We start from the raw sequence: 144,179 nt of genomic DNA, 5'->3' as shown, positions 1-144,179 counted from the left end.
CTGTAGGAAACACTCTTGACAACAATATAAGAAAACAAAGGTCATTTGCATTACAATACCAAATTATAGTCCCTTACTGGGGGGGAATCAAAGCAGGAACTCGAGCAGCTAGTCACATCACATCCAGAGCCAAGAGAAGAGAGAAAAAAAATGCAGAGATCCTTGTTTGCTTGCTCTATCTCTCATTACTCAGCTAGATTTCCTTACTCTTATACAACCTAAAACTCAGCTAATGAAGTGGTAACATGTGCTGGGTCTTCCTACATCAATCAACAATCAAGATAATTCCTTTTAGAAATATTCCCAGCACAGTCAGAGCTGAACAATTCCTCCACTAAGACTCTCTTCTTGGATTGTGGCAAATTGAGAGAAAAAAAAAAAAAAAAACTCATCACCTGAGGGCTGTGCGGAAGCCTGTAATCTGGGTACCACCTGGGACCATGTAGGTATCTGAGGGTCATGCTGCTGAGGGGCCCATGCCAATTTCAGTGATGAAGAGAGTCTCAGGATCTGTGGTCCTACAACTTAACATCCACCTCATCTATGAACTATTGGAGCATGTGAAGGGGAAGAACCTACAAATCCAAAACAGCAGGATCTCCATGACACAGGACAACAACAGGATATCCAAGAGAAGCCCCAGTGAGAGCCCATTATTGGTGGTAGCAGAAATCAGAGGCCTTGAACAAGACCAATGACTTCAAGGTTTCTGTCCCTTTTACCCTGTAAAGACACAGCACCAAGGGCCACAACCATTTCCACCTGAGTGGCCAGTCCCTCCACCCAGAGCCAGAATGTCTACCAGGCCCAAGCTGCTGCCGAGGGCCATGTCTGGGTCCATGGTCCAGATACAGCTGGGATCTGTGTGAACGTCTGTGGCCTGTCAGGAGGCCCTAGGAACCACACAAGATGAAAACAGAGGGCCATGATGATCTGGCCACACCCTTTGCTGGCCTGGGGAAAGCTGTTCTTGCCTTTTGCTGGACACTACAGCAAGAAAACTGACCGTTGCACACTGGAGAGATTGCCCCCACCCCTCACCACAGTGCAGGGGGAACCGATCCTGAGAGCTTGCCTATAGGCAAGCTGACTCCACCTACTTGCCCAAGGTGGGTGGCCCCCGGTGCGCGGACTGACCAAATTGGCTACTACTATCAGACTAATAGCCAGGCATGGGTTGACTCATCCTAGCATCTAGTACCTACTGGAGCTGGTGAAGGAACTGGTCCTATGGAACGATACCCGCAAAATCTCTAAGACTTGGGGCGGCTGTAGGACTTTCCAGAGGAGTTCAGGTGGGGATCCAATGATGATAGTGTACCAGAAGTCAGAGGACTTGAACCTGACCAGTGACTCATTGCAATTGACATGCGCCAGTAAAACTAACAGGACAAAGAGGTACAGTATTTGGCACAATGAAGCCTCCATTGGAGAAACAAAGAGATTTTTCTGTTGTGGTTTTTGTTTTGTATTTGTTTTGGGGTGGGGGGGGTTGGTTTTGGTTTCTTTGTTTTTTGTTTTGTTTTGTTTTTTGCTTTTACTTTTATTTGCTTGCTTGCTTTGATTTGTTTCTTTGTGTGGAAGGGCATGGCAGGGATGAGAGGAGGATGGGGGCACAGAAGGTGAACGGAATTGGGGTGTATAATGTGGAATTTCCAAAGAGTCAATAAAGATGTTTTTTGTTTTTTGTTTTTTGGGGTTTTTTGTTTTGTTTGGTTTTTGTTTTTGTTTTTGTTTTTGTTTTGTTTTTTCGAGACAGGGTTTCTCTGTGTAGCTTTGGAGCCTATCCTGGCACTCACTCTGGAGACCAGGCTGGCCTCGAACTCACAGAGATCTGCCTGCCTCTGCCTCCCGAGTGCTGGGATTAAAGGCGTGCGCCACCAACGCCCGGCTATTTTTTTTTTTCAAGACGGGATTTCTCTGTGTAGCTTTGGAGCCTATCTTAAATCACATTTAAAGAAGTATTTTTTTTTTTTTTTAAGTAAAAGAAACAGCACCTGGGAGAGAGGAGGCCCGGGTACCAAATCAGTCAGTGCATTGATCTTAGGCTTCTCAGGCTCTAGAGTGGTGAGAAATTAATTTATTTTGTTTATAAGGTACACTGTTTATATTTTGTCATAGCCCATATGAACTAAGTCAATCGATACCACATGATTCAAGAAATATTAAAAGCCCACAATAAACCTACTTTAAGATTTGTGATTTTCAGGGAACAAGGGAAGGAACAGAGGAGTGATTGCTAGTAGATACAAGGTTCTTTTCGAAGTGATCAAAATGCAATAAAATTAAATGCTACAACTATCAATATGCTAAAAGGAACTAAATTAGCTGGGTTAGGCCATGGCATTTAAAACTACATTTTGATGTTTAAAGATTTAAGGAAGACAGCCGGGCGTTGGTGGCACACGCCTTTAATCCCAGCACTCGGGAGGCAGAGGCAGGTGGATCTCTGTGAGTTCGAGGCCAGCCTGGTCTATAGAGCGAGTGCCAGGATAGGCTCCAAAGCTACACAAAGAAACCCTGTCTCGAAACCCCCCCACAAAAAAAAACTAAGGAAGACATTGTTAGTACCCATGTTTAGGTTTTACAAAGAATAACTTAAATGTCATAATTGCTAGGTGTAGGGGACAGTAAGCCACACCTGTTAGAGACTGACTACAGGTGTGCTTGACCACGCTTTAACAGGCGTGGTCAAGGTGAGGAGGTCAGAATAATGCAGTATAGGTTGTTAAGGTCCTGCGAACACATGGGAAGGCCCCTTCTCCCTGGCCTCACTGCTTGGCTGCCCCTAGCACACTCTGGCTTGCATTTGACTGGTATTTATCTGAATAAAGGTATCTTGAACCTACAAGATCTCCCTTCAGCTAGGATCAGTTTTCTTGGAAAACTTTCAGAAAACACAGGTTGTTGTTTCAGGAAAACTTCATAGGAGGGTATGTTGCAGCCTGCCTTGATGGCTTTAGACATTTTTCATCAGAAGGCTTACAATCCAGTGATGTAGTTTTATGACATTTCTCCCAGTTTTATTTAATAATGAACCCAAGAGTTCCATTACTAAATATTGATTTTTTCTTCCATTCCCCTCCTAGGCTTTATGTCTAGATACAAAATATATTCTCTTTCTCATGTGATTTGAGTAAAACCCTTCATGTAAATCAAAATGTGGTGATGTTATAGCCTGTCATTATAATGGAGGGAGTGAGATACTACAAACAACTGGAAACTATTTATGGCTAAGCCTACCTGTTTTCCTCAGTCTTACTTGTTAGAAACAACTCCAAAATGCACTCTTCCAAAATGCACTTTTGAGGCAAAAGAAACCTCACTGCATATAATCACCTTTTGAACTGGGGTCATCATGAAGAAGAGCCACACACTGCCTTGTACTGCTAGGACCTGTCCAAGGCTACTGTGGGCTTGGGGTAATATGTTCACAGGCTTGGTGGTCATGTATGACAGCATTGCATGGAACACATGAGAGCTTTGCCATTCTCTTTAGCCCTTCCTCAGGCATCAACTGAGAAAATTATTTTATGTCAGTTTCTTTTAAAGGAGAAAAGGAAGTATTTTGTAGTAATAAAATGAAAATGAAATCCACTGTTCTATGTCTTGCTGTAACTCCATTCTTACCTGAAATATGAAAGGCCCTTGAGTCCAATTATTCTTCCTCTTCTAATGGCTCCAGGTTGAAAAATTGATACATTTCCATCATTTCTGCCCCAAGGAGTGACAGAGAAGTAGACTTGGGTTCCAAGATTTAATCTTCACAATATGGATATGTAGCTTCTCACAACAGCCTTCTGACATGACCCAAACACCTTCTCCCATCTACTCCCATCTCTCCAATGTGTTTTTACTAAGGATAACAAGGGTGATAAGAGTGATGTTAACAGATGTTGAGGTGTCCAGGAGCTAGAAACAGAGTCCTTATCTTGGCCTAAACAGTATAGGAGATAAAAGAGCATGCTACTAGTTTCTCAAACTTTCTTAGAAATGCAATTTAAGTAGTGAGTCACATTTCTGGATGTATCATTTTGACAAACAGGGTTATTCTTTTGTTCATCTCATACTTTCTGTCTTTGAACTTAGGGTGTTGGGAAGGGTTTAACTTCCTTTTTTTTTTTTTTTTTGGTTTTTCGAGACAGGGTTTCTCTGTGTAGCTTTGGAGCCTATCCTAGCACTCGCTCTGGAGACCAGGCTGGCCTCAAATTCACAGAGATCTGCCTGCCTCTGCCTCCTGAGTGCTGGGATTAAAGGCGTGTGCCACCAACACCCAGATGGGAAGGGTTTAACTTCTATCTCATCTTCTAAATAAAGGAAATATTAATCCACTGAGACAAACTTCCCAAAGTCTGGTTACAATTCATTGTTTTTCTTTGTTATCTTCCCAAAATTTTAACATTCTAAACAGTACTCTGATATTCTCTGCATCTACATGGCAAGAAGTAATAAGTTCATATTAGCACATGTTTAGGGACCTTCAGATTTGCCATTGTTCTTGAGTATCGGTTCCAGTATGATCATATGGACCCCTGATGACACCATTGAAACAAGAAATAGATTCCTTAGATGACAGATGTGTGTTGCTGTGATAGAACCTGTCAATCTTGACTATTGTGAGCCCAAATTTGGGTGCTCTATGAAAAGGGTATTCCATTTGAGCAGCGTCAAAAATGACTATTGTTTAGGAGGAAAACAAAAGAAACATTCAGGTTAGGATATGAAAATTGAGTAAAAGGAGAAATGTATATCCTGGTGAGTGAAAGAAGAGAACAAAGAATGCATTAAAGCACAGATACGTGTTTCAGCATGTGGCATAAAGGTTCAAATCACAGCCATTGGAACACAGAATGCCTCGTGCAAAACTCATTAGTGACGAAAATGCAGAAACCACTTCCACTAACTCAAGGCAGCAAGGGGAGATGTTGAAAATGACATGGAAAAAGTGGAAGCACGTTAATACCCAAGATCTCTGAGGCTCAGCAAACCCTGCTCCAGATCTGGGGAAGTGAGTGGAGGTACATTCTTCAAGCATTTATTTATCCTGACTTCTTTTGACATATGTTTTCATTCCACAGAAAGGAATTCTCATCTCCTATTTACCTTTATTTTTTTTTCAGTTCCAGACATATACTGGTTAATTTAAATTCCATCACTGAATCCCAAAGAGAGAGCTTCTGTTCTGGTCAGGTTTCTTCAACCCAGTTAACCACAGTCCAGGAAGCTGGATCACGGGGTACACACACATCTAAAGGGAGCACACTGGGTAAATCATTGGTCTTCTAAAATGCAGATTGTCAGGTAGATATGACAGGCTTCCAGCAGATGTGTATTTGTACATTGTAGATGAGTTAGAAAATGATTCATGACACAAAATGGAAAAGGTAAATAGAATGATGCACATCCCTGTAGATAAATTATCCTGACAATATTGATCACAATAGGTCAAGGTCAACGTAGATCAGAGACAGACAAGATCATCAGTGAGTGGATGTCCAAGTAAAAACATCATGGAAAAACTAAAGTAAGCAGGAACTAAAATTCAGTTGCATCAATCTACAGTAATGGTTTCTTCCTTTTGTTGTTGCTGTCATTGTTACTATTTTAAGACAAAAAGGGGGGGTCTTACTTTTTAACCTAGACTATCCTGGAGCTCAGATTTCTCCTCCTTCTGCTTCCCAAGTGCTGGGGTTACAACACACACACACACAGAGAGAGAGGGGGGGAGAGAGAGGGGGAGAAGAGAGAGAGAGCCCTAATAGACTATTCAGCTCTATAAAATGGGCATTCAACCAATCTTCTATTCAGTTACAGTCATGTGGAATGTGCAAATAGACTATTTTAATTGTGCTGATGAAATCAGGTTCTCACATATTAAGAATAAATACAAGTCAGCTTCATTAAAAACATGAATAAATTATTGATACCTACTAGGTAATGACTGGGAAGGTTCCTTATCATTAAAATTTTGCGAGGAATTAGCTATTTCTCAAGTTATAAATAGTGTATTCTCTCACTCTTTAAATGCTGAATTTCTTTTCTTTTTGGATTTCATGCTGTGGAGACTGAAAGTCTAATGACATTTCCAGCCTGATGTGAGAGAGGACGGTTCTGCTTTCTCTGAGTTCTTCAGCGAAGGAATTGGTCAACTAACTCATGTGAATACTGGTTTATAAAATCTATTTCATAAACAGGGCTTAGGGTAACACAAGAAAGCACTCCTAAGTGTGCTCTGTAACCCAGAAACTATTTTCCCTTGTAGCTCTAGTGCCTATAGTCATGAGAGGGGACATGAGGAAGACAATTCTTCAGACATACTTATTAGGGATATGTTTAGATTTTTTAATCTATACTTTTTTTGTCTTTCACCAATGTTAAGAACTTGCCAGTCCTCATTTCTTTGACTAACTCTTCACAATTTCTTTCTTTAGGAAATTTTAAAGCTTTAGAGATTAGCCCAGATCTCTGATACTCTAATTTTTACAATATATTTATTTCCCTTTGGTCAAGTAGAGCAAACTCCATTGACCTGCCCCCAAATTCACAGATTCTCTTCACTACTTCTGAATCAATGCATTAATGTGCAATTCATGTTATGGTGCTTTTTATTTCTAATATTGTACTCCATTCATTTCTTTAATTGTTTTCTTTCTTTGCTGGGATTTTCCCTGTGTTTATTTACTTCAAGAGAGTTCTTAATTGAAGCATTAGGTAGCAGTTGCTTTAAATTCTTTGTCAGTTTTTTTTAACACATCATTCATGTCAGTGCTCTTAGCTGTTTTCTTTCTTCACTTAGGCTGTGGTTTTCCTAGATCTTGATGTAAAGTTTATGCTCAATGTGTCCTGATTCTGAAGACAGAAGGTTGCAGCAGCACATCTGATCCTCAGTTGTTTTTGGCAAGGAGATCAACTATTGAAGTGTAATGGAGAAATGGGAGGAGGCGGGTATTTATGTCCCACCTCGATGGGCTCTTTCTCCTACCTCTCTAATTCTTTTCTTAGGCTAGATCTATTGTCCATCTTCATTTCAAAAGACTGTTTTCAATCATATTAATACTAGTATTTTTATCTGTTTGGTAAAGGTGAAAAATAGGCAGCTTTCATATTCTGGACTTTTCAGTACACTGTGAAAACATGTAAGTATATGTATTTTTTTATTGAAAGTAAGAACTCCATGTTCCTAGTTTATATTTATACGTTTAGTCTCACACTTGATGTCTCACAGCTCTGTAGAGATCATGCTTTAGCATTACTAGTATCAACTTAGTGATGAATGTTTCTTGGCTGACATGTTTGATTTTCCCATTGAAATGTGAATATTCAATTTTAATCTGAAATAATAATGATGCCTAAAAAACCAGTGATTCTTAACCTGTGGCTCATGACTCCTTTTGTGTCACATATCAGAAATTTACATTATGATTCATAATAGTAGCCAAATTACAGTTATGATGTGGCAATGAGATAATTTTATGATGGAGGTCACCACAACATGGGGAACTGTATTAAGGGGTCATAGCATTAGGAAGGTGGAGAAACGATTCTCATAATGTGTTCTTGAATATGTAGTTGTTTGGGGATGGTCTTGCTGGCAAAACAATATTTTTATAGTGCCATGAGAAAACACATACCAAATAGATTCTTTAATGCCCTTGGGAAAACATTGTTGAACACAGTTTGATAAGGACACACTTAGAGAGTGTGCAAAACCGTGAACCTTTTAAGTTTCTTTCCTGTGTTAGAACTGTATGATTTTTTGAAATGTGAAATTGTTTACATTCTAAGGCATAATAACTATGCATCAATAAGAGGGGTGTGTGAAACAACACAGAAACAAAATACATAGTTTACACCTAAATGATTTTAAAATTATAAGAAGCTTGATATATATAACTCTTCATATCCAAATTCCAGAGTAGAAATTATTTGAAATATAAAGTCTATATATTAAATTGCCTTTTCTTCCTTTAGAAAACAATATAACTATGACTCCGTAGCAGCAGCTCCCTCTGTAATTGAAATGATCTGGGCAGAGCCCAGGGTGGTTTAGAGTTTGAGTTGGGAGTATTGTATTCACACATTCCAAGTTTCTTTTCTTAACTTGTGACTCTGGGGCTGAAATAATGATCTATTTTTCTTCCCTTTAAAATAAATCTTTTCCTGATTCTAACTACCAGGGGAATATTATGAAAACATTCAGAACTAACTTCACAGAACTAACACAGCCAAAAACCCACGCATCAGCATTGTGAAAAGGCTGTATTCCCAAAGAGGTAAAAACTCCAAACACTATCAGCAACACAGAACTCTTTACTGTTGATGCTGAGCAGCATTAAGCTTGGAGTTCTCATTGCTCATTTAGCAAGAATAAACTTACAAGAGAGAGGTAGAAAGAACAGAAAAGGGATATAGACAAAAAAGACTCCCCTGTGCCCTGTGTTATTCTTTATTGAGCAGCCTGTCTGATTCTGAAAAGTTTGAGAGATGGCGGTAAGATGGGAAGAAAAAGGTAGGGAGCAGAATGAGCCCCAGAGTAGGAACTTTAACACTGCATAGTGTCCTTTCTCCTCCATAGTGCCTTGTTCTTCCAGAGATGACCATAAATGACAGCTTTAGAACAGTGATGACCGCCCTATACACACACACACACACCACCACCACCACCACCACCACCACCACCACCACCACCACCACCACCACCACCACCACCACACAAATTTAAGTTAAATACCATCTTCTAAGGGTGGTTCCCTGGCTTCTTTTATTATTATATAGTTGATTTTGCTGTAGTTCAGAAGTCTTCTGCAGCCCTGCTATTACATACACATTTTCTTGATTCATGGGATGGTGAACTTTTTGTTTCATTGCCTCTGCCCTTGATAAAGAACCCCTTAAGGGTGTCCTTGATTTCTCAAGACCTAGGTACTTGTCATGTAGTAGAGATTTTACATAGCTCATAAGTGCTGATACTTCCCAAGCAGCTACTTTTTCAATGGTTTTTACATGAATAATACATGTCACTTGGTTGGTGAAGTTCTACCTCCATGAGCCAGGCTTGAGTCTAGGTTCTGTGTGAAAGTTCCCTCTTTCCCCACTGTAATAATCAGCCATGATCACAGACTGTGGTAGTTTGAATGTAATTGGCCCCCATAATAGCAAAGGCAGTGGCACTATTAGGAGGTGTTACCTTGTTAAAGTACATGTGGTCTTGTTGGAGGAAGTGTATTGTGGGGGCAGGTTTGTGGTCTCTTTTGTTCAAGCTTCTCTCATTGTGACAGATAGTCCACTTCCTGTTGCCTTCTGATCAGGATGTAGGCAGCATCTTGTCTGCCTGCATGCTGCCATGCCTTACTAAATCTTCCTTAGTTTATTCCATCATTGGAATTCCATCATTGTTCATGCCCAATTATAATTCTCAATAGTCCAGTGACCCATCAAACCACCAGGAAAGCATAAAAGTTTGAATTTTGCTTTAGATCATCAATACCTTATGAAGGTCCTAGTATCATAGAAAAAAATGATACTAAATAAGCTTTTCATATTGTAATGTTTTGATATTAGATATGATTCTTTCTTTTATTTATAAATCTTAATTATAAAGTCCTCAGCCATGAATTTCAGATAGCTAGAGATGCCTTTTCCATAACATGGGCATTCCCATTAGTTTTGTTAACTTGAAATGTGGACATACCTGGAAAGAGGGAATCTTAGTTGACATGACAATGGACTCTGGGCATGACTGGAGTTTTTTTTATTACTAATTGATGTGGTAATGTCATTGTACTTTTCTACTGCTGTGACAAAGCACCATGACAAGGTCAGTTTATAGAAGAAAACATTGAATGGGGACTTAGTTTCAGAGGTTGAGTTCATGGCCATCACAGTGGTGAACATGGCATGGTGCTGGAGCTGAGGTCTTACACCTGATCCACAAACACAAGGCAGAGAGAAAACAACTGGGAATGGCATGAGGTTTTGAAACATCAAAGCCCTGCCACCACCACCACCAAGTAAAACATCCTCCAATGAGTCCATACCTCCTAATCCTTCGCAAACAACAACAAATGGGTACTAACCATTAAATATATAAGACTGCAGACATTCTCATTTAAATCACCACTCCACTGTGGGAAATGCCATCCTTGGAACAGTTAACCTGAACTGCCTAAGAATGGTAACTGAGAAACAAACATAGTAAGGCATTATGCAGCATTCTCCCATGGCCTCTGCTTCAGTTCATGTGTTGGCTTTAGTTGATAATGGACTTTAGTCTATAGGCTGAAAGAAGCCCTTTATTCCCCAAGTTAGTTTTGAATAGAGTTTTTTCACAGCACCAAAAATCAAAGTATAACATAACTTAGTACCAGAAATTGGGTATTACTAGGATAAGTCAGACCATGTGGCTCTTATGCCTTGGATCATATTGTGGGGACAAACCAATAAAGCATTCGTCCATGGTTTCTGCTTAAGGATATACCTTGAGTTCTTACCTACACTTTCCATGAAGATAGTCTGGAACCTGTAAGATTAAGTAAATCCTTTATTCCTTATGTTAGTTTTGGTTGTGGTGTTTACTACACCAACAGAGAATCAAACTAGAAGCAAACAATACCAAAATGAATATCACAGTGTCCTAACATATACATTGTCACTGATGTCACACAAAATAAGGCTGTGTCTTTTTTATTTAGATACTCCGTGCTAAACAAATGACTTTATTATAGTCTTCTTTTTCCATTTGTGACTTTGTTTGATTTTCCCTGTTTGAAAGACCTTCCAAGTCCAACACTTCAATGCTGCACTATTAGATGCTTATAAATATAAGAAGGTTGACATATGCTTTAGTGAGGAAACATTTACGTCAGATGGCCTTCCTTCAGGAAAGAATTATAGTGTTACTTTCTAGTAATTCAGCATTGCTTAATTGAAAATATATATCAAACAAGTTGCCTTTAAACACAAACATGCAGAAAGTGAAATTATACATTAGTTAATGAAGATAGTGTGACCAGTGACTTGTGGAAATCTGACTCAGTGTGTGCCACTGCATTAATGTTTCTGTGTTTGACAACTACTATTTATAATATTTTTAGCACATCACTTCAACAAATAACTAGAGCCATCTGTAACTAACTATGATAGGTGTAGGAAGCAATACACTGACTGCAGAAGCTCATCCTTATAGTGTTGATAGGCAGATAAGAAACAGGAAGGAAAGGTAGGTGGATCACAGCTATTAAGGATGGATGGACATTGCTTAGGTAACTGAAAAACACAACTTGTCTGGGTGGAGGATGTGTTCTGGACAGAGAAAGCAGCTTGAGTTCCTTGAGAGAAGATGGTATGATTGAATCATAACATAAAGAAGGACAATTAATTAGTTATATGGGATAGGTCCACAAAATACCACTCATGCTGTGCCTTAAGGTGCAAGAACAAGGCCAACAAGGTAAATTTCATCAAAGAACTATGATAATCTATTTAGTGTTGATTTGGTTTCTGGTGGTTTGACTATAACCTGTGTGTTTCTTGGCTTGCACGGTATAACTTGTATATGATATTCTCTCTGTGGTTGACTAAGTCCATATTCCTCTCTTTTCTAAGGACAGCAGTCATGCTAGAGTTGGGGACTCCTGTATAACTTCATAACAAGGCATGTCTGCTAATACCTTTTGGTCAAATAAGGTTACACTATGAGATGACTGAGAGCTAAGACTTTAAAATCAAAATATTTGGGGAAAACACCAATCAAGCCACACAAAGGAGGAAAGACAGCAAACAATGGTTGAGAGATTTGGAGCTGGGGCCTGCCTAAGAACTCTGAGGAGTGTGGACTTGACTCTAAAGGCAGTGTAGGGGGAAAAATGTGCTTTAGTGGAGAACTATACTCTGTCTAATGATACTTTTTGAGGTTATACTATATTAGTTTTCTATTGTCTTTGACCTATTTTAATGTTTTGCAACTATAATTTATAATGCCAAATAATTCCTATAGACAAATGCAATTGACTTACCAAAATCATGCTTGAATTTGTATTCATAATTTGTGTATACTTATGACAGCTGTTGGATTAGTGAGCAGAAGATAATTATTAACACATGTTCATTTCTATATGTAAATAATTATCAATACATACTCATTTCTATATGTAAATAAAAGTTACTGTTTTTACATTTTTTGGAAAACTATTTTGTACAACAATGTGAAGCCTTCAATGAAAATGTGTGTAGGTAAGTCAGGTTATACAATAGTTCTGCTATTAAAAGGAAAGATGATTTCTTCTAGTCAATGAGGATGAACTTTTCAAGTCTGATGTTTTTGAAAATGAGGGATGGTTGAGAAAATTAGACACTGCGATGAGGTAAATGGCTTACCTCCAAGTGCCATTTTTTCTAACGTAATAGAGACAAATATTAATTAACTCTTTTAGACTAGGCTATGATTAGACAGAGACCCCTCTGGCATCACACTGATTATCTGAACTGTTTGTCCTCCCCAATTATCTGACACAGAGGTGAATATTGTTTTGAAGGTTGACTAAGACCCCTTACATTTACAAAATTAGTTCCAACTTAAAAATCCCCCCACCCATAACTTTTTATTCCTCACTATAGAAGTCCAATATAAAGCAACCTGGCTAGGCAAATTTACTCTTGATTGTTCTTGCTATTCAGAAATTGGAATAAAATGAATTTAATTATTAAATTTCAAAGTAGAGTTCAAGTGTCTTTAAAGAATTTTTCAAAGCTATCTTGGGTTTAGTCAGCAGATTCAGGAACATTCTTTTCTTCCTCTCCTGTACTACAATAAAAGCTCTATTCTCTCCCTTCCCTTTTTCATGGGGTAATGAATTTAAGAGAATATAACCATCTGCCCCAGTATGGGCTTGAATAGACTATGTACTGAGGATGACTCCAAATTCACAGAAATGCCCTGCCTGAGTCTCCAGGTGCTGGAATTCTAGGTGTGCCCTCTCTCATCAGGCAGTTCTCTTTAGATATATGTACTTTTCTTCATCTTGTGATTTTTTTTTCATTTTGTGGTTTTTATAACCACTGGGTAATTTCTATTTGGACTCTCTATAAGAGTACTGGTATCTCCCTTCTCAACAGTCCTCTGATAAAATAAAAACATCTTAGTATATTTAATTGCTTATAACTTCAGCTAAAATTAATTTGCAGCTACATAAATAAATGGAAAAATGCCTGATGGTGACATTAAGCTACATGCTGTTTTGATCTTTGACAGCACTTGGTGTGTAGTGCTTCATGTGATTTCAATATGTTTTGAATGCATCTCTATACTTTTATTAACAGCTAACTCCAAAATTTCTGGAAATTCTTTTCAATGCACAAAAAAGTTTTTCCTGTAGAAGGAACCACTTCAAAGACTAATCTTTTCCACTTTGAACAGTCAACTTGTGACTTGAGAATCTTTTTATGGAACTGGAAACATATATGACAACACAGGCTTAGAAAGGCAAACATTCTATCTCCTCTCTCATAGATCTCAGGCTATAACTCTTAAATATGCATGGCTATTTGGAAGTTAATATAGATAAAGGACAAGAAACAAGAGAGGGTCTGAAGAGACTGGGTTTGGAAGAGGATTGAAAAGAGGTGGTAAAGAAGACAGGAGATCAAAGTAAAAGGGGGAATACTAGGAGCTGAAGAGTACAGCAGGGAAAGGGGATGGGTGATGGTGTGAAGAGTCAACAAAAATTAAACATATGTGAAAATTCCATATGGAAACCTGTACTTTGTAAAACAACTAAAAATAAAGTCTTGGCACCTGTGTTTGGAGGATTGGTAGTTTTCTGTAAAGACATTTAATAAAATCTTACAAAAAGACCAAATATGTAAAAATAAAATATCTTTATAAGTGAATTTTTCTGTTGTTTATAATTCTTTTTTCATCATCAGAAACAATCTCAACAAGAAAGAGACCTTGCCCTTTCCCATTTCATTTGAACTAGGGATTTGCATGTTGTATGGATGAGGTGATTACAAGCATGAAAAGCAAATGTATATTTCAGGTGACTATTATACATAAGTCATAAGCTTTACTTATTCAGCACCTGTGTGGAACACTTAGAATTCATAAGGTACACTTCTATGTCTGTTGGTACTTTTTATTTTATTATTTGCTATTGTTACACATTCACTTGTTTTTCAAGCACATGCCCTTCAGCATAGAATATGAGCATTGCCTTCTAGTATTCACTAAATATCCAAGAATAGTGGCAGCAATTGACACTCAAAGGAAAAATGATTGATGCTAAATTGCTTATCTTTTGAGTAATGGCTTCTTGGTGGGAGACAGTGATAGTTTACAAATCCCTGTGTTTATTAATTATTAATCTTTTAAATAGTGGGCATCCCATTGGAGAAAACTGGATTAAAAGTCCTGTTTTTCTTTTCAGAAGAAATACCAAAAATTCAATGTTTAGAAAACAATAATATTAATTTCTATTCCTCCTTATGTGAAAAGGCTGGAGTGACCATAAGAAGGCTGAGTTTGTAAGTTCAATAGTTTAAGTGATTGAATCCAGAATTGGAGAAACGTTTGCAAAGCAGTGGAAGACTTCACACCTGCAGAATAATTCTCCAAAACACCAAATTTTATGCAGAAGGAGGCTAGCAGGGCCATTTATATTATTTGAATCTTAGAGTGATTTCATAAAATCATTCTGTCCTTCTTCCCCTTTCCTCCCCACACCACATCCATCAGAGGTTGTGTCTGCACCGAGATCGTCTTCAACGTTGAGAAGCTGAGCTGCTTCTTAGGTGGAAATCTCTATTTCAAAAGAGAATCACCATTGTAATAATGATTATAAAGGAAGAGGTCATGAATCCAAGAAGGAGTTGGAGGGTGTGGAGTTGGAGGAAGAAGAAGGGGTGGAAATAATGTAAAATAGCATATAGTTTACTCATGCATAAAATTCTCAAACATAATTTACTAAATAAATTATGATATATCAAATCATATTTAGGATAAACCATGTCTGCAGGTTATAGCGTTAAAGGTGTGTGTGTGTGTGTGTGTGTGTGTGTGTGTGTGTGTGTGTGTGTGTGTGTATAAGAGAGGGAGACAGAGACAGAGACACACAGAGAGAGACAGGCAGAAGTTCCTGAGGGCAAGGTCATTCTCTTTCCCTAAGCAATCTTTCTTCCCTTAGAGGGCTCAAGACACAGCTCATCTGCCCCAGTGTTACTTTTTTGTCCCAGGTTTTTGCACCTTGAAGGATGGCTTTATCCTCTACCTGCCTAGTGATTACCACCTATCAGCCTCAGGCTGGAATTCATGGTGTCAGGAGTCACTTGCACAAATCCCGGAGTTTTTCTATTTTGCACTTCAAGAGCCTGACAATTTACAGGGAAAACAGCTTCAGGATTGTTTTCCAATCTCCATTTTGCAGAATGGTTGCTCTTCCCTTTAGGCTATATTCAGACACCTTGGAAATTTGAAGGCTGCTTGTAGGCCATGGGATTCTCAGGGAGTAGGCTGAAATGCAAGGAAATATTTTTCTGTTTGTACTGTGGATCAAGCCTAGGGTCTAGTATTAGGTGAGGAGTACCTAGTCTGTGACTGCAGTGGCCTGTCCCCTCCAGTCCCTCAGTCACCTCTAACAGGTAATGGAGGGATCAAAGTTATAGGGAGGGAGGATATAAATGTTGAAAACTCCAAAATTACTGTTTTGGCTTTGGCCTCAATTGATTACATTGTTTCTGTCAAAGCCCTTCTCATCTGGGCTGATAAAAACCTCTGTATGTAGACTCTATCCTTCTTCAATTCCTACAGTCCCATAGCTGAACAAGAAGTACTGTATGCCAATCTTACCCCCAATACATTTCTTATTGCTCAATTCTTTGCCCACACACATGTACACACACACACACACACACACACACACACACACACACACACACACACACACACACACACACACAATGAAGAAAGAAATGCTTGTCTGGGGTGGAGATGAGATTTGGTAAGAGAAAAAAAGATTCCAATGAGAAACAAAACTCCTGGACTTCCATGTGGAAGTTCTTAGAGACACCAAGGCAAACCAGAGCACAGCTGTGCAAGTTTGTCTCTTTTATCATAAAGTGAAACCAAAGTGTTATTCTGCATTGGCTCTTCATAGAAACTTGTGGGACACGGAGCCATGTCTTACTTATTTTGATATTATTACCAATTTTTCAGTGTTTGAGGATGCCAGTTTAGAAAAATATTCTTTCTCATATATTCAGATCATACCGTTATCTTTTCCCAGTACTGTATACGTGATCTCCGTTTTCAAAACTCTATAAAAACATAGTGAGTAAACAGAAAATTTGCAAAGTTTGAGTGGTTGCTGCCAGATAGAATCAGGACTATATTCCTGGAAACCTCTGGCACAATATTGTCATAAAATTATGAATATATTGACTACTTAGTCATTGTTCTATTGCTATGAGGAGACACTATGACCAAGACAACAATTATACAAGAAAACATTTAATTGAGGGCTTACTTACAGCTTCAGAGAGTTAGTACATTGTCACCTTGGTAGAGAACACAGCATCACACAGACAAACATGTTACTGGAGAAGTAGTTGAGAGCAACATCCTTATCCTCAGGCAGGAGAGAGAGAGAGAGAGAGAGAGAGAGAGAGAGAGAGAGAGAGAGAGAGAGAGAGAGAGACCCTGGGATGGATGTACACTTTGGAAACCTGCAAGTCCATGTCCAATGACACTCTTTCTCCAATGGAGGCCATACCTAACAAGGCAATGTCCTTCTCCAATAGTGCCATTCCCTGGCCATAAAGCATTCAGATATATAAGCCTATGGGGGCCATTCATATAAACCACTACATGGAAATCTTCTAAGTTTCCACATAAAAGATATATATATATATATATATATATATATATATATATATATACGATTACCTGTGTTGTAACTACTTTCTAAAGAGAACTAATCCAACTCAGTTTCTGCATAAAGTACACCATAGCTTTGAGTTCCTAGGAACCATGTAGGAAATCCACATTAAACTTTGAATACATCAACATTAAGCACAAAATTGCAAATTCACAATTTCAAATAAAATATAAAATGGACACTTGTTTGCAGAGTCAAAGCTGAAAAGGGATGATCCACAGTTCAACCTATGCCGAGACTGTACAGTCCAGTCTTCTTGTTTTTCTACTCTACATTAGTATTTGTGGGATTGCAAATGCATTCAATCATGTAGACAAATTTGCATTTGTAGCATCCTTGAATAATGGCAACCAACAGTATTTTTCCTTGAAAGAAAAAACAGCTCTAATCTAGGTATGATCCACATAGTTCTTTCGGAAATGAGGATCATGATCTCACAGGTTTGGGTTTGATTCAAACTGCCTTGAGCATCCTAATATGGAGTCCTCATTTCTTGTCCCTTGCAGCTTCAGAAATTTAATCCTGTACCAAACATAATAGGCTGCCCATGGCCATGCTCATAATTATGGAATTATACAGTTGCAACTTCAATACATTTCCCATATCCATGTGATGCCTCTCTGAGATGCTCCATGGACTGAGTCCTTATGGTCCAAACAGCCATGGAAACTGTGAGTTGCCCTGGCTACTCCTTGATTCTACCTTTCTCTACCCTTTTTTTCAATACTCTCTGAGGTTTTTAAAGACATCTCTAAAGTAGGAAGGGTTTCCTCATACTTCTTAAATGCCTTGAAAATTTTCTAACAAGTTCTGATAAGAGCTAATTCCATCTTTTTTATGGGTCTGTCTTGGACACATTCACACCTCCTGTGTTTTTTCTGTGGTCAATAGCATCCTATGGAAAATCTAATACCTTAGAATACACAGAACTTGTTCAAGTGGCCAACCAATGACTGGTCCAACTGGAGGCCTAGCCATGAGAGGAAGCCCATGATAGACACTGTCTGGATGAGCAGGAAACAGAGGCTGAACAACCTTAGAGCCAGCAAAGAACCAAACACAACTAGAAAAAGACAAAAATGTATTTTAATAAAATTATTGCTAATAATATTCTGCTATACCCATAGATTGGTGCTTAGCCTAATTGTCATCAGAGAGGCATCATCCAGCAACTTATGGGAACAGATGCAGAGACCCATGGACAAACATTAGGCAGAAATCAGGGAAACTCACAGAATAGGGGGAAGAAGGATTGTAGGAACCAGAGGGATCAAGTATGCTACAAGAACATAGCCCAAAGAATTAACTAAGCAGGGCTCCTTGGAGATCTTAGGGACAAGACTGAAGCAACAATCATGGACCTGTATGTATCTCAGCTAGGTCTTTTGCAAATATCGTATGGTTGTGTAGCTGGGTCTTCTTGTTATACTCCTAGAAGTGGGAGCAGAAGGTGTTTCTGACTCTTTGGCCTACTCTTGGGACACTTTTCCTCCCAGTGGGCTGCATTATCCAGTCTTGTTATGAGGGTTTGTGGTTAGTCTTATTGTAACTTGTTATCCTATGTTCAGTTGATATCTCTTGGAGGTCTGCTCTTATTTTAAGAGAAATGGATGAGGAGTGAATGTGGGGGAGAGTGGAGGAGAGAGTGGGAGACTGGGAGGAGAGGAGGAAGGGGAAACTGTGGTCAGGAAGCAATGTAGGAGAGGATAATAATAATATTAATAATAATAAAGTTTTCTTATTGGGAAACTTCTAGATTCTTATTTCTATCTCCTTTGGATTAATTTTTCTGCTGCTCCTAAACATGGACATTCTGTTTCTACAACAGTCTATGATTCCTGTTCAAGATACATTCCTTCACCTGTCTTCTTAATGATCTATCCTTTTCCTTAAAGCTATTCCCTTTACTCATTCTCTTACTTCAAGAATTAACTCATTCCTTTAGCCATCCTTGATCTTTAGATGCAACTGTTCCTAACTTCTACATATCACCGAAATCCCTGTACTTATTGATATGAATATATTTGCATTCTCATCTTACATAAGTGGCTGGGATCCAAAATTAATTTATCTTTGTATTTCCTACTGCATAACAGCATGCATATTTATTATTGCACCTGACATCTATTACCAGTTTCAGCAGATATTTATTGGGCATCTGCCACAAGCAAGACATGCTGCTGGAGAGAAAATAAACTCCAAAATAGAGCCCTGCCTTGTCTGAGTGCAATCTCACAGGGAAGGAAATTAACAACAAAAAGTTACAGTCCCATGTATATAAGGTCAATGTATTCTTAGAAATGTGCTGTAAGATGAGTTTTGTCATTGTGAAAACATTCTGAAATACAGCTACATAGATCTTCATGGTATAATATACCACTTGGAAAACTTACACATGGCTATATAAATGGGATACACCACAACCTTTGAAATGATTCCTCTCTCTCTATGTAATCTATCCCATATATATATATATATATATGGGATATATTATATATATATATATAATATATATATAATATAGAGAGAGAGAGAGAGAGAGGGATATTTTATATTTTATATATTTTATATATTTTGTATGTTTATACTATATTATGATTCATTGGATCACAATGAACACAACAAAGTGAAATTGAATTAAGTTCATAGAAATGACTCCATTGTTAGATGAAGAAGACACAAGCTCTATGAGACTGCTCCTGTACATCATACTGTTTATAATCAAGTATTTTTATAACTATTGTTTTTTATATTTTTTGTTAGAGATCCCCTATTTTATTTTGTTAATAAATTTATCTCATTATTTTTTGAATTAGAAACAAGATTGTTTTGCATGTCAATCCCAGTTCCCACTCCCTCCCCTCCTCCCTTACCACCCACCCCCAACTAAAACCCTATATCCTTTCTGCTCCCCAGGGAGGGTGAGGCCTTCCAAAGGGGGTCATCAGAGTCTACCATTTCCTTTGGGATAGGGCCTAGGCTCAGGGAGTATCCCTGTATGTGGATTGGGCTCCCAAAGTCCACACCTATGCTAGGGATAAGTACTGAACTACTACAGGAGGTCCTGTAGATTTCTGAGGTCTCATCACTGAAACCCACGTTCCTGGGGTCTGGATCAGTCCCATGCTGGTATCCCAGCTATCAGTCTGGGGACCAAAAGCTCCCCGTTATTCATGTCAGCTGTTTCTGTAGGTTTCACCAGCCTTGTCTGGACCCCTCTGTCCAGGGGTTCTCTGTTCTTCTTTGCAACTGGATTTCAGTTCTATTGACCAAGAAATAAAAGGTGCTTGGGATAAAGATAACCTTTATTAGAAAAACACCAGCCAAATGCAAGCCAGAGTGTGCCAAGGGCAGCAAGGCAGGCAGGCCAGAGAGAAGGGGCTCCCATGTGCCTTTCAGTCCCTTAAAACCCTATCATGAGTCATCCTGACCTCATCTTGACCACAACCTGACAGGTGTGGTCAGGCACACCTGTAGCCAGCTTCTAGCAGGAATGGCATACACTGTCCCCTAAACAGTTCAATTCAGTGATTAGTTGTGGGTGTCTGCTTCTACTTCCACCAGCTGTTGGATGAAGGCTATATGATGGCATATAAGACAGTCACCAATCTCATTATCAGGGGAGGACATTTAAGGTAGCCTCTCCACTATTGCTTAGATTGTTAGTTGGTGTCATCTTTGTAGATCTCCAGACCTTTTCCCTAGTGCCTGATTTCTCTTGTAAACCTAAAATGTCTCCCTCTATTATGGTATCTCCTTGCTTGTTTTCTTCTATTCTTCTCCTGACTCAAACTTTCTGCTCCCTCATGTCCTTCTCAGCCCTCCTCTTCTCCCCTTCTCATTCTCTGAGCTCCTTCCCCCCTCCTCCCTTGCTCCCAATTTGCTCAGGAGAACTTGTCCCTTTCCCCTTCTCCAGGGACCCATGTATGTCTCTCTTAGGGTCCTCCTTGTTTACTAGTTTCTCTGGCAGTGTGGATTGTAGGCTGGTATTCCTTTGCTCTATGTCTGCAATCCACATATGAGTGAGTACATACCACGTTTTTCTTTTTATGATTGCGTTAGCTTCCTCAGAATGGTTTCTTCTAGTTCCATCCATTTTCCTGCAAATTTCAAGATTCCATTGTTTTTTTTCTGCTGAGTAGTAGTCCATTGTGTAAATGTACCACATTATCTCTATCCATTCTTCAGTTGAGGGGCATCTAGGTTGCTTCCAATTCCTGTCTATTACAAATAGTGCTGCTATGAACATCATTGATCAGATGTCCTTGTTGTGTGAATGTGCATCTTTTGGGTATATGCCTAGGAGTAGAATTGCTGGATCTTGTGATAGACTCATTCCCATTTTCTGAGGAATCACCATACTGATATCCAAACTGGCTGTACAAGTTGGCACTCCCATCAACAATGGAGTAGTGTTTTCCTTTCTTCACATCCTCTCCTGCATAAACTGTAATTGGTGTTTTTGATTTTAGCCATTCTAACAGGAGTAAGATGGTATCTCAGAGTTGTTTTGACTTGCATTTCCCTGATGGCTAAGGATGTTGAACACTTTCATAAGTGTCTTTCAGCCATTTTAGATTCCTGTGCTACTGGTGTAATGTTCAGGAAGTGGTCTCCTGTACCAATTAATTCAAGGACATTTCCCAATTTGTCTTCTAATGGGTTCAGTGATGCTTGATTTATGCTGAGGTCTTTGATCCATTTGGACTTAAGTTTTGTGCATTGTGATAGACATGGATCTATCTGCAGTCTTCTACATTCCAGCATCCAGTTATGCCAGCACCATTTGATGAAGATGATTCTTTATTCCATCATATAAATTTAGCTTCTTTGTCAAAAATCAAGTGTTAGTAGGTGTGTGGGTTAATATCAGGGTTTTCAACTTTATTCCACTGGTCTAAGAGTCTATTTTGTGCAAATACCAAGCTGTTTTCAGGACTATAGCTCTGTAATAGAGCTTGAAGTCAGGGATGGTGATGCCTCCAGAAGTTCCTTTATGGTACAGGGTTGTTTTTGCTATCCTGGGTCTTTTGTTTTTCCATATAAAGTTGAGAATTGTTCTTTCAAGGTCTATGAAGAATTATGTGGGGATTTTGATAGGGATTGCATTGAATCTGTAGATTGCTTTTGGCAAGATTGCCATTTTTACTATGTTGATCCTACCTAACCAAGAACATGGGAGATCCTTCCATTTTCTAGTATCTTCTTTAATTTCTTTCTTTAGAGACTCAAAATTCTTAAGGTACAGGTCTTTCATTTTTTGTTTTTTTGGTTAGCATTACCCCAAGGTATTTTATGTTGTTTGTGTCAATTGTAAAGGGTGATGTTTCTCTGATTTCTTTCTCCACAAATGTATCATCTGTATATAGTACAGCTACAGATATTTTTGAGTTAACCTTGAATCCTGCCACATTGATGAAGCTGTTTATCAGATGTAGGAGTTCCCTGGTAGAGTTTTAAGGGTGACTTATGTACACTATCATATCATCTGCAAAAAGTGGCAGTTTGACTTCTTCCTTTCTGATTTGTATTCCCTTGATCTCCTTTTGTTGCCTTATTGCTCTAGCTAGAACTTCAAGGACAATGTTGAACAGGTATGGAGATAGTGGACAACCTTGCTTTGTCCCAGATTTCAGAGGAGTTGCATTGAATTTCTGTCTATTTAGTTTGATGTTGGCTGTCAGCTTGCTGTATATTGCTTTTATTATGTTAAGATATGTTCCTGATATCCGTGATCTCTCCAAGACCTTTATAATGAAAGGGTGTTGGATTTTGTCAAAGGCTTTTTTGGCATCCAGTGAGATTTTCATGTTTTTTTTTCATCAGTCTGCTTATATGGTGGATTACATTGATGGATTTTTGTATGATGAAGCATCCTTGCATCCCTGGGATGAATCCTACTTGATCATGGTGGATGATTTCTTTGATATGTTCTTGGATTCAATTTGCCAGTATTTTATTGAGTATTTTTGCATCAATGTTCATGAGGGATATTGGTCTGCAGTTCTCTTTCTTAGATGTGTCTTTGTGTGGCTTGGGTATCAAGGTTATTGAAGCCTCATAAAAAGAGTTTGGCAGTGACCCTTCTGCTTCTATTGTGTTGAATACTTTGAGGAGAATTGGTGTTAGCGTTTCCTTGAATTTCTGGTAAAATTCTGAAGCCATCTAGTCCTGGGCTTCTTTTGGTTGGGAGACTTTTGATGACTGCTTCAATTTCATTAAGGGTTATAGGTCTGCTTATGTTGCTTATCTGTTCTTGATTTAATTTTGGTAAGTGAAATCTGTCCAGAAACTTGTCCATTTCCTTTAGATTTTCGTATGTCCTGATGATTCTCTGGATTTCCTCTGTGTCTGTTGTTATGTCCCCCTTTTCATTCCTGATTTTATTAATTTGCATGTTCACTCTCTGGCGTTTGGTAAGTTTGGATAAAGGTTTGTCTATCTTGTTGATCTTCTCAAAGAACCAACTCTTTGTTTCATTGATTCTTTGTATTGTTCTAGTTTCCACTCTATTGATTTCAGCCCTCAATTTGATTATTTCCTGGCATCTACTCCTCCAGGGTGTATTGGCTTCTTTGTGTTCTAGAGCTTTCAGTTGTGCTGTTAATTCTCTACTGTAATTATTCCCCTGTTTCTTCATGTGGGCACTTAGGATTATGAACTTTCCTCCTAGCACTGCTTTCAAAGTGTCCTATAAGTTTGGGTATGTTGTGTGCAAATTCTCATTGAATTCTAGGAAATCTTTAATTTCTTTTTATTGCTTCCACAACCCAGGAATTGTGTAATTGGGCGTTAATTAATTTCTATGAGTTTGTAGGTTTTCTGTAATTAGTGTTGTTGTTGAATTCTAAATTTAAAGCATAGTGGTCTGATAAGATACAGGGGGTTATTTTAATTTTTTTGTACCTATTGAAGTTTGCAATGTTGCCAAGTATGTGGTCGATTTTAGAGAAGGTTCCATGTGGCACTTAGAAGAAGGTATATTGTTTTGTATTTGGACAGAATGTTCTATAGATGTCTGTTAAGCCCAATTGGGCCACAACTTCTATTAGTTCCTTTTTTTCTTTGTTAAGTTTCTGTCTGCTGTTCTTGTCCAGTGGTGAGAGTAGGGTGTTGAAGTCTCCCACTATAAGTGTGTGTGGCTTAATGTGTGATTTGAGTTTTAGTAATGTTTCTTTTATGAACATAGATTCCTTTGTATTTGGGGCATAAATGTTCAGAAGTGAGACTTCATCCTGATGGATTTCTCCTGTGATGAGTAGGAAGTGACCTCCTTCATCTCTTTTGATTGATGTTAGTTTAAAATACAATTTGTTGGATATTAGGATTTCTACCCCACACTTGTTTCTTGGGTCCATTTGAAAATGTTTTCCCAACCTTTAATTCTTAGGTACTGTCTGTCTTTGAAGTTGAGGTGTGTTTCTTGTATGTAGCAGAAGGATGGATTCTGTCTTCTTATCCATTCTGCTAACCTGTGTCTTTTTATAGGCGAGTTAGGACTATTAATATTGAGAGGTATTAATGACTATCGATTGTTCATTGTTGTTTGTTTTGTATTTGGTGGTGGTGATGAAATTATGTGTGGGTTTCTTTCCCTTTTTTCTTTTGGCTGTTGGTAAAGTGGGATTATCTATTGCCTATATTTTTCTGGTTGTAGTTAACTTCCTTGGGTTGCAGTTTTCCTTCCAGAACTTTCTGTAGGGCTGGATTGATGGATATGTATTGTGTGAATCTAGTTTTGTCATGGAATATCTTGTTTTCTCTACCTATATTGATTGAAAGCTTTGCTGGGTATAGTAATCTGGGCAGGCATCTGTGGTTTCTTAGTGTAGGTAGAATATCTATCCAGGACCTTCTGGCTTTCAGAGTTTCCATGGAAAAGTCAGGTGTAACTGTGATAGGTTTGCCTTTCTATGTTACTTGACGTTTTTCCTTTGCTGCTCTTAATATTTTCTCTTTATTCTGTATGTTTGGTGTTTTGATTATTATGTGTCGAGGAGACTTTTTTTTGGTTCAGTCTATTTGGTGTTCTGTAGGCTTCTTGTGTTTTCATTGGCATGTCTTTCTTTAGTTTGGGAAAGTTTTCCTCTATGATTTTGTTGAATATGTTTTCTGAGCCCTTGAGTTGGATTTCTTCACCTTCTTTTATACCTATTATTCTTAGGTTTAGTTTTTTCACAGTATCCCATATTTCCTGGATATTTTGTTTTAGGGATTTGTTGGACTTAAGATTTTCTTTGGTTGATGAGTCTATTTCTCCTAGTTATCTTCAGCTCCTGAGATTCTCTCTTCCATCTCTTGTATTCTGTTGGTTATGCTTGCATCTGTAGTTCCTGAAAGATTTGTTTCCTTGAAAGATTTGTTGACATCTTGTATTTTTTGGCTTGTTTTTTCTTCTATTTCTTTAAGGGATTTTCTCATATCCTCTTTGAGGCCCTCTATCATTTTCATGAAGATGTTTTTAAGGTCATTCTCATCTGCTTCATCTGCATTGTGATGTTCTGGTCTTGCTGGTGTATGGTCCCTAGTCTCTGATGGTGTCATATTGTTTTTTCTGTTGTTGAATGTGCTTTTGTATTGTCTTTTTCCCATGCTTTCTTCTGGTGGGTGTAGCACGAGTCTCTTCCTCTCCTGGTGAGTATGGGACCAAGGTTCCCTTCTGGTAGATGCAAACAGTTCCAATATTCTGCCGTCTGTCTGTCCTCTTCTCCTGGGATGGAGGCGGGACTGTTACCGGGGCCTTGGCAGTCTCTGGGTGTGCTGGAGCCTGCCGGCCAAGTTTGGATCCCGTGATCAGACCTCTGGTGTCAGGTGTCTATAGTAATAAAGAATACAGCATAACTGGAGATGAGAGAATAAAAAAGACGGAGGATAAGAAAGGATCAAAGAGGGGTTCATATGATCTAAATTTGAATTATGTATATGAAGATATCTAAATGAAAACCATTTACTTTGTATAATTAATGCATGCTAAAAGAACCTTTAAAGGGAACAAGCCATCAGCCTAATGACTATAAAAATAATATGGTGGGTATGTTTATAAATGCTTTTAGAACACTGCATTATATTTTGCCTGGCTGACACAAAGGTGCTGACTTCAAAGTTTGCTTGGTTGAATAATAATGCATTGGGATCATAAAAAAGAAAAGAATATGGCATAGTACATATCTAAGCCAATTATAGTTTCTATTATCATTATCAAGTACTATACACAGTGTGGCTGTACTCTCATAAGCCACCATCCTTTGCACAGCTGCCAAAAATATGTAGTGCTATAGTATTAACAAAGCCATAGCATTGCTGGGCACTAAGGCATTATTTGCTCCATTATACTCTTCCAGGATCTATCTGTGATCTCTTATTGACTGAAATATCTGTATACAGTGTGAACACAACTTGTTTTCATTACCCAATAATTTTTTATTTTGGTGATTTGCCTACTTAAGATAGTATGTGGCTAATACTACAGATAGACTTAGTTGTCAATTTGGCTACCTGATAAAGACATCATGCTTTTGAAAATCAAGCTTCTCTAACTTCCCAACATTGTAGGTATTCATCAAATAAATCATACATTTGTATCACAATTGCTATTATTTTTGTAAAAATAGGGTATCAAGAGCACTAGCTGCTCTTCCAGAGGCCACAGTTTTGGTCCAGCACCCATATAATGTGGATAACAATTACTTGTAACTGAAACGTCAAAGGATCTTGCATTATCTTCTATCCTTTGAAGCATCTTCCTCCACCAATACAAAGAAATAAAATGGAATAAACAGAATAAAATCTTTCTGAAAAGTTACTTCACTAATTTATCAAAATCATCAAATAAAACAATATACATACAAGTGATTTTCCATATTATTTAAATTAGCAACAAGCTCCTTTTACATGTCAATCCCAGTACCCCCTCCCTCCCATCCTCCCCTGCCCTCCACCAGCCCACTATCCATCCCTTTTCTGCTCCCCAGGGAGGGTGAAGCCTTCCGTGGGGGATCGTCAATGTTTGTCATATCATTTGGAGCAGGGCCTAACCGTCCCCCATGAGAGAGTATCCCTCTATGTGGAGTGGGCTCCCAAAGTCCATTCTAGGGATAAATACTGATCCACTACCAGAGGCCCTGTAAATTAACCAGACCTCCAAACTGACATCCTGGTTCATGGGGTCTGGAAAAGTCCTATGCTGGTTTACCAGCTATCAGTCTAGGGTCCATGAACAACCCCTTGTTCAGGTCAGCTGTTTTTGTGGGTTTCTCCAGCCTCATCTTGTCCCCTTTACTCATCATCACTCCTCCTTCTCTGCAACTGGATTCCAGAGTTCAGCTTGGTGTTTAGCTGTGGGTTTTTGCTTCTGCTTCCACCAACTACTGGATGAAGGCTCAAGGATGGCATATAAGGTAGTCACCAATCTCGTTATTGGAGAAGGGCATCTAAGGTAGCCTCTCAACTATTGGGTCAACCTTGTAGATCTCTGGACATTTCCCCAGTGCCAGATTTTTCTTTAAACCTATAATGGCTCTCTATGTTATGGTATCTCTTTTCTTGCTCTCTTCTATTCTTTCCCTGACTCAATCTTCCTGCTCTCACTCGTCCTCCTCTCCCATCCTCTTCTCCCCTTCTTTTTCTTCTAACTCCCTTGCCCCTCCCCCTATGCTCCCAATTAGGTCAGGAGATCCTACCCCTTTCCCCTTCTCTGGGGACCATGTATGTCTCTCTTAGGATCCTCCTTGTTTCCTAGATTCTCTGGTGGTGTGGATTGTAGGTCTATAATCCATATATGGGTGAGGGCATACCATTTTTGTCTTTTTGTGACTAGGTTACCTCACTCAGCATGGTGTGTTCTAGTTCCATACATTTGCCTTCAAATTTCAAGATTCCTTTGTTTTGTTTTGTTTTTTTTCTCCTGAGTATTCCATTGTGTACATGTACCTCATTTTCTCCATCCATTCTTCAGTTGAGGGGCATCTAGGTTGCTTCCAGGTTCTGGCTATTACAAATAATGCTGCTATGAACATGGTTGAACAGATGTCCTTGTTGTATGAATGTGCATCTTTGGGGTATATGCCTAAGAGTTCAATCGCTGGATCTTGTGGTAGACTGATTCCCATTTTCTTGAGGAACCACCATACTGATTTCAAAACTGGCTGTACAAGTTGGTACTCCCACCAGCAGTGGAGGAGTGTTCCCCTTTCTCCACCTCCTCTCCAGCATAACCTGTCATTGGTGTTTTTTATTTTAGCCATTCTGACAGGAATAAGATGGCATTTCAGAGTTATTTTGATTTGCTAAGGATGGCTAAGGATGTTGAATACTTTCTTATGTGTCTTTCACCCATTTTAGATTCCTCCATTGAGAATTCTGTGTTTAGTTCTGAACCCCACTTTTTAATTGAATTGTTTGGTGTTTTGGAGACTAGCTTCTTGAGTTCTTTGCATATTTCAGAAATCAGCCCTCTGTCAGATGTGGGGTTGGTGAATATCTTTTCCCATTCTGTGGGCTGTCCTTTTGTCTTGTTGACTGTATCCTTTGACTTACAAAAGCTTCTCAGTTTCAGGAGGTCCCATTTATTAAATGTCAATATCAGTGTTACTGGTGTTATGTTCAAGAAGCAGTGTCCTGTACCAATTTGTTCGAGGGTACCACTTTTCAATTGCTGTCTTAGTTCCTCCTTCTTTATTGTCAAGTGTGTTCTAATCTGAAGTAGACAATAGGGTGTTCTGGTGTCTTAGCTCCAAATTACTTGTGACTGATGGCTTAACCACAACAGATATGAATGCTAGAAATGGGATGTCACCAGGGTCAGGACCAGGAGTGGGTTAATTTCCCAGGTTGCAACCTATCAATTCTCATTGTGTCTTCTCATATCAAGAACTCCAGAGAGTTCTTTGGCTTCTTCAAGATTCTTATGTATAAGAGTTCTCATCTCCTTCATGAAGATTCTACTCTCAGGACCTAATTTGTTCACCTTGGTGTTTGTGATTTGATTCAGCATAAGAATTTTGAGAACACAACATTATTTTCACAAAAATTATCAAATAAAGTTGACACAAACAATTTTTAACAGTTTGGAGTTTAGGATTAGTTATCAACCAAATTTTTGTAATAGTGTCTTTAAAGTGCTGCGGAAGACAAACATGTGGCAGCATTGCTTGTATTTTTGAGATAGGACTTTGAACTTGTGATCTCCTGAGTGCTGGTTTTACAGGACTATGCCTCTGATTCAGATGAAGAAATAGATTTTGAGTGACAACACTTCCTAGAGTTGAGCAAGTGATGAAGCACGCTTTGAGTGATTTAGTCTACTCATGTAAAACCTCTGACAGAAGTTTCTTTGGGAGGCATTGGGGAGAAGTGTGGAAATTACCCCGAGGTCCACAATAGTTGAAGGGTCTGATCTTAATGAAATTTGGAGATTTTTATTAAACTGAAGCAATCACCTAAAGACAAAAACCTGTGACAGGATGTAAAATATACTTTAATGCTCTATTATGATTAGTAAGCTCTCATTTATAGTAACAGAAAAGCTTAAAGTGGCTGAACTTCAAATATAATTATGATTTACCTCATGAGAAATTCAGACGCTAATAACTGTGGCATTATTTGATGACTCCATCATGTTCCTAAAGATGCAGGGACCTCATATCCTTCCCTTCTGCCAAACTCTGATTTTTAACTTGTATTATCAAATCACATCTGAAAGTCTCCATATGGTCTCCAGACTTCATTTTATTGTGACATCCTTGCAGGTGAGAACCGAGAGTGAGCTCAGTTATTTACAAATTAAATTGGAGTTCTGCTAACAAAGGAAAGAGGTGCTTAAAACTCAGCAGGGGGTGTGAACAATAAAAGCTCATTTTCACATCATGTTGAGAACTTTGGAGTTTGTTCTCATGAGATGTAGAAAATGGCATAGCACATGGAAATTTCCAGATCTTACAAAAAGAACTGTGACCCACATTCTGCACCAGCCAGTCCAGGAGGCCAAACAAAGCCTTGGTAACAGCCTAATTGAAAGGATCATGACTTAATGACTACTGGCCTTCCTATCTCCACCTGCTGCCCAGCTTCCAATTTTGGAACAACCTGAGAAAAACACATATAATACCAGCCAATCATAAACCATGTCTTTTATCCAGCCTGCCTGCAGCTTCTCCTTGCCAACAACTTCCATTCAGGTCATGCTGAAAGATTTCCATTTTCTCAGCTTTAATCCTTTACACTTCTCTGATTTCATTCGATTTTCTACTAAGCACAAACGATTGCGGTTAACTTTTTTTGCCATGTCAAGTGAAGAAATTGCCTTTGTAACCTCTAATAGAGGTTAGCCTTCATTTGCTGCCATATCCTAAAGATTTTAAGAGGTCTTAATGAAAATGATAACGTGAGACTTCAGAACAGTGGACATGAGCCAATTAGTTATTATTAGCTAATGTAGCTAAATCTTTTAATAATATAACTCTGAACCTCACTGTTTACCAACATGAAATGTGATTTTCTAATTCATATCACAGACCACACAGGCGTCTGTTTCCCAAACATTGACTTAGAGACAGAGGGTTTTCCTAGACTGTGACTTGTCTACTCTCCGAGCTTTGTGCATCTCTATGTGACTTCTGTATCCAACTAGGACTTAATACAGAGATGGAATGTGCTAAATGACACTCAGATTTGATGACCAAGGTGGCAAGAGTGATACTTCTTACTTTCTCCAGTTTTCACCTTCTAGATGAGTCTCATTGCTACAGTCTGTCTACCAGTAGGATTGAGAAATGTTGTCTTCCAGATGTTTTAAGTTTCGGGGCCCCGAATATGAATATGATATTTCGGATACAGGCTTCTGCTCGATTCCAGGAGCTCAAATTTCCCATTGTCTTTTTAATATAGGCTGGTTACCTCCTGGTGGCCTGGCCAAGGTGGAGAATGTCTCCCAGTTTGTATAACAATAGACCAACGCCCTGGGTGGGCCCACACCTATCCTGAGGCTATGGATTATTGTAACAGCAAAAGGGTTGTTAGTGATAATAGGTTTATAGGAAATGTTTGGTTTTGCAACCAGTGAAAATGCTCTTTATGTGTCAATTAACTAAGTCAAGAAAATAAGTGAATGTTTAATAACTTTAAAATACAGATGATGTGTCTTAGTGTGTAAAGTGCTTGCTGTGCAAGCATCAGGATCTAACTTCAAGTACATGGGACTCATGTAAAATTGGACTCAGTATCACATGTCTGTAATCCCAGTACAGGGAGGGTGGAGGAAAATGAATCCTAAAGACTCTCTAGTCATGAAAAACAATGAGTTCCAGGTTCAGGGAGAAACCCTGTTTGACAAAAACAAAACAAGGTGGGGAGCGATGAATAGAACACCCAACATTGATTTCTAGCCTCTACATATGCACACACAGGCAAGCACACCTACAAACAGTCTCTCTCTCTCTCTCTCTCTCTCTCTCTCTCTCTCTCTCTCTCTCTCTTTCTCTCTCTCTTTCTCTGACACACACACACACACACACACTCATACTCACATGCAGGCACCTGCTAAGTGTTGGTGTGTGTGTTTGAGTGTAAGTGCATTTTAAGTCCAGACATCAACTTCAGTCATATTCCTCAGAAAAACCATTGACTTTAGTTTTTCAGACAGGCTGTCTCATTTATGGGCATACCACACTGAATGTTCTTGATTTCATCTTACTAGTTTGGAGCTCCCTGATCAGTTTAGACTGGTTAGTTTCAGGGATCGTCCTGCCTCCATCTCCTCAGCATTGGTATTACAAGCACACACCACTATGTCCCAGAATTTTACATAGGAACTGGGCTCAAACTCAAGTCGTCATCTTGATCGGCAAGTATGTCACGGACTGAGCCATCACCCCAGATCCCAATGTCTTCTGATTATACTTTCTAGGGAAATAAGTCTCATCCCATTTCTGCTTTATAGTTGAGATATTTGACAAGTGTATTATTTAAATCAGCTTTCCTTCTTCATTTGTGTCATGGAGGAGGCAGTTTCTTCTTCATTGTATAAGATGATTACAATGAAATTTGCATTTAAGTATGACTTAATATTTTCAGAATAACCCATTTTTATCCTTTCCCTTTTATAGTTAATGTAAATTGTACTCTTGAATGAAATCCCCTAGGCCTTGGGGGCTCCTTCACTGAAATGACTGGTGGGTTTTAAACCCATCAGTTCCCACATTGTCCCTTGAAAAAGATTGTCAAGATCTTGAATTAGGGTAAAACTTCTAGCATTTCTTAGCACTATTGTAAGTTCTATTAAGTTATTGAGTCATAAAATAGTTAAGGGTATTAGGAAACTTATAAGGGAAATTTTAATTAGAGAAAAAAGATTTGTGAGGCACTCTTAATCTTACAGTATCATAATTTGTTCATGATGGAAGCCCAATAATAGACAGTTGCTTTGAAAGCTCTAATTGCATTTTTTAAAAATTACAAGCTAGAGAGAATAAATTGGGTCTTAGAAATGGGAAAAAACTAAACTGATTATCACTGTGAGTCATGAGCAATTGGAAGAAGAGATCACAATGAACAAATTTCTAAAGCATTATTAAAAACTACTATTAGAATAATTAAACATGAAATTGAAATGAAATGGAAAACAAAAACAACATAAAACTGCACCTCCAAAGGAAAATTAAATGCCAGATCACATAGTCAATGAAATAGGCTATTAAACAAAGAAAACATTCACAGCTGTAAGCTATTTTTCTACAGACAGGCAATTGTGGCTGCTTGTGTTGCATTATTATTAGTGTGTCTTATATTCATGAGTGGAAAGGAAAAATCATTCTTTTCAGAGTGAAGCTGCCTGAGGCTCCCATATTCCCTATGGATGCTTCTTGCCAATTAGATGTTAATACTAAAATCCACCGATAATCTGACTTGTCATCTAGAAAAGACACTATCAGCTTGAGTTTATGGGACTCTTACCATGCATACATGGATTACCAAAACAATCCCTAATGTTGCATTTGATTTTCTTGAATTATTGATACATTTATTATTGTGTTGTATTAGTGATTCTTGGGGTTCAATTACTATTATTTTAATTGTTATATGCTAGTGGGAAAAGGATTAATTTAGAGTAAAATAAAAAGATACTTTGTAGCCAAGTCAAAGCCAAATGAAATCATCATAGTTGAACTACCAAATGTGTCATGTTAGGACTGTGGTGGCACAAGCCTTTAATCCTAGCACTTGGGAGGCAGAGGCAGGCGTATCTCTGTGAGTTCGAGGCCAGCCTGTTCTACAAAGCTACACAGAGAAACCCTGTCTTGAAAAACCAAAAAGTAAAAAAAAAAATTTAAAAATTTATCTAGATAGAAATGAGAGGCTAGAAAAGTGAATTTGCTCCATGTAATACAATGTAGACTTGCTAAGTTTCAAAGTGCCTGTTCACTAAGAACTCAGTGTTGGATGCTGTACATGCTGCAAGCCATTGAGTTTCAACAAAAATTTGTAATATACTAAATTCCTAGTTTGAAGAGTTTATATTTAATCCATGCATTTATTTGGTGATGTGTGTATGTATATAGTATATATGCTTAAATTTATAAATTAAATTGAATTATTCCAAAAGCAATTTAAGGTCTAGAACCAGACAATTTAATTACTTCCACATGTCAGTATTTCACAGAGTTTGAGAGGTGGGCCAGTGGGTAAAAGCATTTGTTGGTCTTTCTAAAGGATTTGAGTTCAGCTCCCAGGTCCACATGGGGGAATATACAACAGCTTTAAGGGACATAGCAACTTCTTCTGGTCTCCATAGGCACCTGTAGATATACATGGCACTCACTCAGTCACATACACACATTGTCAAAAAATTACTAATGTTTAAAAACCCTGATTTAAAGCCAGTTTCACAATGTCTGCCAAAACGTATACTAAAAATGGAGTACTTGCCATAATTTGTTTACTGTTGCACAGCTCTAATCTTTATAAACTCCTTATTTTATTGCTGAAAACATGTTTTCTATGTGTCCTAACTATTTGGTGGTAGTTACACTTAGTCATAACTCAAATTTGTTTCTGTTTTTTTTTGTTTAAATATTCAATTATAGAAGGATAACAATCATGATCTTTGTTAATATGCATGTGGTCTTTATTGCATCAAAGAATAATTTTTAGAATTTACTTTGGGAGCAATACTATACATTTTTTCATTTCCCCTTTTTAATCTAAACAGCACCATTCCATTTAAATTTCTTTGATTTTTTTTTATTTGATCACTCAAAATTCTAAATATCTTGTATTTGTGATAACTTGGGTGTTCCGGTTTTAAAATAAGGTACTTAAATAAATATACAGAGCCAGAAAAATGTCTCAGTAGGTAAAGGTGGTTTTTGTTTGTTTGTTTGTTTGTTTTTTTAACTAGGACTGACAACATGGCTTCTGATACCTGGAAAACACAAGTGGAAGGAGAAAACCAGCTTCCCTAAGAGTAGTCTTCTTGTCTTCACTCCACTTGGTGTGCTTGCACCAGTACTTGCTTCTGATGCTTTAACACAAGTGGGTGCAGTGCATGCATTCATGTGTGTGTGTGTGTGTGTGTGTGTGTGTGTGTGTGTGTGTGTGTGTGTGTGTACAATTTGAGGGACATCCAGAAAAGGCAGGTGTTTTGATCCAAATAAATAGGAATTATTAAGGTCAGTAGTGTATCACACTCAGAGGGGACAGAAAACATAAGCATACGGCAATAATTATACTTGCTTTCAAAGTATTTTTAAATGTAATTGTAAACGAAGAACAAAATGTTAGAGTATATTAAATGTTACAGGAATAAATTACAGGAACTCAGAAGGTTAAGAAACTGGGTTCCAGTAATTAGTGGTAGTTTCTAGGCAATAGCTGTAGAGTTTGGTCCTGAACTTCTGATTAGATCACAATACATCCAATACAAAGCACCGAAGAACAAATATTGGTACCGTCAAAGTGATACCCAGATCTTTTCCGGTCTTTGCTTAGTCCTTTTTCTCCTCTTCACTACACAAAAAGAACTTCTGGTGGAAACAGCCAATTAATAATCAAATCTCTTTTTTAATGGAAACTGGAATATAAATTAAGCAAAAAATAGTTTTGTGCTTCTTCTCTATTCGTCTTACACCAGGTGAATGTTATTACATTTTTGGGGGGCCTAACTTCTCTTCTGACTCAAAAAAAAAAAAAAAAAAATTGTGAAAGCAGGAAGACTGATATGTAACCACATTAGCCATGCTTCCTGACTTCCCATTTGCCCTTAAGCAAGATGGCTGGCTGGTCTTGCACATGCGTACAGCAGCCCGCCTAGAGGCTGTTCCGTCGCATTTGCTTACGTTACACACGGGGATTGCTAGGTTACGGGCGGAGGGGCGGGACAGGAAGTTCCCGTGTTTTGAGGCAGCGGCGGATGTTTCCTGGAGTCTTTCCCGTGCCTGGCTGTCTCTGTGGCTTCTGCTCTGCGAGCTGGCCATGGGGGAGGCAGAGAAGTTCCACTACATCTACAGCTGTGACCTGGACATCAACGTGCAACTGAAAATGTGAGAGCCCCGGGGGCGTGAGCGCGGCGAGGGGCGGGCTGGTGCCCGGGGGAGGGGCTGCTCCTTGAGGGGAGTCTGCAGTAACTGCGGTAACCCGCACACAAGTTCCCGGAGGGGCATGGAGCAGCTTGCATTTTACGCGTTTGTGGGAGTGCTGCGATCCAATTTTATTCAAGAAGAAATCAAATCTTAGGAAGCAAATTTCCCCGCCCAAGAAAGAGAAAGACGATCTTGCCTTTAGAGCAGGGCTGGAAGGTGGAATGGGGCTTTCGGAAATCGTGAAGATGGGATAACCGAGCCCATGGGTGCAGTTTTAACTACATGCGAGATGATAGAACTTGGGGAAGTTTGGCATTTTACGGATAGAGACCGTTGAAAGGGAGTCGGAGACCGAGTCTTTTAGTAAATCCTTGGGGCAGTGTTTAATATAAAGGTCAAGAGTGTGGCATCTTGAAATGGGAGAGAAAAGTTCGCAAATTTTAACTTCAGAACAGTAGAAACACTTGGATAACTGGTGAAGCTCAACTTTTGAGACAACACCAGTTTTGCTGTGTAGTTTACATATTGTCAGAACTTTGACCTGTGCCATTTTTGAAGCTAGGGAGACAAATTTGAGGGCTGTGTCTGATGAGAGCCTTTTGATAATGAAGACTTAAAATCCTACATGGAGGGAACGAATTGTGTATGCTGCTCTTCACCTCTTTTGCTCCTACCTCCTGTTACGAATAATGTGTGAGGCACCTTGGCAGATTCCATGGCAGGCGAGGGTGACTGAGGCAGAGGGACAAACATGCCAGGCAGACAGAGCTTAATGTTAAGTTTTATTAGAAAGGGGTGGGGGGAGAAAAGAGGTGAAGAGACACAGAGAGAGGACAGAAGAGAAGAGGGAGCCAGGAAAAGTCCTGTCTGCCCCAGGGGAGCAGAAGGAAAGAGAGGGTGGGAAAAGAGTTGGGAAGAGAGCATAAGTGGGCGGAGGTCTTTCTTTTAAAGAGGTCCTTTGCACCTGGGCTGACTAGGGTACTGTGTGAGTATATTCTGCCAGGTCAGGGGCAGGCCAGCATAATGCCTGAACTCTTACACCTCCCGCATGCCATTAAACAGCCTTATTTTAGACATCTGCCTAAGAGACAGAGAGGCCATGTGGGTTTCTCTTGTGATGGGAAAACAGTTGACTTTGGACTCTTTGCTCTGGTTCTTTGTCTCAGCAATTAGCTTTCCCATCTTGGATAATGAGTGCTGTCTCTGAGTTTCTACTTCTTCATATACAAAATGAGAATGTGGTTTTTAAACACACGTCCAATTCCTAGTGTGATGACCAATGTAATATTGATATCCAAGACATGCTTCTGCTTCCTTAATAGTGTCCATGCATATCTAGTATGGGCTTACAACACTATGATTTTTTTTCTTTGTATTGTGAAATGGTGAGGTAATATGAGCATATAGTATGGAAAAAAGAATCAAAAATAATACCAGGTAAGAGTAGGAATTTTTGTTGTTGTTTGTTTGCTTTATGTTTTTTTTTTTTTTTTTTGAGACAGGGTTTCTCTGTCGAGCTTTGTAGATCAGGCTGGCCTTGAACTCACAGAAATCCACCTGCCTCTGCCTCTGCCTCCCAAGTGCTGGGATTAAAGGTGTGAGCCGCTGCCACCACCACTGGATTAAGAGTAGGTTTTAAAACAGATTTTAACTATGTGTCTCTGGCTGGCCTAGAGCACATTGTGTGGATCTGGCTGCCTCTGCCCCCTGAGTGCTAGAATGTAAGGTATATACTAGCATTATGGCTTAACAGTTTTTTCCAGTACTGTATTATGTATCTTTTCTTAAGTTTCTAGTCTCTATCTATACATTGAATGTTTGCTTAAAATTGGATAAATAAGTTGTTAAGTTGAAATCAGTAAAATTTTGTTTTGTATTGTTTGTTTGTTTATTTTTGAGACAGGGTTTCTCTATGTAGTCTTGACTGTCTCGGAACTTTCTTTGTAGACCAGGCTGGTGTTGAACTCAAGTGCTGGAATTCTCCAAATGCTGGAATCAGTAAAATTTAATCTTAAGCTTGGATCAAGAGTGGGTGGCAGGGTTTAAAATGATGCCCGAAAAAGAGAAATCTTTTAATGAAGTTAGAATAAGCTTAACATTGTTAGGATTTTCAGAGTTCCTTATGTTTTTTAAAAGTGATGTTGCTTTTAGAAATAGGAAGTTATTATTAGGTAGCTTATTCTTACTTTAACAGATATAAACTTCTTATCTTTTTATGTATCTGTGCATGCTTTAAAACTATGCATCTGAAATAATATCTTTGTGCTTTCAGAGGAAGCTTGGAAGGGAAGAGAGAACAAAAGAGCTACAAAGCTGTCCTAGAAGATCCAATGTTAAAGTTTTCTGGGCTGTACCAAGAGACATGCTCTGACCTCTATGTGACTTGTCAAGTTTTTGCTGAAGGGAAGCCTCTGGCCTTACCAGTCAGAACATCCTATAAGGCATTTAGTACAAGATGGAAGTAAGTTTTTTCTTTTTTGTTTTTATTTTTTCATTTATGGTGTGTGAAAGATTAGACTTTTTCCATAGCCTTAATAATGCTCTAAGTAGAGACAGTTTAGCAGGGATTACCAAAGACTTTCTTAATTGTGTACCTAAGAATCTATAAATATCACTTAGACTGTTGAAAGCCTGTGTTACACATGTAAAGATACTTGTGTTGATGTGATAGTGACTTCATGTTTGTATTTAGTATGTTGGCATTTTGCGAAGTAAGTATTTTACTCTTTCACAACATGAACCAGAACACAACCATGTATGGACCCTCTTTACTGTTTGTGGCCTTTAACAATTAGTACCTTAGATAGTTTGAAATGGGCAACCTGTTGTTTGGATCTTTAGAAGTAGATCTTATGTCATATGCTCAGCTAAGATTTATATACTTTTTTTTTTTTTCCAAGTGAAATTTTGGTTTTGTATTCATGTATTTTCATGGTATATTAGCAATATATTGTTGGCATGTAGGGCCAACATAAGATAACAGGAAACTCTGTTTTTCCAAATTGTATTGAGGACCCTTAATCTAATGTACTGATACTTTTTTATCGGGCATTTCTAGTGTCCAGTCAGTTTTCTTCCATGGTCATGTGGGATGACTGATGCAAAGGTATTTGCTACCTTTTTTTCATGTATGTGTAAAGTGTTTATGTGCCTGTATGTATGTATGTATGTATGTATGTATGTATGTATGTATGTGTGTGTATATATTTGTATTGTGAAAAGAGTGTTGAATTCTCCAAAACAGAGACATGGCTATGCTGTGTCTCCCATGACACTGAGAGTATACATCATTCCTTATGGGCACACACTTGGCTGGAGAGACAACACATCTCTGTTGATATACCAGAATCTGGGAAAGGCTTTCAAAAGAAGAAGCTTCAATATTGCTGGTCTAACTACATCCAAATTAACTATTTGAGTAGTATAATTTCTCTAGTTTTCTTTTTGGTGTCAAATATGTATAAATATTTATATCTATACAACAGCACACATATCTAATATATTTTATTGAGGAAAAGTTCAACTATACAAAAATATAGAAAACACTATGGCCAGGCATGGTGATACATCTCTTTACTCCCAGCACTCAGAAGGCTATAGCCTCTGGATCTCTGAATTTGAGGTAAGCTTGCTTTACATAGTTTGACTCAAAAAAACACAAACATGATTATAGTATCATTATTACATCTAAAACAATGGACCAGAGTTCCTCATTTAGATGTAGAATATCATTGTCTTTGGTAAATACCATTTTTTTTCTTTTGCTATGGAAAAATTTTATTCTCTGTTCCTCACACTGCCAAAAATTACTTAGAACAAAAACGACTTTGTCTCCTCTCATCTGTTTGCTCTTTCATTCTTCTCCTTTTTTTTTTAACTATGTTTGCAAGGTTGTAAAATTAGAAAAAAAAAAAAAACATTGATCACTAAAAGATCTAAGACAACTGTAGAAAATAGATTGAGAAAATATTTGGGCTATATAACAAGAGAGTAGGCATTTTTAAAAAATAGACTAAAATTGAGAGAAAACAGATTTTGTGCAGTTTGCTATTAGTATTTGAATGGTAAATTTATTGCCTAACTCACCAAAATAAAAATGATGAGTAAACATGTTATACCTCCATTGTCCTGTATAAGTAGTTACCTACCAGAAGAAGTCTATAAACCGGAGGGGGTGGTAGGAGTGGGAAATTATTTTGTAGAAGAACTCTTACTACATGAATTGTATTTCCTTGATTTAGTTGATATTTTTACGGGTACGGTCAGTTTCTGCATTATCTAAATGTCTGATTGTGACTTGTGTGAGTTCTAATAATAAGAAATTCACCCAAAATGTGTTCAAGTCTTACTTTAATGCATCCTCCCCTGTCATGTCCCACAGTAAGATCTCATAAAGAAGGCCGCTGCAGCCCAGTGAGTAAAGGCACCTCCATCAAACCTGAGAGCCTGAGTTCTATCTCTGGACTCTACATTTTGGAAGGCGAGAACTATCTCTTGAAAGTCATTTTCTGATCTTAGTCACAGTTAATGCAGATCAGGTCTGGCTTTCAGTTTTTCTGTATTTCAAATGAGATTTGGTATTGTTGCTGTTTTTTGGTCATGCTTTAGGCGGTGTTTTTCTTTTCCTACACAAAACTGTGGATTGAACTCACAACCTTGTACATGCTAGGTAGGTACTCTAACACTGAGGTACAGCCCCAGCCCCTTAAACTTTTAAAGAATGTTTAGAGTCTATCTTGTTTTCTAAAGTGCTTGAAACAGAGACAAAGAAAGAAACAGTGAGAGGGCAAGCAAGAGGTTGGGGAGAAAGAATAACAGGCTAGTATTAATTTAACAATTTCCATTTCAAAGTGTATTGATCTGTCTAGAGAGTAAGTACAGTGGGGGTCATGATGGGATTGCAGTGTCCAGATTTAGGTCTTGTGACTTGGACAGGGATTTTTAAGGATTGGGCTAGTAGTGATGGATGGGGACTAAGATGACAAAATGAGGTTGAGAACACACAGCCTTTTGGTGTCAATAGATCCTTTCATAGGTTTTTGCAGTGTCTGGGTTAGCTCTTATATGTGTTAGCTGAAAGACCACTGTCCTCTACAACTTGAGCTGCAGAAACAGCCTGTAAAACACATCTAACTGCAGTTATACAAAGTAAAGAGATCTTGGGGCCAGGAGTTAGATAGTGGAAGATTTGAGGGGAAGGACCACTCAACTGATCAAGGTACTGTCTCCCAGAATTTAAAGAGTAGACAAAGAGATGAGAAATTTCACAGATAATTTGGATATTGACACTGGTTTTTTTCTTTAGCGTTGCCTCATGTTAATTGTCTCCATGTGAATCAACTGCTGTGGTTTCTTCATCCACAATTGATAACACTGTTCAGTATTTCTTTTAAGTCTGTTCTGCCATGTGAATAGTAATTAACTTAGATGCTTATACTCATGTGTAGAAATAATGGATTTCTTAAATGTGCAGTTTGGATTTTTTAAGAACTTTATATAAAAAAGATTTGATGATGTTTTGCTTCTAATCAAAATTGGTGGACATCTCTAATTTTTCTGGAGCTTCGAAATTTAACAGTGGCCATTAATACTTTTGTTGAGTCTTTGAAAATTTTGTTGTTCCTCACTTGACACGTGCATTTGATCCAAGATAAGCTGCCTTGAGGGTAATTGTGAGTGAATAGAGAGAGCTCTGTCTGCTTTCTGGGTATTCATATTATTTGTGTGGACTTCTTTTGGGATTTTAGAAGCCATCTGCTTAAGGGAGTGGAGATTATCAAATGGATCCATTTTAAATGCAGAAGAATATTTACAAAATTGAGTATATATTCCTGTATTACTTTGTATCAGTAACAAACATGCATTAACAAGTTTAACATCTACAGGCATTCTTAGGAAACATAGAAGGCTAATAGCTAAATGTCATCAGTGCCAGTGAAATAAGTCTAGGTGCAGTAATCAAAATATAGTGTGAAAATCTTTAATAGGAACGAACTTAATGGGATAGGACATTTGTGCAAGTTGGTAATGTCCAAGTGTTATAAAAACAAGTTAGCTTTGACTTCATGAGGTTTTGGTTATTTTGGGTTGTCTTATTATCCTCAGGAATGCAATAACATACCATGAATGATCATTTTATAATTGCAATATGACTTGGTTATTTTCATAATGTAAAGTTGTGTTCTGAAGAAATTTTTTAAAAAAATGAGAGTTTGGCTTAAAACTTTTGACATGTTGAAACATGTTTCCAGGTTTGTTTGCTTATCTTTATTTTTCTGCTGTTCTGTTTCCATACATCTTAGTGATACAACTTTTTTTCTTTCTGTTTTATTTATTTATTTATTTATTTATTTAGTTAGTTAGTTAGTTAGTTAGTTTTTGGGGGTGGTCGATGGGTATCACTTTGTAGCTTGAGCCAGACTCAAACAAACTCTCAAATCTCTCTAGGCTGGCCTTGAACTAACAATAAATAATCCTTTTGCCTCATGCTAAACACTGGATTATAGGCATATGTCACAACTGCTCAGCTTGAGTGTCCCGATTAAATATTACGATATATCAGTGCTATTTTTTTAGGAGCTATATTCAAACTTCATGTGTTTATATTTTAGCAAGAAAAATTGAGGGGATTTCCACATTATTTTTTAGCATACAAACCTAATCTTTTTGGAGGCTTCTCATCTGTCTGAACCATCTTTTATGGGTTAATTTGAAAGAAAGATGCATGCTTATTCTGTTGACTTTGTTTCCATAGTTGGAATGAATGGCTAAAACTCCCCGTGAAGTACCCTGACCTGCCCAGGAATGCCCAAGTGGCCTTGACTATATGGGATGTGTATGGACCAGGAAAAGCTGTGCCAGTGGGAGGAACAACTGTGTCACTCTTCGGGAAATATGGGTAAGCATTCTGCCTACTAATCCACATAGAGCTGTTTCTTTTTCTTTACTAGAGAACTTTGGTTGTGTATGCAGTCTAGTTTCCCTGTGAAAACCAGTTAGGTACATAGGCCTTAACACAAAATTTTGAGATTGGATCTAAAATGGATTTTCTACCAGATATTCTGTATTAGTTACTCTTCTCACTGCTAAATCAGTGACAGTATTCCGACAAAAGCAACAGGGGATCACAAGTTTGAGGGTGTGGTCCATCATGGGTGGCAAAAGATGCAGGAATGTGAGGCAGCTGGTCCCATTATATCTGCAGTCAGAAACAAAGACATGAAAGCTGATCAGTGTACCTTCCCTACGTTCATGTAGTCTGGGATACCAGCTTGTAGAACACTGCTGCCTACCTTGGGGTGGGTCGCCTGAGTTAACCCAGTCTAGACACTGCCTCAGAGACATGTCCCCATATCTGTCTCTTAGGCAGTTCTATGTCCTACACATTTGATAATCAAGTAACCATCCCAGCAGCTAAATGAATCAAGAAACACAATTTGTATTCTCTACTGTTAGGTGAATGCTGGTGTCATTTCTACTAGAATGGAGTGACTGGGAATGATAACTTAGGGTCCAAATCTGGAAACTTCAGTGAAAGTCTTAGTGACTAACTGTCTGGCTGTTACCAGATGCCTTCATTTTTGTCCATTTTACAGTTTAAAAATGTTAATTTACATACCAATAAATATAAATGAGAATTATCTTAATAGGTTTCTTGACTATTTTCTATAAATTGATTTAGTGATATGTTTTGTCCATTTTTTAAAAAATTATAGTTATTCACACAAGAAGTACCTTTTTTGATGATGTTGAGATAGGATTTGACTGTATAGCCCTGCTTGTCTAGAACTCTCTATAGGTTAATCTGGGTTTGAAGTCACAAAATCTGCCTGCCTCTGCCTCCTGAATTCTGGAATTTAAAGGCATACACAACCATGCCCCACTAAAAATGCCTTTTTCTTTCTAATTATTATTATTTTAGTGATGTGTGAGGAGTCTTGGTCCATGAAGGAAATTGACCATTTGTGTACTGTGGTAAAAAATTACTTTAAAAATATTTTTTCTGATTTGTTCTCTGAGATATATATTTACTAGATTGGATTTATGTGAGTCTTTCTTCCAGTATATTCTTATTTCTTCATATTTAGATATATAATTGATCTAAACTATTATAAATCAGGTGATACATTATGAATCAACTTTAACAACAACAAAAGCTCAAATCTGAATACACTTGTCTCAGTTCCTTAACGTAAGCCATCATCTCTGGTGAGTTTAAAAAGCCCGTCATTGTAGCTGATCCTAAGAAAAGCCGCATAATAACATAGTAGAGTGTGTGAGGGAGGGAGCTTGCAGAGGCGGTTACCCAGCTTTAAATGCTGTTTCTTCAGTATCCGGTCTCCTGGGGCAGGTTAGTGAGCCTAATGCCTCAGTTTCTTCACCTGTAAAATGAAATAATATCCATGTCATGGTTTATAGTGATTATCTAAGTGCATTTGATAAGCCTCGAAAGCATTTTATTCACAAATAGTACATGTATGGGTTAGTTGATTAATGATTGATGTGGAAGGTCATTGAAGGTGGTGCCGGCCCAGGGCAGGTGAGCCTGAGTTGTATAAGAAAGCAGGCTGAGAAAGCCAGGAGGAGCAAGCCAGTAAGCAGCCTTCCTCCATGGCTTCTGCTGAGTGGAGAGGCTTAATTTGGTATGGGGTGGGCCTGGAAGTTATGGTCAGGCTAGGAGGGTCCTACAGATGGCTAGAGAATGCAGGGACACTGGATGTTTGACCTGGGCTAGATCTGCAGCTTCGGGAGGATACATGGAGGGGAGGATCAGACAGATTCACAGGCCTAGACACAGGCAAAGCATGTCTGTAATTCTTTGTATAGCTAGCTCATTGAGTGAAATTTCTTTTGCCTCCCATCCAAAGGAAATGGAAAATGTGCCTGAAAGGCAAATTAAATAACAATTCTCCATAAAAGTTAGTAGTAATAATTAGGAGTTAAATTTGGTGGCTTGCCGTGAGCTAAGATTTTAAATCTTAGAAAATCTGTTCATTCTGCATAGCTATGTCCTCTGCAACCACAGTTGTGCAATTTTTGGGCAGCACTGCTTTGGCCATAGTTTTCTCAGATGTTTCTTTAACAAGAAAATGTCATTACTGGCCTCTTCTTCCAAAGGACCCTGGTATGCACTTAGTAAAGTAGACTGTAAAAGTGGTCCTTAAAGCTTCTAAGACTGGAAGGTGTCACAGTGACTGCCAATTTGTGTTCTTTGCCAACATCTGTTTGGTATATGTGAGTCAGTGAGGGGGAACTTCTTAGAGAGTGCTAATAAATAATTTAAAACTGATCTCTTATAACAGTTCTGCAGAAGCAAACTGTCTTTAACTTAAACACCCAGCTTCAGAGATTTCTAAGTAGTATAAGAGCAGATTGGTTGTTACTTGGATTGGTAGAACCATAGGCAAACTGCAGATGATGTGCAGGTGTGTGTGAATTCTGAAGTCATGGCAGTAACTGCTACTGTGGCATGGCCCTGCCAGCTAGAATCACATTGGCAGCTGTTACTGGGTCTCTGATGGAGCTGAAGGAGGGCCTGCTGTGCTGTTCCCCTGTCTGGTCTGTGTGACTTAATTTCCCAAGTGGACATAATGTTCTGCACATCTTCTGCCTCCCCAATGGGGGCTGTGTCATTTTAGGCAAGTTTCCATTAGTGTTCAAAGAACGTGGCATGATTACTTCATCACCACCAGCACTCAGCACACCCCTTCCCGAAACCTGTTTTAAAGTCTTTTCTAGATCTATCCCAAGGTGCCTAAATTATTTAGTAGACTGACTTCCTGCCAAATGTGTTCTTAGTTAAATTCAGCCATTGTATTGCCTGAGGAGCGGAGAGGTAGAGAGTAGGAAGGGATGGCATACTGTTTCTGAAGGTGTATGTGAGGTACTCACTGTTAGTGGTGCTGTTAGTGACTTCACTGGAGCTGGTTCCTCAGAGCTTGTTTTAAGGTTGTCCTCCATTTTGTTTAGTTTGAAACAAGGTCTCATTAGATTCCCTGTGTTAGTTGAGAATCTTTAATCCTTCTGCCTCAGCTTTCTTATCTATTTGATATTAAACAAGAAAGCAATATAACCTTGTAAGAGCTTGTGTTTACCACAAGATCCCAGCAATTCCACTCTTAGGTATATACCCAAAAGAAGCACATTCATACAACAAGGACAGATGTTCATCTATGTTCATAGCAGCGTTATTTGTAATAGCCAGAACGTGGAAGCAACCCTAGATGCCCCTCAACTGAAGAATAGATACAGAAAATGGGGTACATTTACACAATGGAGTACTTAATCCGTGGGAAAAAAAAACAATGGAATATTGAAATTTGAGGGCAAATGGATTAACTAGAAGAAGCCATTCTGAGTGAGGTAACCCAGTCACAAAAAGACAGACATGGTACAGTCACTCATATGGATTTTACACATAGAGCAAAGGATTACCAGCCTAAAATCCACACCACCAGAGAAGCTAGGCAACAAGGAGGACTCTAAGAGAGACATACATGGTACCCCGGAGAAGGGGAAAGGGACAAGATCTCCTCAGCAAATTGGGAGCATGGGGGGAGGGGAGAGGGAGCTAGGAGAATGAAAAGGGGAGAAGAGGAGGGGTGAGGAGGACATAGAGAGCAGGATGGTTGTGTAGGGGGAAGAATAGAGGAGAGCAAAATAAAAGATACCATCAAAGAGGGAGCCAGTGTAGGTTTAAAGTGAAATCAGGCACTAGGGAAATGTCCAGAGATGTACAAAGATGACACCAATTAACCATCTAAGCAACAGTGGAGAGGCTACCTTAAATGCCCTCCCCTGATGGCAAGATTGACGACTAACTTATATGCCATCCTAAAGCCTTCATCCAGCAGCTGATGGAAGTAGAAGCAGATACCCATAGCTAAACACTGAACTGAACTGGAATATAGTTGCAGAGAAGGAGGAGTGATGAGCAAAGGGGTCAAGACCACACTGGTGAAACCCACAGAAACAGCTGACCTCAACAAGAGGGATCTCTTGGCCCCCAGATTGATCACTGGGAAACCAGCGTGGAACTGATCCAGACTCCATAAATGTGGGTGTCAGTGAGGAGGCCTGGGAAATCTATGGGGCCTCTTATAGGAGATCAGTACTTATCCCTAGCATAGGAATGGACTTTGGGAGCCCATTTCACATAGAGGGACACTCCCTCAGCCTAGACACTCAGGGGAGGGCCTAGGCCCTATCCCAAAGGATAGGACAGACTCTGGAGACCCCCATGGAAGACCTCACTCTCCCTGGGGAGCAGAAATGGTATTGAATAGGTAGGAAGTTAGTGGTGGACAGGGGAGGGGGGTGGGAGAGGAAACAGGGATTGACATGCAAAACAATCTTGTTTCTAATTAAAATTTAAAAAAAGAACTTGTGTTTATGTGTTTTTTGTAATAACTTAAGAAAATCTTTAATATGATAGTTTTATTAATGAGAAACCTGGTGTATTCTAAGGAGTCAACATTATCTATTCATGGTCACAGCCACACATGCTATGAATGATGCAGTTGGTACCCTAACCCAGACAGGCTTACAGAAAAATTATGAGACTTGGCAGTTCTCCCTTCCACCCTTAAATGTGATACTGTTCTACTGGATAGAAACTTAGTTCCTGCTATTCTAAGATGGCTGCTGAGGTGCTTGTTGGGTGCTTTCCTCCAAGCCTGGCTGACGCCGTTTTCCTCTGAACAACTGCAAATACTTGCAAGGAGGGATCCCCATTGATTGGCCATGTTGACTTGCCACTCTTCATAGAAGGAGGGTGGAGAGAGTCACTGGACCCTCACCTTGGATTCACACTGTTCCTCATGTGTCTTCCAGCTTTTTGTATGTACTTCTGCCTTGGTTGTATGTGGCCTCATTGTATCAGGAGGTAATAGCTTATGTAGACTGTGGAAGGCTAACTAAAGTAGGGCTGCATTGGTGTGACCGTGGGGAAGTGTGTTCTTGAATGAGCCTGTCCCATGTCTAGCTGCCTTGTGGTCACTTAAGTTGTTGTAAGTAACTGCTCTCTTAGGCTCTGAGTTTTACCTTGCTTTGCCACTGGAGCCATGTAAGAAAGGTACACATTTGCTTAAGTCTGCTGAGGAATGAGTTCCCTCAACACTGATAGCATATGCATTGGTTTTAGATCATTTCTATACAGGTCTCTTGTTTTCTGACTATCTAAGAGAGAAAGAGTGCCCTGAGAAGAGACTTGTGGATTTTTAGCAGCTTAGCTCAGGGCTGCACAAACTGTGGAGGACTCGGAGCCTGGCAAACTTGACACACATTTGTTTATGATGAACTGCCTCAGTTTACCTCTCCTCTGAACTTTTTTTCCTATAGCATGTTTCGCCAAGGAATGCATGACTTGAAAGTCTGGCCTAATGTGGAGGCAGATGGCTCTGAACCCACAAGAACTCCTGGCAGAACAAGCAGCACGCTCTCAGAAGACCAGATGAGTCGCCTTGCCAAGGTACATAGGCTTCTGAGACAAGGAGAACTCTGGTGCTACTCTGTGTACCTTGACATTGTGAATCTAGTCAGTTGTCGTCTCTCTTTAAACCTTATATAATCATCCTAGCTATATAACTTTAGGACATTTTCACCTCTGAAAGCTCCATGTACTCAGTAATTATATCCTCCCTGCACTTGCTGCTGGCTGCTGGCCTACTTTCTGTCTGTGGACTAATGCATGCTTGGAATCACACACTCTGCGGCCTTTTGTCTAGACTTACATCAGATTTGGAAGTGTGGGTCTCTAGTATTTTCATTGTCATGTTTATTTTCTGATTTGCTCTTTTAAGTGAAAGGGGTGGCTTAGCTCCCTCAAGTATGCTTACTGGCATAATCTTTCAGCTTTCTTTCTCTTTCTCCAAATGAATAAAACCAAAGATGTATCTCAGCTGCTCATTTCCAGGTTTTGCCTGTGTTCTTCCTGAGTGTGTAGGGCAGTTCATAAGCTTCTCTTAGGTCTGCCCTCTCCTCTTAAGAGTTTATCAGCTATGGACTTTGATTTACTTTCCATGACTTATACATAGACATTTTATTAGAATCATTTCATATATACTCTGTGGGCTACTAAAATTTGAAGGTTTCAGTTTTTACGTGTTGCAAGAACATAGTTTTAATCTGACTACCCAAGGATAATGGGACTGTGAAATGAAGACCAACCTTTAAATGGCCTATGAAAAGATGGTATTAGGTAATTAATAAACAAAGAATGTCAATTCAAAGCTGGACTTAATGCTTTTACTCTGATTTGTTCCTCAACTATGGAAGCTAAATTCTAACTATAATATGAATAACATTTGGAAGCCCACTTTCTAAGTTTGGCTTTTTAAATACAGTCCTTTCATAGTGATTTTAATGGATTAAATCTCTCAAATGATTTAGATTGTTTTATAAACCTGCCTAGTTTTCCTTTGAGGAAAACTGGTTATGCAAAAAGAAAAAATATTGTATAGTGCTCAGCTTAGGTGTCTTTTTTTTTATAATTTGGACTTTCTTAATAGAGAACAGAAAGAAATGTATGTATTAAAATATGCCACCCCCTAAATCTTGCTCATTTTCCATTTTACCATATCTAAACTTTTATAATTAATGCTTACATCTGTTTCAAAGACCAGACTTCAGGGCTGTCTGTTAACTTTCATAGTCTGGACCAGCCTCTTGGTAATGATGGACCAGTGTGTACATGGTTCCCTTCAACTCTATTTTTCAGCTTGTCATTCTGTAAGAATTTTATGATAGGGTGCATATCCTCCTGGGGCTTTGGATGTGACTACTGGGCTCAGATGTTTGATTTATATTGAATCTGTGTCTTGGACTTGAAAGGTTAGTGCAGAAGCATGCTGGCCCACCGTCTCCTTCTCATTTTATCAGCGCTGTGTGATGCCTTCTCAGTGTGCTTTCCTTTCTGTCAGTTTGATTAAGAGGAGGCGAAGAGAAAGTAACAAGGCGATGAAAAATGTTTTGTGGTCTCTGTGGAGATAGTGGGGGATTGAGCATTGCAGTAATGGAGAGAGGGAAGCCATGGAACTTCACAGAGCTACATTGGTCACTGAGGATGGGGATCTGGACCTCAGGCTTATTGAGCAGGACAAAAGGTGGATGTGATACACAGAAACAGGACAGACACAATACTACACTTACCCTGCTGTATGCTGCCTAGATTGAGTTGCAGATTATGGGTGGAATACTTGTTTCCTTAAATTTTGTCTGTACTTAACAACAGTACTGCATTGCACATGCTGTTGACATCATTAACATGGTAGTTTATAAGCACTTAGTGGAAGGTATTCTGCTTTCAATCAAGCTATTCAGTTATAATCTAAATCATTAAGAGAAAATACAATATAAAAATGATGGTTGAGCCGGGTGGTGGCGGCACATGCCTTTAATCTTAGCACTCAGGAGGCAGAGGCAGGTGGATCTCTGTGAGTTTGAGACCAGCCTGGTCTACAAGAGCTAGTTTCAGGACAGCCTCCAAAGCCAGAGAGAAACCCTGTCTCAACCCCCACCCCCCCAAAAAAAGGTAGTTGGAAGTATGAACTATCTAACCAAGTGAAGACCTAAAGAAGTACAGATTTTTGTTTACAAAGAATACACACATTTTAAAAGAGCATAGACCACAGAGAAGTACCAATTGGTACACAATGTACCAATTGAATGTACTTTTAGGGAGTTAGTCCTGAGAAATAGTTGAGACTTGGCAGCACAGTAAGGAATACAATACAGATAATCTCATTGCCTTGAAGTAGTAACACCCCTACTCACATATTTTGGCTACAGTAATGGATTTTAATCACAACGAACAAGCACAACTTCTGTTTTTTTTTTTGTTGTTGTTGTTTTGTTTGTTTGTTTTGTTTTGTTTAAAAGCTTATCTTACAGAGGAAGAGAATTATTGACTAATTAGAGTTCACAGAGAAATTCATTACTGTACAAATAGGAAAATATATGCCTAGCCATAACATTTGGTTTGGGTAAAAGAGTTTCCTGTTTCATGTATCCCTTTAGATGCTTTTTATGTGACAATAATTTAAAAATGTTAGAATTATGATAATTACTGTTATGTTTGAATGAGAATAGCCCTGGTAGTCTCGTATGTTTGAATACTTGGTCCCCAGTTGGTGGAACTGTTTGAGAAGGAGTAGGTAGTGTGGCCTTGTTGGAGGAAATGTGTCACTGGAGGCAGATTTAGAGATTCCAAAAGCCCACACCATTCCCAGTTAGCTTTCTCTGACTTCTACTTGCAGATCAAATTGTAAGCTCTCAGCTGTTCTGCAGCCTTGTCCTTGTTCCTCCATCATGGACTCTAATCCTCTGAAACTGTAAGCCCCCAATTAAGTGCTTTCTTGTATAAGTTGCCTTGTTCATTTTGTTTTAGGACAGCATAGAAAAGTAACTAAGGCAATTGATGAAATTGTTCAAGACTATCAGGCTTCAATGGTACCTGTGACATTACCTAAAATATCATTTTATATGAAATTCATAAAGAGTAACTTTTGCTCTAGGTAACATACCTTTTATAAATAGCTTGTTTGAGTCAATCACATATCCCCACTATTTCATGTTACAGCCAGGGTTTGGGAATACCTTGTCAATTGTTTCCTCATTCTGCTGAGTGGCATCTTTTCAATAATTCACTTGAGTTGCTCACAGTTCTCCAATACTGTCAAAGCCTTTAGACTTGTCTTAAAACTACTGGCACTGAGTAGACTGAGTGTTGATGCCAGTGTGATATTGAGCCCTAAAACATTTTTGATTGATGTTCTGAAAAATCTATTCTCTGTTTTTACAGCTCTAGTTTCTGCCTGAGGAAAAGAAAGTAACATGCTTTTAAAACTAGATTAATTTCCAAGAAGTTTAACTAAATGAAATTTTTATATGGCAAATGCTAGTCTTCCTGAATAATGAATAAAGCTTAAAAGTAAAATTGAAAAATTGTGGACAAGACTTCATTAATCAAGAAGATAGAAAAATGTAGATAAAACTCCTTTGCTTGCTAAGAATTAAATATATAGGCACAGGCAGACTTTGACATGCTCTTACAGTTAAGTCTACGTTATTCAGATGAATTTTATGTATTGTTATATTATGTCTTAGATACAAATTACTTCATAGCTTATGCTGTATTTGCTATAGGTAGGACTCATTATTTTTGTTTATTTCAAAGATACATCTTTAAATGATAGAAGTCTATGAGACAGTCACAGTCTGTCTTCGTGCCCCCTACTCTCATAATATTATTAGGACGAGGTATAAAATTTTTTTTGTCTGTAACTTTTTATGTCAGTTTGTTCCAGGCTTAAGAAAGGTATTAGATCAAGAACAGTGGCTCGTGACTTTAATACCAGCACTTGGGAGACAGAGGCAGGCAGATCTGAGTTAAGGCCAGCCTGGTCTATATAATGAGTTCTGGATTAGTCAGAGCTACATGGTTGAGACCCTTGTTTCATTCAGACAGACAAAACAACAAGGAAAAGAAGGAAAGAAAGAGAAGTACTAGAGATGAAAGAGTAGAGCAATGTCCTTGTAACGTGAGGGAGTGTGGAGTAAAATAGCAGATACTTGCAGAAGTACAGCCTGCGTGATCATGCTGAAATGTCCTGTCTGTGGTAAAAAGCAGCAGTGTCTGGCCAGCACGGTTGTATTCACATACGTTCTGTGAATTTGAAGGTTTCACTGTATGCCGAGAAATGAATTAGTTTTACTCATTTCTGAAGCATCTGAGAAACGAGGTAAAGCAAAACAAAATAAAACAAATGCCCGCTTTTAATTACCTGTGGGTTCATGTGAACAGTTTTGATGGGGGATTTGGCAAGCCAGTGAAAAAATTAGCACTTTAGACTGAAATGGAAAGAAAGCGGGTTTTTTACTATACTTCAAAGTGTAGCAGGCATGGTGTTGTGAGAAGTAGCAATAACTGTGTCAATAGGTTGTGGAGTTTCCATTTTGGAGTAGATTTTACATTATGTCAAACCTCTTTGCAGTTTTCAGGCATGTAATTGTCACTGTGAAAATGAGGGCAGTCCTGGTTGGGACACTTTCCTTTCTGGTGGTTGGTGTGTTTCAGTCTTGTTGTCAAGCACTTTCTGTTATGTGTATGAGGGCAGCTGTTTGATCAGGCTGAGGCCATTCTTTTTTTTTTTCTTTTTAATTTGTTTTCCAGCTTTTTTGTTGAATGCTTTTTATTACTTTATTTATTTATTCATAGGAATCATCATATTATTTCCTTCTACTTCCAAGTCAGAAAACATCCTTGGAAGAGTTCAAAACTTTGCAAATACTTATTTTCCATCCTGTTCATCATCCTTCTACATAGTTCCTCTCACTCGATATAAGTCAGTGTTAAGTACTAGGCTCTACCAGATTCATGACTTTAGCACTTTCAGTGTTTACACTGGGCCTAGCAAAAGAGGGAGCTCATCTGTTTCCAAGGACTGATATTTAACAGACCCTTATCCCACTGCTCCTAGTCTGGATGCTGTGTGGCAAGCTGGTCGGTCTACTTTAGCCTCTTGTCTGTATTTTTACCCAACACCCACTGGTCTGTGATACTATATTTCAGCATGACATCTTCTGTGATATCTGATGATAATGTGATTAGGAATCCAAGAAGTTTCCTGGCAGTGTTTCTATTGGTTCTAGTTCATTCTTTTATTTGAATATCCTTTGTAGCTCCTTTCTGTTTAGTTCCTGGTGAGGCAGAGCATAATAGTTAACCCATATTTGGAGGACACTGATCTTCCAACTCTGTATGACTTCTTGTGAATTCTTTAGAATCCCCATACCTGACAAAGAGTGAGTGACACTTGCTGGCTCTTCCTAGAATGGATACACAGCAAGGATGATTTCTTCACAAGTATTTTTAATATATTGGATATCTCGCTCCCTGCTGCTTAGCAGGGTGCAGATCTTACATTGGAAAGACATGGGTCCACGGCTACACACAGAGAAACACTGTCTCAGGACACTTAAAAAAAATGGAGGTCACTGATATTTCAGACTCAGAATAAATTGGAAATTTATCCCAGTAACACATACAAGTTGCCTACACTCACCTGTGTTGACAGAAGTCCCTTTTAGTCCTCAGCATCGGTAGAAATGGCGGTAACTAAAAGCTGCTGTAGACTGGAGGACTACTCTTGTTTGGGTATGCTGTTATCATCACCAGCAAGAGATAAAGTAACACAGGAGCTGCTTTCAATGATTATAGTTGTGTGTAACTTCAATACATGTTATACAAATTAACATTCAATTACTAATTATTATTATTTTGTGTGCTTTGAGCCCTACCTAAAAATCAAAGTCCTTATGGTTTGAAGATCTAAAAGGTACTTTGGTAGATGAAGTGTATTGAATTTGGATGAATTATTTAGAAGAGTTTTCTGCCAAACCCACCATTCCCACCATGATGTGCAACCTTCAGAGAATCCTTTCTGGATGATCCAGCTCCAGCTCCATGTCTCTTAAGAGGGTAGCTTCTTCAGAAATCATGAGAAATAGTGAAGGGAATGCTGCAAGCCTCTAACTGGGGATGCTTTGTACTGGTACGTAAATACGGTGAATGCCTGGAAGACATTTTCAGTGGTAACTATTCAGTTCTACAGAACTTCTGTAACTAATTTAAGTTGAGAAATACTTGGAATTTAAATATCAAGGACCTATTGAACAGTCATCATAATGACTCTTGATTTTCCATTCACAACTGAATTCAACATTATTTTTCTCTGTTGGGGCATGCAGGTAGGCATTACTCACTATTTCTGATTGCAGCATTTTACTGACAACTCCCACAACTGAGGTCTGAAAGATAATTTATACTTGGCCTTTGTGGTGGCTTTACCAAATTTACTATTCCTTGTGGTAGCTGTTCAAAAGATTGAGAAAGGTCATATTTGGTATGCAGCTAAGAAAAAAAGAAGGCCTAGCTTGTATAGGGAGTGACATATGTTATCAGCAACATAGATTCAGCTGTTACAAATAGCTACAGAAAGTCCCCGATGTATCTGGGTATTTATAATGGAGAAGAAGGAAACCTCATTTCATTTTCCACATCAGGACACAACTCACCTCACAGCAAATCATTGTGGGGACCAAATGTTGGGTCATAAACACAAACTAATGTTGAGTAAATAACAGAAACTAGGGGAGCTGAACTTTCATAATAACCATGTACCAACAGAGAGTGGCTAGCAAAGACAGGCAGGTGGAAAGTGTCTTAGAGTCTCAGGTCACATCATTCCAGACTGGCTTTTACAGTGAAAATACAAAAGTTATATAAACATTTTTTTTTTTTTTTGTTTCTATGAGCAAAGTAATAGTAGAAGTGAGTAAGAACTTACATGCTAGTAATGGAAAGACAAAAATGACACATGTATCAGCCGTTAGTAACTATAGGATGGTACCACTTGTCATGCTTTACATCTACATGCGTGTTAGGACACACATAGAAAATAATATTTTTTATTGGCTGGGGCTCAAAAGTGACAGTTTGAGAAGAGTTTGTCAGTGTTGGAACCAGATCTCCAGCTTGCAGTGTGACACTCTCATATAAGCCGCACTACTTGCTCTTTGGTCCTTGTGACTGTTTCTTATTCTCATTGATGTAGCTCATACATCTGCTTGATGTTCCACTGGAGCTAACAGAATATCTTATAGTATTCCTGGACTGCTGTTCTCCTTTTATCGTTTAAGTTAACATAAAAATCATGTGTTTCAAGGTAGCATTTCTCTACATTGTTTCATACTCTTTTCTTTCTCTGCCCCCTCGTTCACTTCCCACCTCTGATCTGGTTCTCCCAGATAGTCCCATTTGCTTTCATGTCCCATGTGTTCCATTATCCTACCCTTTATCCGCTCTCCCTTTTTAAAGATCTTTTCCTAGTTTCAGTCCACATTTTACTTTCACATTTTACACACACACACACACACACACACACACACACAGATTCAGCCTATAAGAAAATATGCAGTATTTATCTGAATCTGTCATATTTCATGTAAGATAATGATCTTTGTCCAGTTCCATCATTTTCTCTCAGGTATGATTTCATTCTTTATGACTGAAATTCCTGTGTGTATATGTGCATATCACACTTTCTTTATCCATTCATCCTTGATGGATTTCTAGACTGGTTTCATTTCTTTATAAATATAAGTAGTAGTTACTAAGATCTCTTTTATCTATTTTCATTTAGAAGTTACCATTAGGGAAAAGGTGCTGTTTCTTATTCACAAGAAAGTTATTTCCTAAGTAGTACTTTTGTATTACAATGGACTTCAAACTTTTTAAAAAGGATTTATGATATATGTGTGAGTGTTTTGCCTGCATATATATTTAGGTGCACCACTTGTGGGCCTCCTGCTCACAGAGTCCAAATTAGGGCAATGGATCCCTTGGAACTGTAGTTACTATGTCAGTGTTGGGAACTGAACCCTGGTCTTGTATTGTGCAATAGGTGCTGTTCTTAACCACTGAGCCATCTCTCTAGTTCCTGAACCTCAAACATTTTACATAAGGTTGTCACTTTTTTATTTTTGAAATACTATAAACTCATAGTTGTGATAGTGTCAAGGATGATAAAGAATACTAGTGGTTATGACTTTCAGTTCTGAGTGAGGTAATAATTAATGGTACTATTTGATGTCTTTATGGGAATACTGCCATGTCATGGACAGGGAAGAGGAACTCGAGCTAAGAAAAGTGGTGATACAGGTTTTGATGCCTAGTTTTGCTTCATTCTATGAATTTGCTGAGAAAGAGTTGTGATACATAAGTAAAGCTGATGTCTAAAATTTACAGGGTCAATATCAAAGCCAGTTCTAATCTAAGGACCTTGTAGCTTATCTTAACTTCTCTATGAATATGAAAAGCCACTGTGATATAATTTATGAAACTAGAGCAAGACAGTGTGTAAGACCTCAGTGCACTTAAACATCAGTGATGTTAGAATTTTAAGTCCTTTGTTGTTGTCTCCTAAAATAAAGGCACACATGCATGTGTATGAACTTAAGTCTTAGAGTAATGATTTGTTGTTGGTCCCCAAGAATTATCTTTCTGTGTATTTAACTCACTTTTTAGAATGTTTATTACATTACAAATGAGAAGAATAGAGAAAAGGTGGTTTATTTTCCCTTAGAGGATCTTTTGTTATAATTTCATGTATGATAATCAAAATATGATAATCAAAATATAAGAGCTATAGAACATCTAGATAACATTCAGGAAGGACTGTGTTCCTCTCTTGCTTACTAACAATGGCAAGATTTCAGACTTGAGTTTAAAGCCTTTTTAGTGTTTTTTTTTTTTCATTTTTAGAAAAAGGTTTGTCTTTTGCCTAGTTTCTTATTCAGATATTGTATATGGCTTTGATCCATGAAAGTGCTTTGTATGTGGGATTCTGAGGTGTAGGAATGGTTCACATGTGGAATCTGGTGTTCTAATGTGTGGGTTCAAAGTCTAATGTGTAGGAGTGCTTCGTGCGTATAATCTGATGTATAGGAACACATTGTATCTGGAATTGGATATGTAGAAGGGCATCTTATGTGAAATTGATAATACAGACTGAGGATTCTTTGTCTTAGATCTTTAAAGCCCAAAAGTGTTTTGAATTTTGGATACTTTCAGAATTTGAAGTATTTGTACATACTTGATAAGATTATCTTGAGTGTAGACCCTAAAAATAAGCATAAAATTCACTTATTATAATTTATATTATGCTGTCTTAAGTAGTGTAAGAATTACTTTTATTGTAGTGTGTACAGTGACCAATCTTTTTTTTTTTAATTAGTTCTAGTTAGGGAACAAGGTTGTTTCACATGTAAGTCCCTTCTCCCTCTCCCTCCCCTCACCCCCATTCCTCCTCCCCCACCCCAGTCTACCTCCCCACCCCATCCACCCACCACTCCCCTGGCAGGGTAGGGCCCTCAATGGGGACTCTGCAAAGTCCACCAAATCTTCCTGTGCTGGTCCTGGGCACTTCTCCATGTGTCCAGGGCCAGAGTGTAACCCTTACAGTGACCAATTTGGAGTTTCCATTGAGCCTCCTAAAACACTTTGGGTTTCATAGTGTTATAGATTCTTGATTTTCCAGTCAGTTGAGAGATCAGTTGCCATCCTTCATCTTCCTTTTTGTTTACACTGTGTTGAGATTAACCCTGTTGTACTTTTTGCAGCTTACTAAGGCTCATCGGCAAGGACACATGGTCAAAGTGGATTGGTTGGACAGATTAACATTTAGAGAGATAGAAATGATAAATGAGGTGAGTTGTTTTCTTTCTTATATCAGAGTATATTCCGCAGATTCCTAAGTTAACATTTACAAAGAAAATTGGTTGCCAGCTATTTGGCAAATAAGTAAGCCCTTGCTTCATAGTTCTAAGATTTACAGTAATAAGCAACAAACCTGGCCTCTTAAAGTTAATGGAACTTGGACCATTAGCAGCGACTACCTGTCCTATGTGAAGGCTCAGTGCCTCGTGTGTGTTTCACTCATGTTGTTTGTGTGCCTGTCATTGTTTGGTGAGTGCTGCAGCAATACCGTCCCCTCTCTGAAGTCACCACATAGCATCTTTAGAAGTGTGCTCTCCAGCCCACACCTCTGTTGCATTAGCTACTTACTGGATGTTGGACCCTCAGTAAAGTCTCCAGTGTACATAGTTTACTTTTCCTTGACCTTGTATATTGGGCCAATATAAATATCTAATTAAAAGATGGCTTCAGAGAGTCTTTTAAAAATTATATATGAGTATTTTATATATTTGTTTTAAGAATACCATATGTTTGATATAAGAACTTGTATCTAGAGAATGGGAACAACTTTATGAATCAGATTCTGAAAGGAGAATGTCAGTGATCATGATAATGACAGCTGTAATGTACACGTTACATGACTTAATTCTTGTGACACCTCCAAGGATTCTCAGCAGTAGAGAAAGAGAGGGGGAGAAAGATGGTGGAGTTTGAGTGTGAGGGACTACTATTCTTGTTTTAAATGAACCTGGGAGTACTTGACATTTATCTTGATTGTGTAATTGAGATCCTTTCTAATTGTATTTATATGTTCTCAACACAGATTATTAGAAGAGTTAACTTTTGTACTTTTTGTAATAGTGCAGTTAAAAAAATAGTTCATTCAAACCATGTATGTTTTCTTCCATGTCTGTGCTTTGTGTGTAGAAATGTAGCATTGGGCTTACTTTTCTGCCTTTGCCATGCTGCCCTTCCTGTCTGCTTTTCACTAGACAGTAGACTATACTTCATGGAAATGAACAATTTAAGTGATTTGGTGTGTGCCTGCTTTTGGTCTGTGCACCATGTGCATGTAGTGCCGGCTGAGGCCAGCAGAGGGAGTCAGATCCCCTTCTAGCTGGAGTTACAAATGGTTGCTATCCAATTTACATGTGCTGGGAATTGAACCCTGGTGCTGTAGCAGAGAAGTTGGGTCTCTTAACCATTGAACCATCTCTCCCCTAAGTAACCTGTTTATACATTGTCATTCTATGTAATGGATCTAAAGACATCTGTAAAAATGTTTTGGGAAGATTAGTCAAATCATTTTGCTTTATTTATGTTTTTGAGAATGCATATATGCAAATATGCAGATATATAGAGAGATAGAGAGAATGAATCTATTTTTTGTTCATGTTGAGAGAAGTATCTTTCAGTATACATACAGTGTTGATAAAAGTTGTTAGTGACAAGTTACCTTAGGGACATTCAGAAATTGTGAACATTTTATAAAAATTACTTAAGCCTCCTATCTTTTGTTAAGAGCTTAGAAAAGAAAACAAAGTTTCCAGGTGTGGGTGGCCCACGCCTTTAATCCCAGCACTGGGAGGCAGAGGCAGGCAGATTTCTGTGAGTTCGAGGCCAGCCTGGTCTCCAGAGCGAGTGCCAGGATAAGCTCCAAAGCTACACAGAGAAACCCTGTCTCGAAAAACAAAACAAAACAAAAAAAAAACAAAACAAAACAAAAAACAAAGCAAGTTTACTAATTCCTGGAGTGGGTTGATTATGTAGTATAAAGGTGAAGTTTCTGAAAATTGTTACAAGTCCAAATTGTCATCGTTATTTTTGAATTAAAATAAAATAGTTCTTAACATACGTTCGAGTTTTAAAATCATAAAATCCAAAGTGCTGATTAAACTCTGTGTTTTATTAAGTTTGGAGATGGGCCGGGCGTTGGTGGCGCATGCCTTTAATCCCAGCACTCGGGAGGCAGAGGCAGGCGGATCTCTGAGTTCGAGGCCAGCCTGGTCTCCAGAGCGAGTGCCAGGATAGGCTACAAAGCTACAAAGAGAAATCCTGTCTCGGGGGGGAAAAAAAAAAAAAAAAAAGTTTGGAGATGGTCTGCTGAGTAAAGTACTCTTCTAGATAAAACAGTAATTCCATAGGCACTATCACATATAAATAACAGTGCAAGTTGCATTTTAGGTAGTAGTTGATTGATTCATACATTGCCAAGTTGTGGTGAAATGTTACTTAAGAAGTGTTGAAAATGATCATCTATGTGTATTTCTTCTTTTTTAGAGTGAGAAACGAAGCTCTAATTTCATGTACTTGATGGTTGAGTTTCGCTGTGTCAAGTGTGATGATAAGGAGTATGGTATTGTGTACTATGAAAAGGTATTTTCCTTGGAACTTTTAAGCTTTCTAGCATCAAGCGCCTGGGTGCAGATGACTGTTCTCCTGCTGAGACTCAGGGTTTGGTGGCAGGAGAGCAGTCAAGAGCTTCTTGCAGCAGCTGCTTCTGCACAGACAAGCTTACCACATAGCTGCAGCCCACTTGGCTCATGCAGTTCTGGGTCACAGAATTTAATAAGTATGCAAGTGATTAAGACTTTCTGAATAATTGTTCTGCAAGATGGTGAGCATGACACTAAAGTAATAGCTTTTATCCATTTGCACAATAAAGTAGGAAATAATAATGTTTCATTGGCAAGATATTGAACATTCAGATGTCAGTTATTTAACCTGTAAGTAATATTTTGGAACTATGTATGTGCCTCTGCTTATGGAAACCTTCATTGACATGTGTTTATGTAGTTTACTCAAAGGTTGGAGACAGTGTTTCTACTAGACTGAAATAATGGTTGTATGTTTTTTTGTGTTTATTCATTACAAAAAAGAAATAGCCCAGTGTTTAGGATGTAGCTATCTCAAATTATTTGCTTTAAATTCATGTTGAAGGGATTTCCTTTAAATGCTACAGAAATACTTATATACATAAATGAATACTTATAGATTTATATGTATACTTATTTAGGTATGTATACTTATATACCTAAATATATACTTATATACTTTTATGTATACTTATATCCTTGTGTGTATAGTTTGAAACTTTATAAAGTAGAGTTTCTTTCATTGCTATGGAAATAGAGTTTAAATCAGTTAAATGAGAACAGAATTCTTGTATGTGACATGAGAGATAAACACATGTAGCACACAATACAGTTTATGCATGACACTTTGTTCATTAGAAGTTGTAAATTATATTTGCATATTAGTGTCATTTGTTGACACTGCCTCCAGTTACTTCATGTTTATACATTTTGAAGATGGTTACTTGGAAGATTTTCATAAGAAAGGATTTGGGTTTACAGTGTTACCTTTATCATTACTTTGTGATCCTTCTCTAGATAATGATCTTACTTTTTCCCTTCATAATTTGTTCTTTTCAGTTTGGTAAAGCATTAGGATAATTTGACTTATTTCAGCCTTTTATATATGAGAAAGACTAGGAAGGATGGAAATGAAGGTCATTTAATATCATATATTAGTGTATTAGAAAATATTCAAAAAGAAAGGAAAAAGTTATTGTGCAAAATTTTCAACAATGTATTTTAAAATTACTTTCTATTTTGTGCTATACATGTTTATTAAAGTCATACTGCTGCTCGAATAGGGCTTCTATGTGAAGAACCTGCTAATTGGGTGATACTTTCAAAGACTGAGAGGGTCTTTTGAAAGGCAGCTTAAACAACAGATGGGATAATAACAGAATAGAATTAGAATTTTCAATTTGACAGGTTACTGCTTCTAGGTAGTTGCTTGTGAATTAATGCCTGTCTGCCCATCCTGTCATATTTCCACTTAGTGTGAGGATTGCTGGGCCAGTGCATCACCATCTAATGGAAACAGACGTTCTTGTCACCTGTCTTCTGTGACAGATAGCCTTAGTGAAGATTACCTGTCACAGTTGGGCTGATAAATGTGTTTTCTGGTGTTGTGACCAAGAACAGGCCTGTTAAACAACAGCCATGGGAATTTGTTGTTTCCTTTAAGACTCAATTACTGAAGGGAAGTCGTGGTACTTCTTTAGTCCCTCCTGACTTCCTTGCATATATGTAAAATTGAGAGCGTGCTAATCTCTGGAAATAGCAAAAACGTAGCACTAGTAGTGACTACAGTTAGCCTATTGCAGTACATTTGCTAGAGGCATGTAAATATGCTGAGTTCTATTTAAAACAAAAGCTCATTCCTTAAGAATGGTGACATCAACCAGATAAGACAGATACATGTCAAGAATTAGTGCTGTACTCTTGCACTGTGATGGCTTGTGTTGTCCCCTGAGATGCCGTGTTGCTGCTGTCTGGTTGTCCAGAAACGTAACCCATGCTTGAGTCCTTGAGTAAGCCCTGGTGCTGACACCTGAACTGATTTAAGTTAAAAAAACTGGGGTTTTTTCTTGTCCATTGCCATAATAAACCAAGTTTTGAAATTGTAGCCACAAATGATATGAAACAATTTGTTTCCAGATTTTCTTCTAACAATAACTTTTTTATTTTTTCTAAAATGTTTTATTAGTGATAGAGATTAAAAATAAATATGGAATTTAAAGAAAACAAGGGTACATGGAACAGTGATGTTTTAAAGATAGAATTTGAATATATTACCATTTTATAATATGTCCACTTCTCATTTGAGTGAAATCTCTCCTTTTTATCTTTTAAACCCTGTACTATATTCTAGGATGGTGATGAATCATCTCCAATTTTAACAAGTTTTGAGTTAGTGAAAGTTCCTGATCCTCAAATGTCTATGGTAAGCTATTGTACAAGGCTTTTAAGAACATATTTTCCTCTAGAATGAACACAACTTAAAGCCATGTAATATATTTTGAAATAGTAATACATTTATCTCCGTTATTCAGACAAGGTTTGTATTAAGTGCACTTCAGCTGATAGTAATGAAATTCAAATGGGATGCTCATAAGGAACGATGACATCCTAAAAGTAAGGTCTGACAGATGGAAGACTGAGCAACCACTTTATTTAAATTGTGAAGAGCTGGTAGATGGGGTTGTTGAGTAAGTGTTACATGGTCCAAGTTTGCTTTTCCTATGATTAACACAGGACCAGTAGCAACTTGAGGAAGAAAGAATTTATTTGACTTACACGCTGTAGTTTCCATTATCAAAGGAAGCTAATGCAGGAAGTGGAGGCAGGAACTGAAGTAGAGACCATGAAGGAATGCTCTGGCTTTCTTATATCACCCAGGACTACCTGCCTAGGAGTGGCACTATGCACAGTCTGTTGGGCCTTCCTACGTCCATCATTAATTAAAAAATGCTCTACAGGCTTGCCTACAAGCCTGTCTGATGGGGACATTTTCTCAGCTGAGGTTCCCCTTCCTAGATGGCACATGCTTCTGTCAAATTGACAAAAAACAACCCAAACAGCACAGTCATGGAAAGGTGAACAGCCCTAAGTAAGATCAGTTGATTAATGTTTTGTGAAGATTGACTTATAAGATTGTTACAGCTACCAGATCTACTGGGCAAAAGGCTTATGCAAAAAGATGTTAAAGGCAAAGACAAAGGATTCAGAATTAAAAATTAGTAAAAGGAGAAGGTTAATAAAAATGTGTTTTTAATAAAGTAAAAATCAAAAACATCCTGTTTTCTTTACCTGTGTTCCTGTTAAGTACATATAGTACATATAGTAAGTACATATAGTATCTATTTGTTGTTTTTCAGGGCAAGGTGTTAGAATTAAAGGCATGCACCACCACTCAGCTGTAGGTAAATTTCAGTGGTTCCGTAGATAGCATTAATAATATAGTTGATGAGTTTGGCGTTGTGTCAAGCAGTTAGCAGCAGATGAGTGCATTCAAGCAACAGGATCACTGTCTGTACCCTCAGTTATAGAGTGATATTTTACAGATGTTGAGTGGCTGGTAGGTTCTGTCTGGTGGTGGTAGAAGTGGGGTGGCTTCTGCATATTGTGCTGCTGGAGCTGGACTCATGCATAGTTTCCCAGTCTTGTAGTGGGTCTATGGGACTGGAGTGGACTGCTGAAGCTTGTTTGTAAGGTTTACGTTCTCTTTATAGCTACCTAATTTATTTATAGGAGAATTTAGTGGAAAGCAAACACCACAAGCTTGCTCGGAGTTTAAGAAGTGGACCATCTGACCATGATCTCAAACCCAATGCTGCCACAAGAGACCAGCTAAATGTAAGAGAATTTCCAGACTATATGAACACAACTAAATGAACATTTTGTTATAGCCAGCATTACACGTTATTTCGAAGTTTGATGAATTAAGTAACTTCATGACTTCAACAGCTTCATGTTGTCTGCAGAGTGCTCTTTCTTTAAGTCATTCAGGGCTTTCAGTAATTCTGTCACTGTGGAGACTTACTAGAAAATGGTAAATATTTTCAGAGTTTAGCGTTCTTTGAAATGATCCCTGGGGTGTTCCTTAAGAAGGCTGGTATGTAAGCACACAGGATTATGTGTTGATTTGACAAGAGGAAGATTCATTTTGTTTCCACTGATTCTATGGTAAAGGGCATTGCCACTTTGGCCTCCTTGCTCTCTAGTTTAATTAAATATGCTCTGAAATCTTGTGTCCATATGGAGCATGGTTGTCTGTCCCTTCCTCATATGTCCTAATAACTTCCATTTGGATAGATGCCTCCGCACATTTTTGCCTTAGGTGTCTCTGTGTGCCTTCCAGGCTCGTGTAATAATTATGTTCCAGAAATGTTGTAGGATCCTGACGGGTGTCCTTTGGTGGTGGGGGAAAGTAGACGTGACACCAATAACACAGGCATTGGGAACAAGTTGAAACAACAAGCTCAGTTTATTCCAGGAAGGGGTAAGCCTTATATACTCCTCAGCCCTGCCCCAAGGGAGGAGATCCATTGAGCCAGCATCGGCTGAGGTGATGTGGTCGCTGTCCATAGGTCCATGTGATCTCTCGTCTGCTATTGTCAAGAACCAGGCAGGCTGTCAGGAAATGTCTACTGCACATGCTCTAGACCAGCTGCTGTCAGGTCCATTGACGCTTAGTTTTCCCACACAGAAATATTCAGCAAATGAAAACATGAAATGAAATGTAAATACATATTAAGTGTATGTTTGATAAATGTAGTTCTTTATCTTTTGTTTTAGATTATTGTGAGTTATCCACCAACCAAGCAGCTCACATATGAAGAACAAGATCTTGTTTGGAAATTTAGATATTATCTTACTAATCAAGAAAAAGTAAGTTCCTTGAATAGTTTATGTATTATATTTACCTATAGACATTTTTACTAATGATCAAGAGAAAGTAAAACTACACTAAAAATGCAGCTGTGGTCAAGCAAACATGCTACACAGCATTGCATTTGCTACACCAGTGTTTAAAAACATAGTAAAAGGTGGACACAGAGGCACACATTTCCCCGTATTAACTCCTAGAAAATGTCCGAATAAACTTGGCAGGTGGAATTGGGTTCCGTTTCTGCCTCTGCTATTTGTTTACATGAGACAGGAAAGGATGGCAAACTTTATTTCTACTTGTTCTAATGGAGCCAGCTTTTCATCATAGATGAGATGGCACAGTACCTGTTCCATAGCATGCACAGAGTAAATCCTAACTCCTTCCTTTCTTATCCTCTTTGCCTCTGCATTCCTTGGTGATTAGGAATGCAGTTATACTGGTTAAAAAAAGAAAAAGAAAGCTTATAATTTCTGAAGATAATGGGGCTAGAGGAAGAATGTGAGGAATGTATCTTGTAATATGGAAGTTGAATTAGTAGAGTGTCAGACAGCTGGTTTGCACAATAGAGGTGTAGAGGTGAGGTGAGAACTGGCTAATTGGTAAGGAAACCGGAGGGTTGGGGTTTCTGGAGGGAGAATGGTGATGAATTGCCAGGTCTAGGCCCTAGTCTGAATTCCTAATGTTGTGTCTAAAGCATTAACACTGAGCAGCTTTTTAACTGTAGGACAGTTGTTTGCTGTATTGAAGCTTTGGCTTCCTGTACTTAAGATGGGATGATTCCATGATAATGATTTGGTGTCTCTTGTGTCTCTTTAAGTATTCTATCTTAATTTGAGGGTCAAAGATTAATTCTTTTAAAAAATAGATTTATTTTATTTTATGTGTATGAATGTTTGACCTGCATGAATGTATGTGCACCACTTGCTTTCTTAAACAGCTGATGGATGCTAGCGACCTTTAAATTCAGGACAAATCCACCATGTGTGTTGTAAATCACTGTCACACAGATAAAGATCTATTACAGAGCCATGAAGGTATACAGACATGCTGCTTCTTGAGATGTTCATGTTTATGATTTAGAAGGGAAGGGTTCAGTGAAGATCCAGAGACTAGAACATGGAAGATTTGCAGCAGGGTTTTTGCATCCATTGGGGGCATAGCAGAGATGCATTAGGAAAGCTTTGCATCTCATGGCAGAGAATGAATCATGGTGTGCTCTCCTTGCTTTAGTTCATTTGTCTAAGGTAAAAGTAAAAATGAAGTTAGGATCATATTTAGCTCCTCAGCTTTTCCTCTCTTTACTTTATTGATGGCGTGAGTCTAGCCTGTTATCCTTTATATGTAGGAAAAGGGGAGGGGATTTTATGTTACTCAAGCTTGGAGGCCTGTTCTTCCTCCGCAGCAGCATGTGGCTTGTGATTCTATATTCTGTAGGGCTTGAGTTAGTTGCACCATGCTGTGCCAACTGAAGAGTCACAGAATGTTCAAAATAAGTTGATTTGAGGCCATTAAGGGTTAGGTCTGATAGTCCGAGAAAAGGAAATGTAACCAGAAAAGCAGAATGAGGAGGTGGTTTTTGGGAGTCTGTGTGTGTGTGTGTGTGTGTGTGTGTGTGTGTGTGTGTGTTGGTGGTGTTGTCTGTGTATATGCAGGGAGTTGAATATGCATGTACAGTTAAAGTCAGGTGTCTTCTTCCTTGATTGTTCTCCATTTTATTTTTTGACAGAGGTCTGTCTGTTAACCTGCAGTTTACCCATTTGGCTAGGGTGGCTGACCACTGAGCCACTCTGTCATCACCTCCTATACTAAATTTTCATGCCTGTGGACCTGGCACTTCTGGGAGAACTGAGTAGAGTTTTATTGCAATAGGATTTTAAAGTATTACAGCTATCTTTCTTTAAGGGCTAATCTGGAGATGATAAATTAATTAGTAACAGAATGAGTAGGGCTATGCATTCTACCAGGAGTGTTTCCAGGAGACCTGGCTGTAGGGTTTACCTTGAGGACAACAGGAGTGGGCCTTTCTGAATTGAGCATGTGTTGATTGTGCAGTCAGGAATGACATCTGCAGGGCAGCCACATGCAAACATGGAATAGTCAAAGAAATAAGCTTCTAGAAAGATGCAGCCGTCCACCACACAGATTGTGGCTGGTTCTGTACCTAACTGTCCTGGTGTTTGGATTTTATTGTTTTGTTTGTTTTAATTGCATGTCCTGGTTTCTGTTTCATATTTCTTTGAGAGTACATAGCAAAGCTAAGGAACCAACCCTGATCACATAGTGAGTAAGGTCAGTTGTGGGACTTTCACCATGGCTTGTGTGGATTTCTTGTGTCATGCTGCTGATATTGTAAAGCTAAGATTTGTTTCCAGGACATGTTAAAGTTCATGGTATTTACCTCAACTATTTCCTTGTTTTGGGGCCACAAAAACAAATTTAAAAACTTATTTTGCCCTGCAATGTTTTTTATCCTGGAAACTATAATGTTATAAGGAAGTTGTTTTTCTGTTCTGTGTCCTGCATTGCTGCTCTAGGACCAGGACCCTTCTTTGTACAGATTCCCCTGTCAAGGTCAAGTAGATCTCTGCCTTTACCTTTCACCTGGCTGTAAGATATGGCTCCTAACTGTCAAACCTTCTCTGGTTCTAGGCTTTGACAAAGTTCTTGAAGTGTGTTAATTGGGACCTACCCCAGGAGGCCAAGCAGGCCCTGGAACTTCTGGGAAAGTGGAAGCCTATGGATGTGGAGGATTCCTTGGAGCTACTTTCCTCACATTACACCAACCCAACAGTGAGGCGTTATGCTGTGGCCCGCTTGCGGCAGGCCGATGATGAGGTACATTCTGTTCATTACCCCTGCTTGACTGGCTGACACATATATTCAAAAGGTGTCTAGTTTAAGACGAGTCACAAGTAACAGACTCTTACATGTGTGTGTGTGTGTGGGGGGGGGCCTGGAGAAGAGAGTTACTAAGGGAAAATATATACATTTAGATATACTAGTGAGGTTTCCAGAAGTATTTCAAGTACTTCTGCAATGGCTGCTGTGAGACGAAAACTGAACAGAATTCCAGGTCTGTTACATGATGGGGCCATCTCCCAGGGCTTTCCATTGGCACCAGAGATTGTTAGTCAGAAAGGGCATTTAATGGAATCCTTGGGAGATGTCCTGAGCATGGAGTTTCCGTTCCCATGGAGGTTTAGGAGCAGCATGATCCTCTCTGTAGACACATTCTTTGTGCTCTCGTTTTTGTATCCTGGGCACTTCCTTACATTGTCATGATTAATGAAACCATTGGCCATTGGTAACTTGCAGATCTAACTTCTATAATCTTTAGAATAACCATTTTAAAACCTTCATAGGAATCTTAATCTTAAGTTGAAGTAAGAGATGATTGACAGCTTTATGAAGTTCAGCCTTTTTGTATGGCAGTGTGAATTTTTATGCATGTCTGTTATAAAGTCCTATGTATTTTTTAAATTAAATGTATCATCTGACAGTTATGTTGTAACTATTACAAAATATTCACTCTTGAAAACTCTTGGTCCCCAGACTGATAGCTGGGAAACCAGCATGGGACTGGTCCAGACCCCCTGAATGTGGGTGTCAGTGAGGAGACCTTGGAAATCTATGGGGCCTCTTGTAGTGGATCAGTACTTAATTGCTACCATAGGAATGAACTTTAGGAGCCCATCCCACATGGAGGGATACTCCCTGAGCCTAGACACAAGGAGGTTGGCCTAGTCCTATCCCAAAGAATATGACAGACATTGAAGACCCCCTATGGAATGCCTCACCTTACCTGGGGAGCAGAAAGGGTATGGAATGAGTAGGGTGTTAGTTGGGGGTGGGTGGTGGAGAGGGACTCTTTTCTCATTGTATTAGGTGAAATAGAAAGCTGTCATTGTATTCATTGTACAGTGTTTGGTTTTTGGTCACCTCGGTGTCCCTCTCTCTGGTTCTTATGCATGCTTCTTGAGCTCTCACATTTCCTAGGTGTAGGATGATACCAGAAAAGCTACATCGAGTTTTCAAGTCTGTGTTGCTCTCCTCTCATTGCAGCTAAGCACAAATAATGTATATCTTTGCATTGTTTTTATTGTTATGAGTGCCTTTAGTATCTTGCTGTCTGAAGTTTCATTGTAGTTTTATTCAAATATTACTTTGCTTAGAATGGTTCATTTATGTATGCTTGTGGTTTGAGTATGTATGCTTGTGTTTTGAGTGAGTATGCTTGTGTTTTGAGTGTATGTTTATATTAGGAAAGACTCTTGATACAGTCACCTTTGGCACTTGCTCCTGTCATGACAAACTGCATTGTGATATATTTTCCTAAGACTTTACCACTCATACAATCATAAAGTAAATCTCTTAATATGTGTATGAATTTTATTTTTGTTTTTCAAGACAGGGTTACTCTGTGTAGCTTTGTAGGCCAGGCTGGCCTCGAACTCACAGAGATCCGCCTGCTTCTGCCTCCTGAATGCTGGAATTAAAGGTGTGCACCACCATGGCCTGGCTATGAATTTAATTTTTTAATAATTCTATTTAGGAATTTTGAGAGTTTTGATTCTTACTCTTATGTGGTTCAGACAGGGAAGTTCTGGATAAGAACTGAGTGAGGATAGTGTTAAGAGACACAAATGGAGGAAAGACACAGAGAGGTCCACATGAGTAAAGGCAGGGGATAGCAGAAGAATGTGGGAAGGTAAAGACACTGCTTACATGGACAGTGACTCCTGTCTGCAAGCATGGGGAAGATTGTACCTCTGACCACAGCCTTGCTCTCTGAAGTAAACTGTTCTTGGGAAAGGTGGTGATCTTTATCTCTATGATGAGATCTTTATCTCGTCATGGTTCCTGGGAAATTGCTGTTTCATTGGCTTGGTAGAAGTTCCCTGCTTTTACTTTGTTTTACTTAAAACTTCTGTCTTCCATGTGTAGAAGTTTATATTTTCCAGCATGTAAGTATATAAGAAGAAAGCAGGTGCTTTACTTTGTATTCCTATTAATTTATTCCTATTCAAATGAAAAAGAAATGTGTTTGAATGTAGATTACCAGACATCTAGCCATTCAGATGGTGATATGTTACCTAAATGGGGAAGGTTTTCTAACTTTCTCTGTCCTAAGCGAGTCAGTAAGAAGCAGTCCTTTTACCAATGGAAATTGTCTGAATCTTGTCCATTGTTGGGAAAGCTTTTTTTCTATTTAAAAGTAATTTTATGTTTTGCATTTCTTTAATAGGGCTGGAAAAGAGCACATACCTGTATTTGTAGAAAGACGCATCATGCCTTCAAAAATGTTAGACTTAGAGGCTTCACATTAGAGAACATTCTGATGAGGAACAGCTGTTGGTGTGCTTTAGTTCCAGACTCCTACTGGCTGCCAAGAAGCAGCAGTGGGACTCACACTAAAGACACTGATGCTCAGGCCTCCCTCTAATCAGAGTGCTAGCATCTGCTCACAGTCTCTTCCATGTGTTTGTTTGAAAGAAGGACAGGAGGTTAGAAGAGCTGTGTGGTGGTGTGACCCATGAGGATTTAGAGGGATCTATGGATATACATAGTATACATGAATGAAATTCTCAAAGAAGAATTAAGAAAAAGAAAAGGGGCTCCAGATTCTTTAAACTCTGATTTTTAAGGCAAAGTAGAACAAAAATTGTTTCAGAAAATGTCCTAAAACAGAAATTCTTATGGGAATGTGAAATGACTCCTCCAGCAGTCTTGGACATGGGATGCATTTGTTTATCTGCTAACAAGTTCCTTCTTTAATCCCTTAACTTCCATGGGAGCCATTTCCAGCTCCCTCCTTACTTTTCTGCTTTCTTGTTTTATTGTTCAGATAACGCTACTCATGAGAAATCATCCATTGACCATTTACTAAGTGCTGCACACTCCCAGTCTCTTTCTGTGACTGACTTAATGGTTGTGACTGTTTTCTGCAGTCTTTGTTGTCCTGGTCTTTTTATAAGTAAAGACACAAGGGTGCACCCAGAAGTTAAGTAGCTTTGTGGCAAGCCAATGGCAACAAATGAAGAGGTAGAAGTACCAGTCAAGTGCTTTCCCAGCTGCTAGAAATAAGTGAGTCTGTACTTAGTGTGCTTTTGATCTTTTAATACCAGTTTCTTTTTCATTCATTTATTTCTAGGATTTGCTGATGTACTTACTGCAGCTGGTCCAGGCTCTGAAATATGAAAACTTTGATGACATAAAGAACGGTTTGGAACCTACCAAGAAGGACAGTCAAGGTTCAGGGTCAGAAAGTCTGTCAAATTCTGGAACCAGTTCTGCAGAAATAGATAGGTATGGCTCTCCAGGGAATATTAATTTTACCTGTGACACTTGTCCCTTTTCCATTATCCTCCTCTTTCATTTATACTGTTGTCTTACTTCCTTTCTCCCCTCATGTACCAAATAGACTCTGTCCTTTCTAATTTTGATTTTGACCTTGGCATGGAAACTCACCAAGTGAATTTAGGAATATATACGCACAGATTACCAGAGACCAGTCTTGCCTGCTTCTAATCAGAAGACCCAAGTTAAAGTGTCAAGTCTGCCTCCTAGCTGTGCAGACTTACTGTTACATACTTGTTTATGTGACTGCTGTCTCTTCATTGAAAGCCAGGATAACAGTAGCAGCTCCTTGCTTGCAGATAAAATGATCACACAAGATTTGACATCTCACTTTTCTCTTCTCTTCTGTTTTCAGCTCCCAGATTCTAACCAACCCTCTTCCTCCAGTGTCCTCCCCTCCTCCTGCTTCTAAATCAAAAGAAGTTTCAGATGGGGAAAATCTAGAGGTAAGTAACAAGCTCTCCAAAATTAGGGTGCAAGAGAGCTGGCCTGTCAGTCAACATTCTGTGTTGATCTTTAAGACCTTGGTTTGATTAATGAGCTAACCATTGTAACTTTGTTCCATAACTGGCTTTATGGTGCATGTTATGACCTTTTCCCTCGTGTAACATGCTGGCTATTATTTGGTTCATTTTATTGGTGCTCTGGGTGTGTACATAGGTTTACGTAGCATGAGAATGAGTTAAGCTCAAATATTTTATCAGGGAGACTCAGGCTATTCATTTTAATATATTAATGAACATGTTAGTGCAGTTGTCAGTATTTGTAACTGTACCATAGAAATATATGATCCTACAGACTCATATACTAAGCATATCTTTTTAATTCATGCAGACAGGTAAACTCGTTTTTGAAGGGAAACAGCTCTCCTAGACTAGTAGTCATGTGAAGAAAATACACCAGCTCTTGTGTGTGTGTTGATGAACCCCAGAGCCAGTCCTAGGTGTGGATGTGCACATGGAAGAGATGAGGTCTGAGGGAGAAGCAGGTCGTCATTGGTGTCCAGCCCTCAGGTCATCACATGAGTTTGGTTTAGCAGCTAACAAAATAATTGAGGAACATCTTGGCATTCTTATCTTATGATAGGAGTGCTGTGATGTGACCAGGTTAACCATCTTGTGTTCAGAATGTCACCCGACTTACTACCTAGCATGCAAACTGTAGCTTAATCAGTTTTATCTATTTCCAACATTTTTTCTTGTGACTGATGAACCAACATCTTCTGGGCTGATCCTCCTTCTTCCTTGGCCTCTGAAAAATAACAGTATGCAAGCCATCAGTGCCTTCAAGTTGGTACTCACCAAGTCTAGTCATACCTCTCATTTCTCTGTGTCATAGACTGAGATACCCAGTCTCTCCTTCTCCACACCTAATCCATGTCTTCTGCCCTTCCTTGTTTCTTTCTTGAACATTCAGACATCAGTTTATATGAACAGCTAAATATAAAAACATGATAAAAGCTGAGTTTTCTGAGATCTTGGCTAGAAGGTGTCAGGCCCAGCTTTGCAAGGGGTGGTGACAGGAACTCAAAGCAGCTTACCCACAATCATGAGCAGAGAGCACTGAATTAATACATACATGCTTGTGCTTACCTTACTCCCTCCTCTTTCAGTTCAGGATCCCCTGCCCAGGGAATGATGCCACCCACAGTGGATGGGAGTTCCTTCTCATTTAATGTAACCCAAGATAATCCCACAGTCATGCCCACAGCCTGAACTAGAAAACACCTCGTTTAGACTCTCTTCCCACATGGTTATGCCAAGTTGACAATTAAATCTATCACAGAGTGAAGGTTGCCTGTAAGATGGGGAAATTGTGAGGGTTTCTGCTGTTGTTTGTTTTGTTTTATACATGCCAGTAGGTATTTCCTTGAAATATTTTTGAATCTCCTTTTTAATTAAATGCATCATATGTTTGTATTTCAAGCTTATCTCTGAACATCCCAGATAGTGAAATCTCCATTTTAAGTCTTGTTTAGCATTTGTCTTAGCTGGAACTGCTACCTCACTGATTTTTTATTTTCTTTTATTTTGCTGTTTGGTAATTATTGCTATAATTTTAAATAAAGCATCTTATATAATACTCTCCTTTCTTAGTTATATATAAATACATATATTTATTTATATATATACTTCCTTGTACATCTATGGTTAGATCCATCTTCCAGCCCTCTACCTGATACCTAGTTTATAGATTCTGTCTTTATATATATTTTTTACTATAGTTAACATAGATATTTTAAGTTATGTTCTTTTTTTATTTTATTTTATTAGTTCAAACTAGGAACAAGCTTGCTTCAGATGTCAATCCCTTCTCCCTCTCCCTCCCCTCTCCCCAACATCCCACCTGCCCCTAGCCATCCCCCCTCCACTCCCCAGGCAGGGTAACGCCCTCAAAAGGGGCTCCCCAAAGTCTACCACATCATCCTAGGCCAGGCCTAGGCCCTACCCCATGTGTCCAGGTCAAGAGAGCATCTCTTCACAAGGGATGGGCTCTCAAAATCCCTTCTTTTTTTTTAAGACCTTACATATTTAATACAATGCGTTACCTATGTACAAATGGAAAAAAATTAAGTTCAATATTTCTAGACCAATATGGCTGTTAATTTTTGTACAATGCCAACTCAACACGGTAAACTGGGATACTTTTTCCAAAGTTGACAGCACAGCTAAAGTTTCCAAAAATTCAAATTATATATGTATATATATATTTATATTTATATAAAAAGACCAATAATGGCAGTATGTTATGCATCAATAGCAGCAACAGCTTTTCCAGGTTCTGCAATCATTTGAACAAAATTGTAGAGACATCCAGCACTCTCCATTTTTAAGTTATGTTCTTAACTTTCATGTTTCATAATTATTACTTTTCTTTTATATAATATTGGAAGTACTACTGATCCCATCACCACTGGTACTTCATTGTTACCAAGTGTCTTAGTTCCATATTCTTAAATTCTAGTTTTGGTTGCAAACCTAGCTGAGCCATCTCTCTAATCCTATTCTTAACCTCTAAAATAGATGTTATTGTTATTTATTATTAGACAATTTGGAAGTATGTAGATCTACATGCCTCTAAGAGTATCTATATTCTTACTATTTCTTCTGCTGTCTCTGATCTGCAATGTGAACTTACTTTGTTTCTGCCAATAGTATGGTTGTTTTGTTGTTGTTGTTGTTGTTTGTTTTAATGTTTAAGCATTATCTAAATTGAATTTTAAAATTTATAAGATTATATTACAATTTTTTACAGTTTTAAAATTTTAATCTTCATTATTTAAAGTTGATTTTAAAGAAAAACTCTTAGAAACAAATGAAATGTGTTAAACAAATACTTCATTATAAAAATGTATGTCCAATTGACAACTGCTAGCAAAGGAAAAATTAATTCTTTCCAGTTAAGTCTCACTGGTGATACTAACCACACTTACCGTAGACCCCATGACCAACAGTAGATGGATGGCTAGCACAAAATGAACTCAATGACATAAGTTTTTTGTCTCATATTACTTTGTACATCTTTGTTTTTCATTGGTCCTTTGCTTGTATATTATGCTTTCTAATTTGGGTTTTTTTATGGGTTTTTGTGTGCATTTCTTGTACTTTTTGTTTTGTTATTTTTCTTTTAAAATCCTGCTTTGTTGGCTTTTTTTTTTTTTAATTCAAGTTAGGGAACAAGCTTGTTTCACATGTAAGTCCCTTCTCCCTCTCCCTCCCTCACCCCATTCCTCCTCCCCCACCCCCAACCTACCCCCACCCCATCCACCCACCACTCCCCAGGCAGGGTAGGGCCCTCAACGGGGGCTCTGCAAAGTCCACCAAATCTTCCTGTGCTGGGCCTGGGCCCTTCCCCATGTGTCCAGAGCCAGAGTGTAACCCTTCACGTGGGATGGGCTCTCAAAGTCCCTTCTTACACCAGGGAAAAATACTAATCCACTACCAGAGGCTCCCTGGAGTGCAGAGGCCTCATTAATGACATCCATGTTTGACTTGCCATCTTCACTTTCTAGACTATTGTTAAACATGTTAACTGACCTCAAGTCTGCACTTCTCAGACACCTGAACTAACTAAATGTCAATCAGACTGTCACACACTCGTGTTAACATCTTTTCTTGGGTATGGATATCCTCTCCTTTCATATACAGTTCATACTGTGTATTGTACCCAACAGTTGTTGCATAATTTGACCATTGTTTATGTCTTACATTGTTATTTTACTGATCACTGTAGTTGAGCTTCATGCCAAGCATAGAGCCTTTTTATGCACTGTCATCTGGAGTTGGCCTAGATGTGATGGTTTTACCATTGTCTTTTCAGGTCCATTGGAACTTTTCTATGATATTTTTTTAATTGTCTTTGTCCATTACCAAATATATTGATCAGGATAACAAAGAACTCTATGACCTCTTATGTATTATATTAGATTGTAGTCATTTGGGGGTGGGTGGATTGTAGGACGGATGGCTAGATGAGAATCTGTACTATAACTTCAGATGAAAACTGATGGCTGTCTTAGGACCTTTCATTTGCCTCCTGTTAATAGCAGATAGTGATATGTATTCTTTTAATTTTTTTCAGCAAGATCTATGCACCTTCTTGATATCAAGAGCCTGTAAGAACTCAACACTGGCTAATTACTTATACTGGTATGTGAAAATAATTTTGTTTCATGTCATTCCTTTGAGCTACTTTTCTCATGCTGAAACACAGAAAACTTACAATGAAGGCCATCACCAAATGCCTGGCTTCTGTGCTTATGCCATCCATCACCATCATAGCTGTGTTCATAGAAGTCAGTGTCATCATATTCTTTCTTCCGCTAATTTTTCAATAACTACTTATAAATGTCTATGGTGACTCTCCCTTCTCCCTGTTTGGTCTGTTTTTCTTTTTTGTTATTTCAGTAGTATATAATACCTTATAACTTTTCAAGAGTGTATTTTTACATTATTTACTAAATAGAATCCTACAAAAAATTGAAATTAAATATCTCTCCTTGTAAAGATGAAGAGGCTGAGGTAGAAGGATGCTCCAACTGAACTTGACAGGTACTGATTCGGATACATTATTCACCATTTGCAGAGGTGTGATCGTTTTTCCACTCTGCCCCAAGTAGTTACATGAGGAAGGATAACTATCATGGTTTACATGAAAACAATGTAAAACAAAGGCACCGAGAAGGGGAGGTGACTGCCTGTTCCAAAGTTAATATGAAGTATGGCTCCCTCTCTGTCTCAGAATCTTAAGGTGGAGGCCATATTGATAATACATTGAACCAGTGGGAAAGAATCACTGGGTTTAAATGCTGACAAATGAGTCCTGTCCACTTTTGTAGAGGATCTTAGGGCACAGCCTGCTAAGTGTGCGAGACTGGAAACCTGGGTTTTTAATTTCTGACCTTAATTTAAATAGCACAAATTAATAGATGTTCATTCTGAAAATTCCTTATTTTTCAATAATCATAAGACATTTTACTTTTCTTGAAGAAAATAAAGTGCCATCTAATTTTAGACTGGGTTTAAAAACCTTGTTGTATGTTCAGCTCATTCTCCCTTTCTCAAAAAGGAAGGGAACCAGGGTACTTGTAAAAGACACAGATGCTTGGCCTGCATAAACAATACTCTCTGAGCCTTTATGGTTTTCTCTGCCACAAAGAAAAGGTGATACCAGAGTTTTTTATGACATGAGTCATTTTCTCTAATGGGACCTATGAGTTTTCCCCTTGCCCGATGACTGAATTAATGGAAAGCAAAGTATCTCCAGGTGTCTACTTTAACAGTTGAATGTATTATTTGTAAAAATATATTCCCGTCACAGTGAATGTTAGGATGCCCTTGAAAATACATTACAGAACATTTTGGCTAGTCTCAATTACCAGCTTTCCCTTTAAGAGTTTACTTACAAATTCTCATATTGCCAAATGGCTATTTTGATATAATAGAAACTTGCAGTTAATGTCCCTTTCATTTTTATTTGAATGCTTTAATGTGCTTCTGTTCACACCACTACAGAAAAGCATTCCTTGTGTAAAGCTAAGTAAATATTTAAAAAAGAAAAGACAGAAAAAAATTTGCAGGGTACATAAAACATGAACAGCCGCATTCCATCCCACCCAGACTCCATGTGGATTTCTCTACTCTGCTTCTGATTTGTTGAACTGTCTGCTCATTTTCAGAAGGGTAACAATATTATATTCTACATATTATGTGTCTAGAAATATTCATTGGTGAGAAAAACTATTGATAGTGATGCCTGACTTTGGTAGACACTGCTATTTTATGAGTGTAGGATAATTATATGAGAAATAATCTCTAAATTTTCTAAAAGTGGTCAAGCTTCCTCCGAATGTGAACCGAGTGAGGATATAGACCCTCACACCAAGCTTCCTCTGTCCTAACAAATGAATTGAAATTTCAGGTTTAACTGATTGTACTGTTTTCTTCTGAACACCTTGTGTTTCTTTGCCATTTTTCTCCCCTTTCCACTGGTTTCAATAGGATTCTTGCTATAGATAAATCCTTGAGGGGCCAGTAACTGTGCAGACAGCCCCTTTAAAATGAGTAGTGTCAACACTTTAATCCACAGAGGGGAGTTATGTCTCTAGTCTGTAAAATGTTGGCCTCAGACTCCATAAATCCTTGCAGTTTTTTTGTTTTTATAGTCATTTTGGTGTGTTGAAAGGAAAGTAAACTTTTCGATGCTGTGACATGTTTTCTCTAACTTCTAAGACCTTTGAAAGTAGTTAGTTACTCCACAAAATGAGATTGTCAGGGAAGAGCGAGCCTGCTGATGTCATCTTATGTTGAACACCTGGACAGGTTGTCACTTTTCCCTTTTAGATGACAGCTTTCCAGGAAACACCATGCAGGGCTCTGTGGAATCTAGTTGATGGGTGTAAACAGTGAATTGTGAAATGATTAGACTCTGGATCTTTAGTCCTCATCTGTCCATGGAGATGATGCTTATTTGCATTTTAGGTGACTCCTTTCTTTTTTAGCAGAACCTTGACTTGAAGTATAGCAAGGTGTTTAATTATGGAGGTTAGCATGTACCTTCAGGTTCTGGAAACTGCTGCAGCCGTTTCCATTGTAGTTAACAGGTGGTGAACATAGTGGTAAGGCCTGCGGACATGGTCATGTTTGTTTGTGGATGACTTTGCTACCTTAAGTACATAGGAAAAGAAACGAAAAATGGTGATAGGGACCGTCAGTGAGTTAACCAGCCAGGCTTAGATTTAGTGACTGGAGTTTGCAAATACTCATGTTGTGGCATTCTTTTTTTCTTTCTTTCTTTTTTTTTTTTGAGATAGAGTTTCTCTGTGTAACAACTCTGGCTGTCCTGGAACTTGCTTGTAGCCAGGTTAGCCTTGAACTCACAGAAATTCGTCTGCCTCTGTCTCCTGAGTGCTGGAATTAAAGGCATGTGCCACCACCGTCCGGCTTTGTTCTGACATTCTTATGTGGTCCTTAGGTGGCCGACCACACATTCTGAAATACCTTTTATTTGAGTCCTGGCTCAATCGTCTACAGCAGAGCCATCCTTTAAACCTTCTTTCTTGATGGGTGATCTGTAAGATGTGGGCAATATGAAGCACTGAGTTTGAATCCAGTTGATTTATTATTTTTGTTTTCATTGTTTCTGGAAATGATATCTTGTTTCATAGACTGTTCTGGTCTAGAAGTCAAGCTGCACCTGCTGCAGCCTCCCACATAATGGGATTATAGGCATGCATGGCAGTACCTAGGAAATTGGGATTCATTTTAATTTAAAGAGTCTTGTGCCTAATGGTGCTATAGATATTCTATAAAACATCTCTCACTCTTCATACTTTTATTAATTTTAGTTTACAGCTCTTGTTGCGAATGATGTAGTATATCTAGGGTCATGCTTCAACTCCTCACAGTACTTGCCCGGAAACGCCAGACCTCAAGAACATCTGCTGTTGTGGTATAGCGTAGCTCTGAGAAGAGGAGAGAGGACAACTCTTAGCTTCTTTACAATAGTTATCCGTGTATATGATTATGTCAGATATGTCAGCAGTTTCTGAAAGCATTTGAGGTATGGCACTTCTGTCAATGCCTTTGCAGCCTAGGAAGGTGCTGAGAGTAAACATGTGGAGCAGTGACAAACAAGGAACTGTGGTAAGGACCAGTTGTCTGAAAGAGTCCACTTACAAAGGAAGTCCAGAAGCAAGGTGCATAGACTTCCTGAGGGAGACGGATATAGCTGTGACTGAATGGAGTATGGGAGGATGGCGAGACAGGGAAGGAAGGTGTCTTTGGCAGATGCTGCCATCTGTGCTGATTCACAGAGCTGGTGCTTAGCAGCACCACAGGAGCCTGCCTGCCTGAGTGCATGCTTGGGTGGTGGGATTGACACCCTAAGCTCAGGGAAATGCTGATGCTTCTGCTGTTGTAGGTAGGACATAATTACAGTGTTTTAAAGAAAATTTGAAGGTGGTTAAGCTGAGGAATAAGAATTTTTTGTTAGAGTTGAAGAAGTGTGAAGGTAACTGGATTTCCTTGTAGGGCTGGGTTGGCTGGTTCAGAGGCATCATGAACATTTAGTGGAAGCAGTTAGCAGGCTGCATGGAGTAACTGAGCACAGGCTTGTTAGGGGTAGGTAGAGGACCACAAACCAAGCATGCCTCTGGACACGTGAACCAGCGCTGAACACAGGCAGCACAGGTGTTAGCCAGGGCTGGTATTCTCTTATTTGGCAGTGTCATGCTTCACCCCCTCTTATTCATGTGATTGAGGCCTTTCCTGCTTGACTTTTGAGAAAACAATTTTTTGTTCATTTTATTTACTACATGAAAAAAAATTCATTTTAAAAGCATGGGGGATTTATTGATAGGGTATTCAGTAGTTCAAGAAAAAAAAAGATTCCAGTTAGTTTGATAAATTCAAGTTTATATATTTTGTTTAGAAATACTGCAGTGTCTTTTTAAAGTTCTGGTGCTTGAAAAATCACTAAATGAATATGAAACCAGGTTATATAAGATGGAAATTATACCCTACCTGAGAAAAAGATATACATAAATTCATGTTGTAGAATTACCAATACTGAGGTTTTGCCTGAGTCCATGACATTCCAGTCATTTGGCAATAAGGATTGTCTTCTACTATCAGACATGAGCCTGCTGGGGTGCAGTGGAGAACAAGACACATGAGTTCTGTAGTCTGAAGCAGTTTACCCTCTAGGCAGCTGAATGTATTCTAGTAACAGCATAAAGGACAACAGTATGAGCAAATGTTATCAATTAAGAAATTTCTAAGTTTCTTGTGGTTTTTGAAGTTGGAATAGAGTTGAGTAAGCTTGCAGAATAGAAAGAATTCTGCCAGGACTGTAGAAAGATGCTCACAGGGCAGGGTGTATGCTGCTGAAGCATCAGTTTGGGTTCCAAATACACATACAAAGTCAGGTGAGTGGAGGGCACTTGTAATTGCCTTCCTTTGGGGTGAAAAGAGACCAATGCCCAGAGTTCAGCAGCCAGTTTGCTTAGCAGATCAGTGAGCTGCTCCAGGTTCAGTGAGAAGTCCTCTCTTGAGCAAAACAGTAGAGTCAGCTTTTTACCTTCATATGGCAGGAGCACACATACATGCACATGCATGTCTACTAATACATACATGTGCTCCTGAACATAAGTACACACACACACACACACACACACACACACACACAACACACACCACACACACACACACACACACGAGCACATATGAATACACATGCATGTCTACTAACACACATGCTCCTTAACATACTTGTGTGTATGCACACACACACACACACACACACACACACACACACACAGGATGGGGTGCGCATGGGGGAGGGAGAATGAATATAAATGTGTGAATTCTGACTTACCAGCTATCTCCTGAATCATCCAGATGTACTATCCTGGGAAATATCTGTAGTCTCCCAGTTTTCACTGTTTTTAGTCATGATCTCACATAACCCAGACCAGCACTAGTAACTCTGCTTCCTGAATGCTGGAATTAGATTTGCTCTACCATCCTGTGATCTCTACATGTCACTTGGATAAGGCAAGCAAGTTGATCTACATGTGTATTTTATCATGGCCCACTGAAAGTGATTTAAAGCTGCTTTACAATTTAGCATTGTTATTTAAACAATGAAAGTGTCATAGGGTTCTGTGTTTTAACTTTCTACACCCATGTTATACATTATGGTTTGTTCCCATCAGAACATCTTAAAAATTAATTAAATTACCTCTCACTTATCATATTCATATATGTGTGACTTTTATAATCTTACAAGGAATTTAGATTTAGGAAAACAAGTTTTGTTTATAATAGAAAAGTTATAGATATTATAGTTTTTGAGAAATGGGGAAATTGGATTGGAGAGAGAAAAATGAATGTGAACTTTTAGTCATCTTGAAAAAATATGTCAGAGAAAAAGGTAGCTCCAGTGAGGTTTTCGGAGTAGGAATACCTTTTGCCGTGCCAAGTATGAGATGGGGAAGTAATGTGTTTATTCTATAGTTACTTGGTGGATGTGCAAGCTTCATTCACAGAAGAAGGCATTAGTAGTATTGCAGGTGTTTCATAACATGGTGGAGCATGCTTCCATGGCATCACATAGGAAACATGAGGCATAGCATATATTGGTGCTAGCCCTGTTGATCACTGTGATTGAGGGCTGTTTATCTTGTTGGTTAGTGTTCACTTCTAAAGGGATGGAGTCAAAAAACTTGTTTACTCCCACTTAATGGGAGTAAAATGATACAGATATTTACTAGATGTATCTGAGTTTCATTTCCTACCACATGAGCATCTTAATGTGTTTGAAGGTACGTGATCGTGGAGTGTGAAGATCAGGACACACAGCAGAGAGATCCGAAGACTCATGAGATGTACCTGAGTGTCATGAGGAGATTCAGCCAAGCCTTGCTTAAGGTACTCAGGAGCTCAGCTGGGGTGGCCAGAGCTGGCTGGTTCTTCTCACAGTAACCTTGTGAGTTAGGAGAAAAGTAGAAGAGCCGACTGGGGAGATGGCTCAATGCTTAAGAGCACTCATTGGCTGCTCTTCCAGAGGACCAGGGTTCAATTCTCAGTATCTGCATGACAACTCAAAGCCATCTATAACCCCAGTTCTAGGGGATCTGACATCCTACCCTTTCCTGGCCTCTGTGGGTACCAGGCATGCCTGTTTTGCACAGATTTACATGTAGGTAAAACACCTAGACAAAATTAAAGAAATCTATTTTTTTAATAAAGGAGATTAATAGCCAGGCGTTGGTGGCTCACGCCTTTAATACCAGCACTCAGGAGGTAGAGGCAGGCGGATCTCCGAATTTGAGGCCAGCCTGATCTCCAGAGCGAGTGCCAGGATAGGCTCCAAAGATACATGGAGAAACCCTGTGTCGGGAAAAAAAAAAAAAAAAAAGGAGATTAATATTTGTGCTACATGAAAATTATTTGAAATCCCAAGTTCAGTGTCATAAATAAATTGCTGGGACATGGTTATTCATTTTCTAGTGTGTGTGTGTGCTGCATTTGTTTGAAATGCATGATGAATCATTGGATAGGAAACTGGACAAGACTAATATTTACTCTTACTCTGACCCTTACACCATGTTTTTTTATCATTATTAAATAAACCTTGCATGAGCCAAAAAACGAGTAAATCTCTGCTCTTTTACTATGTATTTGCCCTCTTTTCTCATCTAGACTTGGTAGTAGTAGTTCTTTTGTAGTTATTTTACCTAACTTCAGCAACATCTTACAGGGCCTTTTTTTTTCTTTTGCTGCTTTTGCATCTTTAAAGCAGTGTCCAGGTAAGGCCAGCAGAGGGTGCATGGGCAAAGCAGCTGAATGTACTCTGCAGCTCTTCTGTTGAAATGTTTCCTGGCGTCCTTTTACTGTATCTGCTGTTTCCTGTCTCAGGTTCTTGAAAAGCTAAACTACAGCTTGTCAGATACTATTAGACTAAGCTTGTGTACAGCTCTCACTAAGAGGTGAGCCCTAGCTCTCACCCCATCGCAGCCTTGCTCTCTCCCTGAGCCTAAGCATCCTCTCTGTTTTAAATCATAATATTTTCTCAGCTGCACTTTCCAGTTAGCTGAGGGGGAAGAATGAGACAATGCATTAAACAATATTTTTTGAACTGGGAATTACTATGTGGTGATTTCTGTTTTTTAAGACATTTTACTCAACAAATGTATGCTGCATTTGGGTATTTTCTCTCTTTCAAAAAGATTTCTTCTTAAAACTGTTTTGGAATCAGGCTCTTTATTAATTCTATAAGTAGAAGTATTTTAGGGTGTCACATGATCATTTATATTATGTATTGACTAATGATTGCTCAGGACCCAGGTAATCTTCTACCCTACCTAGTTGGTGGTGCTTACCCGAGACAGCAGGTTTCTCATTACTTCTCAGTCCAAATACTTAGTTTCTTTCTGTCTCACTTGGTTTTGAAGTTGCATTTTCCAAGGGGAAAGGGATGTGAAAGTAGAGCTGATTTTCCTGTTTTGTTCACTCAGGGTGACAAGTCAGTCAGAGTCATGCGCTCCCTGCTGGCGGCACAGCAGACTTTTGTGGACCGGCTGGTGCATCTGATGAAGGCAGTACAACGAGAGAGTGGAAATCGCAAGAAAAAGGCAAGCCATGTTGTCGCTTCCTGTTTATTGCTAAAAGTGGCATCACATCCTAAAATCCCGAGTTTTGACTGTTGTCTTGCTGGGTTGGCATACTGTACACACTCACATTGTTTGCTTCCTTTTTAGAGACAGTTTCTTGCTGTGAAGCCTAGACAAGCCTTGAATTCATCCTCCTGCCTCAGCCACCTAACTACTAGGTTTAAAGACATGAGCCACTATGCCTAGATTTATATGAACTTCTTATGAGTAGTTGTAGTTCCAGGAGGCCAAAGCACTGATGATGCTGGGATATTGTTTTGTAGGTTATCATGTGCTAATAGGAGGTGGCGTTATTTGCCTAACTATGAGAAATGGAAGGCATAGAGGATTAAGGGATCATTGGGTCCAGTGTCACACAACTACCAAGTTTTGGAACTATTTATCCCGAGGCATAGTTTTATCTATATTGCATTACGTTCTCTCCTCTTAGAACCTTAGTTGTTGACTAAGGTCATTTACATGAAAATTTTGAGAAAACAAAACCAGAGTAGCTTGCAGAGCCAGCGCCACATCACCTCTATGTCTGCCCTGGTTAGCAGCTGTCTTACTCGTAAGTGGGAAACTTGCACATATTAAACAGAATAGCTAGGTATCTCCTCTGCAAACACTTGTTTTTAATGACATGCAGGATTCACATGGTGTCTTCCTTTCTCCTAATCCTGTAAGGTAACAGGCAGGTGTTTCTTGGTGGCCTTTGTCAAACGCTACAACCCATCTGAAGGACATAGATACATGAGAGAAAATATAAGACAGGAAAAGTTGAAGAATCAAGTCAAAACTTAAAAGGCAAGAGATAACCAAACAAATTAAGCAGACATGTTTTCACCCAACAAGAGAAAAAAGTTGTCTGAACGGAAACACTTTTTTTGTCAACTTGGGATTTTCTTTGTTGTGAAATGGAATCATAGACTGGGGTGAAATAAAGAAATTCCAATGCCATTTGCCCACTACCACAGGCAATGCCTGTCCACAGAGTGAGAAGCAGTCCCTGGTGTGTCCCCAGCAGTGGGCGTGTCCTCAGCTTGAACCTTTGATCTTAGCAGCAGCACTGGTTAGTCTGATGAGACTATGAGGGGTGAACCCTGAGGAGGCAGTAAAGTGATGGCAGGATTTGGATCTCATGTGAGCAATCTGCCATACAGCTTGTGAAGGAGTAGATAGATAGATCTGTGCCAGGTAAGAATTGATTTTCATTTCAGAGGGTTAATTTTAGAGGTGTTGGAATATGACTGAAGGGAAATAAATTTTGTTTAGTAGTCTCCAGATCATACTCCTTGACCATCTAGTCCTTATTGATTCTAGAACTTCCTCCTCTGGCGCATGTACTGTGTATCTGGTGCACATATCATGAAGCACTTTATAGCTCTGGATCCATAAGTCCGTTTTCCCTCTTTAAAACATAGGCTTACCTATTTAAAGATTGCAGGATTCTTCTTCCTTTAGAGAAGATGGATTGTTTTGAAGCTGTGTAGACATGCTTTAGTCAATGCATGTCAGAGATGACTTGGATTGCTCAGATTCTGTGTTCTGTCCAGCCTGTCTATGAGCTAACGAAATGAGAATTAGGGCTAGTAGGTAGGTAGTGGTTTCCTCCAAATTAATTAACTATTCCTCTTGAAGTTAAAAGATGCACTAGGGTAGCATAATGGAATACTTGGCTGATATTTGGTCATGCAAAATTAAGCTTCAAATGAAATTACACTTCTCTTTGGCTTCCTAAATCCTTCAGAGAAAGAAATTGAACCTTTAAGTTACGCTTGAATGTACATTCCTGGTTCTTCCTCAGCTGCAGTAAGAAAATGTATTCCCTGTCATTCTTCTAGCTTTCCATGAGGAGGTACTTCCTGAAGGCATGCTGCTGCTGTTACAAAGTGGATTATTTATAAGAGACTATTGCTTGCATATATATCCTGTGCTTCATGCTCGAGTGAAATACATAGCTACATCTTCATATGCTTTCATATACTTACATTTTTAAGTGAAATAGAATTATATCATTTCCCTTTCTTCCCTTTAGTTCCTCCCAGTTACCCTCCCTTGATTCGTCTCTTGCACCCCAACTCAAGTTGATGCCTGCTTTTTCTTTGTTGTCCCCCCCACTCAAGTTGATTACCACTTTTTCTTTGATTATGCTTGTTACATATACACAAATCTGTGTATGGAGATTTTGCATATACATCCATATATACTTCTATAACCTGCTAAGTCTGTTTCTGTTGGTGATGTGTATAGGGCTGACCACTCTGCATTGTATAACTAATAAGGGGGCTTATTCTTAAGAGACTAATTCTCCCAGATGTCAGTAATTGTCTGCAGTTCTTTATCTAGTCCTGGGACCTTGTGATTTTTTTTTTCTTTCCATGCTAACATACCCATTGGTATTGCTATTGTTCCAGTCTTGTTACAGCCATTTCTAGGAGAGACTGTTTTATAGCAGACTTCCTGCAGTGGGACCTGGGGGAATGAAGCTGATAAATGAGATGAACTAAAGTCGCATGAAATAGCCTTATTCAAAGCCTTAGACAATTTATACTCCAGGGGTTAAGAAAGTCACATGAGTGAAGTTCCCCTGGCCTCAAGCTGTATATAATCATCGTAAGGACAGACTGCATGTGGTAAAAACATGTTTTTCCGTAGAGGAGTAATTGACTAGCAACAGCAAGCAATGGTGAATAATCTGAATTAAATACTTCTATCCACTACATGTCAGAGGAGCATGGAAACACATTCCAAGAACAATTCTGTGTTTTGAAGAAACTGTGGTGGACTCCATTCTTGGACCCTGTTCAACACCTGATATTGCAATTTTTTTATCCCCCTTTTTCACTATGTTCACTGAGCCAAAGATGCAAAAACTATGATGTGGATGTAACCATTTGGGCTGGGCTTCCCATAATCCCTCAATTGTGCCCAGTTGTGATTTTCTGTGATGACCTTTATTTGCTGGAAAGGGGGGGTATAATGGATTATTGTAATAAAGTCCACAAAAGCCCAGATAAGGGAAGTCAGGTAGTTATTTGGGAGCCACTCACAAATAACAAATAAGGTAGAAAACCACTGAAGTCTTCTCCCCAGAGAGCTGTAAGCTGCTGCCCCATCCTCACCACCCAAGAAAGAGAGTTTGCCTCCCAGTCCACCGGTAGCACCCGAGACACTTCCCCAAAGGGGCCAGTACCTCAAAGACTATTGCTGAATGAATTCCCACAACAGGGGGGCATTGATAAGGAGTGGTACCCTTTACCTTTGGGCATAAGAAAATTTAGAATGTAATAAGGAATTAAGCTGGTCTAGCAAAGTGGAGGTAGATTCTTCTCTAGGATCCATGACCTCACTAGCCCCAGAAGGTAGGCAAGGGTTCCAGTACCAGACATGGTTTTCCTCCTGTGGAGTAGGCTTTAAGTCAGACTGGTGGCCGCAGCTGGTTGTAGCCAGTGTGTGAATGCAGCTTCTTGAACTTTTGTGTGCCTCTTGCCATGCTGGTTCATGGTTCCTTAGTGTCCCATCTGGGTAGGACTGTTTGATTGCTTCTCTCCCTTGGCAGCTTGCATAGTGTTTCCTGGGACATGAAAGGCAGACCTCAGGAAAGAGGCTTTCAGGTCAGCTACAGCTCAAGGCAAGTCAGGTGTGCTAAGTGCGTGATGTCTCTAGAAATAGGGGCAAAGAACACCAGGGTTGTTTGATAAAGCTTCAAGGAATCCTATTCTTTTATATTTACCTAAAGTTATATATAATAAATAATATTATTGCATGTATAATATGTATATGCATATATTTGCATAAACATACCCATACACATATATGTGTGTGTGTCTTAAAGGAAATTAGGTGACCTGGACTGACAGTGCTCCCTGCAAGAACCATAGATAAACAAAATCCCGTACCAGGCACAAGAAAGGATGAGGAGAGGGTTGTCCAGGTAACTCCCAAAACAATATGGTTCGTCAGTGTAGCTGTGGTTGCCTCTTGGGTTGAATGCAGGCCTTTGTTGCTGTAGTTTTCAGATACTTTTATGTGCTTTGCAAACAACATCATTAGAATCACTTTAGGCCTTTATTATTGCTTGTGAACTTTTTTTTTTTTTCATTTCCACATCATTACTCCTTTCTAATTTGTTCTAGAATGAGAGGCTTCAAGCATTGCTTGGAGACAATGAAAAAATGAATTTGTCAGATGTGGAGCTGATCCCATTGCCATTAGAGCCACAGGTGAAAATAAGAGGAATCATACCAGAGACAGCCACACTGTTTAAGGTAAGTCTGATGGGTTGTCACTGTGTACAACAGGAACCCAGTGTTTAGAATTCGAGTAGAATTGTCACCTTGGTAAATGTTAGATTAAAAGATGCTGTTTTATTATTTCCATCTTATGTTTTATTATTCATATTCTTGTGCTTTTTTTTTTAGTTTTTTGATTTATTTATATGAGCATTTTGCCTACATGTATGTATGTGTGTACTGCCTGTGTACCTATGCCCTCAGATCAGAAAATTGTATTGGATCCTCTGGAACTCAAGTTACAGGTTGTTGTGAACCATCATGTGGACACTGGGAGTAGAACCTGGATTCTCTACAAAAACAACAAGTGTTTTAACTACTGGGCTATCTTTCTGGCCTGTTATTATTATATTTTAAGATTTTTTGTATTATAATTATAGAGACATTTTTAAGGAAAATATGTCACTTTTTGTCTCTGAAACTTTATTTTTTAATATTTACTTCTTTGAATAGTACTTGGAGCCACAGTTACTATTTAATTCATATAGGGTACTTTTAGAGGTAAATTTCAAGACTTGCATTATATATTCAGTTTATAAGTTCAAATGGTGAGATAATGAGACCCATTTACGATTCTTTTAAACATAGCACAATACTCATTTCTTTGCACTTTATATTGCTTTGGTTACATTTTTAAGTAGCAGTTGTCTTTGTTCTTAGCAATGTGCCAAATGTTCTTTTCACTGGTTATTGACTACAGATAGAATCAAGTTTATCAGGTGTCATGCAGGATGATCTGGGAGACACTGTGTTTAAAGTTTTGTGATTCTAGGAGCACACAGGCATAAGCTTCACTGACACCCTCTTGTATCAGGTAAGGAAGAGCTCCTAGAACATGGTAGAAGAGACTATGTAAGCCAAACAGGAACTTTCTAGAGGTGTGTCAGAACATCCTGGCCTGCTGAGCTCACACAGCTACAAAGAGCTTCAGCACATAACATAGCAATACTGGTAGCAGCTGTTGTTATAAAATGCTTTAAGGGTTTTGTTTTGTTTCCTTCTTTCCTTGCTTTTTTTTATTTAAGTTTGCGTTTTACTGAATTGCCCATAGTGGCCTTGAAGTCTGAGTTTCCTGAATGGGCATCGCCCCACCTGTGTTAAGCAGCATGGTGGGCAGGTGCTCTGCCAGTCAGCTATAAGAATAGCCTCTTAATTGCCTTAAGTTTTAAACATTTCTCTCAGCTAATTTAATTGGTTTTGAAATTTGTTAATAGTTTACAATCTGCAACTTAAAACTACTATTTTGTAACCTACAGTTGGAAAATACTGGTACAGTATTGCTTTGTCCTTACGTTCTGCTGGGGGGGGGTGAAATACAGATATACAATTCATGAGCAATCTAATCTCTGTGTGTGAACTGCATTCATTTGAACCAAATTGCAGGTAAAATCCAATGTCCCTTCTTGAAGAATCGGTCAGGAGCAATGTGTTAGAAAGTTATCTTTGGAATTCTTTTGGTCAGGGTAGATGAGCCCAACTAAGACAGAACGGGAGCCTCAAAATAGCAGCTGGTGGTGTGTGTTTGCCACAGATGTTGGCTGGATTCCAGACACATGTTCTCCTCAGTTATAGAATATTGGAATGTTATCATCTATGCGCACAGTAATTCTGGTAGAAAGTCACGGCACATCTTTCTGATTAAAATATCCAGTCCTCTTAGTTCCCCTCCCTCTTCATTCTCATATGTGTAGGCTTTCTTGAAAATGATGAGTTGTAACTTGGGCCTAGTCGTATGAGGAAGTTACTATTACTCTCAGCTACTCCAAATCATTTGTGTCATCCATACCAGGGACCCAGAAAGTGATGACTTGTTCCTTAGACTGTTCTGGTACTGAGCATGTGTTGAGGGATTTGCATGTAGCTTCAGGGGTTAGGATTCCTATTGTATTGTTAAAAAGTCTTTTCATCTGAAGTAAGGACTTCTTTTCCCAAGATTTTTAGAGTATTTTGTAGACTTTATCCTGGTAGCCAAAGCTCCATCTTGGTGGATTGTAGACTACTGCAGGCACTGGGATTGATGCAGTGTGTGCAGTGAGAGTCCTCTTCTTGCTGTAGGTGTCATGTGTTCTTTCAGCATATGAAGGGCACAGCAGAGGCTCCTTTGGAAGATGGCTCTGGGTCCTTTGTTGTCATGGAGTCAGCTAGAGCTGATTTACAAAGACAATTCATCAGGGCTGATACCAGAATACCCAAAATGAATGAAGGTGGTTTGAAATTCAGATTGTCAGTCCACCAGTGTTTCTATTGCATAGCTTCTCAGAAGTGATTTTTTTATTTATTTTTTATTTTATTTTATTTTATTTTATTTTATTTTATTTTATTTTTGCTTTTCCCCTTTTTTGTAGGTGGTTTTCAAGCACACAGCACAGTTGGGTTTTCATGGAAGAGCTGTGTGTCCACCACTTCTGTCGTTAGCACTTTGCTGATTGCTTGTCCACTTGTTTGTTCTTCCCTCTGATTCTTTTTATGTTACTTGGATTTTATACTTCATAGATTATATTGGACTCATTTGTGTTAGAAATCTCTCCAAAAATTTCATTCTATATGTTTTTCCTTTCAGTAATAAAGACCCATAGCCTCTCTCAGAATGGTGTTGTGACCAGTAATCTCCGCTGTGGTGATCTTGGGCTGCCTTTGATGTGAGGTGGTGATTCTTCTCATTCGACTCATGCTGATTTAAGCATATAGCTAACCTAATTTAGAAGGTTTATGGCAAAGTTCACAGATATTTATAATATCAACTTACAAATGAATTTTGAGCCTCAAAGATACAGTTAATGGTATGTAATAGGCATTAAAAACTAGCATTCTCTGGGGCTGGAGAGATGGCTCAGAGGTTTAGAGCATAGGCTACTCTTCCACGGGTCCTGAGTTCAATTCCCAGCTCACAACCATCTATAATGAGATCTAGTGCCCTCTTCTGGCATGAGGCAGAACATTGTATACATAAAAACAACAACAATAAAAACCAGCATTCTTGACTTTGACCTTGTACATTTTTGAATGGCATTCTTTCACATTATTGCTCCAGTAGGTCTCTGACACCAAAACAATGTGGTGAACATATATCTAGAACCAGGTCTACATCTGGCACCAGAGGTGTTAGGCTTGGGCCCCGAGGTTTCCTGCTGTTTTAGCTGAGTGGTAACCTTGGTTTACAGATGAGGACAACTTAAAGAGTCTGTAAGGTCACTCTGCTGCTACCTGGTTGCATTCCTGTCCCTTCTGGTTTGAGATTCCAAAACTGATCTTTCTACCATATAGTCTCCTTGCCTGGCACCACACGTTTCTTTCTGGGTCAGTTCTAAGGCTCTGTGCCTCTGTGCTTTTAGCAGATTGTCTCCATTTCCTCTTGTATGAGATGTTCATTCACTAGTTTCCATCCCAGTTTTCAGGAAGTATCTTTCTTTTGCAGAGTGCTCTTATGCCTGCACAGCTGTTCTTTAAGACAGAAGATGGAGGCAAATACCCAGTTATTTTTAAGCATGGAGACGACTTGCGTCAAGATCAGCTTATTCTTCAGATCATCTCTCTCATGGACAAGGTGATCATGAGTTTGTGCTGGTGGGGCCATTGCCTCTTTTAGAAACTACAGTTTATCATGTTCCCAGACCCAGAAATAGTTGTGTCATTTACTTATAATGCTACAAAGCTCAGCAATTTCCACTTTATCTTGAACAAGCTTATTTTGGTCACTTTAAAGTGGCTCTCGTGGCAAGTGGGATTGTACATGTTCCATATAATATTTCTTCTGAAGTTCTCAGGATTACAGACTTAGCAATCTCATGAGCTAGATCTTTGCTAAATGTCATTGCAGCCTCTGGTTTTTACAGAAACTCCAGTCCCCTTTGCCTTTGCTTCTGCCGTTTATGCCACTTTGTGTCCCGGTAGGTCATTATGAAACATTAGGAAGAACAATGACATTTGACATAGTCTAATTAGGTGAAAATGTTGTGTTATCACCCAGACATATTAGCTCATTTGACACTGAGAGTTACATAAGATGTTACCCCTAAGATTTCCTCTTGTGTCTTCATCATATGACTGTGCTGTGATATGTGTCCATGAGCCTGCCTCCAGTCTTTACATTCATTTAATGTGTTTTATCTTTCAATCAAAAGCTGCTACGGAAAGAAAATCTGGATTTGAAATTGACACCTTACAAGGTGTTAGCCACCAGTACAAAACATGGTGAGTTCATTTTACATCATGATTGCTTTCTTCAGTTTCCCATCCTCTTCCTTTCCTTCTCTTCCCCTTTCTCTCTCTGTGTTCCTTTCTTCTTTGTTTTTATGTGTTCACTTACCTTTTTCATTTCCTCCTTCCTTCTCTCCTTTCCCCACCACTTTCCTTCCATACTTCTCCTCTCCCTCCTGTTTTTATTTTCACATCGGAATAAACATTTCTCTGCCTTCTGACTGGCTATTGTTCACAGTATTTTCTCCTATCTGCCTACCTAGTCCTTTTGAGAATTTCTGTGGTCCAGAAAGGCCTTGAACCGCACTTGGCTTACAAAGCCATTCATTCTGCAAGTGTATTGTCTGCTATATTTTACAATATGTTCATATGTTCATATGTATGCATATTGTGTGCACCTGTAAGTCTTCATGATATTGGATAGCTTGAGACTGGCTGATGCTTGTCGTGAGTTATATAGATCTGCACTGTTAAGGTGAAAGAAAGCTTCGCCCCAGCCCCTGGCATCCATATACCCAAAGTGTCTGGGATGTTATGGTGGAGGTTCCACTCAAGCCCTCCTCCCCCATCTCCCTCCAAACCCTGCTGCATCTCAGAAAGCCCACCAAATCATGGCCACTCCCCCAGAGATACTCAAGATCACTCCCACAGGGTATTTATTTAAATTGTCCCCCAGAGAACAGACTTGTGGTTTTTCCGGTCTCCCTTTCCCATCCCCTCTGTGGGGGGCTGGAAGGCCATCCGAGAGCATTGTATCCATTAAAAATGGGCTTTTTCTAATTCAATTTGATTTGGTCTGATTTGGATTTCTGCATCAGTGGAGAGACTTATCCAGGTCTAGAAACTTACCAAGCACCTCCTACATGTTTTACCCCTCCATTAACATTCCCAGCTCTGCTAGGTGATGTTGTCCTCTTCACATTTTCTCCTCAGAATGATCTTTCTGAAAGTGCAATTGTGCTGTGTGTGTGTGTGTGTGTGTGTGTGTGTGTGTGTGTGTGTGTGTGTGTGTGTGTGTGCGCGCGTGCGCGCACGCGTACGCCTTTTTGCTTTCCTGCATAAGTTTATTTTTAGCTTTATTTGCTCTTGGGACAAGGATAAAGGGGAGGCCACTAACTGAGTTGTGACTTGCTGAGAGGCCCCTGTGGCTGTATCCAGCGATCTCTTTGCTGCTGCCCCTATTTCATAGTCTTTGTTTCACTGATGTTCTTTCTTTCTCAGGGCTTTAAGGTGTTGGGATCAGTATGTAATGGTTCATTTCCTGTACAGGTTCACCTGTTAACACTCTGCTTCTTAAAAACATGACCCTAGTGCCTGGTGACTTTATGATGTTTATTACAGTAAAACCTGAGCTTTAAACAGCATGTGTGGTTGGGGATAAATATCTTTTCCCCCCCACATATAATATAGTTTATATTACATAATAGAAAACTAGTAAATGCTTGTTGAAGTGAGTGAATGTAGGTTGTTTTTATTTTCTTTCGTATTTGCACTCTGCAGGGATACCTTTTGCCCACAAGTTGTTAGAAAGCCAGGGCCACCAAATCCAGATAATATTTGGTGTATCCAGAAATATTGCTGCCTCCTTCACTTAGTTTTTTCATGTGTTTGTTGTTTAATGATCTTCTTGTCCCAGGCTGACTGGCCCTCATCTTACTCTCACCATTTTGCATACTGTTCTCCTCTAGTTTCTTTTCTAATCTAAGGAGTTTGTACATCCCTTTCTCTTGTTTTCAGGACATGATAGATGATGGATTGAGGGGACAAAACTTTAGACTTCTTAGAATGATTTCTAAATTTGTACAGTTTTAAAGTTGGGGAAGGATTCTGGGTTTGAAGAATATAGTCTATTACTTTGTGTTCTTCATGCTAACTGGTGAAAATACACATGAATTATGTGTATTTTCTAATACTAATTGAAACATATAGATGAATTAAGCTAGGGAAACATACAGATGAATTAAACTAGGGAAACATGCAGATGAATTAAACTAATTGAAAACAGTTGCTCAATAGTTCTGTGATCAGTGTGAAGTGGCCTTGGACCTTCTTGCTCTTGGAACAGAATAGAATGTCCACTAAGGGGGAAGGTATGCCCAGCAGAGCCTTGACTTCCTCTGGCTAACCAGCCCACAAAAACAAAATGAACAAACGCGGTGTGTCAGACCTTCCTGATGGGTGCCTGAGGAGTGATTCTTAATTCAGTGTACCGGATCTTCCAATGGGACCAGACTGTGCCCAGCTTGCTGCTTAATGCTGTGCATTTCCTTCCTTGTAGGATTCATGCAATTCATCCAGTCAGTTCCTGTTGCAGAAGTTCTTGACACGGAGGGAAGCATACAGGTAATGGCGTCCTATGAAATACAGCTGATGAAGGAGGACTCTGTTAAAATTAAGTCCCTTTTTCTACTTTTTTTTTTTTCTTTCTGTGTGTCTTTGTTCTCTTTGGAAGTAAGAACTGTTTGTGTGTCCTTTCATTGTAGCAAGCATTAGTCATGGCACTGGAGTGTGCTTTGGTGGTCTGTGGTTCCCTTAGCCATCAGATTGTCCAGGGATGTTTATGTCACCTGTTCCTAAAGGTGTAGATTGTGTATGCTGTTTTCTTAAGTGCAGATTTCCTCCAAAGATTCTATTGCTGATGTTTGCAGATAGTTAGCAGCTCATGTCATTTTGTTTTTCAGATTTAATTGAATTCAAAAGTTATTTCCCCAGTAGTTTCACCTTCTCTCTCCATTCCCACTTATGTAAGAGCCCCTGTCAGGAAGGTCTCACACACTCCTCATGATGAGATTTCTAACTTTTGGAATCTCAGTGTAGCTTTCCTTTGCATTTTCTTGCTTGAGTACAAGGTTGAGCATTTGAAGATGCACATGGCAATCCTCCTGCGAAGTGCTTCCTCACATTGCCCTGCTCCTCTTGTTTGTGTTGTGTGTGTGTTGATCAGTCTATAGGTGTCCCTCATGTATTCCAGATCTTTTGTCAGGTTCCTGAGGTGTCAGGAAGCTGAAAACAGAAGCCTGTGGCCTAAGTGTGCTGTGGACTTTCCACTTCATGGATTCAAACTCCCACCGTAAATGGGTGGGCCCACCTGTTAATGTGAAAGAAGTCACCCAAGGGTCTCCAGGCTCTTGCAAGACTATGTATTACCAAATTCTGCCATTCATGATTTTGTAAGCCTAACCTGTTTAAATGTAGTACATTGTAAACTTGCTTACAATGTCTTTTCAGAACTTTTTCAGGAAATATGCCCCAAGCGAGACTGGACCCAATGGCATCAGTGCCGAGGTCATGGACACTTACGTCAAAAGCTGTGGTAAGTGTTTCAGGCTGCTGTCTCTTCAAAGATGCACGAGTGAAGCAAAGCTGGCCGTACTGAGGATGCTGTATTGATTAATAGTTACAGCATGTAAAGATGGAAATGTCCCACAAGAAAATAAGTAAAAGGTATAAGGTGTGAAAGAAATCCTTGGTATTTTGAAATGACAGAGATGACAAAGTATGCGTGATGTTAATTGTAATAAATTCAGGCTTTGCCTCACTCAGTTTGCCATTTGGCTGTCTTGGAGTCTAGTGATTCCCACTGAAGTCCTATTTTGAGTCATTATCATTAAGTGAAGTAAAGGGGAAAACCCCAGTCAGAAATAATTGTTTTTATTAACACTAAGCAAAACTAACAGATCTGTTTGGACAGCAACTCTTATGGCCTTTGAAGTTATCTGTTCCAGGAAGGTAGGAAGGAAGGAAGGAAGGAAGGAAGGAAGGAAGGAAGGAAGGAAGGAAGGAAGGAAGGAAGGAAGGACGGACCATGCTTTCTGGTTTCTTTATCATTTCCAGTCATGTGTGCTAGTCACCGTGCAGCGTCTATTCCTAAGAACTAGTTTTTATTTCTTTAAGGGATTATTTTATAACACATTGTAAAGGAAGGATTAAAAAGAGACAATACTGGGGTTGTACCATTGGTACAGCTTGTATAACATATAAGCTTGTTATAGATTACGGGATGACTGACAATTTATCGTATATGTATTTATTAGCATATCTGTTTCAAATGAGAAATGCTAAATGGCTACTTCAGTTAAAGTTCACAAAGCTTAATTTAGCTTCTGAGACTAGAAAAAAAAAACCTGATAATTTGACAAAAATTCTTCAAGATTTGTTATTGCCAATACTAATTTCTCTAGTGTTCAGGATAATAACTAACAAATCCAGAGACAGGGAGACCACAGCTTCCTTAGTGGGGAGATCAGAGACAGTGAAAATCAAGGGGAATCATGACTAACAGGCCAGGAGATCTCAGCTTCCTTAGTGTGGAAATAAGAGATGATAAAAACCAAGTCGAAACTAAAGTAGTGTGGATACTTTTATGGTCAGTGGCGTGTAACCTAAGTGCTGAGTGTGTCTTTCCCAACTTCTGGTGACTTCCAGCTGGCTACTGTGTGATTACGTACATTCTTGGAGTTGGAGACCGGCACCTGGATAACCTTCTGTTAACAAAAACAGGTAAGAAATCAGTAACATTTGAAGATATATGCTTAACCGGAGAATGGTGGTGCATGCCTTTAATCCCAGTACTTAGGAGGCAGATAAATGTCTGTGAGTTCAAGGCCAGCCTGTCTACAGGGTGAGTTCCAGGACAGCCTGTCTCAAAAAACAAAAAACAAAAGAGAGGAGAGAAAAAAGATGATGTATTTTTGTATGTGGTGCTTTTTCCTTTATCCTAGAATCAACTTATTAACAAAATAAGTTGCATACTTGTTGATAAAGTATAAGTTGTTTAAAAATTTATTTCTTTTCTGTATGTGTATGTGGTTGCACATGTGCTATGATGTATGTATGGTTGTCAGAGGACAACTGTCAAGAACCAGTTGTCTCTGCCTAACATGTTAATTCAGGAGGTCCAGCTGAGGTTTTTGGGACAGTGTGGAAATTGCCTTTCGCTGTCGAGCCATCTCACTGGTCCTAGATTCTTCTGAAGTCCCTTAAAATGGGGCACTGTAAGGGCTAAGCAAGAGCACTTAAGCAGGGAGCGTGAGAATGACCCTCGAACCCCTACTGCATGCAGAGCCTCTGTAGAAAGCCATGTATGCAGGTAGACGGACTCTTTTTGAGCATGTCTGGCTACATTGTTCCTTGTCCTCTTCCCATAGGTGTCTTTCTTTAGCAGCTATCTTGTGGTTTCCTTTCTCCATGGAGTACAAGGACTGATCACACCTTTCTCCCTTTTTCATGCTAACTTATTAGCTCATCTGTTTGCTTATTCCTCAGCCTCGCAGTACTGAGATTCTAGCTTACACCCCCTGCCTGATCTCTAAGTACAGTTTGTAAACCTACAGCTCTAGACATCTCTCTGTTCCTTTCCTTCAGCGTGGAATAGCCAGCTGCTTCCTTGAATTCTAATTCACAGGAGCAGCCTTCTCTTCAGTTTTGCCTCCCTACAGCCTTGCTTCTTCCCTCCCTTCCATTTCAGCAGCTAACAGCCCAGTCCCAGAAGCCCACTAATGTCTCTCCTGGCCTCTTCTCACCTTCACCCTTGTTAGTAAGTCTATTCCTTAGCTCTGAGACCCATCAGTAATGTGCCAGTTCTGCATTTTCATTGTCCTTTATTGAAGCCACCAACGTAAAATCTCCCCAGCTCATCTTCTGTCTGTGTGTCACATCACTCCTGTCACAAGACAAATACCCTTGTTTCCTCTTTCTGAAAAGTTGTTCTCACATCTTTGCAGGGCAGACTTTGGTTATTGTCTGGGCTGAATTAGGATGTTCTTAGCAAACTTGTAATTGTTTGGTCCCTAGCAACATGTACCTTATTCTGTCATTCTATTCTTACTACTTCATTCTGTCTTCTTTATGTTGGTTGAAGGTGTTTGTTTATGCCAACACTTACTCGTCATTAGTCATCTCCCAGTCAGGGCACAAAGCCTGTGAGAGCAGGGGCCTTGTCTGTCAGTTAACCCCATGCCTCTAAAGCCACAGGCAGCCAGCACTTAGCTAAGTGAACAGGAAGGTGGGGTTGGAGCAATGGGTAGCTAATCATCCTGGCTCTTCTGTGTAGTCCTTTTTTTGAATTAAATAATCCAAGTGTCTGTACCTTTTTGTAGAAACTAGATTTTCAAATTTCTGTTTAAAGGCTTCTTTCCTCCTATGTAGATGTTTCTCTGTCTTTTTTTCATCCCTCTGATTATGATAACCAGAATTTAAAGGAATAGTTGAATGTAATCTAATTGTTAATATTTTAACCCTGCTAACTCACATACTGTAATAGAATTTCCATATTCATTTTGAATTATTGTATGCGAAATTTATTTTGTTGAATTTGAGTCTGGGATGCCATGTTCCTGTGTTGATCAGACAGTCTCTGTAGTAACCAAGACCAGAGGACACTTTCTGGTTGTCACAGAGGTTCTTGACTAGTTTACCACTTTACCAAAAAGATATTTAAAAGTGTCATGATGTGTTTGAGAACATTCTCATTTGGAAGAAGTTCTCTTCTGTCTCTCCTTTAGCTCCTTCCAGAACTACAGCGGTTCCTATTAATCCTGGCTTGAGCTGTTACAGCCATCGACACTGCAAAGCAGCTGTCTTGCCAGCACCACATCTCATGCTACTTGTGTCTGTGGTGTTTTATGTACTTTTTCTTGGGTTATTTTTTGATTTATTTTATTTTATTTTATTTGGTCTTTTCTGTCTTTTTTTTATCTCTTGACTTTCATGTTCTTTTCCTTTTTTATTTTTTGAGAGAGAGAGAGAGAGAGAGAGAGAGAGAGAGAGAGAGAGAGAGACAGACAGACAGACAGACAGACCAGGAAGTTGGGTGGACAGAAAGGTAAGGAGGGAAAGAAAAGAATATGATCAAAATTATTGTATGAAAATGATTAAGAAGAAAAGAGGAAACCCTTAGAAGAAAACTCAGAGGAAAAAAAATTGAAATAAAATAGAATAGCAACTCCTATGTATTGTGGGACATGATCTCTGTGGTGTGTGTTGATTTTTAAGATGAAATTTGGAGAGATATCCATGTAGGGTTTTTTGTTGTTGTTGTTGTTGTTGTTTTGCTAGGTCTCATTGCTATAGAAATCAGATTGTGAATTTTTACAGTTTTAAGCCTACATTAGTTTCCACCAGAGGGCGCTTCAAGTTTGCCATTAGATAACAAGCTTCCAAGAAATCTTTGTGAGGAACATTCTTTATCTTTCTAAAAAGCAAGATGTTTTTCTCTTTTGCCCTGTTTTCATTTTTCCCTTTTCTTTTCTTTTCTTTCTTTCTTTCTTTCTTTCTTTTTTTTTTTTTTTCTTTCTGTGTAGCCTTGGCTGTCCTGGAACTTACTCTGTAGGTCAGGCTGGCCTCCAACTCATAGAGATCCAACTGCCTCTGTCACCTGAGTGCTGGAACTAAAGGTGTGCACCACCACTACCCAGCTAAGGTTATTTGTTTATTTAATTCATCTTCCTAGTAATTCATCCAGTTATATCCTGCAGTAAACATTTTAAGTCTTCTTTACTAGGGAAATTAATTTAAAAATAAGTATAGGCAAGCATAAGGTTAGCTGGGTGTGATAACTCACACCTGTACTCCCAGCACTGGGAAGGATGAGGCAGGTGATCAGTCACTATAAGGTAAGACCAGCCTGCCTGGACTGCAGAGTAAGATCCAGGCCAGCCTGCTCTACAGTGAGAGCTTGTCTAAAAAGTTTAAAAAAATAAATAAAAGAAAAAGAATACCAAAGAAATGTTTTCAAAATTCTTGGTTTAGGGCACAGATGGTAATGTTTCAAATTATATTATCTATAAATAGTGTCATGTCTGAGTTTTAACAAAGTGAATTTTGACTTAGTTCATTGCAGGAAGTATATTTTAGCTGTTTTATTTTAAAATGCCTCATTTTAACCATCATCCTGTTGATTATTGCGTGCCGCGTGTGCTCAAGGATGATCTGTGGTCCCTTAAGGCTAACTTTTCTTTATTCAGATAAACACCAGCCAAAACAAAATCCAGAGCGTGCCAGGAGCAGCAAGGCAGCCAGGCCAGAGAGAAAGTGCTATTCACTTGTGCGTGGTCCCTTAAGAATTGTTCCCAAGTCACCTTAGACCTCCCCTGACCACACCCTCACAGGCGTGTCCCGGCACACCTGTCGGGGCTACTAGGAGGCGGGGCTACAGTGTCTCCCTACAATTCCCCTTTTAGTCTAAAAGAGGATTAAAACTTAATAGTGTAAAACATCAAAATTAATGATCATAAAGGTGAAATATAAGAAGATACAATAATCTGCTATTGCACTTCCTAACTATGTCTATTCCAGCTAAGCCCTAAAGTCGTGTGGAAAGGGTGTCTAACTTGAACACCTCCTTCCATTCCCAACTCTAAACAATAAGAAAGTTATTCCTAACTAGGCTTACACTACCCTAATAAACAGTAATGGGGAGCAGGGGTGTAGCATCTTCTAAGTCACTTCCTGCTGAAATGGGACAATGGTAGCCTCGTGGGGTCCTGTGGGGGGGAAAAAAAAATGTTAGTACAGGGAACGTCTCTAATGGGCTATCTCCAGTCCATGTTAGATGGGATTTCCTTGGTTGAAGATCTAGGTTGAAATCTTCAACTTGATTGAAGTCAGTACTCGAGGCTCTGGTCGGAGTGTCAGTCGAAACGGAGTAAGTTGAATCCAGCAGTCGGAGAGGTATGGCCCAATTCTTTTTCTGGAGCATTCAGGGATTGTCGTCAGGCGCGTCTTCATTGGCTGTATGGGACTCAAACATAAGTGTCAGCAGAGAAATGTTTGCTTGCACATGTATGTGTACTGGGAAAGGCAACCATTGAAAAATGACAATTATGAGAGGGTGTAGGTCTTGAAAGAAAGAGCCAAGAAAAGACAAAAGATAGTCTTCAAATTCTTCATTTATTCTGTATTACATCAATTGGCTTCTTGATATAACACAGAAACTTTAAAATTTAGTTAAATAACATGCTTGGATTTTAGGGGAGGAAAGCCAAATCAAACTCTAAATCCAGCGTTGATTTAATTGAATAGGGACTAGGAAATGAAGAGAAATAGAGTTATTTGAGAGACAGCTGTCAAGTTTACTGTATGGCACGTTCCTTTTGTTTGATGGTTATAGCTACCTTCTTTCCTTTAAGTATCTACCCATGTATTGTCCTTTGACTTCTGGAGGTGGGTTTTCCTGTGAAGATAAAAACAAAGCACTTCCCATTCCTTTGGGAGGCTTTCTTTTAGTTATGAGATATACCTCAGTAAATACCTGTCAGTCATCCTTGTCTAGATGGTTGTCTTTTTCAACTCCGAATCTTGATCAATTTTGATGGTATCCAAAGATTTTCTTCTCCTGTGGAAACAAATGCAAAACCCCTACCCCAACGTAACACATGTCCGGGTTTCCATACTGAGGTCAGTACATCTTTGAAGTACACTGGTTGATTCAGTTCAGCAGTTTTTTCCATAGTCCAGTGCCTTCCCACAGCTGTTTGTCCTTTGTCATTGGCATTAAGAAAGTTTTGTGTCAATAAAGCATTATGTAACCTATTTTTGGGGTGTTTTGACTTACCAGCTTGCCTATGGAACATCTCCTTAAGCATCCTATTAGAATCTCAACAACTGCTTGTCCTGTAGGATTGTGTGGTATACCTGTGACATGCTTTATGTTATAATATTTGAAGAACTGTTCCATTTTTGTGGAGACATATGCTGGAGCATTGTCAGTTTTTATCTGTGCAGGTATGCCCATAACTGCCATCACCTCTAGTAAGTGTGTAATAATGGAATCAGCTTTTTCAGAGTTGAGAGCAGTAGCCCATTGGAAACCTGAGAATGTGCCAATGGTATGATGCACATATTTCAAATTTCCAAATTCTGTAAAGTGAAAGACATCCATTTGCCAGATCTCATTCCTCCAAATGCCTTTAGGATTACAGCCTGCTGGCAGCGGAGTTTGGTTATAAAAGGAACAAGTAGGATAGTTCCTCACTATCTTCTTGGTTTGTGGCCAAGTGATGGAGAAGTCCTTCTTTAAACCTTTGCTATTTACATGATGTTTTTTATGAAATTCTGAGGCTTCTACCACAGTGCCAATTAATAAACGATCAATCTCGTCATTGCCTTGTGCTAGTGGGCCTGACAGACCCGTATGGGATCTGATATGTGTAATGTACAGAGGATTACTTCTGTTTCTGATTGTTTCCTGTAATTTTAAGAACAACGAGGTTAGTTCAGTATTATCAGGGACAAATTCTGCAGTCTCTATGTGCAAGATGACTCTCTCTGCATATTGGAAATCAGTAACTATGTTAAGAGGTTCTGTGAAATCCATAAGCACCATGAGAATTGCATATAATTCTGCCTTCTGTACAGATGTGTATGGACTTTGAACTACTTTAATTACCTCACCTGCTTTATAACCAGCCTTACCTGACTTGTTAGTGTTAGTGTAGAAGGTAAGAACTCCAGAAATGGGAGTTTGTCTTACAATGTGTGGAAGAATCCAGACTGTCTTTTTTATGAATTTAATTCTGTCGGTTTTGGGGTAGTTGTTACTAATTGTTCCCAAAAAGTCGGTAAGAGCGATTTGCCAATATTCATTATCCTTCCATAAGGAGGAAATTTCATCATTAGTTAAAGGTACTATAATTTCTGCTGGATCTTTTCCAGTCAGCTGATGAAGTCTTAATTTGCCCTTTAAAAACAAATCAGAAATCTTTTCTATATACATCTTTAACTTTTTGTTTATGAGGCAGAAATATCCATTCTAATATCTGTCACGTATGGTTTCAGTCTCCCTTTCTGTCCTTCCGGTCCAATGCAGACCACAGGGTTAACACTCCATCAAACTCTAGATAGAGTACCAATTCCTGAAAATTGTACATTTGCCTCTTTAAGAGGCCATGTCTGATATGTATGTCTCCTCTTGTTTAGGTATTATGTTTATACAGATCTTTTACCTATAGTAGTCAGAACTTATAATTAGGTTAGTTAGGTTTTCTAGATTTACAGAGATGTATTTGAGATGGTTAGGTATTCTTCAAACCTTTCAAAGACCTACAGAAATATGGCATTTAAATGGTTTAGGGTTTTTCTTGGCAGTGAGACACAACTGCTCCTGACACACCAATTATGTCAGAAAGGAGCCATGGGCATTGAAGAAACTGGTTATGGAGTTTGCTTTCAACATGGCAAGATTAGCCATTTGGGCAAGAAACTGCTCTTGCCTGTACTGTTTGTTGCTGTATAAACTGGACAAACAGGACACACAAGAAAGTGACTACTGAACTTACAAAACAAGACAGTACTAAAGGGTTCCTGTTAAAATGGAGAAGTGTGCCAGACACACTATGGCCTATGGGCTGAAGATGGATGCCCCAACGTTACAGAGGAACTTTGGGTGACTGTCCAGGTAGTGGATGTCTCTGTCAATTCTAGAGTTTATATAATTTCCTTCTGTGGTCTTTGATAGAGTTAAAGACAGTTATGGTTATAGTTTTCTTCAGTTTTTATAAAAGATAAGTTTTCTTTCTTTTTATTTAGACAGAAAAGAGGAGACGATTGGGAATGTACTTCTGTGTATGTTTATCTTATTGATTGTTGAATAAAATACTGTTTGGCCAATGACAGCAAGTTAGGCAGGACTAATACAAGTCTCTGTGTATTCATTTGGGCCCTAACTCGGGCGGGTGGTTGGCGTAGAGAGCACACGTGGCAGTGGGGCTCGGCGGCTTTTGGCGGAAAGATTTATGGTAGCATCATAAATCTTGTGTGTTTTGGTCCATTATGCCATGAACACAAATCTTGCACTATATTAGAAGTTGAGAACCTTGAGTTCTCTGATATAGCTGCCATGTCTCAACAGCTGGTGTGCAATGTCTCTGCTCTATTCTCATTGCCAGCATAGCAAAAGTCAGAGTGACACTGTGCTTTGATGGTGCTGGTTATGCAAAGTAATGAGAAGTCCCCTGATGTGAGAGGTGGAAGTCTTCAGATTTAAGTCACTGGTGCGCCAGGGAGTTTCGATGGGCTGGCAAGGGACTGGCTCGGGAGGCCCTCTAAGCATGTATGAAGTAAGGTGATTCACTGAATATGAATAATTAAAATATGATTAAAGGTTAGGTGCTGAAATGCAAGCCAGAAATCTCCATTACAGATCTCCCTAAATTTTCCTTTCTTGGTTTGAGTCCTTGTTGGGTCTTTGCTTAGTTGAGCAGCAGAGGGCACTGTGTATCCACCATGAAATTGAAGGCCTTTATCAGAAGGCCTTGTAATGTCTTTCTTTTTTAAAAGATCAGGAGAGGTGTTTTACTTTGTTATTGAATTGTTATACCATCCTGGGGAAAGCAGGAAGCTACAAATTTAAACTGGCATGAGAGTGACAGGGATTTTTGTTATTCAGGGTTAATGTCTATGGATGAAACCATAGCTTAGTTGGAATGATCAGTCATGGTAGAACTTGCTTTAGTTACTGATCTGTTGCTATGGTGAAACACCATGACCAAAGCAACTTTTATAAAAGGAAACATTTAATTTGGGGCTTGCTATAGTTTCAGTTTGTTTGTCTGCGACCATCATGGCAGGGAGTCTGGTTGCAGGCAGGCCAGCTGACAGGCTTGGCACTGGAGCTAAGAGCTTACATCCTGATCTGCAGGTAGCAGGCACTGGGACAGCACCTGGGCTTTTGAACTTCAAAGCCCACCCACAGGGACACTCCTCCTTCAACAAGGCCATACCTCTTAATCCTTCCCAAACAATCCCACTAACTGGGGACCAAGCATTCAAACATGAGCCTATGGGGGAAATTCTCATCACATCACCACAGGACTCAAGTGAAATGATGCATTAAGTTACCATAACTTTTGATAATTATTTTTTATTTATATTTTTGTGCTGTAGCTGGAATGAAGAGGACCTTGGCTTAAGGCTTTGGGATAGTAATAGTGGAATATGACTATTTTGAACTCTTACTAGCTCATTGTGAGTTTAGTAGGGAAGAAAGATGAGTGAATATGTTATAGTGTAGTCTTTAGTGTGGTAGCAACTGCTTAGGGAATGTGTGCTCTGCTGTAGGCTACAGGAGCCTCGTGAACTGTTACAAAGCATTACTCCCTTCTCTGGTGATGTCTGGGTGTCTCAGGCTGTAACTCCTTGTCTTTCTTTCACTTGTACCATCTAACCAGAAGTAGTCATAAAAAGCAAACCCAGTCCTACATGATCTGACCACTTCATTATTTAGGAAAGGACAGGGTGATGACCCAGTAGAAGAGAGTTGGCTTTTCCGTGTACCTGTTTCACTGTAACAGCCATTTATTCTGTGAGTCTCCGGGCAGTTAGGATATACATTCATGTGCCCATGACCTTCTCCCTGTGCTGTGAGAACTCTTTCCCAGGCTTAATATTTGCAGCTGAGTTGTTGTGCACACTTTCCTTGACTCTTTTTCCCTAAAAATGTCCAATTTAATCATTTAGTTCCTTCTTCTGATAAAGATGTCTAAAAGTTGCAGAAAGGGAGGTGGCATCTGTGTTAATTATCCTGCCATCATCTTGCCAGCAGCAAGATTTATTTTTGAGAGAAGTTCAGAGTTTTCATTTTTACATATTTGAAGTATTTAAAATAAATATTTATGAGCTGCTTTAAGAGACCTGATTATTGGCTGGTAAAGGGCTTAATTTAATTTTGAATAAATCCTATCAGTTTAAATCGTTTCCTCCCCCTTCAGAACCAGTTAAGACTTTAATCATCTCTCCCTTAATGGTTGTTGTTGTTGTTTAGTTTTTCTTGACCATCTACCGTGCATGTGATACACACACACACACACACACACACACACACAAACACACACACACACACACACACACACAGAAAAAGAGAGAGAAGGAGAGGGAGATGGAGGGATGGGGGAAGGGAAAGGAGAAGGAGTGCGAGTGTTACAGTGGTAGTGGCAACTGGCCTTTAGAGCATTTACCCTGTACTCGGTACTGTGCTACAATATTCTCTTTTGATTCTACAATTTAGAAAGTGACACTAGGACAGGTTTCATCAAGGTTGCAAGCAGGTGTAAGTTTCTTTTGTATTTTGATTAATTATGCTCCTGTTTCTAAGGCTTGTTCCTCCACAGTGACAAGGACCCCAGAGTTTAGAAGCATAGAGGCTCTGTGTCCATCACTGATGCATGTCTTCCCGGGACACAGTGACTGTGCTGGAACTCAGGATTAGCAGTGAATAGGAAGGCATAGCCAACGTCTTAACCAGGAGTCGGTGTGGAAAATTGATTTGCACAGCTTCGATTGTGCTCATGAACAGTAAATTCAGTTTAGTTAGCTTTCTAAGCTAGTGAATTACTTCCCTCAATAGTTGGTGCTTCCTGTGTGCCAGAAGCTGTTCTGAGGCAGGAATAACAACAATAAGTCTCAAGTCTCTGCTCTAAGAATTCAGTGTAGAGCATCCTTGCTTCATGACATCTTATAAATCATTAGGTATTTCATGGATTGTGTGGTGAATCACCACCGAGCAGAGTGATCCAATTCCTGTGTGTCTGCCCTGAGATTATGATGTAAGACTTCATTTGGAGGAATTGTAGCTACGTTCAGCTCTTGCTAGTACAGTGTTCAGATCCCCAGTCTACAGCTAGGGAGCAGATAAAGTAAGTCTACGACTTGCAATTAGAAGGATTTTTTTTTTTTTTTTACCAGTCATAATTTCATAATAGTCAGGGTTTTATTTTAGGAATGCTAAGATCAAAGAAGTGCTGTCTGCTTCATAAAGAGCAGTTCATTCACACTAATGAACAAGAGATTCTTTGCTGAGCCTGATTCCTTTCCGAGTTGATCAGACATTTGCTCCTTTATTATGCAATTCTAAATATGAGATAAAAAATTTAAATTAATATTAATTGGGATGGGTTTTGAGCTTGCTTTTATTTTATTTCCAAGAATTGAACTACACTGTGTTTTGAAGGGCACATTTAAAAGTATAGAATAATTTAATGAATTAATGTTTTTCAAAGAGGCACTTTCATGAATTGTCTATAATATCTCCGTCCTGGTTTATAAAGATAATTGTGAAAATGACTTAGTTTCTGTTTTGCATCCAGGCAAACTCTTCCACATAGATTTTGGATATATCTTGGGCCGAGATCCAAAGCCTCTTCCTCCTCCAATGAAGTTGAATAAAGAGATGGTAGAAGGAATGGGTGGCACACAGAGCGAGCAGTACCAAGAGTTCCGAAAGCAGTGCTATACAGCCTTTCTCCACCTGCGAAGGTGAGGGGATTGTAAGTGTGGTTCACAGAACACGAGAGCCAGGTGTGTGTGTGCCAAGGTGAGGGGATTGATTGTACTTGTGTCTCACAAAGCACTAGAGCCAGTTATGGAAACGTTTACTGACCGACCTTTCTTGGATAGACATAATGGCATTTTTCAATATACATTTGCTATATATAATGATAAACCGCATCAGAGGTGATTTTGCTTTCCCACTATTACATCTGTAACCTATCAGTTATGAAACTGGCATTATTAGAGGCTAGACTAACCAGGAGCAGTTTCACTATATCCTATGTAGCCACTGCACTGGTGTAGGTACAGTCATGATACTTGAGTCATTTTGTTTTCTAGCACTTTCTCTACCTCAATTTTGATGCTGTTTGAGATAATTCAGAATTTTCATTTTTTGGTCTCTTCAATGCCTCCTGACTCATTCTACTTTGGACAAGGTTGATTTTGCTCTGTCCTTTCTTCTTCATTGTTACTCTGAGCTTCTTTTATCATGGTTTGATTAAAAAGATTGGATGATAAACTCAGATATTGGACATGAACAGAACTCTGACAGTTAGTCAAAAGTGACAGTCACTGAACTCCTAGTGCAGTAGAAATCCTAATCTAAGGCATGCCTGCCTGCACTCCATCCCTGGGTAGGGGTGGTATGGCCATCATACAGGCTTGGTGCCTATAACCTCACCAAGTATTATGTCATCTACACATAGCAACAATTTTAATTTTGATTTGTATGTACTTATTTCTCTTGCCTTATTCTGATTGCTAGAGAAGCTAATACTAATCTAATACTAATTTAAATAAGATCACTGAAAACAGACCTCCCTGCCTTGGATACTATTATAGCATTTAGTGTTTTGTAATTCAGAATGATGTGAGATGTAAGATTTTGATAGATGTTTCAACTACTCTCCCCACAGTAGGCCGTGTGTTAAGGTTTTGACCACAGGGTGGCACCCCTGGGAGGTTCTATAGACTTTTAGGAGGAGATGTCCTTAGGTGATTATTGCTCTGCCAGGGTACCTTGAGGAAGGGGACAGGCAAGAGGTTATAGATTGATAGCTGCAGTGAAAGCTGTTTCACTGAAAGCAGAAGGAAAACAGTGTGTTTTATAGACTGCTGGTGGAGCATTGGTAGTGGGAAGGGTGAGAAAATAAAAGCAAGTTATTAATGTAGAGCTGAGTTCACATTCCTTACTACAAACAACATCACAGAGTGACTAACTTAAGTGTGAGTGAATACATACGTGGTCTCAAGGAAAAGCTGGGGTCTTCATATTACAATTTCTAGGTCTCACACCATGGAATGTTAACTTTTAGAGTTTCTAGCTAATAATGACATTCATATCATTTTCAGAAAATGTATTCTTTATAGATAAGAACAAAGAGGGAATACACTCTCACTGCAACTAGAGTTTTGTAACATTGACTATCAGTCTTTTTAGATGACAAGTGTATGCTTTCTTATGACTACCTAGGTTGTCATTTAGCCATGGCTACATGAATGGAAGGGAAATAATATCATCCCATGAGTCACTCATGAGTGACTCCAAGGAGTTGAACTTTAGTGGAAGTACAGTGACTAATTGCATATTTACTCATACTGTCTCTAACTTTGGATTAATAGTAGTCATAAAGTTACAGTTGCCACCACTTTGGAAGTGTTCTTGATAAGGCAAAAAAAAAAAAAAATCTAAAATTCTAACTCACTTTTCTTTCTTCTTCTTTTAGGTATTCAAATCTGATTTTGAACTTGTTCTCCTTGATGGTTGATGCAAACATTCCAGATATTGCTCTTGAACCAGATAAAACTGTAAAAAAGGTAATTGTGAACTTCTTTTTGTGTATAATACAGTCTATGTTTCATATATAAAAATGAGTAAAGACTTCAATGATGCATGCACTCTTTTTTTTTGCAGATTTTTTTTTATTTGAATTAGAAACAAGATTGTTTTACATGTCAATCCCAGTTCCTTTTCCCTCCCCTCCTCCCCTACCAACACCCCCAACTAAAACCCTACCTATCACATATCCTTTCTGTGCCCCAGGGAGGGTGAGGCCTTCCATAGGGTGTCATCAGAATCTATCATATCCTTTGGGATGGGGCCTAGGCCCACCCCTGTGTGTTTTGGCTCAGGGAGTATCCCTGTATGTGGAATGGTCTCCCAAAGTCCACAACTATGCTAGGGATAAGTACTGAACTACTACAAGAGGACCCATAGATTTCCAAGGTTTCCTCACTGAAACCCACGTTCCTGGGGTCTAGGTCAGTCCCATGCTGGTATCCCAGATATCATTCTGGGGACCAAGAGCTCCCCAATGTTCAAGTCAGCTGTTTCTGTGGGTTTCACTAGCCTGGTCTGGACCTCTGTGCTCTTCACTGGTCCTTCTCTGCAATTGGATTCCAGTTCAGTTCAGTAATTAGTTGTGGGTGTCGGCATCTACTTCCATCAGCTGCTGGATGAGGGCTATCAGGTGGCATATAAGTCAGTCATCAATCTCATTATCAGGGGAGGGCATTTAAAGTAGCCTCTCCTCTGTTGCTTAGATTGTTAGCTGGTGTCATCTTTGTAGATCTCCAGACATTTCACTAGGCCTGATTTCTCTGTAAATCTAAAATGTCTCCCTCTATTATGGTATCTCCATTCTTGATATCTTCTATTCTTCCCCTGACTCAACCTTTCTGCTCCCTCATGTCCTCCTCACCCCTCCTCTTCTTCCCTTCTCATTCTCCTAGCTCCCTCCCCCCTCTTCCCGAGCTCCCAATTTGCTTGGGAGATGTTGTCATTTTCCCTTCTCCAGGGGACCATGTATGACTTTCTTAGGGTCATCTTTATTTACTAACTTCTCTGGCAGTGTGGATTGTAGGCTGGTAATCCTTTACTCTATGTCTAAAATCCACATATGAGTGAGTACATACCATGTTTGTCTTTTTGTGTTTGGGTTACCTTGCTCAGAATGGTTTCTTCTAGTTCCATCCATTTTCTTGCAAATTTCAAGATTCCATTATTTTTGTCTGCTGAGTAGTACTCCATTGCGTAAATGTACCACATTTTCTCTATCCATTCTTCAGTTGAGGGGCATCTAGGCTGCTTCCAGTTGGCTATTACAAATAGTGCTGCTATGAACATCATTGAACAGATGTCCTTGTTGTATGAATGTGCTTCTTTTGGGTATATGCCTAAGAGTGAAATTGCTAAATCTTGAGGTAGACTGATTACCATTTTCTTGAGGAATTGCGATACTGCATGCCCTCTTTTTGCCCCAGCCCTTAGATTATTAACAGAACCAAAAAAGGAGTCCTACTGTTCCTCTATTCGAATTTCAGAAGCAGCACTCTCTCAAGTCTTCTGTGTTCAGTTCTGTCTGTACCCATAGTACAAGTCTAGAGAGACCACTAGCTCATTGTGAGAAGTGTTCCTCTTCCAGGTGGATCTCTGTGAGTTTGAGACCAGCCTGGTCTACAAGAGCTAGTTCCAGGACAGCCTCCAAAGCCACAGAGAAACCCTGTCTCGAAAAACCAAAAAAAAAAAAAAAAAAAAATCCTTGTAGTTTTCCCATTTGTCCCCTCTATTTTTGATTTTACTGGCTCACTGTAGAGTCCTGCCTTTTGTTTATTTTGTCAACAGCATACAGCGATAACTAATGAAAGCTGCCGCATGTGAGCAGTCACTCAGCTGTCTTAATAGAATTCCAGCAGCAATGGGAGGAAAAATGGTGGATTTGAATTCTTCCCTTTAAGCTACTTTCTGGTAGCTACTTCTGATGAGAGCAGATGGAAGAGATTTTATTATATCCAAAGGCAAAAGATAATGATGCATGTCAGTATTCAACCTCCAAGAAGATTGTGCAGCATTTTAACTTGTAGACATATAAAGTCTCTGAGAGAAGGTAGCATTCTCCACAACAGAGCTGCTCGTGCATTACAAGTCACGAGTCACACCAGCAGATCGACGTCTAACCCAGTGCACTTGGGAGAATGAAGTTCAGCTATGATTGAACGGGAGGGAGACCAGTTCTTTCCTCAGGTTTTACGTGTTGAACAGGCTAGGAGAAGAATGTGGACAGAGATATTTAAGAAAATAAACTCTTCAAGGGTTCCTGTTTTATTCAGGCAGATGGTACACTGGTCTTTCCATTTCTTTGATCCGGTAAGCAATATTCAGTGAAACTTTTTGTTTCTAAGGAGAGAAACTGTGTGTCCTGTTTTTTGTCTTTTTATTTGCCTTTACTGACTAAAGCCGATCCATCAGGAAAGATAATTGACTGATGGAAAACCCTTGAGCCATGAAGGATGCCTGCATCAGGCTTTGAGTGACCCCCGTGTTCTGCTCACATCTGCTCTATTAAGGAAGTCTTGTAGTTTCTTTGAAACTCATTTGTCATATCTCCATCATGCTCAGTCTTCCTTCAGTGTGGGTGTTCAGAAGTCATTTTGGGAAATTTCTGGCAATGTTTATCAGACTTGTGACAGACAGTGGCTTCTTTGACCAATTAAACCATGCCATAGGCAGTGTTTTCTTTATCTGTTAAGCTGTGTCATAGAAAATGATATCTCTGGCTATTAAGCCATGTCATAGGCAGTGGTTTCTTCGGCCAGTTCTTGTTTTTCCTGTATCCTCTGTTGTGCCACCACCTATTTCAGGGAGTCATGTGACTCTTACCAGCTGTCCTTACTGCACTGTTTTAAAGCTCAAAGCAATTCCCTTCATGAAAAATGAGCCAGAAAGCAAATTTGTTAGATATTTTTTTAGACTAGTAATTCCTACCACTTTATTTCCGTTAAATAGAGCTTTAAAAGGCATTTTGCCATATTTTTTGAAACTGTATTTCATAACATGTCTTTGCTTTCTGATCTTTTATCAAAATGTCAAGTATCCTGTTTAGATGTAGATTTAGTGTTGTCATAACTACTTGAAATATATCTTGTAGTTGACTAAAATTTGTTTTGCATTAGTTGAATTTCTTCTTTCAAAAGAAGTAGGCTTTCTACTTCAAGTGAGGTACGTTGCCACCATTGCTTTATCTACAGATTGGACAGCATGTCAGGTAGGAGAATACAGCAGTGTGCATGAGGCTGTTTTGTTCACAGGAGTGCAGGTCAGATTACCTGACAGGCCCCAACGTTTCCTGTGTTTCACTTCTTATAGGAAGTAAAAAGCTTTATAGTTATTTGGGAAATGATTCCTTGCATGTGACATTTTTGTTATTCAGATTCATTTGCTTGAACATACAATTATCCTAAACTGTGAAATGGAGTTAACAGGGCTCAACCCCTAAATATGAACCTTGGCCTTTAATCCAGCAGCAGCAATAGAAGGTCTCCCTGGCTTGGACATTCAAGAATTCACTGATCTTCATCTAAAATAAATCCTAAGACCCTTGGTTCAGAAAGCCTGCCACAAACTGGGGGACAAGAATGCTGCCTGAGACAGGGAACATCAAACAGCTTTGGTTATTTTTCCTTCATCATACTTGATGGAATATACATGGTTCCCCTTGTTCCACTGGGTCTTCACTTTCTGAAGGAGAGCTCTAATATTGCCTAAATATCCATGCACCTTTCTGTTAATATAAACATTATATGTTACGGATAAATGTCTACACCCTCTGTTAATGTGGGATATGCACGAAGGTCACCACCTTGAAGCCTGTGTTAGGGAGTTTTTGTTCCCTGCAGGCCAGGAGTGAGTATTCCATCATAAGCATTAAACATCAGAAGTTGCGTGGTAGCTGTGGGTCAGCGTGCCAAGCAGAGCTCAGTTATATGAGAAGCTCACTCAAAACTGGCATAATTCTTTCAAGCTAATTACTTGGAACAAAGACTGCCAGATAGTTTAATCAATAAAATTACATTTTGATGAAATTAAGTATTTTTAATATGACCAAAGCTTAGTGAATTAAATAAGATTCAGTAATCAGCAAATCAATCCTATTAGTTTATTACATAAGTATAGTATGTCTTTTTATAAGTATTTAAATGTACTTGTAAAGTACTGAAATCATATGAAAGTAAACACTTTTGGGCTGGCAAGATAGTTGATTAGGTAAAGGTGCTTGTCACTGAGCCTGGTGACCTGAATTTGATCCCAGAACCTATATGGTAGAAAGCAAAAGTTTTTTTTCCCAAAAGTTATCCTCTGACTTGCACAGTGGTAGTGTGCTTAATAAAAATAAATAAGCAAATGAACACACAAATGGAAAACTAGGACAAGAGGACTTTGAGTTCCAAGCCAGTCTGGGTTCCATAGCAGATTCTGTGCCAGTGTGGGTTACATAATGAAACAATGTCTCAGGAAGAAAATAAAATGAGCTAATTAAAAATACATAGAACACATCTGTAATCACTGCCTGTGTTTGTCAAGTGTATGGATCTGTTGTCTATAGATCTGCTTTTCTCAAATGAAAATGCCACTGTGCACATCCTCTCCTTTCTCTGAACAATCTTGAAGCCTTCCTGTTCACTACACAGTGTCTGTAAGCTGCTGCTTGCTGGTGAAGTCATGCCCTGGTGTCTGTGTGATTATATTAGTAGAGCCCGTGTCCCTGTGCACAGAAATTGTAGTAAGAGAAACAGACAGCAGACAGGATAAAGTGAATAAGAGTCCCAACTTATTGGATAATAGTGCGTGAGAAAGGTGAGAAAAAGGAGTGGGGGTGGCATCTTGAGTTGGCATGATGTTGGTGATTTTAGCTGTAGCCAAGAATGGCCCCACTGGGAAATATACACACTCTTGATGAGAAGATGCCTGCAGCACTGAAATAAGACCTCTTACTAGAGAAGTGTGCATCACTTTTCACAGAATGTGTGCACCCTAATAGTCCTTGGCTTTGTGACTAGAGATGGTGGGTTGAAAAGATGATCTTATCTGCCAGGAGTTTCAGATCTTCCTATCTTTTCAAAATGTGTAGCAGTCTTCAGAGGGCTGGAGGGGGAGGCACTAAAGAGATGTTTAATGGATCCACATATAAACATGACCGCTTAACAGCCAGTGCCTTGTCATTCCTTGTTCCCTTTATTTCAGTAATTAAAAAGAAACCTCTAAACTTCGATGCCATGTTTATGCAGTAATTTAAGGTACTATTTTCTATTGGGGAATTTAATGGAGACATTCTTTCTCTAAATTGATTTCCTATTAAACTTTAAAACAAAGAAATCATATATATTACAAGAAGCTATAAATAGCTAACTGTATTTGAGGTAACCTGTAAAATTAAATTACCCATTGTTCCTGCTGGATGACCATGGCTCCTGTTGGATCAGCCTGTAGATGTCATGATATCCATTCCCTTGCAGTCTGGGAGACACAGGCTTTCGTTTGCTTTAGCAGCAGCTACATGTCTTATTAAAGCAGTTTCCGGTGGTGATTCTCCTGCAGCCATCAGTGTGTGGGATTTGGTTTTCCTCTGTTTTGTTTTTGTTTTTTAAGCTACTCCTTTAAATCCTCTTCTATTAGACCTAGGAATTTTGGTTTTGTATTCTAATACAGCACAAATAGATGAACTCAGAAGGAAAATGATAAGTCAAAACTTTTCCTTTCATCTATTAGACCTAGGAATTTTGGTTTTGTATTCTAATACAGCACAAATAGATGAACTCAGAAGGAAAATGATAAGTCAAAACTTTTCCTTTCATCTGGATGGGTAAAAGGTGTTCCTTTTTTGTAGTTACTTTTATGATTACATTATTAAGTTGCTACAGGGAAAACATTCTGCTTTGATTGTCTGCTGTTTGTTTAATTTTGAGATAGGGTCCTACATAGCTGAGACTAGCCTTTAAGTCATGATTCTCCTGCCTTCATCTCCCAGAGTCACATCCAACTTAACCTAGCTTTCTGACTAAGAAGAATTTAATGGAGAAAGTCTGCATTTGATTTAACTGAAAGCTGCTGCTGTGTGAAAGATCTTAAACATTATTTTTATTTGAAGGTCTTTCTATATTCGCTTGTATAAATTGAACAGTCAAAAATACTTAATTTAAACAAAACCATTATGCTTCTTAGTATAAAAATGTGTTTCAGGGCTTTATTGGGGAAATTGTCCTGCAAATTTAAGAATTGTTAAGATAGGTAGACAGATACATACATACGTACATATTTATACATGAATGTGATTGGATGTAGCAAACTTAGGCTGTATAATTCTGGTGTCGTACAGAAACTTTATGCCAATCTATGGGCTTTATTTTATTAAATTCACATTTAATAAATAATTCTCTGTAAATAGACTAAATTGGATTATTAGCAGGAGCAGGGAAATTATACCATTGTTCAGTGATGGGAGTTTGTATAGGCTGGTGCAGGTTAGGGCAAATAGAATGGTTTTGAGGTTGCTGGGTACAGCATTTGGAGAGGGGTGTGTACATATTACATGCAGGTGAAGGCACTAGGCTGCCAAGTGCATTACATTGAGGGTGTGAACATATAACTCAAAAACAAGTAGAAGCCCATGTGAAACTATCTCTTATGCTTTCCATGACTGAAACTGTTGTGTCTGGATGCTTGGACTTTCCAGTGTTACAGTCACTAGTGATACCATTGATATGTGGCCCATTGGTGACTAGAATGCCTGCAGCATACAGCTGAACCTGTTTTGGCTCACTTTCACTTTTAGATCATTTGAGCATCTGGTAGTGGTAAAGTAGACTCCTCAAAATATAATTATCAACTGTGAAAATGTTATTGCTAGCTAAATGAGTCTTTTAGAGAAGCTGTGTGTTTCTTGAAAATGTAATGGTTGAAATGGGTCTACTGTGGGACAAGATTGCAAGTGGCTCTTCAAGAATCAGGCAAATTGGGATTTCCCAAAATGGGGAAATATTTACTCTGAATGCTCAGTTGCCTTTTGGATGTTCTGATACAACACCTGTTTTGAGTATTAGAGTACCCCAATTCACAACAGTGACCATAAATGCAAGTGGCGCTTGTAAGGCAGGGTACAAATAAATAGTATTGAGTTTCCAGCATCATTCATAGGCAGAGTGTATAACTTTGAAAGACAAACAGCAGTGCATAAAAATTTCAGTTTGCTACTTTTTGCTTCAAGGCAGTTTCCAGATTGTTCTCATAAGTATAGGTAAGTAATATATTTGAAACGGAGCCAGTGTTCAGCAGTGCTTAGTGTTGGATGGAACCTCAGTCTACCTACTAGGATGAATCTTAACATCGTCACAGCAGAATTTAGTCTTTTCCATGCCATCTCGAATATTTATGTTAATAGGTCTGTTAATAGATAGGTAAATGCGATACAAAGCCAACGAACACAAAAGCAGTGAGTGGAAGCGCACTGAGATGATCCATGTGCCTCTCTGCACATGTGAACGAGCTTAGGGGGAAACACATGAGTAGTGTCTGGGCCTGTGGGTGCAGCAGAAGACCTAAAAGGAAGAGGAAGGACAAAGTGAAAGCTGTACAGCTAGAAGAGTGGCACCTAAGAAAGTGTTAACTTACACAGCCATGACAGCAGTTGAATGCAGTGCCAGTTTGCAGAAGTTATGTAGTCTGAAGAACAGAGGCTATAGCTTGGTGAACTACCAGACTCTTAGGAAGGTAGAGGGCAATGACAGGGGACCTAGCACAAGTCAGGGAAAGCAGTACTACTTGACCTCATGCATGGAAACCATTAAAGAAAATGTTTCATCTATGGTAATGAATATTCTGTGCCAATTACCTATTTTCTTTCTGCAGTATAGGCACTTGACTCAACTACACAATCTTTGGTTAAATTAGGCTAGAGTTTTATTTTGATCCTTATGCTTTCAGATTTTTTTCTTATGTTCTTGAAATAGTAACATAGTTATCAAACATCCTGCCACAGAGAAATCTGAAGGATCTTGGTTGTTGTTTTGTAGGGTCCAAAATGAGAGAACCAGATCACTGAAGACAAGCCCTCTGAAGTACCAACCTGTCCCTAAGTTTGCATCTCCTTTTCTTTTGCCTCTCTGTCCTGGCCATTCAATCAAGCCATGTGCTATACTCCACACTGCAGCTTGCTGTGGCTATGGGTTACATTACCTCGCCTTTCTCCCTCTCAGTGTTCTCTAGTTAAATCCTATATGTAACTCCCTACCCATGCTTTTACTAGCAGACCTAATTAACTCAGTAAGGCAACAAACCGAAACCAAAGAAGCAGAAAACAATAAAGATGCCGGCTTAGGGAACTATCTGGGAAAAGGGCAGTTTGCAGGAGTGGGAGACAGCTAAGCAGGTAACAGAGGGTGAATTTGATGACTGTACAGTATTGTCAAAAAGAAAAGGAAATATAAAATTATGTAGTTTGTCTACTTGGAAATCCTACTTCCTTCTGCTTTACGTTGAAGTCGTATATGTGGGTCATTAATAATAGAGGAGTAAAGTGCAGTGATTTTTGTGCAGGGACATCAGACTGTCTGGAAGCCCATACCTCTTTACCAGTTAAGGGTTCCTATGGAAGCTTCCAACATCCTTGGTTTCTGAAGATAGACATTGTCTTTAGCAAGGCCATCACATAGGCAAATAAGAGATTTGTGTACTGCTTACTCGGATTTTATCCAAAATAGTTCTTCAGTCACACTGGCTTCTATATTTGAGGGAAAACACACATATATGTGTATGCATTTATGCTTGCACTCCTTTTTCTAGTACTTAATGCTATTGAAAATGAACTGTGTCTTAAAATATTACCTAAAACTATCCTGTCTTTGGCATTATAGACCCATTGAGATCATCCCTTACTAAGATCAGAGGACTGCAGTGGGAAAGGCTTTTTTAGAACTTTTCTTTACTTTGCCAGTGTTTTATATACTTCTTGTGAACTATGACCCTCAAAGTGTGCATGGCTCAGGAGTTGTTAATATAATCTCACCTTGCTGTGTCTATTTCTGTCACTCAGCTCTCCAGCTAACTAGAGTGCTCAAGAATAAAGTGCAGCTTTGAGCTAAAGTAATGGCATTTCTGTTCTTAAAAGGAGTGCCTATGATTGGAAACCAGGCATTCAGAGCTCCTTATTGGCATAACTCTTGGCATCTTGATGGTGTCTGTTGGTTTGATTCTGCCTCTGCAAAGCATATTCCTGACTTGTTCCATTAAAAGGTTGATGTTGTCTGGTTCTCTCTAGGTTCAGGACAAGTTCCGTTTGGACCTGTCAGATGAGGAGGCTGTGCACTACATGCAGAGTCTGATTGACGAGAGTGTCCATGCACTGTTTGCTGCAGTGGTGGAGCAGATCCATAAGTTTGCCCAGGTAAGTTCCCAAGCGCTGTGTGCCTGTTTCACCCTTGCGAGGTACTAAGAGACCCTCACCTGCTGGCTGACATCATTATCCTTCCTGGTTTTGTTTTTCCACCAATCCGAATGACTTCTTAGCCGTGGATGAAGGGAGCATCTTGAAATAATATCATTTCTACATAGAAGAGCATTTTAGAGCCCCTTCATAGCAATCCTTGCTCAATGTAGTCCATTACAGCTCCCCTTTGAAACTTCTAGGCTTGGCAGAAGTGTTGGAACATGGACTTAGGCACTTTGTGGTTTTGGTAAATGCTGCAGTATAAGGAAAAGAGTTTAGAAGGCAGGGAAAGCAGTATACACCCATCATGGATATGAATCAGTATTCAGGTTAGCAATATCTCTCATGTATAAGGAAACTTTTGCATGGCAGCCCTGGATTATGACCTTCAGATTTGATATGTTCCTTGTATGAATCTCATAATGAAGATGATTATGAAAATGACTGTCAAAAAGTCAGACTCCTTCTCTTGTGAAGTCTTCCCTTACTTTATGTATTCACTAAATCTCTGTTCTTTGCTCTCAAGTTCAAGGTCTTTGTGCAGATTCATCAAGCAGTATCTAGTATGTCACCAATCCTTTCTGTTCCTTTAGTTATGTCTTTACTACTGCTTTTCTGTCCTTTTCTGAAGAGTATTTTAATGCAGGTTTTCTTGGTTTGATAATAACTTGAATAATAGAAACTTTTATTTTATCCTTTCTCTGTATTTAAGTCTATTTCTATTCATTTTTACCTTTATTCTAAATTTTCTGGTCAGATACACATTAGCATATGTGAAAATTGTATATGATCTCTTCTGTGTTGGATTTGTGTGCATGTTCAAAATCCCTGTTGCAAACACAGGTATTTACCTGTTCATAACACAGGCAGAAAGCCAGTGTTCTACTACTAATAACTATCTATTTGGTTCCAGTTGTTTGAAAGTTACTCTGTTTGGTTTTAAGCATTAAAAGCAGTATCAAACTTAACACTAGAAATGCTTGATTATTTCCTGAACTGAGGAACTTTAGGCGGCATGTTGTCTTAACAAAATTCTCTGACGAAGCCAGCTTAGGTAGAAGGGCCAATGTCTACTAATGTCCATCCAGAAGAGAAACTCACCTTGTATAACTATCGTTGGTACTATAGCTTTAAAACTTTAAGGCTGAGACTTAGATATGTGTTACCATTTTGAGTTCTATGAATAAATAAGTAGAAAATAAAAGATGCTAATTTTGAGCACATAAGTAGTGTCCTGAGTGATAAAAATTTCCACAATACTCCTTTATGAATTTATTATTTTCTTCTACAACTATTAAGTGGCCCTTCCTCTTCAGATGAGTATATAAGTGGGAACAGAGGTAGCTGGATTAAAGCATTGCTGTTCCTCTTGTGATAAGTAGCAGAGATTTTTCTAATGTTTGTATTTTGTTTGTATTATGTGACTTGGCATAGTAAGTCCCTCTAGGGTCCATACCTCATGTTCTGTGATTTTGAAATTTCCTTGTGTATATGTTGCCCAGTAAAACCCAATTCTATGACTGTTCTTAATTAGCCACAGTCTAAGCAAAAACACTAACATCCTTCAGGGGTACCCAGTGCACACTCCTTATATGTAGTGCCTGCTATCTCACCTCTATAAAGAATGTGCCTCTTTGTGTAAAATAAGCAATCTGTTTTGGAACATGGGCTATCAGCGTACTTCCTTTTCTTTCTTTTCTCGATGCAAAATAACTTTAAAAGAGAAGAAGTAGATGATGTTGAGAGTTCCCATTATGTAGTCCTCATTTCACCACTAGGCTTGAAGAATAGCAGTGTACAATTTCTCATGGAACAAAACAAAATGCTGAGTTCTGTTACCAATGAAAGTCTTCACTGAAAACCCATTGTTTTTTATTTAGAATTTTTCTGAAGAGCCAGGGAATTCCTAAGCAGCAGTTTAAATAAGTCATCATTAAAGGTCATTGTGTGGCACAAATAGCAGTGTGTCAGCCCATGCCCACATGTGTTCCTAATGCATTTGGCTTCTATGAGCAATAAACAGACAACAGTCATAATGGCTGGGAAACAGTAATAGTAGAGGCAACAGCCACCTATCAGACACCTGAATGTTCCAGCACTGATGTGTGCTCCCTGCATTACCTCAATTGTTGTCTTGCCTGTGACATACATTCACCATCTGGAAAATTGAGGACAACAGGTAACATGATCCAGGTCCATACCTGTTACCAAAGGATTTTTTGTGGCTATGCACTCAAGCTTTACTTTATTAGACATGAATAGAGTTTGTTATGAATAGGTTTGTTTTTATTATTACTTACTTATAAATAAAACAGAAATACTTTTTATCTTTTCTTCCCTAATTTTCTGACCATCAAAAGTAAAAGTAAACTGTTGGGCATGAATTTGCATGCCTTTAATCTTAGCACTTGGGAGGCAGAAGCAAGTGGATCTTTGTGAATTCTAAACACACACACAGACACACAGACACACACAGACACACACAGACACACACACACACAGACACACACACACACACACACACACACACACACACACACACACACACACACACACGACAACCAGCACTACATAGAAACCCCATCTCAAGAAATAAAAAAAAAAAAAAAAATTAAAAATCTTTTAACTGCTCAAAAGCGCCCCCCCTCCCACGGAGCTGCCTGGAATAGTTCATCAGAAACAAATACCTTCACTATGGTCACTATGGAACATCACTGATTAGCCTGTTGGACAAAGCCCATCCTACTTGTCTCTGGCCCGTGCTGTTCTGCTGAGTGTGGTCAGGCCTGAAGTTCGGCTGCCAGTTGCTACATGGTCGAGGCATTGAGATCTTCCAATTGTTCATTGCTGTGATGGTAGTTCCTGGTTGCCTGCCTGATGGGTGCCCACTAAAATTTCCTGAATAGTATTTTCCTTTCATACAGATTCCACTTACCTATATAAGAAAAGATTTTTAAACACTTCTGTGTGATCCTGGGGAAAGTCTTGCTATCCCTCTTTGCCTCCTCACTTGTCTCAACTAAAACCAGCTTCTACTTTCTTCCCTAAACTCGTATCATCTTAAAATCTTTTGTTTGATTTTTGAGATTATAATATTACTACATTTCTCTCTTCCTTTGCCCCCCTCCAAACCTTCCCATATTTCTCTCACTGCTCTTCTTAAAAGTCACGGCCTCTCTTTTGCATTAATTGTTATTGTATATATATTCATATATGCATATGAATACATATATATTCAGTCTGTATAGTGTTAGTTGTATGTATGTATATTTTCAGAGCTGGCCATTTGGCAATGGATAACCAGTTGGTGGGCTCTTCCCTGGGGATGTTTCCAGCATCCCTGCATTGAATATAGCTCTTTGTATATACTTTTCCCTGTCGAGGTTGGCATGTTCATTTGTGCCATCTTGTTAAGCTCACGTTTGGGCAGTCATCTTGGTGAGACTTTATGGGTGTAACTTCTGACATTACTAGGAAGCAGTCTCTCAGCAACTCCCTGATCCTCTGGCTCTTAGAATCTTTCTGTTTCCTCTTCTGCAGTGTTCCCTGAGCCTTAGGTATGGGATTGCTTAAGTCCTTTTAAAATTGGTTCTTCGAGACTATAGGGAGCTAAATGTTGGAGCCAACTCTCATACTTAGTATTCTTAATCTTTTTTTTTTTCCCCATCGACAGACACTTTTGAAGTGTTTTAAAAATCATTTGAGACCATCTGTTCAGTCACAAGATTTTTCTCACAAACACATAAAAACATACATAAACATGCATGGGGATTTTATTTTTGAAGTGTTTCCAGGATCTTTAGACTTTTAGCATGTCAGTGTGGGTCTTTTACAGTTTGCCTTTTACCAGCATTTTCAATATTATCATGTGAAAGCTTTTAAAAAGAACGTTGTAGTTTAAATGACAGTCCCTCTCAACAGGGTTGCCCTGACCCCAGCCTTTGCCGTGCTGGAAGCATGCTTCCTGATGGTTAGAGGACTCTTGAGGTAGGACCTCACTTGGGTCAGAAACATCTGGGTTATTACCCATAGAGCCCAGCCTGGTTATTGCCACATATAGGTTCCAGATAATGCGTGTCATTTTGTGTGATGCTTCTGAAAATGTAAGTTATTTCTTTCATTAGCATAAAATAAAGATTTTACCATGTTCTTACTTTAAGTTGTATCAGATTGAATTTAGTCAGAATGCTGGCAGTTTCGCATGCACACAGGTATCTGCACACTGTAACACTTAACAATAAGATTCTCTGCCAGCTCCAAGAAGATGCAGTTCATAGACACTGAAGGTATGAAGGATGTAGATGGTACTGGATGCCTCCATCATGGACTCAGCTGTGGTGGGCTGGCTTTGTTCTTTCAGGACTGCATTAGGTTTGGTTTTCAGACCAATGCAGAATTCAGTCCTTACATTCTGTAAGAAATGACAGGTATTCAGTTGTCTTGAGAGTGTGGCACTGAGAGCTAAGCATGCTATTTGGAATGTAATTTTGGATGGGTCTGCCTTACAATGATGGATGGAATTTTTTCTCCCACATAAAATTTGTAATCTTATTACAATGAGTCAGAAACTCCTCTCCCAAATATTCTCTCATATAAACCTATTTCTTGACAAGCCTCCGGAATCCCATAGATGGTCAATTCCATCCTGATCCTCTTTCTGAACATTTAGCAAAGTGATTAAGTCACTTTTATTAGTTGTTGTTTAATCTTTTCTCATGAACAGTGAACTAATTTTTTTTTGTTTTGTTTTGTTTTTAATTTTAATAGTACTGGAGAAAATGAAAGTGGATTTGGCTCTTCGTGATACCTGGCCCAGTAAGAAAACACATGAGAAGCCACTGTTGTTTATGCTAAAGATGTCAGAGAAATGACCAAGGAAGAGAAGGTGTCCAGAAGTTACATTGTGGCAAAGTTTTGTCTCCTTGGATGCCAGTGCTTAAATCTCGGCAAAGAAGGTTTGTTTAAAGCAACTGTGTATAGAGCAGGGCATAGTAGCTCACAACTGTAACTCGAGAACTCCAGAGGCTGGGGCAGGAAGATTTGCCACCAATTTGAAGCCATCCTCAGCTACATAATGAATTCTGGGCATGCAGAAAATCATTGTATATATTTGTCTTATAATGTATAAAGATAAAAAGAGAATTATGTATGTTTTTAAAATTACAGAGAAATTCTATTATGAAACAGTAAAGCCTCTGAATCTGAAATGCCCTGTTTTCTTTTTTCCATATGCATATGGATTTGTTTTTCAGTTTTGAAGATGTTTTTCTCCTCTCTTCCTCTCTCTTTTCCTCATTCTCTTCCTTCCTACCCCTGTTTTTACTCATTGGTTTCTGTATAATTTACATAATAATTTGCTGCTTTTACATTTTCTCCTGGTTGTATACATTATAGCACATTCTTTTTACAGTTGAATTTTTTTTTTTTTTTTTTTTTTTTTTTTTTTTGAGAAAGCTTTTTGTGGCCAGGGGTAATGAGAAGCAGGACTCAACAGTCTGCAGCATTGGTCCAGCCCTGACCCTGTGCTCTGTGTCCTGTCTGCTGTTGCCACAGGCAGCACTCAGCATCTCTGTGGGAGGTGGTAAAGTTGGGTAAGGTAACTCAACAGGAACAGTTAGGAGTCAGTTGCTTCTGCCTATAGACAAGTGGAGATGGGTACATGGTCAAGAGAGCAGGGTAAGGGCTGGGAAGAAAGGTGAGGAGAAAAACAGCACTTAAAGAAAGGGTTATTTCTCTTAGAACTGTAAATATTGAGGTTTTGTTTTATAAACTACAGTTCACAGCTCTCCTGAGTTGCATGTATATAAAACGGAAGGTGAAAGTGTGATGTGACTGTAGATACTGTCACTCAACATGAGGTTCCATCACATTCATGTTACACAATATATATTATCTTACTGCAATAAATTAAAAGAGGTTTTTACATGTATTTGTGTATACATAGAGATGGGAGCAGCATGCCAAAGGACTTGTGCGGCCATTAGAGGACAGCTTTGAGTAGGTGGGTCTTTTCTGCCACCTCATGTATTCTGGGGACCAAGCTCAGATGGCAAGGCTTGGTGGCACACACATTTCTTTATTCAATAAGCCATTTCTCTGTCCCAATAAATTATTTTTCTATGCAAACTGAGATTTGAAATCTTTTTTAAATAGCTCAAGCATGTATCCTTTCTAAGTAGAATGTTTGTCTTTCAAGACTAGAATTTCCACCAATCCAGCTTTTTTTCTGAAGAATTTTTGAAGAAAAGGAGCATCCATTCATAGTAATAGAGTACCTCAATTGCACCTGCACATTCATGTAGTCATGTGACCTTGTAAGGAAAATGAGTATTTCTTATTTAAGACCCAATGAATATTAAATATCAAATAACAGGATGCATAAAGGTTGAATTACTGCAGTTTCTGAGAATTCCATTAATAGTTATTTCTAACAGCTGTAATGCAAGCATACTGTTAAGGGAACTTCTTTTAATTTCATGATTGCTAAGATAGTATCCTTGAGATTCTTTGCTTTGTATCATCCTCATCCTCACAAATTGTATAAAGCACTCAGGCAGATTAGAAATATAAAGAGGAAGCAATCTTTTAAATCATCATTAGAATTTATGCCTAAAGTAATTGGCCAGCTCCCTTCTCTCCACTCCTTCATGTACTAGTGCCATTTTTCATGATCAAAAGTCTTCACCCTTCTGTGGTCCCTTCTGAGTCCTCGTCTGTTGGCTCTTTCTCCTGTCTTCTCTTAACTGGCCCTGTTGATAATGAAGCCTTCACTTCTGGTCAAGGTTACCATAGCTCTATAATCAACATGTTGGCGAGTTGGACATTTTCGTTATTTTTGTGTCTGTTGTCTGAGGTATCAGGCCTTTTCTGTACAGGGCCAGCCATGATGGTTAATATCTTCAGCTTTGAGAAGTTCATGGACTCCTTGTATCTGGTTTTGCACAGGAGACCACAAACATGTAAACAGTGGGCAGGGCCAGATACTGAGCTCTTCCTGAGCATTTTGAAGTTCACTGTCAGATAAAATCTCTACAAACTCAATATTTAATAGTTTGATGCATGTGCCAAACAGGACTCGGGAAATGATTTTTTACTACTATGAATTCTGTGCAGCAAGCACTGCTGAGTGAGACTTGCTTAGGCTTGGCTCTATCAGGACTGCTTCCCCACTGCCTAGTCTTTTGTGCAGTAACCTGATGAGTCATGTTTCTGTCTGATGGAGGCTTACCACCTACCACCCACAGCCACGGTCTGTCTTCAGAGCTACACCTTCATATTCAGTACCTGACCTTCCTCCTAGATCCCAAACAACGTTTAAACATAACTTTAAAAATTAGGTTTGGTATTTTTAAAACTGAAACTTGACATACAGTACTGCAGTGTAACTCCTGATTTTTTTTTTCATGCAAATCTGTCCATGGAAGGGCTTGTGTGTTGATATTCTTTTTTAGCTTCCTTTGTGTTTTAGATTTTTGAGACACAGCCTCACTCTTAGCTGGAGCTGGCTTGTAAACTCCTTTGTAGCGTGGGCTGCCCTCAAGCTTTCTATCTTCATTTTGTTAGTGTTGTTGTTGCAGTGATAAAATAGCTTAAGGTACAAAGATGTGTTTTGGTTCACACCTGGGGCCCAGTTCCTCGTAGTGGGAGGTGAAGGCCTGAGCAGCGGTAGCAGGAGATTGACAGAGCTGACCCTGCATCTGCAGTCAGCAGCAAGCCACCAGTGCACATGCTTGTGCTCACCGACCTGCTCCACGTCACACAGTCTAGAATCGAAATCACATCTTGTCCTTTCTCAAGAACTTGAGGTCTTGTCCCTTTCCCTTTCTCCAGAGGACCATGTATGTCTCTTAGGGTCCTCCTAGTTTCCTGGCTTCTTTGAAGGTGTGAATTGTAGGCTGGTAATCCTTTGCTCTATGTCTGATATCCATATATGAGTGAGTACATACCATGTTTGTCTTTTTGTGCCTGGGTTACCTCACTCAGGATGATTTCTAGTTTTCCATCCATCTGCCTTTGAATTTCAGATTCCATTGTTTTTGTTTTTCCTCTGAGTAATACTCCATTGTGTAAATGTGCCACATTTTCTTTAGCCATTCTTCAGTTGAGGGGCATCTAGGTTGCTTCCATGGTTCTGGCTATTACAAATAATGCTGCTATGAACATAGTTGAACAGATAGATGTCCTTGTTGAACAGATCAGTGTCCTTTAGGTATATGCCTAAGAGTAGAATTGCTGGATCTTGAGGTAGACTTGATTCCCATTTCTCTGAGGAACCGCCATACTGATTTCCAAAGTGGCTGTACAAGTTTGTACTCCCACCAGCAGTGGAGGAGTGTTCCCCTTTCTCCATATCCTCTCCAGAATAAACTTTCATTGGTATTTTTGATGTTAGCCATTCTGACAGGTACAAGATGGTATCTCAGAGTTGTTTTGATTTACATTTCCCTGATGGCTAAGGATGTTAAGCACTTTCTTAAGTGCCTTTCAGCATTTTAGATTCCTCTGTTGAGAATTGTCTATTTAGTTCTGCACCCCACTTTTTAATTGGATTCTTTGGTGTTTTGGAGACTAGCTTGAGTCTTTGTATATTTTGGAAATCAGCCCTCTGTCAGATGTGGGGTTGGTGAAGATCTTTTCCCATTCTAAGGGCTGCCGTTTTGTCTTGTTGACTGTGTCCTTTACCTTACTGAGGCTTCTAAGTTTCAGAAGGTCCTATTATTAATTGTTGATCTTAGTGTCTGTGCTATTGGTGTAATGTCCAGGAAGTGGTCTCCTGTACCAGTTCCTTCAAGGGTACCCTCCACTTTCTCTACTAAGAGGTTCAATGTGGCTGGATTTATGTTGAGGTCTTTGATCCATTTAGACTTAAGTTTTGTGCATGGTGATAGATATGAATCTATCTGTAGTCTTCTACATGCCAGTATCCAGATAAGTCAGCACTATTTATTGAAGATGCTTGCTTTCTTCCATTGTATAATTGTAGCTTCTTTGTCAAAAATCAGGTGTTTATAGATGTTGGGGGGGTGAGTTAGGAGAAAGGGGGGGGGAAGACATGAGGGATCAGGAAGATTGAACCAGGAAGAATATAGGAGAGCACGAAAAAAAGATACCTTAATAGCGGGAGCCATTATATGTTTAAAGAGAAATCTTGCACTAGGAAAATGTCCAGAGATCTACAAGGATGACCCCAACTAAGTTTCTAAACAATAGCGACTACTATCCTAAATGCTCTTCACCTATAATGAGATTGATAACTACTTTATATGCCATCATAGAGCCTTCATCTAGTAGCTGCTGGAAGAAGAAGCGGAGACCCACAGCTGAGCACTGAGCCAAATTCCTGGAACCCAGCTGTAGAGAGGGAGGAGTGATGAGCAAAGGGGTCAAGACCAGGCTTGGGAAACCCACAGAAACAGCTTACCTGAACAAGTGGGAGCTCATGGACCCCAGACTGACAGCACAGAAACCAGCATACAACAGAACCAGGCCCCCTGCATGTGGGTGTCAGTTAGGAGACCTGGGCAGTCTATGGGGCCTCTGGCAGTAGATCAGTATTTATCCCTAGTGTACAAATGGACATTGGGAACCCATTCCCCCATGGAAGGATACTCTCTCAGCCTAGACACACAGAGGAGGGCCTAGGTCCTGCCCCAAATTATGTGACAGACTTTAATGATTCCCCCATGGAAGACCTCGCACTTTCTATGGAGAAGAGGGATGGGACGGGCGTCGGTGTGTGTGGCGGGTATGGGAGTATGGGAGGGAGGGGGAGCTGGGATTGATATATAAAATAAGATTGTTTCTAATTTAAGTAAAAAATACAAATTAAAAAATAACTTGAGATTTCGAGCTTCATAGAATGTTGACTAGATTGGAACAGCTGAAGGAGCATCGCTGTGCTAAGCCATTCAGAGGATGAATGCTATAGGTGCGAAATCCCAGTTGAGTACAGAGGTGGCAGTGATCTGTTCTGTTATTCAGTCTTGAATTTCCTGAGCAGGGGAACTGGGGTAAAGGAAAAGCTGCCCTGTCGAGGGCTTCAAAAAGACAACTCAGGCCAGATGTGCCAATGTCACCACCAGGTCCAGATGAGACTCGGCCAGTCGGATCTTTCTGGATTTTCTGTAGAAGGTTCGATAGTGAATGTGGAGGAGACACTTGATGAGGAAGGGGTGGGGCGTATGCTAAGATCCCTTCAAAATAATTCAAACTTCTGATTAAACCACACACTATTTTTAAACCATTGAAAGTCCAGGTGAATGAAAAGATCAACTTTTGGAAGATTACATATATTTTCTTGGTGAGATAATTTGATAATATGGTAAGAAAGCTTGATACTGATTAGTTTGAAATTTCTGTTTATTTGTTTGTTTGTTTTGTTTCTTTGTTTGTTTGTTTGTTTTTTCCTGCAAGGTGTGCCACAAGCATTAGAGTCCAAAAAGCATATTGGTTTGTTTCCCTGAACTTACTTTGATTGAAGTAATTTTGACAGGAACCTCCAATTATATCTGCAAACAGTACTTGAACTGTTACTAATGATATTTGCTAACAAGTATGTTTTTGGGTTAGAGGAAGGACTTTTTCTGCTAGAACTAGAACTATATTCCTCTAAAGCAACAAAGTAACGTATTAGCCTATAAGGCAGTTTGCTTTTTAGTGTGCAAAATCAATTACTAGTCAGCATTTAAGAGTTTCTATCAAGGTGACAGTTATTAATTTTGCTTTTTATACTTTTTAATGTGACAGTAATCTATAACTAAACTGTTGTGTCAGATATTTACTACTGTAGTATTTATATAATGCCCTTAAGTAAATGTGTAAGGTGAATAAGCACATTTCCCTTAGGGTATAACCCCTCTTACATTTCATTGAAATGTTTGTTTGTATTTTTTCCATATTTTTATTGAGAATTTCACACATGTATACAATGTGTTTTGATTATGTCCACTCTCCCCTCCAACTTCTTTGGACTCCCCTTCCAAAAATATTGTCTCTTTATTGTTTATGCTCTTCTTAGTCTTAACATGCATGGGTGTTAGGCCATCCACTAGAGAGAAGGCCACCTACAGTGGCACAAACAGAAGGAAAATGACTCATCTGAAACAACCATCAGTTGCCAATAGCTCCTCAGCTTGTGAGGCCCCCACTGCAGTCCTTGATGGAATTTTGACCTGCAGGTCATTTATAGGCAAGTTGGAGCTATTGTGAGATCCTGTGAGCAAAAGCCATGTCATGCCAGGAAGATACCATCCCGTCTCATACTCCAGCTCTTAACCTTCTATCCTCTTCCTCTTCCAGAATGTCTTCTAAGCCTTTGGAGATAGTGATACAGATGTCCCAATTAGGACTAAGGACTTACAGTCATTTATTTGCATCACTTTGGCTAGTTCAGTATGCACTGAATGTAAAAAAGTTTCTGAGGTCCAAAGCCCGAACTTATGGGTATAAATGACTGTTTCACAAAATAACAATAGTAGACTCCACCTCCACCACCAGGATCTCTGGAACCTTTGGCTTTTTACCATATAGATAACAGTAGAGAGATCATTTTTTAAAACAGAGTCACAGATAATGGTGATGATACAAGTGTCATGCCACGAGGAAGAGTAATTCTCCTATTGTAAGGACAGAGCTTGTAGGCAAATCTCCCCTCTGTGTTATATAAGTGAAAAAAGAGATACAGGGGATAGGTGTAAGAATGAAAGCTCCTGGAATGAACACAAATGTTAAATACTGTCTCAGGCCCCACAACATTCAGATGTTTCATGAATTTCACTTTCTGTCCAATTTCACCCAATAATAGCGTAGCAGCTGTGTTCATGGACCCAATAAATCCAGTTTCCTGTCACATACACAATTCCTTTAGCAGTGATATGTTCTTTCCCTTCTCTAATGGCTTCATTTTGTACATTCACACACACACTCACAAAACACACATGTGCGCGCATACACATGAGGCTCATGGTGGCTGAAAGAACAGACACTTAAGTGTTAGAATGCATTACTCTTGTTCATGTCTCCTTGTAAAGTATGATCTTGGTTCACAGGGGTTTTAATGGCAGAGGCCACAGCCTGTTTGCCTTTCCCTTCCCGTGGAACCTTTGGTGCAGTTAACACAGACTGCCCTTTTCCTATATTCTAATTAATTGAGAATGCTTTTGATTATTAGAAATACCTTGTCACTGAAATTCAAATGTTTCCCAGATTATTTAGAACTTACCTTTGTGTATCATTGAGATTTTTGTTTTAAAAACTTTTAAGCACCTGAGAGGAAAAGAGGACATTTGAACCCCTAATTTATAAATGTGCTGAAGGACCTTCTTAGGCTTCCTAATTACACCAGTCACAAGTACACTTTAGGCTTAAGCTAATTGGTTTTCCATCACTTTTATCTGAAAGTCTGATGTAATTGCCTATACCCAGCAGGGCACTAGAGCCAGATCAGGAACAAAGGCCTCTAAAAAAAAGAAAAAAAAAAAAAAAAAACCCAAAGGGTCCTGGTTAACAGCCCCTGGTATTCAATGTGACCTTAGCTATTTTCACTTAATCACATGAAAGCCCTTCCCACTGCAAGTCATGAAGAAATGCAACAAATACAGAAGGTGATGTCTGAATGGCATCAACTTAGTACAGTGGTTCCTAACCTGTGAGTTGTGACCCCCATAGGGGTCAGTATTACAATTAAATAATAGTAGCAAAATGACAGTTATGAAATAGCAGCAAAAATAGTTTCATGGTTGAGGGTCACCACAATAGGAGGAGCTATATTAAAGTGTTGCACCACTGGGAAGGTTGAGAATAACTGACTTAGTATCGTGGGGAAACCTAGAGAAGTTCTGAGGAATTTGGGGTGCAAATAATTTGGTCCAGTGTAAAGAGTCAGTGAGGGAAAAGTGTCTTTTTAGCAAGGAATTTCTATGATCGGTAATTGATGCCCCATTGGTCAGATTTCTAACTTCTTAAAAGGTTTTACACATTTTTCTTTCTGTTCTAAATTGTCTATATCTTTTTCTTTCTCTTTTTTAGTAAACTGTTTTTCAATGGTGTTTGTTCTGTGTAAAATGTAGTTTTAATCTGCTTCTTCAACAACAAATGCACCTATAAAACTAAGCATGTGATAGGCGATGTGTGATAGTTTGCCTGATACTTATTTTGAATTTTGTTATTTTAGGATTATAATTTATTCGAAACATTTTTCCCTTTCCTCCCTGTAAACTTTTCAATAATACCCCTCCCTACTCCCAAAATTTATGGCCTCTTTTTCCTTAATTGTTATTGAATGCATATATGTGTCTGTATAATGTTACTGATCTGTAAGTCTTCGGGACTGAATTTTGGCACTGGACAGCCCCTTAGCATGCTTTTCCCTGGGGAGGACGACCTCTGCTGCTCCCGCCCTTCCCCAGTTTCCTGCGGTTCTTTGCATAGGGTTGAGGCCTAGTGAGCTTTCCCCCAAAGCAGTGTATGTCCAAAGAGAAGGGCCTAAGCAGATGTACAGCAATGTGGATTCAAAGGTGACTGGGGGGTGTGAACATCCTGGAAGGTCTTCATTTTAATTTCTTGTTTATATTTTCTTATACTTTGACAAAATATATATATATATAATTTTGTAACAAGAAACTAGTAGCTAGAAAACCTTAAGCATGGGGGAAAAAAATCAATATTAGAAACCAGAGAAGGAGCACAAGGGCTAGATTAACAGAGGCACCAGGACTTTTTCCAGGAAGCCAGAGTGGCCCCAGTGGAATGCTGGGATTAGAGGAATTGGGAGATGGCGCATCTCAGCAGAGCTGTGTGGTAGGACTGTGGTTAGGTCATGCGTCTTTTAAACAGCATGACAAATATTTGGAAAGGAAATTTTAGTGAGGGGGTACTGAAAAGCTAAGCCTTGGGGAGGGTCTAGGCCCTGCTCCAAATGATGACAGACTCAGAAGATCCCCCATGGAAGGCCCCACCTCCTTGGGGAGCAGAGAGGGAATGGAATAGGGGGTTAGTGGGGAGCATGGGAGGGAGAGGAAACTGGGATTAACATGTAAAATAAGCTTGTTTCTAATTTTTAAAAAAAGGAAAAAAAAGCCATTATGCCTTGGGCTAAAAAAATGATTGAAAACTTAGATTTATGTACTTATTTATACAGCCATATATATGCATATATTTTTTCAGATACAGTCAATTGATTTTTAAATATCAGTAACTGTTGAACTCTCCATATGCAGATGAAGGGTTGCATGCTCAGGCAGAGGAAGAGAGACTAATTTACCTAAGAACGAGTCATAAACTGAAGAAAGTATGACTACTGTGTCACCCTCTTGACTTTGAGCAAAATATGAAACGCCATTTTCCAAGATGTCAGAGACTCTATGAAATACAGAAGTGGCAAACAATGGGAAGTACAGCCAAGGATTCATTAGGAATTGAGATACCAACTGTGTGTCACCAGGAGCTTGAAAAATTAGCTGGGCTGCTGGAGAGGAACATTTGTCAGAATATGATGGATGGAAGGGATCAAAACGCCAGAGTTAGCAGAGGTTTTTGAATCTAAATAAGCTGCTTAATATTGCTGAGCAGAAAAATAAATCTAGGTAAGTATTTTAAGCTTTCTCCTTAGAAGGTTCAAACAAAAGGAAAAAGACGAAAAGCAGGGGCATCCAGTGGCCTGAATCTGGGCATGGTTAACAGTCATTGAAAAAGCTGGAGATTTTCCACAGTTTTATAGGTGTGTGTGTGTGTGGGGGGGTGTATGTGTGATTATATTTTCTTATTCCTTTTTTCCCACCAAACCTGTTTTTCCCTACAAGTCCCCCACTCCCTCCTAAATTCCATTTCTTCCCCCTTTTAGTCCCAGTGTTTATCATTAAGGATGCTTCATGAGCATGGGCTGGGCTTATTTACTTGAACATTACCAGTGGATCCACCACAGGAACAGGATCCCCTTCATTAATGAGGCATTCATTAACTGCCTGTAGTACTTCAGGCAGAAGTGGGGCTTTATGCTGGCTAGTCATGTCAACTTGACACACAAACTAGAGGTATCTGGGAGGAGGGAACCTCAACAGAGCAAATGCCTCCCTAAGATCAAGTTACCCACAAGCCTGTAGGACATTAGTGATTGATGGGAAGCTCCTGGCTCACTGTGGGTGGTGCTATCCCTGAGCTGGTGGTCCTGGGTTCTATAAGAAAGCAAGCTGAGCAAGCCAAGGGAGTAAGCCAGTAAGCAGCACCCCTCCATGGCCTCTGTATCAGCTCCTGCCGCCAGGTTTTGTCCTGTTTCAGTTCCTGTCCTGACTTCCTTCGATGATGAAGAGTGATATGGAAGCATAAGCCAAATAAACCCTTTCCTCCCCAACTTACTTTTTGGTCATGGTATTTAATTGCAGCAATAGAAACCCTAAGACTGGCCTCATGAGATCATCTCACCCTTGATGGATAGTTGAGTGGCCCAGACCTCCAGCTCTTACCATCTCTCAAGCATCCTCTTTTGTCTTATTCCTGAGCCTTGGAGGATGTTTTAAATGTCCCTGTTAGCATCAAGCATTGACAGCTACTGATTCTTATCACTTTGCCCCATTATGAGTCTCTGCATTCAGTGCCACTCACTGCAAAGAGAAACTTCTCTGACCAAGGCTGAGAGTAACAGTAATCTATGGGTATAAACGTAAATACGTGGAGGACAGTTGGACAACTGTTTAGTTAGCAACACAACAGGGGCAGCTTCCCACCTAGGACATAGGACCTCCTCAATCACAGCTTCTGACCAGGTTTTACAGTCTAAGGCATGAGTTCCCTCCACGGCTGCCAGCCTATCCAGTGAGGAAGCAGTTAGTTACCCTCTAACAATTATTTCACTGTTTCATGGGTGGGAACATCTTACCCAGCTGTTGGTATTTTAGCACACAGTTTCGACAGCTGGGTAAAGACTATTGCTAACTTTCTCTACCACAAAACCTGAATGGTACCTTTCTTCCAGCACTGTGAAAGCTAACCAGCAGGGAAGATGATTCCAGGTCTCTTAAGCTTGATTTCTCTATGTCTTGAGGTCTGTGATGTCTTCAGCTGTGGGCCTTCCCATCTAATTTTGGTTGGCAACCAAAAGCAATGGCATAGCCTGTTTTTATGGGGGATCTTGGACCTGCCTGGCCAATAACTCATAGGGAGAGCAGACACTTTCATTGGATTTCTTTTTAAAAGACTATGGCTTCCCGGAGTTTCATTATCCACTCATGCAACATATTTCTGATCACACTTCTTTAAATTCTACTTTTTAATTACCTTCCAAAGTAGATTTTCATAGATAGGACTTTTTCATGCCGTATTTATTGTAGTTCTCTCTTACTTCCTCCTCCCACCCTACCCCCTCTTAAAACTTTCCAACCCGACTATTCTCTCCTACTTTCATATCACATGCATCCTGTACCCTACCCCAATATCCCAATGACCCCTTTCTGTGTTCCTTGCCTCTATAGAAGTCTTACAACTTTCAATAATGCTGTTTTTGTTTGTTTGTTTGTTTACCTCCTTTTTAGAGGAAAGCTAGGCCTCATGGGCGCTCAGTGGTAGAGGTAGATCACTTGCTTAGCTTGAACAAGGCCCTGTGTTCCATCACCACCCAGAACAAGAACGGGGGCGGGGGGGGGGCGCCGCCAAGCTAAACTTTGGAATCATTGGCTCCATTGTTAATATCACTTCAAATATGACCTGATGAGGACAAAGCTCTGCTGGAATCTTTACAACTTTTGAAGGAGACTCAAGACCTCAACGCCTCTGGCTACTGACGCTTCCTCATCTTCCATTGCCTCCACATTATGTCTACCAGGGGGGTGTTTTACCTTTTGATACTGTGAGATGATGTCATCTGCAAATGTGTGAGGCCCCATTCACAGACATCCACACTACTAAGACTCAACACATCCTCCTGAGACTTTTTGCTTGAACTGTTTTTTCATGGCCATGCCCAGCTGCACCTGGTCCAGCAGGGGAATCTCATTACTGCCTGGCCAAAACCTCTGGTGTCTGAAGTTTACTCTGTGCACCAAGCCTAGTGTGCACTGGCATGATCTTGAGGCTTCCCTCAGTTCAAATTGCAGGTGTCATAGGAATTGGTTTTTAAGACCCTGGGAGTGAACTCCTGTCTATTTTTCACCCAGTGGATTAGAACTGCCTTGCAGTCTCAGGCCACCATCCCGAAATCACTGGGTATTTTGAAACCACCCTATGTGGTTTCCTAACAACACTCCTGTATCTACTTCTACTCTGCTCTTCATATGTAGTTCTGGATTGTGGTGCACACTCACACATACCGCATCTATACTGCATGCACTCATGCACACGCGCGTGCGCACACACACACACACACACACACACACACACACACACACACACACACACACTTACTTGCATCATTGGAACACCACACATGGCTATTGGCATCTGAACATGAAATGTCTCCTATATGCGCATGTGTTTGAACACTTGGTACCTAATTGGCAGTACTGTTTCAGGCAGCAGTTAAAAAAGGTTGGGCTTTGCTGTTGGAAGTAAGTCACTAGTGTGTATGTCTTGAGGGTTATACTCTGGCCATGCTAACATCTCTTCTCTGCTTCCTGGTCTTCAGAGATGTGAGCAAGCATCTGGGGTATGTACCCATTGCCAACCACCATACAATCTCTTCCACTGCCTCCCCTGCCAAAATGGACTGTGTTTCCTCAAACCATGAGCCAAAATGGGCCTCTCCCCTCATAGGTTAAGTCTTGCCCCCTATTTGAACATAGTGAAGGAAATGTAGCTAATATTACTCTGAATCAAATCACCTGTAGAGACTGAGTAATTCAGTCAGAAAAATTTGTTGGTGGAGCACACCTGTAATCCCAGCATTCCGAGGTGGAGAAAAGAGCTTCAAGATCATTTTCTGCTACATAGCAAATTCGGGACAGCCTCTATCAAAAAGAGAAAGAAAGAAAATTGATGGGACTGAATCTAACCACTATAAACAGCCTAGAACTAGCTATTCATATTCAGTGTGGTTTCCTGTGGTGCTCTTGTTTCACTCCCATGTCTCAAGGACTAGTACCCCTGCTTTTTAAAAATGTAGGCTTTCCACACTGGTTCTCACTTTTGGAAGTTCTTAACATTTGCCTCTGTTTTGTTCAAGCTAGCTGATGGAAATGCAGTATATGTATGTCTACAATAAGCCAAGGCTTCTCCCTCACTAAGTCCAGAGTTCATGGGTCACTGTCAGCAGACAAGTAGTATAATAAAGTATTCCTCTCACACACAGGCTTCTAGATTGGAGCAAAAGCAGGTACAATGTGAACCAAGTTCCTTGTAGACCACTGCCATTCCATTCTGCACCTGAACTATTATTAGTCAGGAGCTCTATCCTTAGATGTCTGCTACTACAATGTAGGCCATACTAACTCCGCAGGAAGACCAGGAAAAAAAAATGGAGAGAATGAATAGCTAAACTCTAGAGTATAGCCACCTAGGGAAAGGGAACACATAGGGAGAATAGAGGTGGCTCCCCAGGACATGAGGAACTTGACAGAGCTCCCAAGACTGAGTAGCACTCAGTGGGAAAGGTTTGTAATATGATGGAAAGGAACTTTGGTTACCTGAGTTCCAGAAGCTCTGCCCACCATGGTGGGTGGTTTTGCTCCTGCTCTGCTACCTTTCCAAAGACCACCCACCTACCTCTTATGATTTAATATTTTCTGTGACTCCTTAAAAATATACATCTTTCCAGCAATTTGCTAAGAGACAAGCTAACCACCACCTATTTAGTACCCACTTCATTCCACAAAGGTATGTCTGCTAACACAGAAAGGGAGACAGACAGAGAATGATTGATTCTGGGTAAGCATAATGCACTGTATTAGAAAGTGAGAGGAGACTAAAGGCTAGGAAAATGATGAAAGATTGCAGGAAAAACTGCCACCAGCCTACCCAAGCCGCAATCGCCCCACCCCTGGTGCCCAGGACAATGCACATGAGCATGTGCCTGCCCAGCAGGCACTTTCTCCCTGATCCAAGCCACCAAGCCTGTCTCAGTGTCCAGAAACTGCTCATGGAGAGACACCTGACACAGAGATACCAATGAGGAAAGGACAACGCAACAGAGTTAGCCACCTGAGCCAATAGGACTTTGGGAGGGGGTATAAAGGTAGGTCTACCGTAATAAATTAGTCTGCAGCACTCTGTGCTACCCAGTGCGTGAGTCCTTGGTGCTGCATCTTCTTACCTCCTCCCCTAAGGACTGTTCGAGCAGGGTAATCCTCAACAGAAGAGAGATTGGAATTCATCAATCCCAAATGGACTGGGTATTTGCCTGAAGAAGATCCAAATTGGAAAAGTTCCACACTAATCCAAGCCTGGAGCTTAGAAGAGCTGAACGTGACATTTTGAGCAGGGAGAGAGAGCATCAGAATTAGGTGAGGTTGCATTAGCTGATCTAGTGAGAGCATTCTGAGCATCCATGGTTGACCAGGGGCCTCTACTCTTTCAGTTCCACACACACAGACACCAGTTCAGTGGGAAGGTGACTCAGTCCCCTAAGTGGCCTGTAGAGTCATCCTGCCTCCTCACTTCATGACTCTGGGCTTTCATTCTAAGGCAGTTTCTTCCAATTTTAAACATTTACTCAAGGAAGCCTGGATCGGCTGAGTGGGCCGTTTATGAGCTTCAGGAAGTACACAAACTTCACATGTCTAGATTTAGCTCTGAAAACAGGGTAAGCATGCATACTAATTAAAACATCCATAGAGATGGTATTAGCATAAACTCTAGAAATTACATCTTTGAGTCAATACAGAATTGATTTAATCCCTTCTCTAAGCAATGATTACACTCTAACCTTTTTAGTATTTTTGTATAAAAATGAAATCCATTTTTCATGTTTACTCTAATTCTACATTTAACTGAATATTTCATAGATACTTCAGGTGGCTAGGAGTCTGCCCCTCCTCTAGTCTGCATAAACTGTGAAGGGAGACAGGAGGGAAGGAGCAAGTGTTTAATCCCAGCTATGCAGGACTCTGCTTTGTGATTTGGGGCTTGTTACCTTGTTCCCTCAGCCACACTGTTGAGCAGACAAAACTCTGGGCATGATCAAAAGGGTGCCTTCGTGTGCCCCTGTTGTTCCCTTTATTCTTGCCCTCTGGTTCCTTTCACTGTCTTCCTTTGATGACAAATTGATATATCTCTGGTTTTCATGTTTAAGTAATAACACTACTTTCCAAGCACACAACCCCCTACTGGTTGAGACTTAGTTGCAGGCAGCAGCTATAACTTCCATCACCATCCAGAGTCACAGCAGCTGTCCTCCCAGGCAGACAGGGACTGCATAGACAATCACTGGAAAGGTAGGAACATTGCATCTGACTCCTCTCTAAAAAAATTGAAAGCTGCAAAGCTGGAGAAAGGTTAAGAGACTTGCTGACATGTGGTACTGCTGTGAGACTGCCCTGCTGTTTGCCTGCAGAGGAGTTTGGAGGCTAGTTCTTTCTCTTATAGGTGTTAGAGTGGCTTTTGCCTCCACCAGTGTATGTGTTCTTAGTATGGTAAAGGCTCTGTGAAATAACTGATGCTGACATTTGTAGTCACCTGCTGGGGTTAATTCTCCCTGTTCAACAAAGTTTCTGCCATATTTTAGGGGCTTACATTTCTCGAGGTTTTATAAAGCTTTTTCAACCAGAGGGTGCTTTATTTAAGATAAACCCACAAGGTAGGTGGATTACCTACATCCACCTACCTTGCCAATTCTTCCCACTCGTGCAGGACTGGCTCTTCCCAGCTCTGCTGGCCTCCCTGTAGGCTGGTTCAGGTTCTTGCTGACCCACTCAGCTGTGTCTTCTCTCTCTTCATAGCTGCAGGTAAACCCCATAGCACTGTACCCACTGTAATTGAGCCACATTGATGTCACTGATGTCACATCCTCTGGAATTGCACCACCTTAATTTTGCTTCATTAATGTCTTCCCACAAATCCTGGAGCCCAAAGCCTCATCAGATGGACCAGACACGACACATCATCCACCGGCCCTCTGAGCCTTTGACCCTGATGATCCTTTCTTTTTCTTTTTATTTTCTCTTGGTACTATACAGTGGTGTGGAGAATAGTCTCAGGAGGGGGAGAGGAAATGAGTAAGGTAAGTCAGTGCTCATGGAAACAAGAACAAAGAACTATAAACCTGGACATACTCCATAGTTAGCCTGCCTTTGGAAACTGAGGGCTGAGCTATGTGCCAACTCTCAGCTGAGGCACTTGGCACAGTCTAGACGACGAAAGGCCAGCTCTTGTGTTGAACCCTCTCTACACAGCCATGCTACTGACATTCCTCCCACTTCTGTTTTCACTTGCCCCTTGATTTTCCTGAAGTTGGAGATAAGAATTATGATTTGCTAATGGCGGGTGAAATTGATTTTTGGAAAGCATTATCCCAAACTTTGCCTTCTCACTTAAAACTGTCGCTAAGCATCCGGCTGCTTTCTTTAATAGTCCTAGATGAGACTGTGCACTGCCTTCTGTACCTTATACCCCAGCTACCTATCCAAGCAACAAAAAGAATAGCTGATCTGGGGTAGGGTAGCATGGGGTAGTTTTTAAAACTCAAGTCTTAGCTTGAAGCTTCCTATTATATTTAAGTCTGGTTTGTACATGAATGTAAGTTGGGGTTGGGAGTGCATGAAAATTAATAAGTAATTTGTGACCATCTGTGGAGCTGAAAATAAAATAGATCTCTCTCTGTGTGTCTGTCTCTGTGTGTGTGTGTGTGTGTGTGTGTGTGTGTGTGGAGGAAGAGGAAGAGGTGGAGGAGGAGAGAGAAAGAAAGAGGTCTTTGTTTTTGTACCCTGTATTGGGAATTTAGAGTTTCAAGTGAAAGTTGGTGTTTTTATCAGACTTGTCAACATTATAGATGACACTGTATATTTATAAACATATTTGCATATCTTTTATCAGATGAATGTTCTTGGTTGATTTAGTATTCCTGACTGAGATTACTAGGAAAATAAACTAATATTTTAAACTAAGATGAAAGCTGAGGCGATTTGGCTCACTGTTACTTCTAGGTTCTCTTGAACTTAGGGTTGTGACCTTTAGTGTTCGTAGTCAAATGAGTGAGAAGGATACGTTAACCTTTCACCTGTGTTCACTTACCTTGTTGGTAAAGTTAGCAGTCAGCACTCTTCAGCAAAAGCAGTTTGTAAGCATCTGATATAAGTGAGCACACAAGGTGATGTTGTTTAGGAAACAAAGGTACAGGATATTGTGGACAAATTCCGGCACTTCCTGATTTGTGTCACTCAATTATTTAAAGGCAGTGTGTTAGTATTCAGGCATCTGTACTGGTCTATCCTTGGGGTTCTGACAGGAGACATCCCCAGCTGCAGCCACTAAGAGCACCACCTGTGCACATTCACTATCTTCCCTTTCATAAAGGGTCCTGCCCACCTCCCACCCCCTCTCGCCTCCCCCTCCTTCCCTCCCCCCCTCCCTCCCTCTTCTTTTTCTCTCTCTCTGTTTCTCTGCCTGCCTCTCTTTTCTCTTCTGCTGGTCCTATCCCAGAGTCTGGCATCTCCCCCTTCCCTCCCTGCTTTTCCTATTCCCTTTCCCCTAATTAAAAACAAAACAAAACAAAACAAAAACCTTCCATGTGAGCTCAGTTGCTTGGTGTTTTTCTCTCACATACCAATTTTCAAATTACAACACAGTGTCTAACAGATAGTAAACTCATGACTTTGGTCAAATCACATGCCCTTACCTGCTGCTGAAAAGTATAATCAATGACTCCATTTGTTCTTTGCTGCTGCGTGTGTGTGTGTGTGTGTGTGTGTGTGTGTGTGTGTGTGTGTGTGTGTGTGTTCATGTGTTTGTGTTCATGTGTGTAGCATGTATGTATGAGTTTGGAGGTCAGAGAATGCTGGGGTTCTTCCTCAATTTCTCCCTCCCTTCCTTTTTGAGATGGAGTCTCTCATTGAGTTCACTGGTTTGGGTAGGCTAGCTTACCAGTGGACCCATCTGCCTCCTCAGCATTGTGATTGCCATTTATACCTGGCTCTGTACACAGGACCTTGGGTTATTGTGCTTGAGCAGCACTGCTGGATTGAACTCCCACACCAATTTCTTGCTGCTATTTCTGTCCATTTTACAGAAGGAGAAACTACAGCCTAAGTGCCAGTACACTTAACCAGAGTCACACGGTAGTGGGTGACTGAAAGATCAGCTGACAAAGTACGTGTTAAGTCTCAAATCCTGGGACAAATGGCTGAGGTGCCCATTTAACACATCAGAGCAGGCCTGGCCATCAGGTTCTCCCAGCATCCATCAGCCCCTACCTGTTGCAGGGTATGACTGACATACCCCCCTCTGTCCCAGTTCTCCACCCCAGGCTCTCTACCCTCTTTCCCCTGAGGCTCTCCCCTATATCATCCAGCCATTTGGGTTAGCAGCCCTTTTGTACCTTTGCACTCTTGGTTGCTGCACCTCGCCCCCCTTTCTCTCCTCTCCTTACCTGTCCCCGTCTCCCACATGGCCCAGCTCAGTCTGGTCATGTCCTCTCTAGACTCTCGAAGATGTCCCTGCCTCTGGCTATGCTCTCCCATTCATCTACAATAAACTTCCTCCTCCACCACACCTAGGAGCAGTCATGTCCTTTCCTTTTATTTCTTTGTTTTGTTTTTTCATTCAGCAAGAAAAGCAAAATGTGTCATTAATGCAGCCTTTGCTTCATAAAACGTAATCTCCAGAGAGTGGACATCTGGGTACAGATGGAGTGGGGAACAGGGGAGCAGAGACAGAAACCCTGGGATAATACCCTCCCTCTTTTATGCTCATCATTTAGGCTGCTAGAAATACAAAGGGTGCTAGGGGAGGCTATAAAATAATTAATAGTGCATGAGAGGGACATTTATATTTCAATTGTCTACATTTAAGAAGCACTTTGCATTTCTGTTCAAGGCTTCTAATCGTGGTCTTGAATATGAATGAGAGAGGAGGAAATCAAGGAGGCCCAGAGGCAGAAAAGCAATTAGAGGGCCCTGGACAGGAGAGACACAGCAGTCCCCCAGTCACTGTGGAATCCAGGCGTGACCTCCATGTCTGGTTTTATCTGGTTTCTCACATAGAAAGGAAGCCTCCACAGAGACTCACATGTTGTCTCAGAACTCTGCCCCTTACTTCCTCTCCTAATTGACCTATGTGGGCCTCATGCAGTAAAGGCTATTGGGCTCCTACTAGCCACTTCATAAGCTTTCAAATGCTCTTATTAGGATTATATGTGCCACAATACTTAAAGGAGAGAAAACCAATAGCTTTTAGCTAAATTTATCTGCATTGACAGGACCTTGAAAATTCTGCTTTTTCTGAGAACAAAAACTAACTTGTGTCTTTGTAGTGCAGCTATGACCAATAAAGATGCCTGAGGCTTTGTGTTACATCATCTGGTAGCTAAAAAGGTAGAATTGTCCTCACTGTTACAGAGACAGCTAGGTGTTGCTGAATTAGATTTGGAAAAGGTAGTCAGCTGACCAAACAGAGTAGCTACAGAGTGTTTCCACTAGATGGCAGTGCTTACTAAGCCAGAGGTGGGAGCATGGCTGCTAGGCTAACTGCCTGCAGGTTCTGTAGCACAGGCTAGAAGTCTGTTGCTATGCCTCTTCCTTGTGCCCCGATTTGCCATCTTCGTGCCATGCAGATTACCTTCGTTGCCCTAAGTTCTTAGCATGCCACATAAGCATGCTGCATTTCCTCTGAGAACTCAGTAACAACCTTTAGCCTTATCAACCCCTCCTTTGTTAACATCTCTATGCTTTTGACTTATTCAGGCTATCATACAATTGGAATAATGAACTATTTAGTCCTTTTAGGTTAGCTTACTCCATTGACAACTTCCTTCAAATTTTTCATGTCTTTTCATAGCTGATAGTTCATTACGGAATTGCTGGGTCGTGTTCTGTTGCATGGATGTGCTAGCATTTCTTAATCCATTCACCTATTGAAGGATAACTCAGTTGCTACCAGTTTTTAACAACTCTGAATAGAGTAGCTGGGACCATTTATATGCAAATGTTAAAGTGAACATAAGTTTCTAATTCATTTTGAAAGTGGATTGCCAAATTGTATGATATCAGTATGTTCAGCTTTGCCAGAAACTGCTAAACTG

The 144,179-nt window shown here is 39.4% G+C and overlaps 1 protein-coding gene across 1 annotated transcript; it reads left to right on the top strand.

Moving 5' to 3' along the window:
- Positions 1-35,304: 35,304 nt before the first annotated feature.
- Positions 35,305-124,233, top strand: Pik3c3 (phosphatidylinositol 3-kinase catalytic subunit type 3). Its single transcript, XM_027400644.2, has 25 exons — positions 35,305-35,461; positions 37,773-37,961; positions 42,255-42,398; positions 47,840-47,969; positions 57,680-57,766; positions 60,036-60,131; positions 62,481-62,552; positions 63,860-63,964; positions 64,907-64,999; positions 67,650-67,835; positions 71,152-71,306; positions 71,713-71,803; positions 75,939-76,006; positions 82,183-82,288; positions 83,878-83,994; positions 88,152-88,283; positions 91,723-91,851; positions 92,429-92,498; positions 94,783-94,847; positions 95,733-95,817; positions 96,930-97,004; positions 107,585-107,753; positions 109,496-109,586; positions 118,859-118,984; positions 123,794-124,233. The coding sequence occupies exons 1-25, from the start codon at positions 35,394-35,396 to the stop codon at positions 123,806-123,808; spliced, it is 2,664 nt and encodes an 887-aa protein (XP_027256445.1). The 5' UTR covers positions 35,305-35,393; the 3' UTR covers positions 123,809-124,233.
- The last annotated feature ends 19,946 nt before the right edge of the window (positions 124,234-144,179 follow it).

Source organism: Cricetulus griseus, chromosome 2 (assembly GCF_003668045.3).
Source record: "Cricetulus griseus strain 17A/GY chromosome 2, alternate assembly CriGri-PICRH-1.0, whole genome shotgun sequence".
NCBI classification, from domain to species: Eukaryota; Metazoa; Chordata; class Mammalia; order Rodentia; family Cricetidae; genus Cricetulus; species Cricetulus griseus.
The sequence above is the reverse complement of the archived record's forward strand: the minus strand, read 5'-3'. Positions and strand labels throughout refer to the sequence as shown.

What these genes read in the sequence shown, in the direction of transcription:
- Pik3c3 (XM_027400644.2), top strand. Translation starts at nt 35,394, where the DNA reads ATGGGGGAGGCAGAGAAGTTCCACTACATCTACAGCTGTGACCTGGAC. An exon ending in GTATTGTGTACTATGAAAAG is followed by an intron (nt 60,132 to 62,480) that starts GTATTTTCCTTG and finishes ACTATATTCTAG; the next exon opens with GATGGTGATGAATCATCTCC. An exon ending in TGCGGCAGGCCGATGATGAG is followed by an intron (nt 67,836 to 71,151) that starts GTACATTCTGTT and finishes ATTTATTTCTAG; the next exon opens with GATTTGCTGATGTACTTACT.